A 121,896-nucleotide genomic window follows, 5' to 3' on the forward strand; every position below is an offset into this window, starting at 1 on the left:
AGTATATGATAAATTATACATAAAGTCCCAAGGTTGTCTGGCATATATACTATCCTTTCTACCCTTTCTTTGGTTTTCTACTCTTTGAGTGGGAGAGTAGTGGCATTTCCCAACCTTCCTCCCATTTCCATACCCCTGTTGGAAAAAAGAAAAAGAAACCCTCATAACAAATATATGTAAAAGAAATTCCTGAACTGGTCACATCCAAAAATGTACACTTCATTCTTCAACTTGGGTCTATCCCCTTTGTCAGGCAGAAGGTTTCATCATGGGTCCTCTAGCATAGAGATTCATCTTTGAATTGATCTAAGTTCTTAAGCCTTTCAAAAGTTTTCTTTACAGTATTGTTTGTATTGTTCTCTCTGCTCACTTCATTCTTCATCAGTTCGTATAGGTCTTCCCAGGTTTCTCTGAATTGATGTCTTCCTGAATTTCTTGTGCATAATTATATTCTGACACTCATATACCTCATATGACACTCATTTCTCTCTAGCTGGGTACCCCCTCAGTTTCCAGTTCTTTACCAACATAAAAAGAGCTGTGATAGATATTTTTGTACCTTTGAATCCTTCCCCTCCTTGTTTGATCTCTTCTGGATTTTGGTTTTATAGAAGTATTGCTGAATTTTAGGGTATGCATCATAATCCCTTACTCCTTCTCTAGCTCTAAGACCACATGCTAGTCAAAGAATTCTTGACATTGTTCCAGAAGATAGGAGTTTAGGAATTCCTGCCACTTCACTATATGATTTCCCTCTCCAATGCTGCCAGATCTCAGACTGAGAAGTTACACCATTGCTTCCTCATAGCTGAGTCCAGAAACTGCCCTGGGACTGTATGGTTGAGAACTGCAACATGTCTCTGTTTCAAGACTGCCATTAGCAGCTCCTGGAAAGCTGTGTGTGTGTGTGTGTGTGTGTGTGTGTGTGTGTGTGTGTGTGTGTGTATGTTGTGAATATGCAAGCACGTGTGCTAGGAGGGATGGCTACATAGGCTTTGCCCCATCAGACTCAGTTCTGTTCTTAAGACTTGGATTTCCCAGTTCCTGCTGAATAACTTCCACATATAGCTGCCACATCTCTGATGTATTTCTTTTTTGATTCAGCACAAAGTGACTTTAGCCCAGAAGAGCTGGAACCAATCAGTTCATTCCTAAGACCTCAGAACTAAATAATTACAGATCCTCATTGCAGTGTAAATGAATAGATAAATGAAGTCCAGAAGATGTCTTCCATGAAGTGTCAATGATATGTTCATACTTTCTATGGGAAGATATGATCAAAATCCCAGAGTCACTTTCTTTGAAATCAAATTGATTCAAGTTATCAATCTTTCCCTTATACAATATTTGCTTTTTTTCTCATTTTTTTATTTTATTTTTCCCAATTACATGTAAAGATACTTTTTGACATTCGTTTTTATAAGATTTGGGGTTCCACATTTTCCTCTCTCACTCCTTTTCCTCCCCTCTCCTCTTGATAGCAAGTAATTGGATACATAACTCTATTAAACATGTTTCTATATCTATCACTGAAAGAAGAACCAGAACAAAAGGAGAAAAACTGTGAGAAAGAAAAACATATAATAAGTTAAAGAAGATGAAAATAGTCTGCTCTGGTCTGCAGTCAGACTCCATAGCTCTTTCTTTGGATGTGGATGGCATTTTCCTTCGCAAAGTCTTTTCGAATTGTCACTGTATTGCTGAGAACTAAATTTATCACAGTTGATCGTCACACAATGTGGCTATTACTGGGTACAATGTTCTGGTTCTGCTCATTTCACTCAGTGTCAGTTCATGTAAGTCTTTCCAGGTTTTTCTGAAGTTTGTCCATTCATCTTTTCTTACCAAGCAATAATATTCCATCACATTCATATACCACAACTTGTTCACCCATTCCCCAATTAATAGGCATCCCCTCAATTTCAAATTCTTTTCCACTACAAAAAAGCTGATGTAAATATTTTTGTACATGTGGTTCCTTTCCCCTTTCTGATGACCAATTTGGGATACAGACTTAGTGGTATTGCTGGATCAAAGGGTATGCATGATTTTATAACCCTTTGGGAATATTGCTCTCCAGAATGGTTGGATCAACTCACAACTTCACCAACAGTGCATTAGTGTCCCAGTTTTCCCATATCCCTTCAACATTGATCATTTTCCTTTTTTTGTCATGTTAGCCAATCTTATAGATGTAAGTTGATATCTCAAGAATTTCTTTAATTTGCATTTCTCTAATCAATAATGATTTATAGCATTTTTCATATGACTATAGAAAGCTTAAATTTCTTCATCAGAAAACTGCCTATTCAATACCCTTTGACTATTTATCAATTGGAGAATGATTTGTAGTCTTATAAATTTGACTCAGTTATCTATATTAGAAATGAGTTCTTTATCAGAAACTCTGGTTGTAAAAATTGTTTCCCAGCTTTCTGCATTCCTTCTAATGTTGGTTACATTGGTTTTTTTTTTTATTTTGGGTTTTTTTTTTTTTTAGGTATTTTGCAAGGCAAATGGGGTTAAGTGGCTTGCCCAAGGCCACACAGCTAGGTAATTATCAAGTGTCTGAGACTGGATTTGAACCCAGGTACTCCTGACTCCAGGGCCGGTGCTTTATCCACTGCGCCACCTAGCCGCCCCAGTTACATTGGTTTTTTCTGTTCAAGACCCTTTTAATTTAATGAAATCAAAAGTATTCAGTTTGTAGTTCATAAAGTTCTATGTCTCTTGTTTGGTCATAAACTCATTCTCTCTCCATGGTTCTGATAGAGAAATGATTCCTTGCTCTCCTAATTGGCTTATGATTCCACCTTTCACATCTAAATCATGTAACTATTTTGTTCCTTAAAAATGTTTAATGACAAGTATAGAAGATTACAAGAATAGACATAAAAATGAAGAAAAATGTAGTGTGGTCTTGTAAAAATAGTGAACATTTCCTAAGCCCCAGAATGAACTGTCAGTGAAGAAAGTTAAGGGTGGGGTTCCTTCTTAGGTATGTTGGAGAAAGGACAATTAAAGGAGGAATAGAATTTTTGCTTGAAGATGGGTTCTTGGCAACAAATATAGAAAGAAGTCAAAGTTTCACTTCTGTTTTTCTACTAGGAGAATGATCTTTGGAAGAGAAAGGATGGGATAACAATGACTAGTGGGGAGATAGGGAAAGAGCCTCTCCCTGCAGTCATCAGATGTAGTAGTAATAATAAAAATAGTAATAATAATAATAATTTCTATAGTGATTATTATGTGCCAGGCACACTGCTAAGCACACTTTATCACTATTATGTCATTTGATCCACACAACAACCCTGAGGCTATTATCCCAACGCTACAGTTGAGGAAACCAGGGTTAAGTGTCTTGTCCAAAGTGACAGGACTAGTAAGTGTCTGAGGTGGAACTTGAACTCAGATCTCCCTGACTCCAAGGGCAACTAGGTGCAGCAGTGCAGAGAGTTCTGGGCCTCATCTGTATGAATTCAAATCTGGCCTCAGGCATTTAGTGTGACCCTGGATAAGTCACTTCACTCTGCCTTAGTTTTCTTTTCTATAAAATGAGTTGGAGAAGGAAATGGCAAACCACTGTAGTATTTTTGTGAAGAAAATTCCATTTGGGGTCATAAAGAGGTGGGCATAACTGAAAAATGACTGGACAATAACAGCTTCCTGACTCCACACCCACCTCTCTATCCTTGGAGCTATCTAACTGCCTCTAGTGAACTACATTCCAAAGTACTAAAAGAACTGGCAGCTGTGATTTCTGAGGTACTAGTTTTGACTTTTGAAAAGCCAGAGAAATTAGTAGAGGCATGGCAGGACTGAACAAGGGTAAACCTGGTCCTGATCTTCTAAAAATAGGAGATTGGAATCTTTAAACTGTAGGTTAGTTAGCTTGACTTGGATTTCTGGCACACTCTTAGAAGGTATTGTCAAAAGAATGACTAATGAATATCTAGAAAAGAAAGCTGTGATCACAAAGAGCCAGTAGGGCTTCATTAAGAATACATTATGTCAGATGAACATTATTTCTTTTTTTGTGGTCCCTAGACTGATAAATAAGGGGAAAGTCACCAATGTGATATCTTTGTATCTATATCATTTAGCCAAATTTCTTATGCTTTTCCTGTAGGCAAGATAGAAAAATGTAGACTAATGAATAGCATTTGGAGATGGGTTTGGAAAAGGTTGAATGTTCAGACCCAAAGAGTAGTCATTAATGGTTTGAAGTAAACCTGGAGAAAGGTCTGGAGTGGACTGACCTGATTGACCTTTGGGATTTTTAACATTTTTATCACTGACTTGGAAAATATAATTGGTGACATGTTTATAACATTTAGAGATGACACAAAGCTGGGAGAGATAACTGACCTTTAGGAAGTCAGGATACAAAAGAGTATAATATCGAACAGTCTAGAATACTGAAAAAATTGCAATAAGATAAAATTTAATAGAGACAAATTTAAAGTCTTATGCTTGGGTTAAAAATCAACTTCACATGTATAAGTATAAGATGAGGGAGTCATGGCTAATAGTTATTAGTCTGAAAACTCTGGGGGTTTTAGTGAACTGCAAACATGTCAACAGTGTGGTATGATAACAAAAAAAGCTAATATGATTTTGGACTTTGTTAAATGATACATACAGGACTAGAGGGATGATAATTCCATTGTATTTTGCCATAGTTAGACTCCATATGAACTACTGTTTCATTTATGGCTATTGTATTTTAGGAACAAAATAATTAATCCAGAAAGTGGTAAGAGAAGCCTGAACAGGACAGTGATGGGTCTTAAAATTCTGCAATATGACAATCATTTGAAAGCAGTAAAAATATTTAGCCTAAAGAAGAGAAGACTCAAGACGGGGTGGGGGGGCACATGATCATAGCTGCCTTTCAATTTTTTGAAAGGTTTCCTTTGGAAGAAAGAATTGCCTTGCTCTGCTTGGCTTCAGAGAACACAACAGGGAAGAATAGGTGGGAGGTGCATGGAGGCAGATTTAGGTTCAATGTAAGGAAAAACTTTCCAAAAATGAATATTATTTTCAAGTAAAATGGGTTGCCTCAAGAAGTGATGGATTCTCCTCTATTAAAGGGTCTTCAAGAAAGGACTGGGGGAATTACGTAGAGGGATTTCTTGCCTCCTTTCCTCCACTGTTAAAGGAGGGAGGTGGATTAAACAGGTTCCAAGGTCCCCTGAGGCTCAGACATTTCTGGGATTCTGTGTTTCTCTGAGCAACATCCTTCTTCAATTCCCCCTTGTTTACCTTTTAGCTATAGAGTCTACCTTTGTGCATACAATGTTGGTAAGGAAACCTCTTTTCTCATATTCTGTTAAAACAGCACCAAGGACAGGACTTATTTAAACAAACAAAAAACTGCTCAGTGTTTGCTAGCTATGTGGTTGACTTATGACTTAACCATAGAATCCCAGAATGTCAGAGCTTCAGTAACCCTTGGGGATCATCTATTCCAACCCACTCATTTTAAGATTGCAGCATCATAAATTTTGAGCTAGGCAGGCCACCAAGTATAACTCCCTCATTTTATAGATGAGGTAGTGGGAAACCACTGGTGGAAGTTGTCAATCCATATCCTGCCCCTAATACTTAATGCTTGTGTGCCCTTGAGAAAATTACTTGTCTTCTCTGGGTCTCAGTTTTCACCTCTGTATTTTGAATGGGTTGGACTAGATGCCCCTTCTGTCTCTAAACTGCAATTTTAAGGACCTACAAAAAATTTAGATCTCCAGTCTTTTCCAAGACTCCTCCCTGTAATGAGGTCAATGGAAATTTCAAGTTTAATGTGGGTGGTAGTAGAAACATGGGATCTGTTGGGGGATGCTATAGGAGTAAATCAAGAGTCATGACTCTTGGCTCCTGTAGCTTATTTGCAGGAGGCATCCCAGAGTTTATCCAATTCATAAGACCCTACTGTCTGGAGCTCAGAGGAATGTGTTTTGATGCTGCTGTACAGGTCCCACCCTGAACATAAAGCTTGGAGCTTTATGGAGGGCTCCATAGTTGCTGTGCTGCAGACCTGAGTTATTGCCCAGGCCGAGTCATTAAAGATCCGGAAATTGGAAGCTATTTGTTCCTCTGCCAGGCTAAGTTTGGGCTTTGGAAGGATGCAGGCTGTGGCTCAAATGGGTGAGGATTGGTTGGCTGTTCAGACTTGCATCCTTGACTCAAAGGGGTGAATTGTTAGCCATATAAATGGACTGGCTTAGAATCATAGCATTTTTAGAGCTGAAAGGAGCTTCAGAGATCATTGAGTTCAGGCTCCCCATTTCACAGATGAAAAAAAACTGAGTCTCTTAGGAAATGACTTGCCCTAGGTGACATAGATAGAGCCAAATTTATAATAGAAAACTACTGACTTCCAGACCAAAGTTCTTTTTTTTCTGGGGGGGGGGACAAAGCAACCTTCCTATTTTCCTTATAGAGGCCAGTTGGGTTCCTATCTGGTTCCAGAGGGAGGGAGGGTGAGATACCAGGTTGGACTAGAGGACAAGCCTGGAAAGAGAACTTGATTGCCTTCAGGGCTAATGTAGCACTTTGTCACTCAGCTAGTTTAAGTCTGGGATCTGGAGATCGGTAGCCCAAGATCTGCTCTGACCTTTCTGGAGTCCTTGGACAGGAGACCAGCTTGGACCAGTCTAGTCTCCTGGCTTCATTTCACATGAGATTAAAATGACCAAGCCTGTTCCCCAAGCCACTCCTACACTCTGGAGGCAGGCCCAGAGCTGAATCAGCCTTAGGATAGGCAAATGGTACTGGTTATTTGCCAAGCTGCATGTTCTTCCATATTAAAATAGAAAGTGTGGATGAAGTAAAAACCCTTAGAAATGATTTTAACCTACAATGAAGGGATTTGTGATAGATCTTGAGTGAAGCCCCAATCTCATCCAAGGCCTCCTTATGAACTAAGGAGGGACCCTTGAGGTCAAGACCACCAAATTCCCTGCTTCTGGACTTCTTTGGCCTCTTCACAACACCTTCTCCAAGAAACTCATTATTAGTAAATCTTAATATCCAGTAAGATCGAATTTATCTGATAGTCATATCTCATCAGTACCCTCTGATCCTTGAACCGGACCCTATGACTGGAGAGGCCATAAGCTCTAGGGTTTCTATTTAAGAAGGGGACTCAACATACATTTTCCCTCATTTTTCCATCAGGAACACTGCTTTTATTTGATTTTTCCCCACCCACTTCCTCAATCCAGTACCTTCCTCCCCTTCCACTTTTCAGCTGCCTTTTTTTTTTTGTGTTGTTCTCCATTAGACTGCACACTCTTTGTGGGCCGGGACTGTCTTGGTTTTTATTTCTATTGTGTCCCTAGCAATGCCTGGAACATAAGTATTATGTAAATATTAAATGTGGATTGACCGAGAAGTGATACCAGTGGAGCCCAAGCCCAGACAGCTTTATATGTGGATGCAAGGGTGGATTGTATATTTGTTGTTCAGAGACTAATCTAGGTCATTTTGGAGAACCACAACACCAATCTGAGTGCAAGGAGATGATTTTTTTTATTTTTTGGGGGTGGGGTTGAGGAAGGAGGGCAAATCACAGCCACTCTTGAAAAGCATCTACTAAGTCATAGAGCAGTCAAGATCCAAATCATTGGCAGGAGGAGAGCCTAAATGAATGGAAGTGCTGATTCTGAAGCGTTGAAGTAGATATTGTAAATAAGGGAGTCTGAAAGCTCTGCCAATCCTCCCAAAAGGATCATAAACTAGCATTTGTGATGGTGCTCCTTGTAATCAGTTTCTGATGCATGGACTCCTTGGTATAAGAATTGGTTGCAGGAATAGGAGTTGCTTCATTCAAAGAAGACTTAGGTGGGGATATTTTAATTGTTTTCTAGTATTTGAAGAACTATCACATGTGAAAAAAGATCAGCTGTATTTAGGTTGGCAAATGGGGGGGGCGTTGCAGAGAGGCAGATTTTGGCTTGGGTGGCAGGAAGAACCTGGTAGAAACTATAGTTTTTAAAAGTAGAATGGACTGTCTTTCGAGGATGAGTTTCCCCCTTAGGAGATCTTTAACTTAAAGCTGGATGACCACTTGCCAGGGAATTTTGTAGAATGGAGTCTTGGTCTGGTACAGCTTAGGCCTCAGAGCTCTCTTTTGACTTTGACCTTCGGTGATTTTGTAACAGCTCACATTTATATGGTTCTTTCCAGTTTACAAAACTTTTTTCTCATAATAACCTGGTGCAGTAGGTAGTGCCATATGGTAGCTATAAAACTGATGCAATCTCAGACTGGATTCAGAAACAATGTCCAAACTGAGGGGAGTGATAGGCCCATCATGTTCTCCTTTAGTCTGACCACAGTTGGAGTAATGTGCTCATTGTAGGCAGTACATTTTCAAAGGGACCTTGAAAACCTGGCATGTGAAGCAGAGGAGAGTGACTGCAAATCCTGGTCGGGGAAAACTGGTGAGAGAAACTGGGGAGTTCTGTCATGGAGAAGAGAAGACTTGGGGCAGGGCTACCATGTAGGAGACAGATTTGATTTGTTTTGCTTGTCCCCAGGGAGTGATAGTTGCCCTGTGTGGGTGAGGCTGCAGGTTTTATACCTACTTTGTAGATGAGAAAATTGAGGACCAGAGAGGTTATATGACTTTCGCATGACCACACAGCCTCTATTAGGGTAAGACTTGAAACTATATCTCTTGACTCCAAATTGGACACTATTTCTAGTACACTATGGCTTCTATCCAATGAAGAGAAATTTGGTTTAAAAGAGGGATTAGGTTTGTTTTACTTGGCTCCAGAAGGTGAAATCAGGAGAAATGGTGTGTGTGTGTTGGGGGGGGGGGGGATGGAGAAAGGCAAATTTTGTGTTGGAAAGATTTCCTAATAACTGGAACTATCCCAAAATGGAATAGACATGAGGGTGAAGGGTGAAGGGATGAGTTTCCAATCACTAGAGGTCTGAGCAAATCTGACTGCCCATTTATCAGGGTCAGATGGGACTAGATAGACTCTGGGGTCTTTCCTAAACCAGAATGTCTGAGATTTTGGTTCTGTGATTCATCACCACACCATGATGTCGGCACCTTTGTAGTATTTACCTTCATACAATTACTGTCCACAAGGGCATGTCCACATTGACTGCACCCTTCCCCCCACCCCTATACCTCCTGAAAAATGAAACTGGGATCCAGGGTTTAAACAGCCAGTGGGAGGGGGGGAGGGAAGAGCTGCGTTTTTGTTTTTCCTTTAACTTGTTGGCAAAACACCACAAGGTAATGGGATGATTGCTCCAGCCTTCAGCTGCTGTTCCAGAGGCAATTACCAGGGCTCAGTAATACACAGATCAAATCCAGTTCCTGAGGATTAAGTGCCTTCTCATCAGACGTGGAACAGTCAATTAGCTGAAGGTGTGCTAAGGGCAACAGTTTCCACGTGTTATCCCCCTACCAGGCTTGCTTATCTTTAATAGTCCAATGGTACTCCCCAGGAGCTGTAGGTAAGGTAGGATGGTCATTTGGCTAGGGTTGAAGCTAGAAATCAGGGAAATAGTTTGTCTGGTTAGGTCCTCCCTCAGTCTATGCTGGCCCAGAAAATATAGCTGACCTTGTCCTGGAGGAAGATGATTGAATGAAAAGAATGTGTAGAGAAGGAAGACAATCAATGAAGTAGACTTCCCTTATTCAATGTTTTTGAAGGACAAACTAAGGGGAACAGAAATGAAATCAGCCCTACCCTCAAGGAGTGTGCATTCTACCTGAGGAGAAAGTTTCCAGAAACAAAAATAAGGCTCTAGCAGTTTTGATGGTAGGAAATCAGCAAAGACTCCTTAGAAGAGATGACTCTTGAGCTGAAACTGGAATGGAACTTGGAATACCAAGAGGCAGAGGTAAGGAAGGTGCCCATTCTAGATGGGGGGAGCAGTCAGGACAAAAATCAATGCCAAGATTTTCATATATGGAGGAGAATAGCAGGCAGGTTGGGTTGGCAGGAATATAGGTGGTGCATGATGTGGAGTAATGTGTGATCAACTCTGGAATCATATGAAGAATAGATGTCTGCTGTTTGCCCCTTGTCTTCTCCTTCCTGTTCTTAGAATAGTCTGGAGGCAGAGCAATTTCTTCTCATTCTGACTCAGTGAGATGTAGATCATTTATTAACTGGTATGGACATTTGACAGAAACCTCCTTTGTGATGCATTTTGAGCTCTTCCATCCTCTGAGCTCATCATCTAATTTTTTTCCTGTTGCTTTTCATAGGACTTTCAATACCTCTTGATATTCTATTTGACTGAGTGAAATATATATTAAGCTCCTTCTTGCAAATTCCAGGGTTGGGAAGGCCAAGTAGGAGACAATTCTAATACTCCAAGTGAAAAGTGATGAGGTCCTGAGGTAGGGTGACAGTTTTTACCAGGGCCTAAAGGAAAGAAGCCTTAAGTATACATCTTAAAATAAGATTATGGCATTGAAATTGATACAAAGACTGTTAGATCTGGAAGGGACTTTAGGGGACCTAAGTCTCTCCTCTAGCAAATAGAAATGGTGAGGCTGAGAGAGAGGATGAGAATCTCTCTAGGTGATACTTCAGAGAGTATTTTACTCTGATGCATCTGAAAAGTAATCGCCTCTACCACACCTCCCCCTATGGTCTTCCAGCCTTGGCTTCCATTCTCCAGTGAGGAAATAGTCCTGCCATTCCCCAAGATGATCCATTCTGGTTTGGAGTAGTTTTGGTAGTCAATTGTTTCCTTACATCAAGCCTATATGTGTCTCATTGTAAATTTTATCAATTCCTTTGCATAAAGTGTTGGGCTTAGATCTAACTTCCTGGGCCAATGATAGTCTATTCAGTGCTTGAAGAAGGCTAGCAGGTCTTCTCTTCATCAGACTGAACATTACTCGTTTTCAAATGATCACCATTTGGCATAATCTCTAGTCTTCTCACCAATCTAATAGGCTCTCCAGTTTATCTGCGTCCTTCCTAAAATGTGATTCCCAGACCAGAACACAACATTTGTGTTATGGTCAGACCATAGGAGAGTGTACGAAAACTATCATCTCCTTTTTTTTTCTGAGTACTATGCCTATATTAATGCTGAAGTCCTAAATTGCATTTTTTGACTGCCATATCACAGTATTGAATCATACTGAGTTTGTGGTCCATTATAATCCCAAGATTTTTTTTTTCACAGTAACAGTTGCCTAGCCTAAGGTATCATTGATTTTTTAGGTTTTTTTGTAAGGTAAATGGAGTTAAGTGGCTTGCCCAAGGCCACACAGCTAGGTAATTAAGTGTCTGAGGTCAGATTTGAACCCAGGTACTCCTGACTCCAGTATCATTGATTTTTTTTTAAAGCTTAAGTGTAAGATTTTCATTTTATCCTTATTAAATTTCTTTTTGGTTAGATTTGGACCACCATTCTTACCTGTTTAAGTATTATAGGATTCTGGTCTTGCCATTCAAAGGGGATACTTTTCCAAATTTAAGTCATCTGCAATTTTAATAAGCATACCTTCTATTATTTAAGCCAGAGAAGTGAGACAGAGCCAAAGATCACTGGAATCTCCTGCTCACTCAGTTGCTCTCACTATCTCACTCTCTTTCTCTTTGGATACAGTAGTCACTATTCTTTGAAGTGACTATGTTAATTCAACCAATTCTAAATTTACCAGATTAAGCCATCATCTTTCCCCACCATCTCTCCTTAGAGACTCTTTTAATTTTTTTTTAGTAAAATCTAAGGTATGATGGATGTGCAAAGCTCCCCTAATTTGCCTGCCTAATATCTGGCTAAAAAAAGATGAAGTTAGTGTGGGAAGGCTTGTTCTTGAGATCTCTCCTCAGTCATTGCCATTTCCCTTTATAAATGCTCCCAGGACATCTCTCTAATAATGAAATGAGCATTTTGTCAGAAATCTAAATGGACATCATTGGCCAAAAGTTTAAAGAATCCATTATCTTTCCTCTTTTGAAAATCAAAATGCCATTTGCCCACGTCTAGTTCTGTGGGTCATTCTCCTTTGTGTTTGGAAGACAGTGACTTGGCAATTACTTTCACTAGATCTTCAGTGCTTTGGGCTTGGTAACCCAAACTCATTGAAAGCAATTAGATGTTCTCTTTTCATCTCTTCACTTAGCTTAGATTTCAGCTCACTGTCATATTTTTTTCTATTCATTTTAGTTTGAAGATCATTATCTTTGGAAGAAATAAGAGGAAAAAGAAGTTGAGGAGTTTGATCTTGTCTCTGTAGACCATTAGCATCATTCCATCCCCCCACCCCCTGCTCAGTGATCCTATCCTTCCCTTGAGCTCCCTCTCACCCAGTCATAGCTTTAGAAAACCCAAACCCTCAGTGCTTTTTTAGTATTCATCCTAAGCTTTGGCTCATTCTGAACTTTAGAACTCCTGACATTTTTCTTACAGGACTGGTGACTCTTTGATATTCACCCCCAGCTCCTTGTCCTCTCATCCATCTTTTGCAAATGTCTTATCTGAATCGGTCGATGAGCTCCCTGTGCATCCACATCAGTCTCTTTAGACAGCTTTCCCCTTTCCTTATTAAACTCTTAAGCCAACTTCCCCTTCCAAACTTGAGACTATGAGATTCTGTCTTTTCTCTGAAGTCTTTGATGATACCCATCAGATAATGACACAGCGTCATTTTCTCTATCACAAAGTTTGAGAAGGATTTGCCAATAGTTTTTGATTTGACAACTGGTTACAAAAGCAGGTTCTGAATAGGCACCCCATGTTGCTGCTCTCCCATTTGATCCTTCCCTTTTGTCATAGAGAATGGTCAGATTCTTGATACCTTCCTGGCTCTCATTTCAGCAGGCAATCATCTCTTCCATCAGTGAAATGGATGAGTGCTTTCTCTCCAGGTTCAGAAAGGAAAGAACAAACTGGAGCATAGCAGTTTTCCTTTTAAGGACCAATCACCCTAATCAAACCGTGTGCAATCAAGATGATTAAACTGGAAATATGTTTAACATAGTTATATATGTATAACCTATATTAGATTTCTCTGGCAAGGGAAGGGGGGAGAAAAGAAAAATGTGGAACCCCCAAATCTTATAAAGATGAATATAAGAAACTATCTGGGTTCCATGAATACTTGCTCCCGTCTCCCTCACTCTAAAACCATCTTAGGCTCCCACCACACACCCTGAGATGACTCATTGTCAGACACTCCCAGGGATGATTCGGTTTAGTGCTGTTACTGTTTCAACCCCCAGCCTTTACCCTGAGTTTAATAATTCAACAATTTCAATGAATTGAGTTCAAGAAGCCTCTTTGTGTGCCAGTCACTGAATGTCCAGAGAAAAAAATGAAAGAGTCCCTTTGTTGGAGGCACCTAATGATACTAGAAGGGCAAACCATTGACTTACTTGTACTTAAAGATATTATTTATTTTGAGTTTACAATTTTTCCCCTAATCTTACTTCCCTCCCCCCAGCCCCCACAGAAGGAAACTTGCCAGTCTTTACATTGTTTCCATTTGTTTTGTACTTAAAGATTTTATTTATTTTGAGTCCATTGACTTACTTGTGTCAGTTTTTTCCTTGGGGAAGGCAATGGACCAGTGAGCTCTGGTGGAGTTGTGGCTACTTATTTTGGTGAAATCATTGTGATGATGGGGAGAAACTACAGAGCTCTTTCTCCAGCTGCTCTTGATTATTTATCTTGGGCTCAGAAGGAACTTAGTCCTCAGAAATTAGCTTCACTCCCTCCCCCCAAATCCCTCCATGTTTTCTAGGCCAACCATCCTTCATTATTTATTATTCTCTTTATTCTTCTCCTTCTTTCCAGCTTCTCTCCCAACCAGTCCCTCTCTTCATTGATTTCTGCTCCCCTCTGCATGTTCCTGTAATCATAACAGCGTGTGCGTATATGTTTGTCATACATTAGAGACTCCAACTGTTTCATGCACATGATTTCATTCAATAAACTCTCAGCTCTAGGGAGGGAAATGAAAGGTTCTCTCTGAGACAGAATTGGGGATTCTTTCACCTGAATAGGGGAAGTAGTGGAGTCCAGAGGTAATTTTGATCACCAGTGAGATGTATTATGATGGGGAAGCCCCACCTCCATCCCCCTACCTCAGAGTCCAGATCACACAGTTGTGTCAGATTAGGCCTCAGGAATGGAGTGCCACTGAAGCAGGATCTTGAGGCTGTGGCCTGGGTCCAGGCAAAGAAGCCAGGTTGTCCTTCATGGGATAATCTCATAGGAGCTCAGTGGAGGAAGCATTCCCCCAAATGTTGGAACCCTGTATGAAACTCCAACTGTCCAGCCCTAGTTACAGATGTCAACTTTCTCTATAGCATGCAGCAAAGCAGATCTTTCTCAATTTTTTTCCTTTCCAGTCTGATTTGAGCACTGGACAGGAGGGGGCAATGGAGGCTAGATGCTTGCCACTCTTGTCCTTTCTTGGCCATGTATTTCCTTCTCTAGGTATCTGCCCTTTGAACATATACTGAAATTAATGAACTCCACCCCAGGACTCACTCAGCATCTTAGTTGCCTAGACCCAACTGGCTTTTCTGGATCCCATGTGTCCAGATATGGAGGTCAATCAATGGCCTTGACTCCAATGTGACTTTCAAGGTCCCTCCCTTGCATTAGCATCCAATACTTCTCCAATCATCTGAAGAATTTGACTTTCCCCATCTCTTTCAAATCACTTTTTTGTGTACATTTTGCTTACTTCTCGGCATACATGCTACATTCCCATTGCCAGCTGAGGCCAAGGACAGTTCCATTTTGTCTCTATATTTCCAACACTGGACGAATGCTAGTTGAATATAATCAAACTGGCTAAAATCCACTAAACTGAAAATTCCTTAACGCTAGGGACTGCCTTATTCATGGGGTCCCTAACCCTACCCCCCAAGCCTAGCGCTGGAACCTCTATTAATAAATGTTTTATAAAGAGCAGCCCACAATTCTTAGGGGAGCCAAGATTTATCAAATGCTTAAACCTGCCAGCCAATCAGCAGACATTTACTAAATCTTACTTTTCAGGCAACGTGCTAAGTGCTAGCTAAACAAAGAAAAGAAAAACACAGAACCTGCCCTCAAGTAGCTCACATTTTAATAGGGAAGGCAACATATAAATAATTATGGTTGTGTAGTGGATAGAGGCCTGGGCTGGGGTCAGGAAGATTCATCTTTGTCAGTTCAAATCTAGCCTCAGACATATACTAGCTGTGTGACCCTGGGCAAGTATTTCAATTTTGTTTGCCTCAGTTTCCTCATCTGCACAATGATCTGGAGAAATGGCAAACATTTTGGTATCATTGCCAAGAAAACACTGGATGGGATCACAAAGAATCGAGCACAAGTGAAAAATGATCTTAACAATATCATCTGTACGATGTAAATGAAAGGTAAGCTAAGCCACAACAGTCCTCAGCCAGCATTATTCTCTCTATTCAACAAAGGAAGAAACTGAGGTTTAGAAGCTTCACATTCAACAATTATCATGGCACTAGTCAAGATCTGGTCCTTATAAGAACACTCATTCCACAGGCTTTCATTATAACTCTATAGGTCCTAAGGGTTAGGATCCTTTCTAATCAGAGGCCATTCCTCATTGCTCACAGGTGTTGTGGACAGAGTTTCTTCTCAGTTCTTTATAGTATCTGACTGCAAAGGACATCTTTGTGTAGCTAAGAAATGCCTCTAAAGCACATTGGGGCAGCTAGGTGGTACAGTAAATAGAGTACTGACCCTGGAGTCAAGAGGACTTGAGTTCAAATCCAGCCTCAGACACTAATTGCCTGTGTGACCTTGAGAAAGTCACTTAACTCTTGCCTTAAATAAAATTTAAAAAATTCTATAAAATACATTAACAGGCTACTAGATGTCAAAGGAACTCTTCTTCCATTAGAATTTTATGATTTACAAAGCATTTCCCCCCATAACATCCCTGGGAATTAGGGAATACATCTATTTCCATGCTACAGAGAAGGCAATTGAGCCTCAGAGTTTTGTGGTGACTGGCCCAACAAAAAAGGAACTAGCACATGGAGGGGTTCAAATTTGAACCATCTCTCATTGTTTGAAGGCCAATACTCTGTCTACTATGCTATATTGAATGACTAATTCAAAATAAAACAGTATGTGTTTATTTGATCATGTTTTATTTTTTTTTCTACCTTGTTTTCCTTGGTGCTTAAAATGTATTTCATAGATTGATTTTTACTAGCACATTCAGTGTGATGAGATTATACATAGGTAGTTTAATCTCTCTGAATAAATTCAAGTGAGTTCTTTTAGATCTCCTCTATGGGTCTGTTGAAAGAACTTTCAGAGGTGACCAAGCTGTAGAATAGGGTTATAACTAGCAATTTTTGTATCTGATACAAGTATTATAAATCATCACAGGGAAAAATGCATGCATGAAGTATAACTTCATTTGGGGTAGGGCCAAGACCCTGGGATGCTGGTGCATCACCATTGCTTGGGAGAAAACCCCTTCTTTTCACTTAATTAGATCCAAAGCTAAAGGACTGCAAGCATTATCAGCGCTCTCTAAATTTGATTAGGATTGTTCTGTCTGGTCATGGCAACCCACCCCTTATATCTTTGACTCCTAGAAGTCCCTCAGCTCTCTAGCTAGTAATTCCAAGGACTACGTGATCAGTCTTTGCTAGGGTTTGAAAAGAATGACCCTCACAGTGAGCTGTCCCAATCAGAGGAGAAGGGTTGGGGTCTGGAAAGTTGAAATTAGAGGGATTATTTCCCCAGAATCATCAAGGGGAGTCGTAGTGATATTTCAAGTTTAAGTGTCAGGGACCTTGGGACAAAGTAAACATTCCTTTTTTATCCCCATCATTCAGGATTGAGTGACTTGTTCAGGATCATGCAACTGGTATCTGAGGTTGGATTTGAATACAGGTCCTCCTGACTATCCACTGCAATACTACCTAGCTGTCCTTCGTAGTTGATAAATAAGGGGAAAAATTTGGCATTGGAGACATGTACAATCAGAAAAAAGAGAAGAAAGGATTCATAGACTCAAATTATTCAGGGAAAGTCTGGTCAAAAAAGGTTCTGAAGAACAAAATGCTTATGACACAAACACAATTCTCATGAGGAAAAAAAGGGATCTGCCCAAAGCCAAGCTTCTTGACTTTAGCTCCAGGGACCCCTAGGGTGTCTCTAGATAGGGAATCTATGAACATGCATGGAAAGAAAATTACAGCTTTATTTCAACACAATTGCTTTCCTTTCTAATCTGCTGTATTTGTCTGCATTTAGAAACATGATTACGAAAAGGAGTTCATCAGCTTCACCAGCCTGGTACGGGGGCAAGGCACACAAAAAACTTTTGAGAATGCACAGTTAAAGGACTGAGGTGGCTGCACAGGGAATATATTGAGCACTTCAGAATCATTTGGGTATAGAATACCAAAGCAAGTGTAGAGAATACCAAAACAAGTGTAGGTACATTAGATCAATACAAACGAGTGCAATGGTTTTATAAGAATAGCATGGAGACTGCTAAAGTCAAGAATGGGCAGGAGACAACAAGCAGGAATTCTTTTAAAAAGTACATAGTAGGGAAGTAACTGTTGAGGGTCAGTTGCGCTTCATCAGGAATAGGTCTTACCAGCCTAAGCTGTTTTCCTTTTTTATACGGTTCCTTAACTGACAGATCAATGGGATTCTTTAAGTATGATAAAACTGGATTTCAGGAAAGCATTTACCAAAGCCTCTTGAGATCTCCTTCATCACAAGATGGGCAGATATGTGGACCAATACCACAGTGAGGTAAGTTTCTTTTGAACTGATTGCATGACCAGATCAAAAGAATAATAATTTATAGTTCAATGTCTACTTGGAAAGAAGTCTCTAGTAGAGTGCCCCAGGGATCTATGCTTGGCCCTGTGTTGTTTAACATTCTTATCAGTGACTTGGCTAAAGGCATAATTGGCATGTCATTCAGTTTTGTAGAAGATGCCAAGATAGAATGGCTACCACACTGGATAATAAATAAATGTAAAATCTCATGTTTGTGGTCCAAAATACCTTTACAGCTAAAAGATGGCAATGATCACTAATGTACTGGATGGCACAGTTGAAATTCAAAATAAAATCTCTCCAGGATTGAATGCTGGGTAATGTCCAATAAAATAAAATTTATTAAATTGGGGATAATTGGAAAGCATCTTTGATCAATTATCTAGTGCTTTTAATAACCACAAGTTTCTCTTGGAAACAAAAGTCCATCTTTTTTAATGCCAACATTCTTCTCATGATGCTGTGTGGTGTTAAGTCCTGGAACACTAGATTTTCTAAAGAACTGAAATGAAGGGCCCCTCAAAGGATAATAGAAAGGCCCATGGTGGGCATGAGTAGGTTGTAACACCTAGCAAAGGAATAATTAAATGGGAGAAATGGTGCAAAAGATGGCAACAGAGATATGTTTGATCAGGAACATAGATGGATTGGTCATGTATGAAGAGTGAGAGATAATTAATCATTTCCATTTGAGTTTCTCAATCAAAGTGATATAAGGAAGGCTCCTAGCACATTGGCTGGACCTTGTGAAAGGGATTTAAGCAGGGATGTGATGACAAATGTTTAAGAACTAGCTCTCTGGCAGGAAAAAGACCATTCACCAAACTTTTAAATATGATTTGCAACATTTACCTAGCAATTTCTGAAGTCTAGATAGTTAACATAACAATAAACCATGCCCTGATTTATAGTGTTTACCAATTCTTGAAGTCCACATCCTCACATTGAAATTGTAAGCATCAGCTCTTGTGCTAGTACGAGCTGACTCCAGTATGACCACTCTGGATTGGATTTATGGGAGGCCGTAGACAACAGTCATACAAGATTGACTGTAATTTGCAAAACTGGAAGCAGTACTCGCATTGTTGACATCAAAACTCCATTAAAGTAGGAGAAAAGAAATGTCCAATCTAGGGCCAATCTGAGCCATTACCCAGGAAATCCACCTTTCCTGGACCTTATTAGCTCAAAAGAGACCTCCAATTTATCAGATAAGGCTCAGCATCAGCTATGACATTGCTCCAAATCAAGATATTTCCTGCAGTAATTAATGTAATTGGCATTGCCTTCTTTTCCTTGTAGTGGGAGTGGGAATAAGGGGACATTACATGTGTGGCTGCTACTTTGATTGTTTTTGTTTAGCATTTCTTTATCACAAACAAAGGCTCAAGATTTGCATTGCTTTGTTCCAAGGGGCTGTGTGTATGTGGGTGTGGGTGTGGGTGTGCGTGGGCATGCACTTGCTCATACATAATTGGGTTGTGGTTTATCTGGAAATGACTGTGAGGTAAATACAAAACACATTAATACATCAGTAATTTTTAAAAAAAGGAAATGAATTTATCCAGAAAGAGGTTGAAAAAAACCAAAGCACATCCGTGAAACAAATTAAAATGAGGTACCACTTATTTTGTTTTCATTTTCTTCATTGTTATTCAAAGCCTCAAAAGTGTAAAGTTGATCCAGCCTTTTGGGACCTCTGAGGGTCCAAGGAGAAGGTTTATACTTGGGCTCAAAATTCAGCTGCAAATTTGAGCATTTGGGGCAGGGCAGCAATTTGTCTGAGAAAGAACCAGAAAATTTAATGGCAGACACATTCAAGACTGTGGTATGGTATTCAGGCAACTAATGCCATCTTAATGGGAGGGAACTAGACCTTTGATTTCCCTGGTATAGGGAACTGCCATATAAGAAAACTTTCTCTATCAAGGCAGGTAGCAACTTCCCTGCATAGTCATAGAGTTGCCTGCAGCACTGGGTGGATACGTGATTTCCCTGTGATCACACCATCAGTATGTGTCAAAGACAGCATTTGAACCCATGTCTTCATGCCCTCTACCTATTGAGTTGGATTAATATAAGCATCACATATATCCTTTCACTTTACAATGTGTTCCATCTTGATATGGAAATGATTCTGGGTTCTTGCAGGGCATGCCAATGGAACACAAGAGCAAGCAGGTCCCACTAAACTGAAAACACCTCAAGGATGAGATGGGGCATATGTCTTTTGTCCTAGGATCGGTCCCACTTAGAGAGGCTCCAAATGGTTATTGGCATCAGGCTTATCATGGAAAGGATGATTGTTTTGGCTATAGCAACTCTCAAAGACTATCAATCAGATTTTAAAGAAGAGTTGCAGGCTGCATGGTTGAAGCTGTATTCATTGATTACCTACTATAGCTTTGAAGTGGCTAAATGGTATCTAGAATAAGGGAGATAATAGTCTCACTGCTCTTTGCTTCAATCAGAGCACACTGGAGAATGATGTCTGGGTCTGGGTGTGATGTTTTAGGAAGGACATTGATAAATCAAAGTCTATCTTAGGAACTGATCACAGTGGTGATCCATTTAGAAGGGACTCGATGATTAGAAAACCTAAAACCCTATCATATGATGTCAATTCAAGAAACTGGGGGTTATTTAGTCCAGAGAAGAAAAGATTGGAGGTGGGAAGAGTATGTAATAGCTGTCTTCAAGCATTTGGAAGAATGGATTTGTTCTGCCTGGCCCCAAAGAATAAAACTGTTATGAGAGGGGTGCAGAGAAGCTTCTGGGGGCAACAGAACTATCCTAAAGAGGAATGGTCTGCTTTAGGAGGTCCCAAGTCTCCCATCACTGGAAAACCTCAAGCGGAGGCTAGAAGTTCACTTGTCATGAATGCTCTAGATGGAAGGCTTGGGCAGGTTGAATTCAGTCTTAGTGGTCCCTTCTAGCCCTGATGTTCTAATGTTCTGGGAGTCATTCTCTACTCTTAGCAAAGGTACCTCCCCTCCAGCCTCTGGCTCTTTTTTCTTTCCTTGTTAAGTAGCCAAGAAGTATCTTTTCAGGTAAAATGTTCCCTAGGAATGTACTTGGAGCCTTGTGAATCACCGTGATCTTTTAGCCCAGTGAAGAATAGATACTTCTCTTGGGCATAGGACTTTTCCAGTTTATTGCATCCTGCATCCAGAGCCTCGTTGAAACCTCAGAATAGCTTGGTGAATCAGGTAGAGCAGAAACAATCATTCCTACTGTGCTGATAAGGAAACTGAGGCTCAAAGGGAAATGACTTATTCAGGGTCAAATGACTGGGGAATGACAGAGACCACTAGATAACTCAGGTTTCCTTTTACTGTGGGCAGCACTGTCTTGTACATTCTTTGTATTTGTTAACAGCTCTTTTTGATTGATGTGACTGATTTTCTAACAGTGCTCCCCCCAAACCTGGTCTTTGGGAGAATTGGAAGCTTGGAGGAACAAGAATGTCAAGGAGTTTCTCTGTTCTCCACATATGAATAGACCAGGAGGAGCCCCCAGATATATTTTTCCTACCTATAACTTCTCTTTTTCTTCCTTTGTGCCTTCTTTCTCCATACATGGAATGCCCTGCCTCCTTACTTTTGCCTCCCAGAATCCCTGGTTTCCTTTGAAGAATAGCTGATGACCTCACTGTGAGTGCTCTACCCTTCACAAATGACTTTGTATTACTTTGCATCTACCCAGCCGTATCCATGTTATGGAACATACAGTCCCTTTAGAGTAGCAACCATTTCTTGGTTGTCTTTATAGTCATCTAAATGAGGGAGTTCAAAAGTATGGCAAATGGAGCACTGAGCTTGGATTCACAAAGACCTGAGTTCAAATCCACCCTTAGAGTATTTCTAGCCATGTGTTACCTGTTCAAATCACTTAGACTACTGTTTGAGTTTCCTCATCAAGATAATACCATCTACATCCAAGTGTTATTAGGAAGATATAATTAGATGTGCAATTAATGCAATTAGATATATAGTATGGAAAGTATTTTGCAAATTTAATATACTATGTACACATTAGTTATTAATGATTGTTGACATATACTCATTGAATTGAATTTCTTCTGCTCTACTCCCTTGTTATGTGACTATGATTAAGTCAACTTTCCCCTCTCATCCTCATTTTGTTTCTATATTAAATGGAAGCAGAGTGGGTGTTCTCGTTCTCTAGATTTCCATCTAACTCTGAGGGTCTACGTTCTGATAATCTCACATGTCCTGAGTGTTAGGACAGGAGATGGTAGCTGGGCTGCCTTCATTAAAAAACATTAAAAATTAGCCTAAGCCATTGGGAGCTTGGGGCATGACTTCTATTCCAGAGGAGAAGGGAAATGTTTCCTGAAGAACACGAGGACATAATCTTCCATGAATTTTGTGACCTCAGGCATGAGAGAAGGATTTGGACAGTTTCCCAACTGCCAAGGTTAAGGGAGACGTGTCTTATTCAAGGCTGGCCCCCATTCTGACTGGGTGGTATGTAATGGAGGGGGAGGGTATTTTATTATTCCCAATGCCCTGCATTTTCTGGACTTTTTCAAATGTCAGTGACCTCCAGCTTCCAGGTCTTTCTTTCAGCAAATTTTCCTCTTCTAAGAAACTTTGCTCACCCCTTTTGGTTTTCTGGTTCAGGGGAAATAATATTTGTCAATTTCCTTAGCACATAGTAGATGCTTAATAAATATGTATTTTCTTCCTTCTATGCTAGTTTTGTTACTCCTAAGATTTATAATGGTTTTATTCCCCACTTTTGACCACTGCTGAAACAAGTCCTTGCCTAAATGGATTCTTCTCCTTATGGTGTGGCCAGTAGATTCCTTCTGATGGAGAACTAGGGCCTACCCACTATAGCAACCCCTCTTTTCCATTTTTTTGTCTACCTATTTTATTGTTTTCAATTACATACAATGGTAGTTTCCACCAATCATTTTTTTGGGTATTCTCTACCTCTCTTTAAGCCCATTAGCTTTCTTATCCACTTGGGACCTGGTACCTAGTACCCACTATTTTTTTTTTGTATTTGCCCAAGATGTAAGAAATGATTTTGTCCTCTGGATATTATATCCAGTGCCATAACATGACTGGGAACATAGCTGAAAGGTGCTGGTGGGAAGGGGAGTGGGAGATAGGCAAGGGAGGCAGCTTTCTGAGGTGCAGGCAACTGTCACAGGTGTAGGCAGCTGTCCAAGGTATAGGTAGCCGCTAGGAGCAGGGGGAGCGAGGAAGGCTTATTTATCATATCACTCTGTCTGGTTATACATATTATTTTATGGCAAGGGAAATTCTTTTTTTCTTGTTCTTTAGGGATTTATTTCATGGTAAGCAAAGTCCTGTATGTTATTGTGAAGGTTCAAAATCTTTTGGATCATAATGCCCAGGGAGATGAAAATTTAAAACCTCACCAAAAGCACATCCACGATTTGTCCTGGCTCTACTGGGGGTGTGCCCTTGCTTGTCCCAATCTGCCTCTCCTGAAATCTTTTACTAGGCTACTTGACAGTATAAGAAGGGTCAAGGAGAAGGCAGGATCCACTTATTTCTGTGTGATGGACTAATAGCTGCATCTTAGCATTTAGTTACTATAGTGACGGACGCCAAGAAACCATTAACTGTTCTGTTTTGGGGAGATAAAAAGAGGAGGGAGGGAAGGAAGGAGAGACAGGGAGACAGACTAATAGAGATGGTGGGGGGGGTGGGGAGGGAGGGGAGAGAGAGAACACAAGCACTTATACTCCTGTAAGCACCTGAATAATTAGAGTTCTCCAACACTACTATATCATAACTCCATGCCAGGCTTGAGATCTTGAGATCTGATTCCCTGTTTCCTCATCTTCCCTGGATGGTCTGTAGTATACTCTAGTGACAAAATGGCTGCTATTTCTCCCTCTCTTAACCTTTACACAAATAATCATTGACATACTTCACCCACCAAACCCTGGGTTTGTGAATTTAGTGACATGAATACATCTTTTTATTATATAATGCTGCTCCTACTCCCATATGCATCTATTTCTTTTGAATAATATATACCCATCTAGAGTCATTGCCCAAATGTGAACTTCATACCATCAATTCAGTGATATTTATGAAGTCTAATTTGTCTCCTCATATTAGAATTTCTAATTTTTGCCTAAACTGTGGCATCTGTATCTGGACATATCTAGTCCAAATCCCCCCATTATAAAGATGAGGAAACCAAAGTTCATAGAAGTTAAGTGACTCATGCAAGGTCATGTAGGAGCTTAGAGAGGGAGACTCTCTCACAGGATCTTAGATCTAGAATTGGAAGGGACCTCAGGGGTCATTGAATCTGCCTACCTAATTTATAGATGAGGAAATTGAGGTCATGGAAGTGAAGCCCAAAGTCATATATAGAATCATCAGTCTTGAATTGAGAGGGACCTTGGAGATCATCTATTTTACCTCTTTCATTTTCTAGAGAAGGAAAATAAAGATACTTGCCCAACATCACCCAGCTAGGAAGTGAAAAGACCAGAATTCAGACTAGGGTCTTTGGGCTCAAAATTAAGCATAGAAGCCAACTGCTACATCTGTGTTCAGAAGAAACTCATGAACTGGATTATATGGAATACCCTGAATCTATATCCCCCTGTCAATTTGAAGAATTTCTGGTAAGTAGCAAATGGCTAGCAATGTTCTCCACTGTTAGGTTTCTTTCCCTTCTGGAATGGTAGGGAGTACCTGCTAGACAGATGAGCTATAGCGTGCATTGATATTCCACCTGGGGTGGAGGTATCTGCAGGTCAACCAGAGGAGCAGTGGTGATATTTTACATTAAGTTAAGGAAAGTTCATTGCTTCTCTAAGTTATGAGAAGACTACTTTATTTCTGGCCAGCTCCCTGCAAGGCCCCAACATATACATAGGACAGAACAGGATCGTAGGCATCAGTGGAGCAACCACATATTCATATTAAGGACAGTTGGAAAGGCCACATGAAAGGCAAGAACTATTCGTGATGATGGATGGGCAATGCATCCTCCCCCGGCCACTCTGTTAATCCAGTTACCATGGAAACAGAATGATGCAGGGAATGACACATGCAGCTAATGGCTGTCATGGCATCCCTCGGAAATAAAGAGTGTCCTCACATCTCAGAGCTTCAGAAAGTCAGCTCCTTCCTTAGTGTCGGCTGTCTGCCAGTAATGCCACCTCCAGCCCTGCTTGACCCTGACTGACGCCAGCGGCTTTTCTTGTTCTAAAGTGCTGCCAGTTGCTAATTGGCTATTAGCCTTTAACCCCTAGTCCTGCCCTTTGGCTCACATTCCAAGCTGGCCAAATTGAGGGAAGGGCAAAATGAGAACTTTCCTGTTGCTACTGTCTCCAGTCATTCTGAATGATGTCAGGCTGGATCCTGAGGGAAGGCATTTCTACCTCTAATATCTTGATTTGATTTTATCCTGAATTTGCTTCCTCTAACCCTCCATTCTCCTGAAATTTCCCATTTGCCATCATGGTTTTTTTGCAGGGTTAATTTTTCATTTTTATCCCTCATAAACTGATCCAACTCACTAGTTCAAACAAAAGATGAAATTTGATAGTGCTCTAAGTCCACTCAAAAAAATCAAAACTTACATGTTCTGGCTGGGGAAGGCATGCCATCTGGAAAAGATCTGGGGGGTTTTAGTGGACCACAAGATCTATAGGAGTCAATATTGTGGTCTGGCAGCCAAGAAAGCTAATAAGACGTGAGGCTGCATAGAGAGAAATGAAATATCTCAGGACTAGGGTGCCAAGAGTTTCATTGTCCTTTGCTCTGGCCAGGCCACCTATAGAATATTGTGCTAACTTTTGTGTACCACGTTATAGGAAGGACATTCAGAATCTTGACAGCATCCAGAGGAAGGAAACCATTATAGCGAAGTGCCTCCATGTCCTACCACATGAGAATTGGGTGAATGAGTGGGATATTGGTAGTGGAGAAGAGAAGACTTGTTGGGGGGGGCATGAGAGTTTCATGGTGATGTGTAAAAAAACCTTATATTAGGAGTCAGAAAATCTTGAGTCTGAATTCTAACTCTTCAACTTGCTTAGTTATATGACTTTGTCCAGATCATACCTTCACTAGGTGGATTTCCATTTTTTCATCTATCACATTAAAGGGTTGAAACCAGATTTCTCCATTCTCATCTATCCCTAAATCAATTACACTAAATATTTGAAAGATTTGAAAGATCTGGAAGAGAGATTAGCACTTAGATCAGAGAAGAGCAATAGATAGAAGAGGCAGGGTAGAAGACTCAAGCTTGATCTGAAGAGGGAAAGGCTTTCCTCACAGCTGAAAATAAACAATTGAAGTTGTCCAAAAGTGGAATAAGCTGCCTTGGGAGTTAGTGAGCTCCCCTTCCCTGGGATATACTGAATGATCGCTTTTCAGATATATTGGAAAGGAGATTCTTTTTCAGGGACTCTGAGATTTAAGAAAATATCACCAGAACAGCCTTCAAAAACTCATGAAAATGTCATAATAATTCCACCTTTATGCATAGGATTCCTCTCTTCCTCAATCAACAAATCTGAGGGCAATATTGGTAGACATCTTGTATATCTCCCCCTCCCCTGGTTGTTCCTTATTAGAGCAAGGGGATTGGGCAAAACTGCTCTCAAGAATAGCTAATTATATGGGATTCTGTCATGGGATGACACTGAGATTCCTTATTGGTTAAATTTGTTCATAGTGGCAAACCATGAGACCTACTTGACTTAGCAAAGCTATTCCACCTTTTGACAGTTCCATTTGGCTTTTAGACCCTGTTAGAAAGGTTCTTTTCCTCTTATATCAAGTCCATGTCTTCTTCCCTGTCTCTTCTACTCATTGTTCTTTTCTCTGCCCTCTGAGACCAAACAGCCCTAGCCTAGTCTCATTCCCAGATGATGACCAGCCAAATACTTAGGATCAACGATTTAAAGGCAGTGTGGTACAATGGAAAAGAGGCTTAAGAGTCCGAAGAGCTAGGATCAAGTCTTATTTCTCTTACTCACTAGCCATATATTTTGTCAGAGCTATCAGACTTGAATGATTTCTGTACCCTGATAAACAGGATAGATCAATTGAGAGATAGTTGATAGATAAAAGAATATGTATGATAATTGTGATGATAAATAATAGAAAGAACGTGATGACATAGGGGCAAGTACTGTGCCAATCTCTGGGGAGACAAATGCAAGAAAATGTAATCTATATTCTAATAGGAAGACAAAACATAAAGGAGAGCTGGAAAGTGAAGAGGAAGGTAAACGTGCAGAGGCAAGGCTGCTGACCAGGAAGTGAAGAGTGAATTGCAGAAAATGAATTGAGTTGGGAGTGAAGTGAGCATTGTTGGGATCCCTCATGAATCTTCACAAATGAAGAGAGCAGGCTCCAGGGAAGAGGTTTTTTTGAGGAGGACGAGGCTACGGGTGAGGAAATGGAATAGCCAGAAAAGGAGTTGAGTTGGGACAAACTCTTGATTATTTGCTTGTAAAAGCTTATTGAAGACAACTCTAGAATAGACAACTGTAGCTGCCGCAGATGTTTCTCCCCGATCCTGTAATGTTTCAGCCCTTGATAACATGACAATATGTACTTGAAATTTGCTTCACAAAGATGGGAATTTTTCCATTAGTGGAGAAACTTGTCCTTTTGGGAGGATTTATGGATATATAAGAATCACCAAACAAGGATCAGATATATTGGGAACTTGACTTGAACTTAACCTGGACCAGATGATATTAACTTTAAGGTAAAGAAACAGCATGAGGTCAAGTACCAGGCATATTCCCAGAGTTGGTGATATGTAGCTTGGGGGGGAAGCTGAAAAGAATTTCTGACCCACATCACTTCCACCAAGCTGTGTGGCCCTGGGAAAGTCACTTATATTCTCTAGGCTCCAGTTTCTTTATAAAATAGGGATTATAAGTTTTACACTTCCTACCTTGCAGGATTGCTATGTAGCTCAACAAGATAAGGTATGTAAAGCATTTTGTGGCAACAAATCTGGATATAAATGTGCTTTACCAATTCAGGAATCTAGGACTGTTAGTGTAGATCCCAAATTCTAACCCTTTCCTTTCCAAGGGATTGATTTTTTTATGAATTGCCAGAGCTGAAAAACTTCATCTCAATACAGCCAATGTCCTTTTGTTTCTGATTTGCTTTGGCAGTAGATTGCAGATATGCAAACCTGAGCTCCCATAGCCCAGGTCCCAGACTAACAAATCATGACCACAAACCAGCTCTTTCATGCTCTCTGCCAGAAAGGCTTGCTATCCATAACTGCTCCTCTGATTGACATTTCTAACTCTACTTCACTCACAGGCAATACTGCTCCCATAGAACCCTAAGATTTTTTATGAATTTTGGCAGTTTGCAGTTTTAAGTCATAGAGCCAAACTTAATCTAATGGAAATAGCTGAAGATAAGTGGAGCCATGTGGTGGGCCTACCTCTTTTTGATAAAGCTGAAAAGGCCCTTTGCACCAATCACATTTCTTAATTCCTACTATTGAAGAAAAAGTTTTCTACTTTATTAGGCTTTCTTAAATTCCTTTTCATTCCCAATGTTCCATTCAGGAGTTTTCTTTTTACTTCCTTCCCTCTCTTTTCATACCCTTCTCTAGAAAGTCATCTGTTTGTAAGGGCTGGGACTGGACCTTGGATGAAAGGGGCTTTGCAGAAGAATTAGTGGGGCAGTCAGTGCTGAAAGCAATGAGTCCTTTTTCTTTGGTAGGTTGAAGGAAAGTCACATGGCTTAGATGAAGACAGTCAAGGAAGGCAGGGCAATAAGTAGGGAGAATGTGAAGGAAGCCAAAGATCAGGACTTATGTCACTTTCCAAGACCTTCACACCAACACTAAGACTGAATTGTCTAAAACCGGAGGGATATAATGATGGTACAAGAGAACCTTGGGCATGATGATCTTTGGGTTCTCATAAGGAAAGGCAATCTCGTGGTGGTCTTTTAAAAGGATTTCTCCTGAGCTTGGCACATAACCATACCAAGCTCTTGCTCAAATTCTTGGGTTCATTCACTAGGAACTGTGCAGTTCACAATGTTTTTTTTTTTTTTAGAATGGGAAATTCAACTCAAGTTTAACTTGATTTTTTCTTCCCCCTTAGATATAGGCAAGTAGACACCATTCATCCAGGAAATTGGAAGTATCTGACTTTGGAAAGAAGATGCTAGATATGAGATATTTCAGAGAAGACACAGGATACAAAGGAGGTCCATGGTAGGAAGGTGACATCGACCAAGAAAGACAAGGCTGAAAACCCAGAGGATCCTCTGCATGACGATTTCTGTATTTTTTTTATTTCTCATTAAAATTGAAACTTGGTCCAAAGTGGATTAGACCAGACCAAAGGTAGGGCTACTGACTAGAGGAAAAATGATCCAGTCAGTCCATAACATACTGGACTTGTAGAGGTAACTTCTGAACCCTGCCCCTGATACTTATTAGCCACTTCATATCTCTAAACTTCAGTTTTCTTGTCTGAGGAAATGGGAGTCATATCTGTAGAATCTACCTCTCGGGCTTCTTGTGAAGCTCAAGTGAGAGTTGCTATGTGTAAAGTTCTGTATATTTGTCAACTATTATGCCTGAGGGGAGAGCAAAAAAAGGTCAGGTTCCAGACAGGCAGGAGGTATCCTCAGAGTGGTGTAGAGTTGGCTTCAAACTCTGCCTCCACAACTTACTAGTTGTGTGGTCATGGATGAGTAACTTCACCTCTCTGAATTGATCTCTAGATGGGTATTGCATGACATTGAGGGACCCAGTAGGAAGCCAAGTCAATTGGTTGGGATTCAGTCACAGAATCTTGGACTTAGGAACAGAGTTCCAGGGCAGAGAAACCAGGAAATGCAAAGTCAGACCCTCAGCATAGAGTAGAAAAACAGCAGTGCCAGAAGAAGGTATGGGCATGCATGAGAGAGGCCTGGTGACTGGAACTGGCATACAAGGGAAGATAGTAGTTTTGTCTGCAGTACCAATGTTATTACTTCAGGTTCAGTGTTGGGATGAAATGAGGTGCTCACAAGTCACTGGCCAATTAATAAGAGGATATTTCCTGTGCCCTAACCTAGCCAAAGATATTCAACAAGGATACCATGGTACTTAGGTTCTTTAGAAGGGATTTGGGGCTCATCTCCCTATGGAAATGCTTCTGGGCAGAATATAGTAACTCTCATAGTCTTCAGACACAACTCAAAAGGACCCTTACAGCACATTGATGAAACTTTAGTGCCTTTGGATGACTAGCAGGTTGTATCAAGGGAATCGGGGGTCCATAAACCACCAGGGACAACTTTGTTGCCTTGTAGGGAAAAATAATCCCTACTGTGGGAAATGGATGAACTCTGGCCTTGCCACAGAAGTGGAATGTTATTGGGGAAAGTGAGGAAGTACTAGATTTGGAGTAAGAAGACCAGAGTTTGCAATTTGACTGAGTAATTAACTGTGTGAGTCTTGGGAAAATTTCTCCCTTCTCTGAGCCTTAGTTTTTAGAAAAGGAGGGAGTGAGACTTATTTCTAAAGACCCTAGTAGTTTGATGATCAGGTTGGTTCTGTTGAACTCTTGAGTTTGGTATCTGGGGAGATCTGCATCTTTCTTACTTAATGGACTCCCCACCTTGGTTAGGACCTTGGATAGGGCTGGACCAGGTTTCAGCTGTCTCATTTTGCATTATGATGATTGGGTAACAGAGTGCTTTAAAGATTTGCTTTATGTATATGATGTCATTTGATGGTCACCTCTTATAAAGTTGCTATTATTACCCCCATTTTTATAGAAGAGGAAACAGAGTCTTATAGATGGGGAGCAATGAGCAGGGAGTCAGGCTGGTCATTGTATTCCTTGTAGTGGGATGAGCACCACAGCCAAGCTGAATTCCTTTTATTTCTTCCCTCAAATGGAATTCAAAATAAAAAGTTTTCAAACAAACAAAACTCCTTATCAGCAAGCAAGACAGTCTTTTCCATCGCAGTGGAGAGCTTCTCAGCCAGCCCAGGGCCACAAACAGCCAGATGGGCTTGAAGAAATACAAATAGTCCCACAGGGGTCCCATCGATGGACTTCAGGCATAGAGGAACCAGGCACTTCTGAAGTCCCAACTTCAAAGCCAAAGCAGCCAATCTTGAATGCTGTCAGAGCAATCGGGCCCCTGGGATGGAAATGCTGAACAAAGCCAGAGCCAAACAAATGATAAAATGGCAAGAGATCATTAGTGGCTCCCTGTCAAACAGAAATGGACCAATCCCAGAGCCTCTATTAGAGGGAGGAAGCCAAGAGAGAACTCTGGCTGACCTGTCTTCATAGTCTATGTCAAATTGAGGGAGAAGAAGGGTGGCATGGAGCCAGTTGGATAAGAGGCTGAAATCAGACCACAAGATGACTTAGTTCAATATTCTAAGCATTTTTGCCCTTGTCCATTGGGCCCTCCCTTCCATTGATGCAGGATGTATCTCACTAGACTTTTTGAATGAATTGCTGTGACCAGAAAATTTGTCACCCTGTGGTCATAATACCAAACTTCACTGCCCTTCACTAGACTGGTCCTTAAGCTGGCCTTTTGCTGGGTCAGATCTGCAAGCCTTTGTACCTTTGTAGGACCTACTTGCATCAGTCCTCTCCTGGAAGCCAGGAGCAAGTAGGGCAGAATAACTTTCCCTACATTAGTGGAGATATAATTCTGAAGACATAGAAATATTTCTGATGAGGAAGATGGGGTAAATTAACTAAGAAGACAGGGAATGCAACAGCTAATTTAGGTTTACACGGGTGTTTTTGCATTGACTTCTAGCATTATTTCTATTAAGGAGCCCTACTATGTTATCAGTCTTAATAAAAAGCAGGATATTTGGTTTCCTCGATAGATTTCCTGACTTGTTATGACTCTATCCCAGTTACATTTTCTTTTTTTTTTTTTTTTTTTTTGCAAGGCAATGGGGTTAAGTGGCTTGCCCAAGGCCACACAGCTAGGTAATCATTAAGTGTCTGAGGCCAGATTTGAACTCAGGTACTCCAGACTCCAGGGCTGGTGCTGTATCCACTGTGCCTCGTAGCTGCCCCCCCCCAGTTACATTTTCTAAAAAAGCAAAAAGAAAAGAAAAAAATTTAAAAAATTCATATCTAAAGTCCTATGTTAGTTGCTGATTGTGTGCTGATTAATACATTAATTATAGTTAGTAGACAAATTATGGATCCGTAGTCTGTGATTACAAATATAGTTTGAACTGAAGGGGACATTCAAAGCCATCAAGCCCATGTATCACATTTTACACATTTAGTTACTCAGGTTTACTGTGCACCTCTGATGGTGACAACTTGGAGTGTAGGGTATCTGAAAGAAAGAATTCTTACACAGTGGTTGTCCAACCTAAACCAACTCATTCACCCCCACATCCGGTTTGTTATCAGAGGCTCCATGATAGTCAAGAAATACAACAGACTTTGATCAACCAAAGAGAAATAGATGTAGATCAAGGGATACAGCCAATCTTAAGTGATGGAGAAGGTTGACTTGGAGCTGGGGGGAGATGACCTGAAGTTGCTGTGTTTGTAAGCGTGAGTGACTACCCTGTTTTGGGAGTGAAAGCCGGTTAACTCAACTCCAAGTCAGGAGCCCCGAGAACCAAGGCTCTGGGGATGCCCAGGAGGTCAAAGCAGAGACATATGGGTGTGGGTGGATTCTTGGATATCATTATGTATAGTATTCTCTTGACCCTTTGATTAAATGTCTCATAAAATAGTGATGATCTCAGAAATTGAGATGGAAAGGCAATGGCTAGTGGGGCTGGGATAGAGCAAAATTAAATGACTTAAAGGGTCACATCCCTAGGCACAACTGTCAGAATCCAGACATGGTGCATGCAGAGGGTACAACTTAAGAGAGTGACGAGCTGCCCTGAGAAGAACAGGAAATTTTGCTGACCCTGGTGGTAGATGCTCACTGCCTATAGATGGGTTAAGTGGCAAGATTATTCATACTGGAAGGGCTAGTAATTGAGGGCAAGTCTCTTGATCCCTAGTCCTTTATCCTTCTCAGCACACTACACTGTCCTTCTCTATATTCCCAACATCTTTGGGAAAGTGAGTGCCATTTGGAGATGGCACCCTTTTGGGGATGGGTCTCTGTTTTCCTCTACAGGAAAATTTCTGCATTTCTGGGACTCCCTGGCCTGCCACCAAACCTCTCCATTGGATGGATCTGCTGGAAATTTCCTGTTCTGAGGGTCCAGGAAGGAAGAGTCAAGCTCTCTTCTCTCTAGGGCACCAGACCAAGGAAGAAGAATGTTATAAAATGGCACAGTGGGTAGAGTGCTGAGACTGGAGTTGGAAAGACCCGAGTTCAAATTCAATCTCAAACACTTCCTAGTTGTATAAACCCGAGCAAGTTATCTAACCTCTATCATCCTGTTTCTTCAATAATAGTAACACCTAGGGGCAGCTAGATGGCACAGTGGATAGAGCACCGGCCCTGGAATCAGGAGGACCTGAGTTCAAATCTGCCCTCAGACACTTAATAAGTACCTAGCTGTGTGGCCTTTGGCAAGCCACTTAACCCCATTGCCTTGTAAAAACAAAAACTTAAAAAAAAAAAAACAGTAACACCTTCCTCCTTGTGTTGTTGTAGGGATCCAATGAGATCATATTTGTAAAGCTCTAGTCACAGCTTCTGACATATAGGAGGTACTTGATAAATGCTGGTTCTTTTTTTAAATTATATAAATATTTTGTTTTCCAATTACATACAAAGGTACTTTCGACCAATCAAAAATGCTGGTTCTCTTGAAAAGATCTCAGTGAGCTTACTTTCAGAATGGCATGATAGAGACTGGGTGCAGGGGGTAAAGGTCATTCATTCACCTTGTATTTATGAATGTCTACTATGTTCCAGGACTTGGAAATAGAAAACTGCTGGAAGCTCAGTCTGTTGGGGGTGAGGAATCAGGCAGGAAAGGTAGGCAAATACAAGGTAATTTAGGGGTGGGAAATTAGTAACTCAAGGGAAATTGGGTTAGAGAATATGTCTTACGCAGATGGTGGTAGTTGACCAGAATCTTGAAGGAAACTAAGAATTATCAAAAGGTGAATGTGAGGAAAGAGTATGGTCAAACATGAGAACAAAGTCCTGGAGGTGGGAGATAACATCTGTGTAAGTTAGATGGACATAAGTAAGGTCATCTTGGCTAAAATAGAGGAGACTTTTTAGTTCATTCAGTACATGGAAAGCAAGTTTACAGATCCTAATCAGTGAAAGAAAATTAGGGACCAGGCCTGAAAAGGTTAGCAGAGATCTTTCCCATCTTTAGATACTTGGAAAGATTTGCGCTCATGCACAAATCCTCCCTCCCTTTCCTAAGTATCATGTAGATGGGGTATTTTACTGAGGTGTTGACAGCTGCAGCCATGGATCGGAAAACTGACTGACAGCTTCTTCTAACATAATTAGAACGTAAGTCATCGCCTCCTCAAAATCTAGAGGGTTGTGGGGAAGGGACACAGTGCGGGGTGGGGAGGGGGGCCATATACCTGAGAACTTAGGGTATTATTAGGAACAGACTGTAAGTCCCCTTTGGTATATAGGATGGTCTCAGGTGGTGGCCTTGGAAAGATGAGCACAGAGGGAAAGGAACTTCTAAAATTAGAAGGATAATCTTTGAGGAGCTTTTTTTTGATATTGTTTCAGTCATGCCTGATTTTGTGATCCCATCTAGGGAGTTTCTTGACAAATTCACTGGAGTTGTTTGCCATTTCCTTCTTCAGCTCATTTTACAGATGAGGAAACTGAGGCAAATGGAGTTAAGTGACTTGACCAGGATCACATAGTAAGCATCTGAGGTGGAATTTGAACTCCTGTCTTCCTGACTCCAAGCCTAGCACTTTATCCACTGTGCCATCAAGCTGCCCTTTGAGGCCCTAGAGGCAATTTCTATTGGTGGGATTCCTCTCTTGACCCCTCTCTATTGTGGGTTTGCCTTTGTTTCAGTGAGTCCAGAACTGAATGTCTTACTTTCCCCCTTCAAAGCCTTCCCCTCTTCTGAAATTTCCTATAACCTTCAAAGGTACCACTGTCCTCCCAGTCCCTCAGGCTGAAAGATTAGGTGTTATTGTTGACTCTTCATCCTGCTTCACCTGCCAGGTCCAATCAGTTGCTGCATCCTGTCACTCATATACGCTCCCTTCTCTCCTCCGGCACTGCCATCACCCTCGTGCAGCTCCTCATCACCTCTCACCTGGCCTATTGTAAAGGCTGCCTGCCTCAAGACTCTCCATTGCAATCCATCCTCTGTTTAGCTGTCAAAATAAGTTTCCTAAAGTGCAGTTGTGGTTATATCACTCTCTACTCTCCCCTCCATTCAATGAACTTCACAAACACATTTCTTCTAGGCTCAAAAAGAAAATGTTCCGTTTTATAAGTCTTTAAATGTTCTCTTCCTATTATAACTGACTTCTCCCACCATATCCTCGGCCATCTAGTGACACTGGTTTCTTTGCTGTTTCTCCACATCCATCTCCTGACTCCAGTCATTTCCTCTGACTCTTTTCCATGCCTGGAATCCTTTCCCTCCTCATCTCTGCCTCTGAGCTCTCTGGCTTCCTTCAGGTCTCAGTTAAAATGAGAATGTTAGTTGTATTAGGTCAGGGACAGCGGACCCTTAGCTTCAGCACAGCGAATGGTACAGACTAAGTGATTCCTCAATTATGATTGATGTAACTCTAGTTCTAGCTGCTTCTTCTTTTTTCTTCTCCTCTAACCATGCTCTAGGCACCATGGAAAGGCTCTTGGCTCAGGAGATCTGAATTCAAAACCAATGGAGGAAGTGAATTAGAAGCTCCCTTCCAGCTCCAGACTTGGAAGCCTATGATTCCTGATCTTTCTCTTTTGGCTTCCAATGAGCTCAAGAGCCCATTGATGCTTATCTTAACATTTGGTTTTACCCCAAATCACAGAATCTCTACCAGAAAGGACCCCAGAGGTTCACTCAGCCCTAACCATGAGCAGTTGCTTTTATAATAACATCCACAAGTTCAGCCTTCATTAGGAAGCATCCATTGATGGGTCTGCTCAACTCTTATCATTGACAGAAAGAACTATAAAGTTGTCAATATGAGTATTTATAGGGGCGGCTAGATAGCAAAGTGGATAGAGCACCGGCCCTGGAGTCAGGAGTACCTGGGGTCAAATCCAGCCTCAGACACTTAATAATTACCTAGCTGTGTGGCCTTAGGCAAGCCACTTAACCACATTTGCCTTCAAAAACCTAAAAAAATATGAGCATTTATAACTCAGAAAGCATCAAATGCTACAAATCAGGACCTGACTTACTGTTTTGTTGCTAGTCTAGATTTGATTATGTGTTAGAGAAAAAGTTAGCAATGGAAAAAGTTCAATGAAACCTGCAAGTGTGGCATTTATTTTCAGAGAGCCAGATGTTAAGCATTCACCAGTCCAGAGATAGTTCATTCCATATTGGTAGTGCTCTAATTAATTGAAAGACAATGTTTTCCTCAGTGATTTGAAGATTTGACAATCTCATGGATGCAGATGATCTTTCTACCAATAGAGGCTGAACCTCATTCACATCATTTCCTTCTGTATGATTCTTGTCTTTATCTGGAAGTCGTCCAATGGGACTCCATTCAGTGACTTTTTGTTTAGTTGTACCATTTTGGTGATCCTAGCTCTTCTGGGGCTGGCCAGGTCACCATCTACTTCATTCTTCTCTTGCTCTGCATGGGCTTTAGGAGAGGTGCAGATCTCAGACTTATTTGGGGGATGAAAGACTCTTTGAAAATCTGAATTGGAAGTAATCTATGCACCAATACCCACCCCCCACAAAACAAAGGGAGTAATCTGTGGACAAGAGAAACCCTAACAGTGTGCACTTTGACTAGTACTGAGACTCATCATTGGGATGGCCCCAGAGTCTTCCTTCATAGATGTATAGATGGCAAAAATAGTTCTCCTAATTAATTTTGGGGCACAAAACGTATTGAAAGAAATACTTCAACCATGAAGCTGGTGGTCTGGCAGAAATCCCAATTGTCAAATGCCTACTTATGCCTACTATATGCCAGCCATTGTACCATGCACAGAAGAGATAAAGATAAAAATGAAACATTTCTTGTCCCCAAGAAGCTTTCATTTTATCTGAAGACAGCCAGGTGTATGGAAAGAGACTGAACCCATGATTCCATTAATATAGAGAGCTCCCCAATGAGGATGCTATCTCTATCAATGTCAGGCACATTCTCTGCAACTTATGCTCTTAAAGAAGCACCTAGAACATTGAGAAGTTAAGCTGCTATTCCAGTCATATAACTCGCATATGTGAAAGCTAGCTCTCTATATCACACCATGCTGCCTCTCTCTTGAGGTATAGGGAGAAAATAGAAAGCTAACGTGTGAGAGGGGTATGTTTCAGCTGAGGGCTTGAAGAAAGCTGGAGATTCTAAGAAGTGAATGTGAGGAGGGAGTGCATTCCAGGCATGAACAAAGGCATGGAGGTAGGAGATAGCTAGCCCAAATGGTGAATGAAGAAGACTAATTTAGGTTTATGGTTAGAAAGATTGGAAAGTAGACAGCAACTTCTGGTGAAGGGTTTAAAGTAAGGAATTTGTACTTGATCCTCCAGGCAACACAGAGTGGGGAAGAGAAATCTGCTTTGAGGAAAATTAGCTTGGGAGCTGAGTGAAGAGTGTATCGAAGTGGGAAGGTACTTGAGTCACAGAGCCTAATTAAGATGTACAAGAATCATACAAGCAAGAGAGAATGACCTAAACCAGGTTGGTAGCTGTGTCAATGGGATGGGGGTGGATGTTCCGGAGGTAAAATCAATTAAGTCTTGGTGGTGGGAGGGATGTGAGAGGAAGAGGATGTTGGCTCATCCCTCACACTACCCATCTGTTATCTCTCATTCTTGCTTTATGACTGGCCTACTTCCTTCGTATCCATGATGATAGCTTTAAAATACTTATCACATATACCTACCATGGGAGTAGAGGTGAGGGGAGAGAGAATTCTCAGTAAGGGACAGTCGGTGCAAAGTTATAGTCAGGACAGTTAGCATCAAGTGACTAGACAGGCCAGTGTCACTGTAATGTAGTGAATATAGAGGGTAGGTGGAGGGTAAAGTGTAGGAAGGGGCCAGATGATGAGGAGTTTTAAAAGATGGCTAGAATATTTGAGGTGTTAGGGAGTCACTGGAATTATTGAGGAGGAGGGTAACATGGTCTGATCTTCACTTAAGAAAAATGATATTGACACTTAATATGGAGAGTAAAATTAGAGTAGAGACAAGATGAGGCAGGGAGACCCTGGCAAAGTTATTTAATAGTCCAGCTGTGAGGTGATAGCCTGCACCAAGATGGGATCTGTGAGAGCCGTGGAGGGGATGTATACCAGAGGTGTTGTGGCAATAGAGATCATAAACTTTGACAACAGATTGGATATATTCAGTGGGTGTGAGGAAGTTTAGGGTGACAATTGAGGTTCCAGGACTGAGTGACTGGGAAGGTCGCAGTAGTTTCATCAATAACAGGAAAAATAGGCAGAGGAAAAGATAATGACCATGGCTATGTTCAGTTTGAGAGTGAATTTGGATTTTCTCAGAAGGGTAGGGAAGAGAGGAAAGAAGAAAGGGGGAGCCAAGGATTGCTTCATAGAGAGGGTGGATCTTAAGTTGGCCATAATAATAGTACATGAAGGGCATCCAAGACTGAAAAGGGTTGAGTTAGCATCAGAACCTGGAGGACTTTAGCTAATTAACAATCTCTCTCTCTCTCACTCACACTCACACACACCTGAGTTCAAATCCAATCTTAGACGCTTTTAGTGGTGTGACTCTGGACAAGTTACTTTAATCTCTGCCTCAGTTTTCTCATCTGCAAAATAGGAATAATAATAGTCTGTATCTCACATGATTTTTGTGAAGATTAAATTAGATGATATTTATAAAATACTTTGCAAACCTTAAAGGGATACAGTGAAGTTGGTGATGGTGGTAAAGACTTGTCATGTCTTCCTCCTGACAGTCCACAGATAGACTGTGAAAAGGATGAAATCAGTGTCTGGCGGATTGGTTACCTTGGTTCTGCAGGTCAGGACCAATAACATAGCTCAGAGGAAATTTGTGTCCATTTACTCAAAACTAAAAGAGCTCACAATCAGTCTTTTAAAAAAACGTTTCTTTATTTTTTCCAATTACTTGGAAAGATAGTTTTCACCATTCAGTTTTGAAAGATTTTGAGTTCCACGTATTTCTCCCTCCCCCCCTTGACAGCAAGTAATCTGATATAATCAGAACAAAAGGGGACAAAAACCCTTCACTCAAAAACAGTGCCAGGGTCTAGTTTTCAACTGGGGATAAACATGAAATATAAAATGAATTTTAAAAATTGAAATAGTCCTTGTACTATTCTCCAGTTTTAAATATTTTTATGGTTTATGGTTTTTTCCTTCTCATGATTTTCCCCTTTTGTTTTGATTCTTCTTTCACAATATGACTAATATGGAAGTATGTTAACATACATGTATAACCTGTCAAAGGGAAGGAAAAATATAGAACTGAAAATCTTACAAAAATGAATACTGAAAACTATCTTTGCATGTCATTGGAAAACTAAAGCAATTAATTTTTTAAAAAAGAAAAAGATACTATGCTTTGGTCTATATTCAGATCTACATGATCTCTATCCATAGTTCTTTCTCTGGAGGTGGATGGTATTTTCCCTCACAAATCTTTTGAGAATTGTCTTTGGTCACTGCAATACTGAGAAAAATTAAGTCTATCATAATTGATCATCACACAATATTGCTGTTAATGTGTAAAATGTTATCCTGATTCTGCTTACTTCATTCACCATCAAATCATGCAAGACTTTCCAGGCTTTTCTGAAGTCTGGCCACTCATGATTTCTTATAGAATGACAGTGTTCCATCACATTCACATACCACAGTTTTTTCAACCATTTCCCAGTTGATGGGCATCTCCTCCAATTTCCATTTCTTTGATATTGCAAAAAGAGCTGCTATAAATATTTTTGTATATGTGCACTTTTCCCCTTTCTTAAGATCTCTTTGAAATATAGACCTGGTAATGGTGTTGCTGGATCAAAAGGTATGTATAGTTTTATTTTCCTTTGGGCATAGTTCAAAATTGCTCTCCAAAAAAAGGTTGGATCAGTTCACAGCTCCACCACCAGTGCATTAGTTTCCTAGGTTTCCCATATACCTCCAGCATTGGTCAGTTTGACAAAACAGAAAATAATCAATCTGATAGATGTGAGGTGGTATCTCAGAGCTGTTTTAATTTGCACTTATTCTAATGGATAATTATTTAGAACATTTTTTTTCATATGGCAATAGAGAGCTTTAATTTCTTCATCTGAAATATGCCAGTTTCACATCCTTTGACCATTTTTCAATTGTGGAATGATTTATATTCTGATAAATTTGATTCTGTTCTCTCTATATTTTAGAAATATTAGCTATAAAAATTGTTTTCTAACTTTCTGATTTCTTCTCATCTTGGTTGCATTGGTTTTATTTGTGCAAAACCTTTTTAACTTAGTATAATAAAAATTATCCATTTTGCATTTTCTAATAGTCTTTATCTCTTGTTTGGTCATTAACTCCTCCTCTTTCTATAGATCTGACAGATAAACTCTTCTTTGTTCTCCTGACTGACTTGTGGTATCATCCTTTATGTCTAAATCCTGTATCCATTTCGATCTTTTCTTGGTATAGGGTGTAAGATGTTGATCTATGCCTAGTTTCTGCCATACTATATTTTAGTTTTCCCAGCAGTTTTTGTCAGAATGAGTTCATAGCCCAGAAGCTGAAGTCTTTGGGTTTATCAAACAGTGGGTTACTATAGTCATTTCCTTCTGGGTTTTTTGGTACTAATCCACCATTCTGTTTCTTGGCCAGTACCAGTTTTGATGACTGATGCTCTTCATAAGCTCAGTGAGAAGCTATTAACTATCCTACATAATTCTGCTTGAAAGTAATGAAGCAGAGTGTGAGGCTTCACAGCAGCTCTCTGCTGAGAAGACTGGGTGAAAGGAGACCACCCAGGGCTTCTGGGGAATTGGTATCAGGGACTCATGGGAGTTAAATTAACCTGTGGTCGTTGACTCTGACTTTTTGTGTTTTGACAATCTCCCCTTGGAGATACTTCTTTGTTCTCTGGAGTCCAGATTCAGTTCTTTGACTTTCTTTTCAGTGTTGAGTCACCTCAGGGCAATGCCAGGGCTATTTCAGGAGAGCCAAAATTTTTGTGGCTAAAGAAAAAGTACTCAGAAAGCAGCATAGCAGTGAAAAGTGCCAGGGTCTATTTTTGGTTAGCCCCTTGGCTGCCCGGTGCAGGGACTCCGATCTTGGAGGTAGGAGATATTAGTTCAAATCCTCCTGATACTGAGGTCTTGGGAGACAGACAGCTCAGCTTATCAGTGGATGGAGCTTTCAGCCTGGAGTCAAGAAGACCTAAACTCAAACTTGGCCTCAGACAATTACTAGCTCTATGACCCTGGACTTAATGAACCCTGTTGGATTTAGTTTCCCCATCTATAAAATGGTTGATAAGAATAGCACCTAGCTCCTAAGGTTTTGTGAAAATTAAATGGAATATTTGTAAATGCACTTAGCAGTCTCTGTCCCATAGCACTTTATAAATGTTTATTCCCTTTCCTCAGTTTCTCCAACTGTATGTTAGGTAAAATTCTCCTTGTTGCCCCTGTCTCACAGTGGGATTGTGACAGGGAATTTATCCCTAGAAGCAATTATTTTCAACTTTGAAATTCCAGAACTCAGTAGTGTTATTAGGGTTTGGGGGAGAGGGAATAAGCCTCTGTGATTTCATTGGTAGTGGGAATTCCCTGGATGAAGAAACCCCTTCACCAGAGTTGATTCCTTTTAGTTGTAGAGAGTCTTTTGAGACAATGAGAGAACAAGGTAGCTTATTCAGAGTCACCAGTCAGTCAGAGATGGGACTTAAACTCAGGTCTTTCTGGCTGGGAAACTATTTCTATCAGAATGCAGTACTGCTTCTTATTCTATTGGACTCAGAATGTAAATGGATAGATGACAAATAGAAAGCATATCTAAGTACTGGAGATACACTTCAAAGAAGACAAACCCTGCCCTCAGGCAACTTCTATACTAATGGGGGGGGGGTCATAAAGGGAACCTAGAAAGGGCAGGAAGATATGCAGAAAGTTGTTCAGTGACCATGTGGATCATATCATGTCGATATTGTCTATGGGGTTTTCTTGGCAAGAACACTGGTGGGGTTTGCCATTTTCTTCTCCAGTGAATCTTAATTCAAACAGAGTTTAAGTGACTTAACCAGGGTCATACTGCTAAGTGTCTGAAGACTGATTTGAACTTAGGTTTTCCTGACTCTAGATTCAGCCCAGATCTCTGTCCACTGAGTTATCTAGCTGTCCAAATTTAAAGTTCACAAGAGCAGTTGTGTCAGGATGGCCAGCTTAATGTGACCATAGGTGCAGTTCTGCAACAGACAAAAGCTCTTCCCTTTCCATTCTCCCCCCCCCCCCCCACCCCGCCTCTGACGAACCAACACTCTCCCCCAATTCCCATGGGAGTGAGAGCTAGCAAGGGACTAGGAAGCTGAGAATTAGCAAGTCTCCAGTCTTGGGTATGGTGGATGCACACAGTCGGAAAGGAAATGTCTTTCCATATGGTGACAACTAAGACATGATTCCAATCACTTCACCCTAGTTTCACCTCTGTTATTTGTGGCTTATCTACACAGAGAAGTAGGAAGTTTGTTGGCATAGCCAGAATCCAGTAGGCCTCAAAATAGATCCCAGAGGTTCCCCTGACTTTTCTTCTAGCTGAGTTAATGTTACCTTGGGAAACTTTTCAAGTCCAACTTTTGAGCAAGTCTCATCCTAATGACATAGAGGGGCTATTAAAGCTCCCTCCCACATTGATGCTTCAGACTTTGGCACTGAAAAGTCAGTGATGTAGAGGGGACAGAGCTTCTTCAGCTAAGTGGCCCTGTGTCTCTAGCCTGCCAAAACAATGAGTCGGGATAGGAGAAAGCCAGCCAGCCGGCCAGGCCCGATGCTTGTTTTTGTCTGCCCATTGCCAAGCCGCCAGTCTGTGTCTCGGAGATGCCAAAACAACCGGTTAATTCAGCTGGAGATGTCAGTCATTTTGGTGTGGGGGTAGGAGCGAGGGGTGTGTATGGGCAGACTGTGTTGTTGTAAAAACCACATGGGGGGCTGCCTACAAACCCAAACCATGCTTGCAGGCCTTTGTGTGTCTCTTCCAGAGTTCTCTCCTATCAAAGAGGAGCTGGAGAGTATAATCTTCCATTGGTCTGCTAGAGGGAATGAGCTCCCACCAGGAGGAGGGACAGGACAAGCTTGGGCAGAGGCCATCTGCCACGCTGCCTGTGGGAGGGGGCTTCACAGTCCCTAATCACAGGTTTCAGCAGGGAAACTGGTGGCAGGCTGAATGTAATGAGCCACAGAACCAGGGGGGAGAGGCAAGGAAGGATAGGCTGATGAGAGGAAGGCAACTTTGCTTTCCTAGAGCGTGACTTGCACTGTGGGCCTGGAGCTTGTTGCCTCTTTCCCTCCATTTGCATGGCAGGAGCAACAAGAAGACCCAGGAGACTCCTAATTAGTCTGCAATCTGCACCCTTGGAACTCCAGGCCTGCTTCCTTGTCTGACTGACTCCTATTCTGAACCTTAATATCATGATCGTCATGGAAATTGTTAGCAGGGTATGTCAAAATTGGACGTGAACAAGTGGGTTGGCAACCCTTTCATCCATCCTGTTCTGTTCTGTGGGTAGCTTGTCCAGGCTCTTGATCCCACAAGCCACCAGATGTCTAGCCCAGGCGGGGTGCCAGGAAGGTTGGGGGAGTCACATGGAGGCTATTTTCGCCCATTGAGCCAGGGACCTGGAGCAAACTGCAAAGTAAACTGAGCCTCTCACCTTTCCATTCTAGCTCCCAAGGTCTTCTCTCTATCTTGCCTGGAGCCCTGTTGCAATGTCTGCCAAAATCCATTCAAAATTGCCTCTTCTGCTTGCTCAGCCCAAACTCCCATTTCTTGAGCATGGGTTGTAGCTGCTTCCTCTCTCCAGAAATGACTCGGAGAATAATGAATGGCATTGATAAAGAACCCTAGCATCTTGCAGAGGGCTTGGCATACCTTCTCTTGCTAGATTCTCATAGCAACCTTACGGCAGGTGCAAGGACTTCTCATTTTACCCATGAGGGATTTGAAATGATTTACCCAAAGACCTCTCCACTCTCGAGTGAGTGTTGGACAGGATTCTATCTCCCATCAGTCACTCTGCCCCCAGTGTGCCTCCACCAGGTAAGCCTCCACTCCAACTGAAATCAGTCACAATGATTCTCTCAAGGGACATACTCCTTTTAAATTTTCTTTCAAAAACCTAAAAAAATTAAAATGTCATTAGAGTCTTTTGTTTTTATATCATTGATTTCTATTGATAGTCCACCCCTCACCCCCCACACCTCCCACAGTGAACCTTGCCTTGAAGCAAAGCGATAAACTAATAGGTAATGCAGCATTCTGTACCCATGGTGCATTTCTTCAATTCTTCTCTGGACCCAGGATGAAACCTTATAGTTACAAAGTGCTGTGATCTCTGGAGCTATTTTTCTCCTGGCTCTGTTCAGTTGACTCAAGTGTTCCCATGGTTCTCTGAATTCCTCACATTACCCATTCCTTCCAACTTGGCAAGATTCCATTGTATTCACCTGCCACAGTTTTAGTCAGCCAGTTCTCTGCAATCCACCATTTTAGAAGAGAAGTTTGCCTAAATGAATTCATGATTAGGGCAGAGTATCTCAATATTCTGGTGGCCCTGTAGCCTTGCACATTGAAAGAACTGTGATTTCACTGGTACAGGAGCCCCTTCCCACAATACGGATACATGCCTATCATTCCTGTGGGTCTCCCTTCTTGGGAATATATGTCAAATGCTAGAGTCAGTCCAAATGGGCTTTTGCTGTTGTTATCCAGTTGCATCTGACTCTCCTTGATTCCATTTGAGTTGGGTTTTTTTGGCAAAGATCCTGGAATGGTTTGCCATTTCCTTCTCCAACTCATTTTACAGGTGGGGAAACTGTGGCAAACAGGGTGAAGTGACTCTCCCAGGGACACACAGCTGGGAAGTATCTAAGGCTGGGTTTGAATTCAGGTCTTCCTGACTCCAGGCTTGATCCTCTGTCCACTATACCATCTAGTTGCCCTGGATAAGCTATGTACATGGATACATATGATAGCAAGTAAAGTATGTGATGAGGCAAAGGAGAGAGCCACAGAAAGTGCTCTCAAAAGGGAGGAAGCTGGAGGGATCTTTTGAGCTAAGCCTTGAAGGAGGAGAAAGATTTTTACAGGTAGAATAAGAAAGGAAGTTGGAATAGAGACTGCAAGAAGACAGTGTGAGGGACAGGTTTGGAGATCAAAATGCCAAATTCACAGCAGCCTAATCCAATGAATCTTTGTTATTGTTCATTCATTTCAGACACGTCCATCTCTTGATGACTCCATTTGGGGTTTTCTTGGCAAAGAAAGTAGTTTGTCATTTTCTTCTCCGGCTTATTTTATAGATGAGGAAACTGAGGAAGCAGAGTTAAGTGACTTACCCAGGATGACACAGCTAGTAAGTGTTTGAGTTCAGATGTGAGTCTTTCTGATACCAGGCCTAGCATTCTATCCAGTGCAAAGTCCCCTGTCTAGCCAGTGAGAGCCAATTGTTAAATTTTCATTGTGTGCATTTGCATCTCAGAAAACAAGAAATGCTACAAGTCAGGGCTTGATTTATTGTTTTGTTTCTTGTCTAGACTTAGAAAGTGATGGAGAAAATGTTAATACTGCAGACTGAATTTAAAAGTGGGTCATGTATATACCCCACCCACTCACTCATCCAGAGTCTGTTACTAAACATTTACCAGCACACTACTCCAAGTACCAGGGAGCTGTATCGGAACCGGGTGACCTTTCCACTGCCCTTGACCTAGTCTGGATTGGGTTCCCTTCTTTTTACTACCTCACCTGCAGAAGTTAGAAATTTAGCACCCTGCTTACTCTTGGCCTAACTTGAGACAAACAGAAATGCAGTGTATTTCCCTCCATCTTGGAGGTAACTGACTTTCCTGTGAAGAGGGAGCTTGCCTTTAATTCTCAACTCCACTTTTTCGCTACCAATCTTTCTTAGTGCTTGCTCCAAAACCCTTTAGTGATTTTCCCCCTGCTACCCACTCCCCCTCTGCATAGCTTCATTTTAATAAATTTACTGTGCCAAAGCCTTCTGGTTGGTTGATCTGGCCAGGAGTTTGACTCCAATTCACTTGACTGGGCTATTGGCAGGACAAGAGAATGGTCAGCTATAATGAGTTGGGCATTAGGAGCCTGGGAAAGGGAGACAACCTGGCATAATAGGAAACCTGCTAGACTTAAAGGCCACAAAAATCTGTCTCTACTATTTTAAGAAGTCATTTAGCTGCTTGCTGCCTCTGTTTCTTCATTGCTGAAAGAAATGGGGCTGGCTGGGCTATTTTGAAAATGGACTCATAAAATACTTATCCTGGGGCAGCTAGGTGGTGCAGTGGATAGAGCATCAGCCCTGGAGTCAGGAGTACCTGAGTTCAAATCTGGTCTCAGACACTTAACAATTACCTAGCTGTGTGGCCTTGGGCAAGCCACTTAACCCCATTACTTTGCAAAAAAAAAAAAAACCCTAAAAAAAATACTTATCCTGGATAATGATTGACTCAACCTCGTGGATCAGTCTCTGCTGAAGCAGGGGGATCAATTAGAGGGGTAGACTCTTGAGAAAAAGAGAGGATTTCTCTGAAGATTTCATTGCTTTTCTTCTAAAGGGATGGCCTCCACCTGGTTGATTATAGGGTTTGATTATTTTACTCCTTGCTTAATATGAAGACATTCAGAAGGAATCTACAGTTCAGTAACTGATCTTTTCCAAGACTCAAAACAAAGGACTAAGCCCTGGACAAACTCTGCAAGACTAGTCTCTAATTCTCAGACCCCCGCCGTCTGCAGCACATTCTCCACAGGTGTTCCCTCCCCCAAGTAAATTATTCTTGTCCATGAAGAAGGTACAAGAGTGCTTTATAATGATCTTTTGTACAGATTTCAAAATGCTTTATGCAGGGAAAGAGTACAAGCTTGCAAGACTAGCCTGGAACAGAAAGAGAACAGACTGAACAAAGACCACTTTTATTTGTTTCCATCATAGGGACATGTTGACACTCATATCAACGAATATCTCTCTATCTTGAGATATGAAAAATGCAGCTATATTGATGAATAGAAGCAGGGGGATTTTGTTAAGAGGAGAATGCACCTTCTGTCTTTGTCTCTGGTTCTCTCTTTCTCTCCCCCTCCCACCACCTCCTTCACACACAGAGGGAAACTGAGAATAATTTTATCTCCTCCTTTTCTCTGAGCTCTCTCACATTACTGAGTCTTATATCTCTTTTACATTCTAGCCTGTCTGCCTATGTGGGTGTGAGTATATTCTTTCTCCTGAACTTTAATCCTAGCCAAGCCCCTTCTTCATAAGCCCCCTCTTCCTGACTGTGATATGTGAATGACTATCTGAGGCTGGTAAAGCAACCCACCTCATACTTAAGAGTTAGCTTTAGGGAGCCTATTACCATTTCGATGATCATTGACTAACATATATGTTTTAGGGTTGTTTCCCCAATGTAGATTTGCATCTTGTATGGTAATCCCTAGGGTCTGAGTTTGCAGAGGGGAAACAGAACATGAATCCCCATTGTGATTGGTCAAGAAACACTGATGCCAAAGCTAAAATTTAATTCCATTTACCAAACAATTGGATTCACCTATTATTGTACCAGGCCCTGGCCTAAGTACTAGAGATTAAAAAAAATGAACTACCCTTAAAGGGTTTTACATTTGGGGTGGGAGTGGGGAGAGATAATCGGGTATTTAGATAAGTTAATACAAAGTCTATATACAAGGTCATTTCAAGAAGAAGATAATGTTTATTGGAGGGGGTTAGGGTGGTTAGAAATCAGAAAAGGCCTCAAATGGGAGGGACATGGCTTCTAGATTGTGCTCTGGAGGCAATTAAGTTGGAGGTACAGTTAATCCGTGTTTCAGTGGCTAGAGTGGCCTGAAATCAGGAAGACTCAAATCTGACAAAAGGCTCCTACTGGCTTATGTGACCATGGGCAAGTCACTTCACCTTATCTACCTCGTTTTCCTCATCTGTAAAATGAACCGGAGAAGGAAATGGCAAACCACTCCGGTATCTTTGTCAAGGAAATCCCAAATGAGGCCATGAAGAAAGAGTAGGACACAACTGGAAAAACTGGACAATAAGAACATTAAGAAGGTGTGGAGGCAGGGGAGGAAAGCATTCCAGATTCAGGGGACCACATGCTCAATGGCAGAAGGAAGAATGCTGGGGAATAGCCAGCAAGTCCATTTTCCTGGAATGGAGACTAAGTGAATGGGAGGAACATGAAATAAGACCAGAAAAATGGGTAGGAGCCAGATTATCAAGGACTTTTATTTTAAAATTGAGGGTTTTGTATTCTCTCTTAAGAGGCAGTGGGCAGCCATTGAAGATTTTTGAGTGGGTGGATGTATTTCTCTGACATAGTTAGATCTGTGTTTTAAGATGATCTTTTTGGCAGCTGTCTGAAAGGTGAATTGTGGAATGATGAGTCTAGGTGCAGAGAGACCAATTTGGAGGCCATTGCAATAGACCAGATCTCAAGTTAATGTTATCCTTGGAATGCCTAAAAGAATCATTAAGCCACAGGAGGAGCCTGGGAGTAAGTAAAAAGTTGACCTGACTAGATCAGAGGGTTCCCATAGAGCAGTTGGGGAAGATAATGTTGTTGGACTCTGGGTCAGGAAGGTCTGGTTCAAAACTTCTGTTACCATTTACTTGTTATGTGACAATAAGGAAGTCACTTTGTCTTTCTGAATCTGTTTCCTCATCTGCAAAATAGGGATGCTTGTTATATCTCACTCACAGAGTAGATGTGAGACTCCTTCACGCATTATTAGAAGTTCAGTTATTGTTACAATGAGCCCTTGCCCTCTCTCTAAGGCTCCCTAAAGTCCTTGTAAAGGCAATTCCTCTGCAAAAGGCAAAGCCCAACAGATATATGGGGCATCTCTCCCCGCCTCCTTTCCCTGTATCCTGCCTATTTTTCACCTCAGAATGTTTTGGACAAGGAAAGAACACTCTCAAATTTCCTTTCACTTCCACATGTTATTACCTCTTTTGAACCTTCATGAAGCATGGAGACCCTGATTTGCCCCAAGAGCCACCACACTGCTGTTCTGGTTCTACCCCTTTCTTTGTCCCTGGTGTCCCTTTTGTCCTTCATTGGATTCCTTAGACCCTTTCCCAGGTCTGAGGGAAGTCAAATTATACTGATCAATGAATGAGTCATGATCTGTACTGCTTTGGCTCCAGGGAAGATGGAGAGAGGCTATCTTCTTTGGAGAGCAAGATCTCAAAGAACAATGGCAGGGGTGCAGGATATGGAGTTGGAAGACCTGATGCTGTCAGTCAACATCTATGGAACCTTAGGCAAGTAAATGCCTTTTTAGGCTCCAGTTTCTCCATATATAACATTAGTTGTTTGAATTCAATGAGACTAAGGTCCCTTCCGGCTTTCTAAACTTAAGATCCTTTGACTGGAGAAAGACAGTCTCATATTGGGTTAATGAAATGTCCAGACTTCATGTCATTTCCCTAGGGTCTCTAATGACAAGTAAGAATTCAAAGCTGCTTTCAGCTGTACCTGGAGAGAACAATAGTTCCTTGGTAGATCTAATTTAGGTTCAAAATGAGACACCTCATAGATCAATGACTGAAAACAGGGCCGGCAGTTGAAGGTTATGTTGACATTTAGACGTTAACCTTGAGCCTTTTAATTACCTATTATCAGATCTCACTGTTATTCTCCCTAGACTCCTTCCTCAGTGGTTTATCATACTCCCAGTTGTTCTTATTCTCCCTATCCCTTCCTCTGAGCCATCAAAGAATAGATCTTCCTCCTCACCTTCAGCTATATGATACCTCATTCCCATATACCTCAACATTTTTCCTCAGTCTAATGACCAGCTGTACCTCTGGTCAGTCTTTCCAGGACACATTGTACTTTTACTTATCCCCTCGATTGTGGTGGGGGAATCCGAAAACTCCATGCTCCTCATCACCACTTCCAGTCTCTCCCTCTAACCAGCAACCTCTCTTCCTTTGAAGTTCATTCAATTTATCATCTGGACCAGATTCTGACAGTTTTTATCTAACAAACTGGAGGTTATTCTACCTCCTTTGTCAATACGTTCAGTGTCTGACTCACAGTTTTCCTCTTCAGTCTAACTCCTTTCATAATTTAAGGAATTTCAACATGCATTTTGCTGTTTTCTGAAAAATCCTAACTCCCCAGTTCCTTAATCAACTCAGCTCCCATTACCTACTCTATTCTACCTCAGCCACACAAAGATGATGAGATCAAAAGATATTGCCATTATTCAGAAATGTTCTACTTCCATACTCAAAAATTCAGAATTTCCTTTATCTTATCACAGTCTTTCCATCTTTCCCTATATTGGATTCCTCCTAAATCAACTTTATCTCCATGGTCAAAAAAAAAAAGAAAAGAAATCCTCATGGTGATTTCTAATCCCTCTATCTTTCAGCACTATCCCAAGTCATCACCCTCACTCTGGTTACTTTCCTTCCTTCTCAAACTTGACTTCCTGGTGAATCAATTCTACATTGAAACCTTCATTCCTTTGTCATGTTGGAGATCGTATTTTGCTAACTCCTCAGCCTGGATTACTCCCACCATCTGCTTCCTTATTCCTATGCATATACTGCTGAACAAAACAGGAGGAAATCACAAAACCATGTGTACAGTCAAATCCAAATTTCTGCTAGTTGATCACAGGTCATCAATTGATCCAGCCATCCACATTCTTTCTTTTCCTTTTCTCAGCTAAACTCCTTGAGAAACACATTTGTTATAGGTATCACTTTCTCTATTTTCACTCTCTTTTAACCCTGTCTTCTAACTTTATCATTCAAATGAAATTGTTCTCTTCAAAATTAGCAACGATCTTTCTAAAATATACAGAGAACTGAGTCAATTTTTTTTAAAAAGCCATTCCCCAATTGACAAATGGTCAAAGGATATGAAAAGGCAATTTACAGATGAGGAAATCAAAGTGCTCCATAGTCATAGGAAATATTGCTCTAAATCACTAATTATTAGAGAAATGCAAATTAAAGCATTCCTAAGGTACTACTTCATACCTCTCAAACTGGCCAATATGACCAGAAAGGATAATGATCATTGTTGGAAGGGTTGTGGGAAACCTGGGACACTATTGCATCGTTGGTGGAGCTGTGAACTCATCCAACCGTTCTGGAGAGCAAATGAGAACTTAGCCCAAAGGGCAACAAAAGTGTGCCTATCCAGCAATACCACTACTGGGTCTACACCCTGAAGAGGTGATGAAAAAGGGTTACAAACATCACTTGTACAAAAATATTCATGGCAGCCCTGTTTGTGGTGGCAAAGAATTGGAAATCAAGTAAGTGTCCTTTGATTGGGGAATGACTTAGCAAACTGTGGTATATGTATGTGATGGAACAGTATTGTTTTATTAGAAACCAGGAGGGATGGGAATTCAGGGAAGCCTGGAGGGATTTGCATGAACTGATGCAGAGTGAGATGAGCAGAACCAGAAAACCACTGTACACACTAACAGCAACATGGGGGGTGATGATCAACTTTGATGGACTCGCTTATTCTATCAGTGCAACAATTGGGGACAATGGAGAATACCATCTGTATCCAGAGAAAGAACTGTGGAGTTTGAACAAAGACCATGGACTATTAACTTTAATTTAGAAAAAACCCTGATATCTTATTGTCTGATCTTGTTATCTCTTATAATTTATGTTTCTTCCTTAATGATCTGATTTCTCTCTCATCACACTCAATTTGGATCAATGTATACCATGGAAACGGTGTAAAGACTGGTAAATTGCCTTCTGTGGGGGGTGAGGGGAGGGAAGTAAGATTAGGGGAAAAATTGTAAAACGCAAATAAAATATTTAAGTAAAAAAACCAAAATTAGCAATGATCTCTTAATTGCCAGATCAAATGACCTCTTCTCTAGTTTATCCTCTTCAACCTTTCTACAGCATTTGACATTACCGACCACCTCCTCTTCCTAGTTTCTCTTCTCTGGGTTTGCATGACACTGCTTTCATTAGATTGTCTTACTGTGTGATCCTTCTTTAACAATCTTTTTTCCTGAATATTCATCCAGGTTCTGCCAACTAACTGTGAATATCCCTAAAGGCTCTGGCTTACACTCCCTTAACTTATTTCTCTATATTCTGTTGATTACCTTATGAATTACCATGGGTTCAACAACCATCTCTGCATAGATCGCTAGGATATCTATTTATTCAACTCTAGTCTCTCTTCTGAGCTATGGTCCTGCATCATCAATTTCCTTTTGGTCATTCAAAATATACTCAAGGCATGTCCTATGGGCATCTTAAATTAAGCATGCCCAAAACAGAATTCATTAACATTTTCCCCAAACCCATTTCTCTCCTGAACTTAATTATGACAGAAGTCAAGGGCACCACCATCCACCCAGGCATCAAGATTCACAAACCCAGCATCTTCCTTGACTTCTTTCTTTCATTTACCCTACATAGTGAATTGGTTGCCAAATATTTATAATTTATTTTTCTACAGTAAATGTCACATACATTTCTTTCTCTTCACTCATATGCCACCATTCTAGTTCAGGCTCCCTGAGACTATTGAAATAACCTAATTGGTCTCCTTGTTTAAAATTTCTTCTCACTCCAGTCAGCTCCATACAGTGCCTAAAGCAACTTGGCTAAAATGATATCTGACCATATCATTCACCTACTCAACAAACTTTGGTGGTTTCTTATTGCCTCCAAGGTCAAATATGAAGTCCCTTGTTTGGCATTTAAAGCTCTTCACAACCTTGTCTTTTTCCTACCTTTTCAAACCCTTCATAACGTGATCCCTTTCCTTTCTGGTCTTTTTATATCTCACTCCCAAGATCTAATGGTACTGCTATCCTTGCCATTTCTCACACATAATAATCTATCTCCTGAGTAAGCATTTCCCTTGGCTGTCCACCTCATTTTTGACTCCTGGCTTCCTGAAAATCCCAACTAAAATATCTTTCATAAGAAACTTTTCCTGGTCTCACTTATTCTAGTGTCTCCCCTTGGAGATTACTTGTAAATTATCTTGTTTGTATGTTTGTGATTTCCTCGAGTTAGTGTTTTTGACCTTTCTTTGTACCTCCAAAACTTAGCATAGAGTCTGGTACTGCTTGTTAATTTGACTTTCTGGTCTTCATAAAGTCTTATTCCCTTCTATCATCCCATGCTCTTCTTTCAGTTCCTCAAATACACTCCATCTCATAATCTCTATGCCTTTGTCCTGGATGTCTCCCATGCCTGGAATTTTCTCCCTCCTTGCTTTCACTTTTTAGAACCTCTAGCTTCTGTTAAGACATCATTGAGGTGCCACCTTCTACTTTTCCTGTTTCCCACATCCCAGATGCTGCTGCCTTCTGCTCAAAGGCTCCTATCCGACTCCTCTGTAGGTGCACTGCATGGACCTATTTATTTCAATATTCTCTCTCTTGGAGGGCAGACGTTACTTTTCCTCTGCATCCTTATCATTTGACATGGCACCTGGCACAGAGTAAGAGTTCAATAACTAGTTGCTGATTGGCTGCTTTGCCAGGTCCTACCCTTGGAGATAAGCTTGTTGATTGGTTTACCAGACTCTGCCCTAGGAGATAGGCAGTGCAATTCTTAACTCTCGTGTTTTTTTTTTACAGAGGAAACAAGAGTCTCTGAGAGGTAACTTGTCCATGGTTCTGAAATGAACACTGGAGCTTTGAGCTCAAGTCTCCTAAGGTCAGGACTCCTCCCGCTTTTTCAGCCTGGTTCTCCTTTCAGTTATGTGAACCAGAGAAAGATATCAGTTCCATTCTTCACAATGGGCACCCTCTTTATCCAGTTTTCCCACAGCCTTCTGACTATTAATGTTACTTGTTCGTGTTGGGTCTAACAGGTTGATTCATTTTCTGCTGTAACCACATGGGTTCCCAAATATTGCAAGTGCATTCTCAACTCTGCATTTGCTCCCAACCTGGAATTCCCTCCCTTTGTAAAAATTACCCACATTAGGACTGGGTTTGGAATCAAAAGGTCCAAGTTTAAATGCAGGCTTGGTTACTTCTAAGCAGATTCCTTTCTCCCTCCCTAGTCTATAACATTTATCTGTACAGTGGAGGAATTGCGACTATAAGCCTTATATTAAAAAAAAAAATCTAACATTTATTTTTAAAAATTTTGAGTTCCAAATTCTCTCCCCTCCAGGCCCTAACTTGCCCATCGAGAAGGCAAGTGAATAGATGATTTGTAAGGTTCCTCCCATTTCAAAACTCTAGGATCCATTGATAGTCTATATTTTCTTTTGTTCAGGGGCCAACTCAGACCCACAGCCTCCAGTAAGCCTCCCCCATTCTCCCAGCCCATATTGATTTCTTCCTATTCTGAAGGATCACCAGACAGCTGAAAGGAAACTAGGCTCGATGTTGGGGACCTGGGTGTTCAAATCTTAGCTCTATGCCTTCCTGTCCTTGAGAAAGTTATATCATTTCTCGGGGATTCATCATCTTCATGTGCAAGCCAATGGCACTGGAATCATCATCTCTAATATCCCTTCTAGGTCTAAACCTATGATGTTATGGAACTTTCTTTGTGCCCCCTTTTTTCCTGCCATGGAAAAATTCTCGTCTTGACATATAAAATTGGGACACTGATGAATACCCTGATGGGAGGAATCAGATCTCATTCTTCTTGGTATACCCCACAGCCCAAGAGGCTGATTCAATTTTGTTGAATTGACTTGTGTACCCATTAGACCAGATTGACCAGTACCCACTTTAGGTACATTGTGGACAATGGTGGGTAAGAAGAAAATACCATTTAACAGTCTTTAAAACTCTCTCTTTAGCCTCCCTATGACAGAGAATGGAGGAGAATCCCCCACAAGCCTTTGTTGACATATAAGATGAGTGTTCTGCTGTCTCTCGAGAGAACAAGCTAGTTCTTCTCCTGCCGCCCCCTGCCCTATGTGTGAAGGCAGTAAAACTGGACCTTATGAAATGTAAAGGTCACCTCCATGGGCTATTGCATCCTGGGCTCACTGCAGAACCAAAGTATATTTATTAAAGGGAGTTTTTCCCCTCTATTTGGTCTTCACAGGGCTAACATCATCTCAGTCAGAAGAGACCTCAGGGACCAGCTGGTCCAAAGTTAATAGGAATCCCCTCTGCTACATTCTGGGCAAATGGGCATTCAATCTTTGGTTAAAGACTTAAAGGTTGACTATATCCCAAGGGAGACAGCTGACATTAGTTGAAAGTTTTTCCTGCCATCAGGCCAAAACCTGCTTTTATTTTTACAGCTCTCAGCCATTCACTCTGGTTCTACCCTCTGGGCAGGGCAGCTAGGTGAATAGTGGCTAGTGCATGGCCTTTGAGTCAGGAGGATCAAAGTTTTAATCCGGCCTCAGACACTTGACCCTTACTAGCTGTGTGACCTTGGGCAAATCACTTAAGCCTGATTGCTTTGCATCTAGGATCATCTCCAGTCATACTGATCCATATCTGGCCATTGGACCCAGATGCCTCTGGAGAAGAAAGTGAGGCTGGCGACTTAGCCCAACACCCCCATTACTAAAATCCAATTCATGACATCATCTCCCCTGATGTAATAGTCTTCTTCAAAAATGAAGGCCAGCCATTACCCTCTGGGTCTAAGCAGGAGAAGGCTAATTCTTCTTCTGCAAGATAGCCCTTCAAAAAGTTTTAAAAAATGTCTCCTCCTAAACACTCCCTTTTCCAGGTGAAATATCCTTTGTACCATCCACCAGAAATTATATTTAATAATGATTGTGATGGTGATGGCTAACCTTTGTGTAACTCTTTAACAAAGTACCTTACAAATATTATCTCCATTTTATAGATGAAGAAACTGAGGCAGAGGTCCAATAGTCCAGGATCACACAACCAGTGTATGTCTGAGATTATATTTGAACTTGGGTCTATCTAACTATAAATCCTGACTCCAGCCACTGTTCCACCCAGCCATCTTATCTACACTCATCTAGCTTGAACTCTATGTTGTCAAAGTTGTTTTTAAAGGATTTTGAGTGTACAATATTCTCAAGTTCAGTTGGACTATTGCTTCTCTTTTCTGGGAAGTCCACTGGAGCCGTTTCTGGCCTCTCTATCACACTGTTGACTTATATTGAACTTACAGTCCACTGAGGCATTTTTTGCTATGGACTATCATCTAACTCCATTCCTCCTGTCCCGTAATTGAATCCATCAGTGGGACATTAAGAATCATTGAGTATACTGGAGAGATTGTTGACCTCAGAATCAAGAAGACCTATAGGCTGACCACTATGGATCAGTCTGAAGCAATTCAGAATATCATAGGGTAAGAAAGACCTGGAAGGGACCTTAGAAGCTACTAAGTCCAACTCCTTCCTTTTACAGGTGAGGAAACTGAGGCACAGAAAGGTAGGGACTTTCCCAAAGTTGCTCATCTAGTGTCTGCAGCCAAGATTCAAAGTTTGGTCTTCAAGACTCCTATGTCCATTGTTCTACCTACTGTACTGCTTAGCTGCGTCTAGTTACCTAATTGCAAATCTAACAATGTCCATAGTGGGAGTACTTCAGTGTTGATGAAATTCCAACTCCTTCCCACATAGAATTTCTATTTATGCTATAGAATATCAACTATAAATACACTTCTTATTTAAATGGATCTGGTCTATCCACCTCATTTTGCAGAGGAGGAAACTGAGGCTCAGAGAGGGGAAGGGATTCTCCCTCCTTTCCCTTATTTAGCTCTTTAACCACTTCACAGATCATCAGCAAATTCATTGCTCATTAGCACTGCTGATCCAAAAACCAATCGGTTTGATTCCCCAGGATCACCTCTGGCCCCATGAAAAGCTTTTGGAGAAGGTAAAATCAATAAAACAAGGTCTGGGAATTCTCTGAGGATCAAATGCACCTGCCTCTCCCTGATTCTTATTAAAATGGATATCAAGTGTTGTCTGAATTGCCCACCTGCCCGGGATTTATTGGCCTTTGAGAGTTTCTCTTGGACTCCCAAGGATTTATCTGCCAAATCAAAGACAGACTGAAATCTGATCTGTGTTACTAGAGAGAGTTTCCACACCAGAAGTTTCCTATTGTTGTTAAAATAGTCCTGTTCCAGGAGCCATTGCAACTTCCCTGGACCTGAACATACCAGCTGAACCTGGGAATCTGCCTGGCACTTGACCTAAGGATAGAGAAAATACTTGGCAACATAAATGCAACCTCGGTCAATGTGAGAGATATTGAGTCTCCTTTCCATATGATCTTTTGTCTTAAAGACAAGGTTATAGCCATCCTCTCTATCCTCTCTCTCCCCATCCATCCTCTCAGGTAGTAGATCTCTCAACACAGAGAGACATTCTTATCTATGATGAACCAACTCTCAAGGATTCAGATCTGACTGCAATGGGGGATGAGGGACATATGGGAAAAGATTATTGACTATTTACAGACTGTTAGCTTCTATCTTGATGCATCCCTCAGCTGGGAGTATGCTCTCTTGTATTAGAACACAGGACCAAGAGAGTCTTGCCAGTGGAGTCACAGATACACCACAGAGATCATAGATGTGAATCCATGCAACATCTCCCCATATGGTAACCACTCATTTATGGCTATTAAAGGAGGAGAATCATACATTTGAATTTCTGACTATGTCTTAGGACTTTGCATAAGAAAATTGTTCTCTTTTGACTTCTTATTAATATTATTATCATTTTAACCACTGGGGATTGAAATCTTGGTAGAGAGTTAGATCACAAGTCTTAAACAGAGGATACCGAATATAACTGAAGCTTTTTTGGTGATTGGCCTTCTCATTGTGAGCATTTTCCTGGGTGATGTCAGGGCACAGTGAGGTATGGGGAGCCATTTTCTCTTCTGCAATATATTCCTAGAGCATTGGATTTGGTGAGTCATTGTGAGGACTCTTTATAAATTTCCTGTTTCCTCTCTGTGAGACTTCATTTTCTGATCATTTTCAGTGTGATAGTCTTCTTTACCTTATAATATAATGCTTTAATTCTGATATGAAGGGGTTACCAGATGATAAAGCTGCTTATTAGAACTGTATGCAAAATAAAAATAATTCGGTTCTGAGGGAGAGGCTGAAGGTATCTCCCCTCTGAGTAAAGTGTATGAACTCCAATATGTGGATTTTCCAACTTCTCTCTTAGCTCCTCAGAGGCCTTTTTCACTTCTTTCTGGGTTTTTGGCAAAATTCAAGCTAGACGAGACTGGCAGATACATGGCAAATGGATAACTGAGGTGGCATTATGGGTCAGACCCAGACCCAATAGTTTTCCACATGGAATTCCCCAGAACACCATCTGTATTATGTTCCTAAATGGCTCTTTTCTTTTGGCAGGGAATAGAGTGGACTGAGCCAAGCTCAGCAAAGTTTGGAACATCCCAGATGCCTTGTTTTATTCTTTATGTAGTTTCTTCTCCCGTTTGCTCCCCTTCCCACCTTGTCTTATTCCATTGCTTCCCTTTTCCATACTGTGGGACAATGTATACTGCCACTGTGAGGTCCTGCCCTGAACACTGAAAATTTCATATCTAAAATCCTCAATAGGTCAGAGGAGGGGAGTGCTGGGAGAACAGGGGAGCCTCCAGTTGGCTGGGCAAAGTCAAAAGCCTTGGGAAAGTGCTGAAGGAGAGGGTGAAGCCCATTGCATTGGGGGAGGAGGGGGACTTAAGTGCTACTATGCTCTTGGCTTCTCCCTTTTCGAGATTCCCCACTCTCAGATGAGTGAAGGTCCCTGGGAATGTGACTTTAAGAGATGGGGGTAGGGAACAGAACTGTGGATTAGGACAGGAATGACCCAGACTATTTTCCTCAGATTTCAAACACAAACATGGCCCTGTGTCGCAGAAGCAAACACACATTGGACACCTTTAGTGCATTCTTCAATAACATTTAATATTTTGCCCTGGATTTATTTAGTTATAAGAAAGCAGACTGGTCTCTTTGCCCACCCCCCACCCCCCACCCCATTACAACAACATAAATACACCAATACATTTCTTTCACAGCTTATAAGCATTAGGGATCATTCAAGGTCACTGCTGGGGGCCCCAGAGTCAGAGGAGGCTATCTGGGTAACTGCTGTACACATAGCTGCAATTTGGACCCTTGTAAGACTTGATGAGGTCTTTGTCAACCACAGCATCCCTTCCTTGGCAGAAGTACTATACAAGGGCTGGACTTGGTCTGTGCCCTGGCTAGGGTTGAAATGGGAACCTCATTGTGCCTCAGTAAGCAGATTAGTGGTTTGGGGCAGCTGAAGATCTCCATGCCTCAAACTAGGAACTGAAATGACTGCTGACTGAACTCATGAACTCTCCAGATGCCAGACCCTGTTGCCTGTCTCAGAAGCATGACAATAGGCTCCTGTGGTGTCCACACCATCCTAAGGCATTGCAAATTATGGAAGATACTTGCATGCACCCACAGTGCCATTGACTTCATGAACCATCGGCTCAACTATGTTGCCTTCTCTCATCTGACCTTAGTGTTTTGCCTAGAAAAATGGGAGAATGATCCTTTTCCTGACTCTCAGAGGGAGAGACTCAAAGGAGATCATATAGGTGGAGGCACCTGGGAAAGCAGGGTGAGCTCCATGATGGAAAGGATCTAAGGTGTTCATGTCATTCTGCCCCTGAAGAGAAAGCTGAGTGATATGTGGTGCTGGAGACCAAATTATGTGCTGTGTTTGGTTGTGGGACAGGGATTGGTGCTAGGAGTTTAGGGAAATTGCAAGTGACTTGCAATACCCAGGGCTTATGGCACTAGGGTGCTAAGGGTGCCCAATGGGAGAAGACAAGAAGTTGATCTAGAAGGAAAAATTGAGAAAACATCAGCAGTAGTTTACACAGCTGGACTGGGCTGGTGGATGGGACAGAGAGACTTCTGAGTAGATAGGGTTTGGATCTGTCTAATGAGGGATGGACATTGACCCTATGCAAGGGATTCTGGAAAGGTTCACATCCTCAAAGGCCCACAATCTGCCTCTGGGACTTGGGAGGGTAAGCAGGACAGGGGAAGGGAGGATTGGAAGCAGGAGTAGCCACACCATCAACAGTACGTGAACCAACTCAGATCTACTACTGTGTGGCCTTGGAAAAATCATAGAACCTCTTTGAACTTTAGTTTCCTTGTCTGGAAAATTTTGGAATTGGGCAAGACAATGTATAAGGTCTCTAAATTTCCTTTTAGCTATGTGTCAGGTAACCTCCTCTCAACTTGATCAGATGGAATGATAAATGGGGCCAGGAAAGCCAGCTATCTAACAGGGTGTAGGATTTACCTAGTCCCCTGAGAGTGAAGCCAGGAATGAAGGTCCTTTTGGGATATGCTGTGCCTTAATGGCCAAGCTAGCTGCTGACAGATCAATTTTAGCAGGACAGAAGCCCCCTACTGCTTAATTCTGGAATGAATTGTGGGTAGCTGGGCTTTAAGAATTTCGAATCCTCATGACTGTGTATATGGGTTGTTTTAGGAACATAGTTCAGGGAGCAAATAATTATTCTGGAAAATCCTAGGTTAGGACTGAACCCTTTAATTTAACACTCAGTGAGAACCAGTGACTTGCCTCAGTACCACCTTCTTGCCTTTTGGCCTTAGAAATAAAGCAATGTGATCATCTCAAAGCAACTGTGAATGCAGTTTCTCCTGGCTTCCTTGCTTCAGAATTCTTTGGAGGCCCTTCTCCAGACTCCTCTCTGCCTCTGGTCACTTGTAACTCCAGGATGGTAGACTGTCTAAACAGGTAGGGACTCTGGGGCTCACTCAGGGATATAGTGGGGCAGTGGGGATTGGGATGGATTTGGAGTTAGAGGAACAAGAAGGGCTGAATCTCTGTCACTTACTACTTGTGTAACTTTGGGCAGGCCCTTCTCCTCTTTGGGCCTTCATTTTTTCCTCTGTAGAATGGAGGGGACTGAACTAGATGACCTCTGAGGTTTCTTCTATCTCAAAAATCTATGGTCCAGTGACCTAGACCAAGGCCTTTATTTGACAGATTCAAAGATCAAACGTTATCTAATCCCATTCCCTAATTTTACAGAAGAGGAAATTGAGGCAGAGGAGGTGAAATGACTTGCCCAAGGTCACACAGGTAGTAAGTAGGAGAATTAGAATCCACTTCCAGATCCTCACTCCAGATCAGGTAAGGTACCTGGGACTTGTCCAAGGTTCTATCAGTCTATATCAAGGTGGAGGGGACAGGGAGCCAAGGAGCCTTCTGAAGAGGTGTCCCAGGGGACAAGGAGGCAGAGTCGAGATCAAGCAAAAGCAAGATCCAGGAAGGGTTAGCTGGGGAACAGCAAAAAAGATACAAGACAACAACATTTCCAGCTGCTTCTTTTTCCCCTTAGCCATGATTGGGGGGCCCCTCCAGATCATCATCGGTGGCCTCTCCCCATGGAACCAGGGCATTTAGAGATACAGATAGGCGATCCAATACACAATGTTGAACAGCAGGAACGCCGTGGGAAAGAAGACACGAGAGTAGGTATCCAGGCGGGAGATGTGGATGCGGACACGGCCCTCCCTCCAGGTGCCTCTCTGGCAATCTTCAATGCAGCAGAAAAACTGCTGGCACTCCTTCCCTGGGCAGCAAGTATTCTCTTCCTGCTCTTCCTCTTCTTCCTCCTCCTCCTCGTCCTCTTCTTCCTCTACTCTATCCGGGACCCAGGGCATGCTGCTGGTGATGGTGATGGCAGTGAAGGCGGGCATGCCACTGACACTAGCACCAGTGCTAGTACCAAAAGTGGGACTAGGACCAGCACCCAAAGTGGCACCGGCACCAAAAGTGGGGCTAGGACTGGCACCAAAAGTGGCACCAGGACTAGCTCCAAAAGTGGCACCAGCACCAAAAGTGGCACTAGGACTAGCACCAAATGTGGCCGCAGGTCCAAAAGTGGCCGCAGGACTAAAAGTGGCCGCAGGACTAAAAGTGGCCGCAGGACCAAAAGCGGCACTAGGACCAGCGCCAAAAGCAACACCAGGACCAGCGCCAAAAGTGGCAGCAGGACCAGTGCCAAAAGGGGCACTGGCACCAAGACTGGCACCAAGACTGGCACCAGCACCAACACTGGCACAAAGTCTTGGTCCAGGGCTGGCACTGAGGTTGGTACCAAGAGTGGTACTAAGACTGGCACTGGCAATGGGACTGGCCCTTGGGCTGGCCCTGGCACTGGCACTGACCATGGTGCTGGCAGGACGCTGAAATCAAACAAATGACAGAGAAAAGAAGGAATCAGTTAAGTTTCCTAAGCTTTGAATGTTCCTAGTCCCTTAGCCACCACTGATTATCTATGTGACCTGGAGGGAGTCATTTATCTCCTCTGCATTTCAGATTCTCTATCCATCAAGTGGGAGTGGGTGGAGAAGAGACTTTGAGGAGGAATGAGAAGGGTTAAATGAGGCATCCCTTCTCTTCTGCCTTCTCTGAGACTAGATGGACTAGATTCTGAGTCAGTAGCAAAAGACCATTCTTTTACTAAAGCAATCGACACACAAACCTGGAATCCTCATTCTCTCCAGGGTCTAGTAGAGACCAGTAAGAAGTCACTCTCATTCTGAAGGGGGTGAATTAGGAATTGCTTGGAATTAAGAGATCCTTAAGGGGGATTTTGATGGGATTTATTAGAGGTGAGTTTCCTTGGGAGCTAAAAAATCTGGTTTTGACCAAACTTTGGGCACATTCTTTAACGTTTCTCTATTCAGTTTGCTCAGCTTTCAGGGATTGCCAGTTGTGTAACTTGCCAGCAGGGCTGGCAAGGGTTCTTCTGTAGAGGGTCCTGACAAGACCTGAAAGCAAGATCCAAGGCTCTTCAGGGCTGGAGATCAACATTCGAGAAGAGGAGAAGCCCCTGGGGCCAAAGTCCTCTTCTGGTGGATTTGTTCCTAAGGAGGAGCTGGAGTCTCAGAGAAATTGAGGCTCAGAGCCAGAAACTTGACATTCCACTCCCTCATTTTCCCAGAATGTCAGAGTTTAGGGGGCTCTAGATAGTCAGATTGTTCAGCTCAAAAGGGAATTCCCATCTTAACCCAGCTCTGCTTCCAGGCCTCCACTGAGGGTAAATCTATCACCTCTAATTCTGAGGTGAATTGTGGATAGCTGGGCTTTAAGAATTTCGAATAGGCATGTAACCCTATTCCAGAGACAACGAATTCAGATATTTATCAGCCTCTCTCTAGTGTTCCCCACCAGAAGATATGATGCCACTACCCTCTTCCCCTACTTTCAGGCTGTAGGCATTGTCCAGAGGGATGGTTATGAGATGGATGGAGGTATTGGGAGAACTCCCTCAGAGTGGGCTAGATCCCTGAGATAGGTGGAGACGCCTGTTTCTCACCCAACCTCTCCCCCTCCGCCTCCCCTACCCAGCTACCCAAGGCAATCAACTTACTGGCCTGGATCGTCGGTTGCCGCTACCCGCCAGCAGCCTCCTGTTCCCTACCAAATAGTTGAGTGTGGCATACTCTATCAGGGCGGCAAAAACGAAGATGAAGCACACTGAGACAAAGAGGTCCATGGCGGTTACATAGGAGACACGGGGGAGGTGCTTTCGGGAAATGGTGCTCAGGGTGGTCATGGTGAGTACAGTGGTGATCCCTGAAAGGCCAGGAGGAATAATGTCAGTGGCAGTTCATAGGAAAGGATATTTCCTTCAATAGGGCTTAGTGAGCAAATGGAAACCAAGTCATTCAATGGGGAAGAAGCCTGGCTTGGCCTGCCCCCCCCCCATCCAGTGCTAAGCTTAGAGGTGGGGCAATTCTTAAGAAAGTTGGCTATGCAGTCCGGTAATGCTCTCGTGTCAACATAGTTCAAGGGATGATTGTACATTCAAAAGGAGAAGGGAAGAATGGTGTGGTGAATAGATTAATACACTGGAAGTCTGAAGACATGCATTTGAAGCCTGGCTCTGATATTGACCCCACTAGTGTGGCCTTAAGGGAATCTGGATCTCAGTTTCCTTCTCCTTAAGAGTTGTGAATCAGAGGACCTTAGAAAACATCCAGTTTAGCCATTTCATTTTATAGAGGGGGAAATTGGGACATCTTGCCCATGCTAGCACAGTGAACATTAAAGGAGTGTCCTCTGCCCACAAAACTGGAACATACAATCCATCACGAGCCTCTTCAAATAGGCAGATTCTGCTTGGCCCTAGAGGACAGAACAGGGGTTTCCAAGGAGGCAGAGTACAGATGAATACAAGGAAGTCCTTTGTACCAAGGCTGCCAGGGATACTCTTCCTTCCCTAACAATCCATGGTCTTCTATCACTCTTAGAGTACAGAAGAACTAACAGTCACAAAATCCTGGAATGGCAAAGATGTAAGGGACCTAAGACGTCATCTAGGCCAACCCATATCTGAACCAGAATATCTTCAGTAGTAACCCTAAGTGGATCTTGAAGACATCCAATAAGAAGGAGCTTGATACATTTCAAGACAACCCATTACATTTATTGAGCTGATGGCTTCTCCTGTCTCCTTTGACCTGGAAGCTCTGCCTTTCTTAGTGCAACCTAAGATCACATTATTGTTTCGGCTGCCATATTGCACCACTGACATGTAGTGAGCTTGTGGTCTACTAAAGCCCCCCAATTCTTTTCAGATGAGTTTCAGTCTGGCCATGCCTGTCCCATCTCGTATTTTGAAACTGATTTTTTTTGACACCACAGCATGGGCATACCAGTTCACCTTGCTTCCCAAACCTATTACTTATTACAGGCTGGGAAAAGTCATCGAAACTAAGAATAATTCATATTTCTACAGTGCTTTCAGCTTTGCAAAGTACTTTCACTGTGAGGTAGGTAGCTAGTTGTATCTCCACTTTAGAGATGAGGCCCCAAATCACTTCTTTAGGCTGACCTGGTTAGTACGTATCAGAAGTGGGATTTGAACCCAGGCATTCTGTGTCCATAACTACTACCTTTCTGCTACAATCACTCAAAACAATGATGTTCATCTGGGAGAACATCAGGAACAAGTCTTTGGAGAGAATGCAGGAGGTTAATGAGAACGCAATGTGGATATAGAAACCCCCTCACAGCAATGGACCCCTCTTCTTTTCACAGAGGACAGAGATCCCCTGCCTTATCTCTCTGGGCCTCACTTTCCTCACGTTTAAAGTCAATAGAGCTGTACGGTGGTTTCCCTATCAACATTAACTCTACAATTCAACCATCTTTGACTTTGTCAGGCTAAAATGGGAGATCATTGTTAGGGTGCTGAGAGGCACAAATGGAATACTAGGGTGGGGGTAACTGGCAGAGTCTGAAACTGGGGCTACAATTTCCTATGTCACCTAGACACAAAGTTTGGAAGAGAAAAGCTGTTGGTAAAGGCAGGGAAGAGTTGAGAGAGAGTAAGTTGAAAGGAGAATCTTGTTCCCAGCACTAAATGAATGTTTCTAGTTGAAGCTCCACTCCTTAACATCTCTGAGCCTCACTTTATTCATCTTTAAATGGAGATAGTAATCATGCCTAACAGGATTGTTGCAAGGATCCAATGTGATAGCATAGTTTAGTGATTTTTGAGCCTTAAAGGACTAGAGAAATAACTTATTAATAATAATAATAATATAATAAAGACAAAGTGTGCCAAACGAAATGATTTGCCCAAGGTCTCGCAGCAGTCAGCTATAGACCAGGATTTCCACTAGGGACCCCTGATTTTATATGCAGTATTCTTTCTCCTGTACATCTCAGATGTCTCCACCATTTTTCAGAGAAGGGAAATGAGATTTAGAGATGGAACAACCTTGGCCAAGGTCCTCAGTGAGGGGCTTAGAGGTTGCCAGGGTTGGGAGAAGTGGGTATTCCCCTCCACCACCTTGATCCTCCTGACCTGCTTCCCTGTTCACTGCCCTCCTGGTTTCCATGTCCATTCCCTCTCTTTGCTTTGTTCTCATGAAATAGTCTCACTATTCTGGCCTTAGACCTCATCTTCTAGCTCTCCAGTTTTCTTTGACTACAGTCATAACTCAGGTTGTTATCCCTCCTTCAATCCCTGGAACTTCCCAACGGATTGACTAGAGAGGAAAGATCTAGGTGGCCTCAGTCAAGAGTTTGGAGTCCTTGGGATGGTTGAGAAGGTTGGTACCCACAAAAAGGAAATGAACTCAGAGCTTTCCCATCTTCACATGGGACATGGGTCCCTCTGAAGAAGGTCCCACTGTGCCTCATTCCACCAATATTCTCTTCTTTCCAGTATCCCTCTACCCCTGACCCTTTGGGCTTCTGCCCAAATTTCTGCTTTCACAAGGCATCTGTAAGAGAATTATTCTGTCAGCCCTATCCACCTGCCCCAGGTTTTTGGTTGGTCACCATGGCAATGAATGGAGGAAGGAGGCAGTAGGTTCTTGGAGAAAATGTGGAGCAACCAATTAGCCAAGTGTGATGATTGCAGGCAATTTCCATTGCCACAGGAGGCAGGGGACAATGGTAGCAGCATGAAGGTATACATCTGATATTGCTGCACCAGTCAAAAGGGAAAGCCTGGTGTTGGTGTGGAAGAAAGGATCCATGTGAGGATCAGAGATCCCATGTGATACAAATGTTACAACTCCATGTGATGTGTTGTTCTGAACCATTTCTGAAACTGCCAAATCTAGAGATTCATCCCAGAAAATCAGTCTGGGTGGGGAAGAACGGTGAGCATCCTATAGTTGAGTTAGGGGTATAGATGGATTGTGTGTGTGTGTGTGTGTGTGTGTGTGTGTGTGTGTGTATTTGTGTGAGAGAGCTACACATCTATACTTATTTGCATGAACTTGGAAGAATTATGAAACACATTATTTTATTTCTTGTCTAGTCTAGTTCCTAGAACATAGTAAGTGCTTAATAATTGATTAATGATATCCGGAGACAACACTTTATCCATTTCTCCTGCTGTGACAGTCCCTCCCACTACTTTACCACTTGCATTGACTCTTTTTCCTTCTGTAGAAATTACTTGGGGGTTCAGAATCGGGCCATTCATATGCCCAACATCCAGAAGGGCTCTCTTGTCACTGCTTCCCAAATTGTTGCACCCTTCTCTGGGCTCAGGACTAGGACCTATGGCTGCACAGCTTTTCTAGAAGGCTACACAGGCAGAAGCCTTTTCTCTGCCTGACCCCAAAACACATTCTTCCCATGGACCCACAATTCAAAGACCAATTCACTCATTAAAACCAGAATCATTCCTAGAGTCCACACTCAAAGACCTTAATTGGCAAAGGTCTATTCCAGGGATCCATGCCTGGACACTCATCCTCCCACATTCTCTCATATTCACCTCTTGCTCAATACCCTTTGTTCTCTTTCTCTTGTAACTATTTTACTCCATGCACTCACTCCATGAAATAAACGTACTCAGAATTAAAAGAAATAGTTTAAACAAAGGACCTTCATATCATACACGTACTTGCTAATGTAAACTATCTGAGGCAAGGATGAGTTTATAGCTCATTGGCCTGCATGAGGATTCATCTACAACATCTTTGACTTCAGCAACACCATGTTGTAGCAATCTGAACTAACTTAAAAGTTCAGATAATTTTTACTTATGTAAATGGAGAATGGTCATGGAATAAATAATAAAAATGAAGAAATTAATTTGGATTTCAAATTGCCATACTAAACAATTATCTAATGTCAAGAAAATATCATTATGGATACTACTTTTTCCTTGAACCATAACCTCCCCTATCATCCCACCCTGAGCTCTTCAGCCCTAGACATTACCTTCATGGTAGATTGAACTTTACCTACAATGTTCAAGTGGGATGCCAATGAATGAAGTATGGAATCCTTGACTGTTCTTGCTGGAAAGGCTTTTAGAAAACATTGAGTTCAGCTACTTCATTTTACAAATGGAGCCACTGAGGCTTGTAGTGGGTAAGGTCACACTAACATAGTAGAGTTGGGTCTAGGACCCAGTTCTCTAGAGTCCCAAGCCACTCTTCTCACTCCCAGCAACACCCCAATTAGATGACTAACCTTTTTTCCCCCATAAAGAAGCTAAACTGTAGTCATATGGTAGACTGGATGCTCAAGGTAATCCAACTTACCCAAGGAGGTCCTAGCTGGGGTGGAGTCTCTCTTGATCCAAAAGGAAACCCAGGAGAGCACCACAGTCAAGATGCAAGGGATGTAGGTCTGAATGGCAAAGTAGCCCATCCGCCGGCTTAGGTCAAAAGAAACAGTCATAACCATGTAATCACCTGGGAGACACAAAGAGTTTGTTAAAGTGAAATGATTGACCTCAACTTTAGTCCTGTTCATTTTTGAGGTAGTGGCCACCACCACCACCATCATCCATCATTTCCTTTCCCTGGGATCAGAAATGTCACGTAGCCAGATGTGTTATCTTGGTCTCACACCTAGGTCTCCTATCTCCTAATCATGAGTCCTTTCCATAATCTTCCCCCACCCCCATTCCCCACATTGCTTTCTTTAACTCGGCTCTCTTTGCCCTCCAGGCTTCCTTGGTAGAAGGACCCAAATCCTTCTCTAATAGAACTTGACTGTGTCGCAGTTTTGGTCTGTTGATTGTTCTCAAGGCTTTCCTAGCAATCCCATTGTTCCTTGTTTGGTCCCAGTTGCTTTGTCCTTTGGATTAAGCTGAGAACTTCCTCCTCCTCTTTCTCTTCTTCCCTCTCCTACTTCTTCTTCCTCTTCTTTTTCTACTTTCTTCTTTCCTTTTCCTCTTTTCCTTTTGCTCCCTCTCCCTCCTCTCTTCCTCTTTCTCCTCCATCCCTCTCTGCCGCTCTGTCTCTAACTGTTGGCAGAATTCTCTGTTTACTGATGTTTGAGCATATGCTTAAGATACCCTAGCCAGCTGGTCTCCAGGCAAAGCGGATGGCATAATAGACTGGTTCTAGAGTCTGAGCTGAGAAATGAAGCCTGCAAACTCCAAGGCTATATCTGTGTAACTCAGAACTGCAGAATGAAAGGTAAAAAATCCAGTCTGCCATTTAAATCTACTTCATTTGAATATGCAGGTTTCAAGATAATGCAACCAGAGCCAGAATCAGGGTATGAAAGCTGATGTTATGTCTTAGGGACTAACATCAAGAAAGGGCTATGCTTCCTGAAGTTATCTGGAGAACACTATCTTCATGAGGTGGTTTGAAGGGGAAGGTAGGCCCACCCTGTAGGAGGACAAAGTGGCGTTGCAGTACAGCAGTAATAGACATCCCCTCCTTTTGCTATATTTGGCTCAGACCTCACTCTTACAAGCAGATTTGTCCCAGATGTCTGAGTTTCTGGCTGCAGATTTGAATCCAGCTTGATCCTTGACTTCAGTCACTATTGATTCCATAGACTATAGATTCATAATTTCATATATCCCTGGAATTTCAGAGCTGGAAGGGAGCCAAAAGATCATGTACTCCCACTTCCTCATTTTTTACAGAGAAGTATGTTAAAGCCCAGAGGAGGGGAAGCTATTTGGGGCAGGTAAGAGCTGTTCTAGAGAGAAGAGTATCTTGTCCATCGTTTGGAGAATTTGGACATGGTCCTCTCAAAAGATTTCCTATTGTCTATGCACTATCAACCTTCTAAGAAGGAGAGAAAACCATATTCTTTCATTGTCAGGGAGAAATATGTAGGATCTTGATCAGTTGCCCCAATTCCTCCACATTTAACCTGACTGACACTTTTTCATGGGTGAATTTAATTTCATTAACAGAAAACTATCCTAGTCTGAGCTTCCAAGAGAGTCCAGGGCCAAGCCAATTGTATTTAAAAAGTACACAGAGAATTGCACATGGATCTTGGTTCTGATCAGAATGTCTCTCCCATGCTTACCTACCACCGTGGAACTACCTTTTCATTGGAGGAGATACACAACTGCATCCTTAACATCCAGTATGATGTGGAGACTGACACAGCAATGGGATTTGGGGCTACATTTAAGTAAGACAGAGCATCCAGGAATAAGAGGTGATGGTCCCACTGTCTTCTGCAATAGTCCTACATTACTACACTAGGATTATTATATTCAGTTTGGAATTATGTGAGTATAGGTAGAGAATATGCCGAGAAGGGCAACCAGGTTATATAATGGGATCAGTTGAAAGAAACAGAAATTTTTAATTTGGTGAAAAAGAGGCTGATACTCGAACATCACGTCTGACCTCATGAACTTGAAAGATGGTCATGTGAAAGAAAGATTAGATGGGTTCTGGTAGGTTCTAGAAGACCAGACCCAGGAGCAATGGTGGCAAGTTGCAAAGGAGCAAATTAAGGCTTGAAATAATGGAAATGATTTTCTAACAAGGATACTTGGCCCAGTGTGGAATGGGTGGGCTATCTTGGAGGAGAGGAGTTGGTTTCTCTTTCTTGAATGTCTTCAAGTTGAGGAGGGATGACCACCTTTTGGTATACTGCAGTAAGGATTCTTTTTGGGGTTTGTAACTTCAAAATTCTATGACTGCAGAACTTTACATCAATCTTCATTATCATCCAACTCTCTCTTGCCAAGATGGGCATAGAAAGACTCAATTTTCCCCAGAACTAAGGTGTTAAGTCTGTTCTTTTGACTACCTGTCCTGGTGTCTCAACTTAATTTAGGATAAGAAGTATTGCCTGAGTCATGACTTGGGAGTGCTGGCTGAGCTCTTCTGGTTGTTTCCTCTCTATTTTTATGGGCAATCAGGGTTGCAGTGCCTCCAGTTTGTGGTTTGGGGGACTCCAGGCTTCCAACACTCTCCTTCCATTTCTATCCTCTGAGATAGCTCTTCTGTACTCCAAGGACAACTCAGCTGCTCTGATTTCACAGATTCTTATCTCTGCATCACAGGTTCATACAATTTAACACATCCCACCTTAATAGCAATCTTTTCGCAGCTAGTAACTCATTGGTTTGGGGCTGTTTCTCTGCCAAGTTAATATTTTCTTGCTACAGATAGATTTATTACCCCATCGACCTTTTCTATTTATACTTGGTTTCTTCTGGGGCCAGAGAGGGATTTTTTTTTCCTTTGCTAAGAAAAGTTGAAAGATGGAAATCCTTCTTTGGGGACTGGGGAAGGAAGCCAATTCAGTACCTACACTTGGTACTTCCTGGGTGGTCAAAAAAGCCAAGTGACTATGAATAAATCATAAATGGTGTAGACAGTAGGAAGCGTCGCTGATCTGGCTTCCTGGTAACTGGTAAATAGCTTATTTCCTGCCAGACTAGGATTCTGACTGAAAGCTTGGGAACCATACATAGCTCATTAGATATAGTTTTGAATAAGAAACCAGTCTTCAGATTTTTAGCAGATACTAAACATACACTTGGTTTCTACTCATGGTAGATGTCCTTGTATCTTTGCCTTCCTTGGCTAATGTTTTCCTCCAGAGTGGCACAGTATAAGGAAGACTGGATCTGGAGTTAGCATACCTGGATTAGAATCCCGTTTCTGCCCATCATCTTTCCAATCATCTAGGTTCACAATCTCAGTGACTCCTCACACTCACTTGCCCCAGCTCATTCCAGTCAGTTAATTTTTGTTTCTACCATGTCTGTCTTTGATGTCCCCTTCTCTCTATTTACACTGCTATAACTCCAATTCAGGTTCTTGTAACAGTCTCCCGTTTTGCCTTTCTGTCTCAAGTCTCTCCTGATTGCACTTCAATTGATCCTTGACATGACTTCGAGAGTAATCTTCCTAATGTCCAGGTCTGACTATGTTGCCTTTCAGTTCACTTCTGGGGTATTCACTGGTGGGTGGTTTCCCGTCACCTCCCATTCCCCAATGTTAGCTTCTCTTAGCCCTAACTTGCCCTTGTTTCTCTCCACTATCGACTACACTTTATTCTATCAAATACCCTTACCAGCACCAGTCCGAAGCACTTCAGATGTATTCCGCAGTCCCGTAAAGTCAAACTGGTAGAGCCTCCAGGAGCGCTGGTCAGATACTTCAATAGAGTAGCGCCTCCAACGGTAAACGATCTCTTCAGCAGGATAACCATCTGGAAAATGGGCAAGCCCAGAAAGAGGCTAAAGACCATAGCCCTGAGAGGCTTGTTTGAATGGAATCTGCTTATTTGTTTGACCCTCTGTAGTCTGGGAAACCAAGTGAGAACTGTCATATGTACATGGTCCAGGAGGGAACCCACCATTTTCCAAATATCTCAGAGACTTTTTGCCATAGTCTTGAAAATACATCATGGTGCTGGAATTTGCTTCTAGAGCATTTTACAGTTTGTGCAAGGAGCACAGGTCCTATTTTATAGAAAAGGAAACCAAGGCCTTCATGGTTAAATAACAGCTACTTACTCTCTGACTCTAGATTTGAACTCAGGTCCTCTAAATCCAAATCATTGCCCTTTTCACAATTCCTTAACTTTTTTGACTTAAAGTTAGGGTAATTCCACAACTTGGAAATTGGGTTTTTAATATCATTTCTTCAAGAGTGAAGCAGAAGAGCTGAGCCCAGGAAAATTGAAGTTATCCTTCAAATTCAATAGATAGTCCCTGGCTTGGCTCTGTTAATGGGATTTGCACTCTATTATCCCACTGTTGGACCTGTCTTTGGCTAGTGAGCACTTTGTCATCCTCAAACTCACTATGCTTTCTTTTTGGTAACTTTCAGCCAAAACACCCCAGGAGAACTCTGGATCACGTGTATGTGTATATTTGTGTATGTGTGTAAGGGATCACTACAGCAACCTTAGTAAAAACCATGATAGTAGGAGCAGTCAAGTTTGGCTACTCCTTTCCTAGGTCCTGGTCCCCAAAAGGGCCAACCTGCTGTGAAAGTGTTTGGATCAAGCCCTAAGGACTCAGGTTAGGAGTCCTGCCATTTCCCCTCTTCTCCCCTTCCAAGGAGGTTGAATTGTTCTAAACCTAGATCCAGGCTTGTCATGGGAGCTAATACTAGAGGTCCCTTGATCATTGACTAACAACCAATTTGGGAAAAGACCTAGAAATCTCCCCCCCACTGCCCCACTACCATTCCCAAACTGAGCATCTGGAAACTCCACTGGCCTGCTCATTCTTCAAGTTATCCATCTCCACCAAATAGAGAAGTCTCCATGAAACCTTCCACAGACAGGCTCCAGTGATCTCTCCATCCCCCAGCCTCCCACACTCACTAATGAAACCATTTCCTTGGTTCTTGGCATATGCTGTTCCCTGAAATCTCCTATACTATCTGAGAATGTCTAATATGAAGGCCAAGGACCTGGGTTTGAATCTTGATACTGCCATTTACTACCCATAGGACCCTGGGCAAGTAACTGAACTTCTCTGCACATTTGTTTCCTCCTCTGTAAAATGGGAGAATTGGACTTGACTTCTGAGATCACAGGACTTCTAGGTCATATCCAGCTGTGTCTGATATATATTCATTCTCTCTCTCCCCATTCCTTTCCTCTCTCTCCCTCTGGCCCTTTCTCCTCTTCTCTTCTCTTCTCTTCTCTTTTCTTTTCTTTTCTTTTCTTTTCTTTTCTTTTCTTTTCTTTTCTTTTCTTTTCTTTTCTTTTCTTTTCTTTTCTTTTCTCTCTCTCTCTCTCTCTCTCTCTCTCTCTCTCTCTCTCTCTCTCTCTGTTTATTCAATTTCCTCTATACATTAATCTTGTCTTCTCAGCTAAATGTTCCTCCCCCAAGGGCACATAACACATCTTTCTCATCTGAGGAGCCTCCACAATGGTGAGCGCAGGCCCTAACCACCAACTAGGTATCTAAGGGATATTTGTTGCCTGTCTCTAGCTGTTCAGTTCTTTCTGCCACCTCTGAAGTTTGAGTTCGATTGGCCTGCTGTCACCCTAAAGTGATGGGTATCAAATATACAGAGAGATCGATTGCTGGATGTGAAACAGGCCTCATTAGAAAATGACTTGAAGGCATGAGAAATGCTCCATCATCATCATTACTGAATCTGTGGCCCACCAACTGAGCTTATCTCACCTCTAGGACTCCTACCATTTTGGTAAATAGGTTTCTAGAGGTGTTAGCCCCTAGTAGCCGAGGCAGACAGGCTCACATGGGGTGGGGGGGATTGGGGGAGGGGAATTGCTGCTCTTTCTCTACTGAGGTCAGCTTCAATCTATGTGATAAAATGCTAAAGGACTTGGGAAGAAGTCAATGCTGCACTCTATACAAGGGGAAGAGGCCAGTGCTGACACAGTGACTCAACTGGAATTCTAACTAAAAGGAAAGCTCTCAGGCCCAGGGACCTAGATATCAGTAAGAGAGAAAGGGGAGCCAAGGTAGGGAGGTAGGGGGGAAGGGGAGAATGGGAAGTAGGGTCTGGGAAACTCCACAGAATGTACTTACAACTGGAGAAGATGAGAGGGCAGGAATGGGTGTCCATTGGGAAGTTCTGGAGCTTGAGGAGACATTCAGCCTCTATGGTCAGCCTGGACAGTGGGAGGGAGACAGACAGAGAGACAGAGAGAGAAAAAGAAAACAAACTTATAAGGCCAAGAATTCATCCATCCAGCTAGCCAGCATGACACAATCATTGTCTCATAGGGTTCTAGCTAGAAAGGACCTCAGAAATCAACCAGAGCCCTTATCATTCACATGATGTCTTAGAGCTTTGACTGAGTAGGAAAGAATACTGAGTTAGGAGGCAGAGAAACAGGATCCAGATGCAGATTTGGCTGCTTGCTACCTATATAAAGTTACCAGAGGGAGCTTAGACAAGAGATTTCCCTTGTCTAGCCATTCATTTCCCCCCTAATATGAGAAGGCTGAATAAGATGGTTTCTAAGATTGGTTCTGAAGTTAGATCCTATTATTTCTCCCACTCCATACTTCTGGGGCCCGCCCCAACCATCCCCAGAGTCAAAGTCCTCACTCTGGGTCATGGCCCTGGGCTGGCCCGATCCTTGGCCCAACTCCCTCTAGGAAAGACTGCCAAGGCTAGGTCTTCCTCCTGCACATTGACAAAAAGGGGTCAGCCAAGTCAGGCAGATAAACCAAGTACTCTGCACTGGTATCTGTTGGCAAGTCCCAGTCCCAGAATCCTTTAATACTCTACATACCTAAGGGTGTAGAGAACTTTTCCATCATTCCAGATGCGCAGTAGCTGATTAGGGCTGGTGATCCAGTGTGAGTCAGCCCTCTTGGAGTTCCGGAAAAAGGTGTCAGGGATCCAGATTCGGCTTACCATGTTGCTGTTTAGAGTTAGAGCTTTCAGGGTGCTGTTGAAGCGGAGGCGGCGGTCATACCAGCTCTGGGCAAAGAAGATGTCTATGGTGTATTCCTAACACAAAAGAAGGAAAGGTTAATTAGTTTCCCCTGCATGGCAGAGCAGGTGGGACAAGGAGAGAAGGCCAGAACAGAAAGACAGGGGCTAGGCCACCAAAGGAACTCAGCAGGCACTGCAGTATAGTAGAAAGAGTCCTGGGCAGGAGCCTAGGAAGCTTGGCTCCTGAGTCTGGTACTTATAGGCACCTATGGCTCCGCAGGATGATTATTTCATCCTCTCTGGGTCTCTGTTTTCTCAGTGGGAGTATGGTAGACCTTGATAAGCTCTGCAGTGCCACAGCCAACAATCCATGATCCTCCTCTTTTTCTCATCCTTTACTCATTTTTGTGACTTTAGACAAGAAACTTCATCTCTCTGTGCCTCAGTTTCTTCCTCTGTAGAATGAGGGAGTAGGTTTCAGACAGCACAGAGTGGTAGACAGAAGATCATAAATCATAGATTTAGAGGTGGAAGAAATGACAAAAGTCAACAAGTCCAATTCTCTCATTTTATAGTTTAGGAAATTGAGGCACAGAGAAGTGAACTGACTTGACCAGGGTCACAGCCTTGTCCATGTCCATGGTACAATTTGAGCACAGGCTTCCCTGTCTCCAAGACCAGGTTTTTCCAGGAAACCTGAGTTCCATCCCTCAGTTCAAGATTGAATTTAGCAAGAAACTCCAGAGTCAATCTGCCCAAGGCCCCAAAGGGCTAATCAAGGGGGCACAAGGCCTGACCATGGAATGATATGCAGCTTGCCATCTCTGGCTAAGCCTTCAGTTTTGGAAGACCTCACTTTGAAGGAATTCATAAGAGAAGAATTCTGTGATTCAGCAGGCACTCTTCAAAGGCTTCAGGATCAGAATCACCAGAGCCAAGAGCCAGAAGAAACCCAAGAGAACCTGCCCGATTCAGGAATCTCCTTTCTATCTCTGAGAAGTATTAGCTAATCTTTTCTTGAAGATGTTCAGTTAAAGTCCGCTATCTCTTAAAGCTACTCATTCCATTTGGGAGCAGCAATCATAGTAAAGAAAATCCCCTTTTATCTTTATTAAATCTACCTCTTGCCAATATTCTACCCATTGAGGCCAAGCTGAATTCAATTAATTTGGGGGAGCTAGGTGGCGCAGTGGATAGTGTACTGGCCCTGGAGTCAGGAGGACCCGAGTTCAAATGCAGCCTCAAACACTTAATAATTGCTTAGCTTTGTGACCTTGGACAAATCACTTAACCCCATTGCCTTTAAAAAAAAGGAAAAAAAGAATTCAACTAATTCCTCGTCTATGTGTCTGCCCTTCAATTACTTGAAGACAACTGGCTTACCCTCACCAAGCCTTTGTATTTCCAAGCTGAACACCTTATATATGATCTTCATAATGAGTGCTATTTCAGACATTTTCCATATGAGATGCTTAGAGGGCATCCAGGTTTGAGGTATCGAGTAGACACTTGGCAATGTGAGACTGGAGTTCAGGAGGGAAATTAGGATTGGATAAATAGATGTGGGAATCATCATCATAGAAATGATAATTAGATCCATAGTAGCTAAAGAGATCACGAATTGAGAAAGTCCAGAGAGAAGATGCAAGGATATATAGCCTTTCTCTGGAAGTACTCTAAAAGTCTTTCCAGATGGTGGCATCCCACATCCTTCACTGGACTCTGGGCTTCTTTGGTAGCCAAGTCAAACCTTTGGCTCAGCTCCCCTCTCTTTTTCCCTGCCACCCCATTGCATCATCAAAGATGCTGAAGGCTAAGAAGAGAATTGAGTGTCAATCCTTCCTTTGCTTCTTACTACTTCCGCTGGACAAGTGATTACAATTGTGAGCCTCAGTTTCTTCCCCTTTTAAAACAGGAGGTTAGGCTAATCTCTAAAGTTTTTTTTTCAGTTTGAAATTCTATAATCCTGTTTCTTGTTCATTGTCTTTGGTTGTCTGAAGTGGGGAAGAATAGGAGAGAGTGTGTGCACCTCATCTTCTCTCTTAGTCTCTCTTTACCTCCTTTATTTCTAAATGTGTGAGCTTTAGACAACTAGAGATGGATGACCTATGGATAAAGGAGGGTATGAGTACACCGCTTTGCAAGTAGGCCTTGGCAATACTGGAGGAGAAAGGGATCCTGGGAAAGAGCAGAGAAGATAAGAAAGGAGGAGGCATGAAAGGCCAGTGAGATGAAGTGGCAATTGCCTATTAGTAAGTGGACTCTGGGCTGCATTTACTGTCTCCTTGCCATGCAGAATGTATCTTGTCTTGGATATGTATGAAATGCTAATTGAGCCTTGTAACCAATTTCATCTCCAGAATTTCTGACATATTCAACTTACAAATCTTGAAAGGAGAGAATTATATTCAATATATAATATCCTCTCTCTGTCTCTCTGTCCCTCTCTCCCTTTTTTTCTCTCTCCCTTTCCTTCTCCCTCTCTCCCCCCTTTCTTCCCCCTCTCTTCCCCCTTTCTTCCCCCTCTCTTCCCCCCTTTCTTCCCCCTCTCTTCCCTCCTTCCCCATCCACATATATAAAATATATTTTAAAAATGTTATAAACAATAGAGGAAAAGGTAGGCATCCCTTTTATTTAATGGGAATGTTTTTCATTTCAAATTTTTCCATTATATAAGATATTAGCTTGTGGTTTCAAATCTATTCTTTATAATGTTAAGAAAAACTCTTACTATTCCAATTTTTAAACATAAATAAATGCTATATTTTATGAAAAAAATCTGTACCTGATATTACAAGGAATGATCAAGAAAACAGTATGTGACAAGAACATAGGAAAGGGCAGTCTGAGTCTCAGACAAACTCACGAGTCTGGTGAAAGAACAGTCTCTCAGAGACACTAAGATAAACAAAAGATTGCAGTGATCTGCATTATTCTCATATTAAACTCAACCCAGAACTAAGAAAAATATTAATAAGAAAGATATTGAGGTTGACCACCCTTGGGGCAGTAGGAATCCTGCTCTATTTGGAGTCAGGAGACCTGGATTCAAACCCCAGCTCTTCCTGAGTGAGCTTGCACCAGATTCTTCACATCACTGGGTCTCTTTTTCATGCAACTGAACACAGGTTCCTTTAGCAGAATGTGAAGTCCCTGAGCAGCTTGAGATAGTGGATAGAACACTGAATTTGGAGTCAGGAAGACCTGAGTTCAAATCCTGTCCCAACAGAAAACTCATACATCCAGAGAATGGCTAGAGGTAATTAATTTAACCTCTCTGGTCTCAGTATTTTCAACTGTAAAATTAGGGAAAGACTTCAAAGATCCTTTGTTTTTATCTATGCTTTTATAAATTTCATTTCTATATCTCAAGAGCCTAAAATGATGCCTGGCATACAGTAGATGTGTAACAGATGATTGTGGGAACCCTGGGAAGATGATGAAGAGAGATAACCTAGAGTAAAGGGCCTTCCTTCATCATCCCATTAAACAAGGGTGAGTAATTACAAGAAGAAAATTAAAAGAATGTGCCACATGAAGGAAGTAGGCAACTGGAAAGAATGAGAGAATGGGGAAGAAGAAATTCAGTTTTAAGGACTTCTTGGAGTTACCCCTTATATTCAGAAGTGTGCTTGATTGAGTCCCTTCTCCCATCCCTTTATAACTTGCCTGGAATCTAGTCTGTGGTCTCAAAAACTTAAGCAAGATCACAATAATATGAGGGAGAAAACAATTTGGAAAGACCTCAGAAATCTATCTAAAACTCTGATCTATCAGGACTTCCAAAGACTGATGATGGAATGTATCTTCTATCTCTCGACTGGCTCTTGGTTTATAATACACACACATACATATGTATGCATGTATGTTGGTCATGTTGAAAAGATGCATTCGCATGCTTAAGCATTTTATTGTTTTTCACATAAATTAGTTCTGTATTTTGTCAATGGCTTTCTCCTGCATTTATTAAAATGATTAGTTTTTTTATTTTGTGTTTTTATATGGATAATTATGCTAATTGTTCCCTAATATTGAATCATTCTTGCATAATTTGGTCATAGTGAATTATTCTCTGAATATATTGTTGTGTTTTCCTTGCAATTTCTTTGCAATGATTTTATTCAGAATTTTGTTATCAGTGAGCCTGGTATTTTGTCTTTTTCTCTACTTTGTCTCTTCTTGGTTTGGATTTCAGAACCATGTTTTTCTCATGAAATCAGTTTTGCAGAACATATTCTCTGTAATTTTTTTTAAGAATAATAATAGTATTCTGAATGCAGCTCCTCTCAGCAGTTCAGAGATCTAGGACAACCCAGGGAGACCTATTATGGACAATACCATTCACATCCAGAGGAAACTGAAAACCAAAAAATCCCACAAAATCTGAATGGATACTATGTTCACTTTGTAAAAGTTTCTCTTATATTTTTCTTTCCTATCCCATGGTTTTCTTTCTTTTCCCTTAGTCCTAGTTCCTCAAACACAAAATGACTAATATGTAAATATGTTAAACACAAAAGTACTTGTATAAATTTTACCAGACTGTAAGTGAAGAGGGATGGAAAGGGAGCGTGGTAGAAAAATTATAATGCAAATGGGTGATTGTCGAAAAACTTCCATAACATGTAACTAGAAAATAAAATATCAATTAAAAAGAATAATAATAGCATAAGTAATAACTTATCTCTAAATATTTATTAGCATTCATTTGTAAAGACATTTGACTCAATTTTTGAGATAGTGTTAGAAATACATACAGAAAAAAGATAAAAAACAAAATTAAAAGTATAAAAATCAGAAAATAATAAGAAAGGTTATTTCTAGTTGCTGAAGACATGATGATGTACTTAGAAAACCTTGGGATAGAGCACCAGCCCTGGAGTGAGGAGGAACTGAGTTCAAATGTGACCTCAGGTACTTAATACTTGCTTAGCTATGTGACCTTGGGCAAGTCACTTAACCCCACTGCCTTGTAAAAAGAAAAAAAAAAGAAAAGAAAACCTTGGAGAATCAACAAAGAGATGATTAATAGCTGCAGTGAAGTAGCAGAATACCAAATAAATACATAGAAATTATCAGGCTTTCTATTCAGTAATGAGAAAGACCAGGAAGAAATAATCATACAAGAAATTCCATTGAAAATAATAACTAACTCTAAAATCCATGGGACTTAACCTACAAATATATAAGCAAGATTTATTCAAATGCAAGCTTAACATTTTGCTTACAGAAATAAAGGCTGGAAAATGACCAAAAAGATAACTGATTCTCATGATTGGACCATGCCAATATAATAAAAATTATGATTCTTCCTAAATTTAGAGTTTTAGTGCAACATAACTGAAATCACCCAGTAAACAGTTTAGAGAACTACATAAATGGTAACAGAATTTGTTTGGAGGATCAAAAGCTCAGAATCTTGTGGAAAATAATGAAAGAGAACAAATGAAAGGGGCATAACATTACTAGATCTCAAACTATATACATAAAATATGTGTGTGTGTGTGTGTGTGTGTGTGTGTGTGTGTGTGTGTGTGTGTAAAGAATGGGAGCCATCAAATCTATCTGGGTATTGGTTAAAAAAAACAAATAAATTAGATAATCAAGAAACTGAGGCAACTGGAAGCAATAGGTCCAGTGCTTAACAGACCTAAGAACATTAGGGAAGAAATTTCTTTATGACAAGAAGACTGGGAAAAACTGTCAAAAAAGGTTGTCACAAATTGGATCTAGCTCAGCATCTTACACCAAATGCTACAAGTTCAAAATGGGTACATAACCTGGTCACATCATAAGAAAAAATTAATTTAGATTTATATGCAGTACCTTTCAAAGCTAGGCAGGAAGAGAAATTTTAAATAAACAAGAAAATTATGAGTACATAAAGACAAAACAACCAGTTTCAATTATATGAAAAATCTAAAAAGCTTTTGCATGATTAAATCAATGAAGATAAGTGGGCGGAGATGAGCAAGTGTGCATCAAACATCACCAGTAAATGTCTGATATATGAGAGAAAGAAAATAGATGCAAATAAAGATAACAGATATTTCCCTCAGACAAAGGATATGAATACTTTTCAGAAGAAGAATGCAAATTATAGCTGACCTTTTGAAAATATGTTCTGAATCACTAATAGTAAGAGAAATATACATTTAAACCACCTCACAGCATGTAAATTGGCTTAGATTATCCCCCCCAAAATTGAATAGTCAATGTTGTAAGTGCTGTAGGAAGACAGATATCCTAAAACACTGATGAGACAGCTGTGAATTAGTATGGTGATTCTGAATATTAATTTGGAAATAGGCAAGAAAAGTGCCCATGCAAACTCACTATTGGACCTTTACCCCATGAAAGGCAATGATAAACAAAGGGATAATATATTGCCAAGGTAGTCCTAACAGCATTCTTCATAACAAAACAAACAAGAAACCCTGGAAACAAAACCGATTCTCATCATTTCAGACATGAGCAAAGAAACTATTATATTGTATTGAACATAATGAAATCTTATTGTGCAGAAAGAGATGGCAAATTGAATAATTCACTAAAGTATGGGAAGATTTGAATTAACTGAAAAAAGTGAAAATAAACTAAGGGCTTTCTACTTTCCTTTTACTCTAGAGTTTTAACCTGGTCCATAGCTTAGCAGGCTCGCTCTCTCTCTCTCTCTCTCTCTCTCTCTCTCTCTCTCTCTCTCTCTCTCTCTCTCTCTCTCTCTCTCTCTCTCCCTCCCCCTCTTTTTTCTCTCATCTCTGTATATCATCTCCATCTCTCTATCATCATCTTTATCTTCTCTCTATCCTCTCTCTCTCATCTCTATCCTCTCTGTCCTCTCTCTCTGTTTTCTCTATCAATCATCTCTCTGTCATCTCTATCTCTATCTTTATCATGCTAAAGAATGCTCATTAACTGACCTCATCAATGCAAATGAAAATAAGACTAAAAGCAAACTAAGTACCTGAAATCCCCATGATGACCCTAGATAGCAGAACATTTCCCTATTCATGGTGGTATGGCAGGGATATAATAGAGTATATATTTCAGATGTGGTCACTGTACCCAGTGTTTTTGCTAAGCTTTTATATGTTCTAAGGGATGAGTCAATGCCATTGGGGAGGTTTTGGGATTTATTTTTGTTTGTTTTTTTCTAGATATAATTGCCATAAAGACAAAAGACATCAATGAGCTATATTTTTAAAATAAAAATCAGTGGGCCTAAAAGAGACAAAAATACAATAAATGTTCAGGTTTTTTCAAATTCCTCCTAGGCCAAAATTGCTTGATTCAATTGTTCTCAGACTGTCTCATCAATTACCCACAATTCACCATTTGATTAAAACCATTGTTCAAAATAATTCTTCTGTTTCCCCCTAAAAGTGAGTTGGGTTGAGTAAGGGGACTAAGTAAGGGAGTTAAGTCTTACAAGGGTCAAATGGGTGAGGTGTGAATTCTGTTTTTGTTTCTGCATATCATATCACCAAGCTAACTATAGAAAATTCTCTTTAGTATCTTACAAGGTTCCATTTGTGACACATGAGCAACCTCACTCAACCACGTTGGGTGGGCTCCTGTTCAAGTAGGTCACATTTCTGGAGAACTGACATATTAGGGACCTCATGTGGACTTGTGGTAATGGGTCTCATCTTACATAGGTCAAACAAGCAGAAGTAGCCCTATTCCTAAAAAAAAAATGAAGCTCATGGCCACATGGCAGGCTAGAGAAAAGGACTGGTTGGAACAATCTTATCTTGTTCATGCAATGATTTGTAAAGACTGGGCAACTGTCTGAGGTTCGTATGGATAAACAATCAGTTGGTTTCCTGAACAGGTTATTTTTCCATCAGTTGTTTTGATGCCTTGAAGATACAAGCTCAGAGTACAATTTGAAACAGCAGTTGAATTGAAAACTATTAAAATTGAATGGCTAAGCTTGTTTCTTGTTATCTCACCTATTCAACAAGCACATTTATTACTTTGTACTCAAGAGCCTTCTTGGGAGAAGGAAGAAAAGTAGATGGGGGAAAAGTTGACTTAGAAGAGAACAGAGGTATAAGGAGAGGAGGTGGGAGAGGATGCAGATTCTCCCAAGCCACTGTTAATGGTTTGTGGTCCAAGATAAGATAATAAGAGGTGCTGGCCTGGTGATATGGAATCTTGAGACTTGGTCCCTCTTCTGCCACTGATTCATTGAGTGTCTTTGAAGCACAAAGAAGGAGAGACTTGCCCAATTCCCTGAATCTATAACTAGAGGAAGTAGTTGAACCAGAAAATTCCTTGGTGTCCTTCCAGCTCCAGTACTCCCCTAAAAAGAGTATTCAAAAGTACCAACTTCAGTGGCTATGGTTGGAGACCATAGCTCAGAATTAGGTACCAGGCTTTAAGTTTGTCAGTCATAACTAAAATGACCAGAAAATGCTTTAGGGATAGGGAACATTTTGTGGAAATCTCAGTGATGCCCTCACCAGTTTTCCATTTGAGATGCTCTCAGAAGTCTTGGAGAGCTAAGGCCATATTTCCAAAGGAGTTCTTAACCATCATCATTAAGGACTGCTGATTGAAGCTATGAACACTGAAAAGAGGACCAGCTTGTGTTGTCACTCCTTCCAAGCACCTGAATATGGCCCTATTTCCTCCTGCTCATCTTCTTTCTGGGGTCCACATTCTTCAATGAGTACTGTACTATTTCTCACAAATATTCATACCTGTGGAGGATTTTGAAGTCAAAACTGTATTTTCACCACATTAAAAATATATTCATAATTGACTCGTATTTAAGGGATTAATATTTAAAATTGATGTTAACATACATTCATGGAGCCCAGCACCTTTAAAATTCAAAGCAAACAAGGTCTCTTCAAGGTTTCATGTTCCTTTTCTAACCTCTATGAGGTAGGAGGAGATGAGAAACCAGATTTTCTCTTGAATCGAATTGGGACCAATAGAGTAGATGAGATTAAGGCAAAGCAACAATTGAGCCCCACAGAGTGTTTTGGATTCTTTTAGCAATCTGGAAGAAGGTAGGAGTTCATGACACTAGGCTCTCTGTCCTCCATGCCTCATTTCATGGGCAAGGCAAGATTTATTATACATGCTCCAAGTGGATACCTCCATAAAGCAACATCTGTTCAGATGCACCTTTGTACGTGATGCAGGATCAGAATCACTGCATCTCAAGGTTTCAGTGGGCCCAGAAAGACCTCCCTTTCAACTCCCCAGGCCCAAAGTCCTTTATGGGTTCCAGTTCTGACCATCAGTTATAGAAAGGGGCACTGACAAATTAGAGAATGTCCTGAGAAAAGCAAGTGGGGGGGCGGTAAAGGCTCTGAGCACCAGGGCATGGGAGAGATAGTTGGCGGAAGTAGAACTGTTGTAGCCTGGCTAAGATGAACCTTTGAAGGATGAGAAAGTTACCTTTAAGAATCTGAAGGGTCCCTTTGTTGAAGAAAGATTAGACTTATCTAATGGCTTCAGAGATTAGGTTGAGGGCCAGTGAGTGGAATCTCTAAAGAAGTTGACTTGGACTTGATTTAAAGAAGGTAAAGTGTTCCTGATTAAACTGTCCAAGATGGGGATGAGTTAGGCCTCTTGAGATAGTAAGGTACCCATACCTAGAAGTATTCAAAAAGCTTGAATCCCTGTCTCTTAGGGAGAACTCTCAAGGAGATTCCTAAATGCAGTGGGAGGTTGGAAGGGTTGCCTTCTAGGGACCTTCATCAATGGGGTCATTTCCTCCTTGCATACAGGCCCCTGGGCTCGGTCCTTATACCTCTGAGTCCCTTCTTGCCAGAGTCAGGAAGTCATTGAGCTCTTGTCTTTTGCACACAAGCCCAATGACCTAGTTCCAAAGCTTTTAGTTTTTGCTTAGCAGCAGTGGTGGCCGGGGAATTCGGAGAGTCCTTGAGTTTAGACATGACATCAGCCAGACTGCAAGCAACCGGTGGCCGGCAGACCCGTCTGTCTGCACTCACTGACGAGGTTGTTATTAAAACAGCAGAGCTGTGGCCATAGGAGGCTGAGATAGCAGGTGGAGCGCCAGAATGGAGGAGGAGAATTCTGGACACCTTGGGGCCAGAGCTTGAGAGTCCCTGCAGGATAGGACCTGCTGTCTGACTTCTGCTCTCTACCCCTCCCTTTGGTGGGTTTGTTATTTCCAGCACTATGAGGTGCCAAGCTGAGAAGAAGCCAGAGTGTAAGTAGCCTTAGAAAGCCAGCAAGGACTTGAGGTGGGAATGGTGACCTCTACAAGGCCATCTGCTAGTGTCCAAGTCAACCCTGCATTAGAATAGGACCTGCTTTGGACAGCCCTTTGGCTAAGATGAGCCTTTCTCCTTGGACCACTAGGGCACTTTAGGGGAAGGATGCCATGCTGTTGGGTTTTTGGGGGGGCTGTGTTTCATCTGTAATTGTTTTGTGGAAAAGCAGTATGAGCAGTAGCATAGGTGCAAAATTATGAGTAAGAAAACTTGGACTTCCCTCTTTGACTCCATTGCCAACTAGTTGTGTGACCTTGGCCAAGTAACTCCTGCCCTCTGAACCTCAATCTCCCTCTCTGATAAATGAAAAGGTTATACTGCATTGCCTCTAAAGACCTCTAAAGACAGCACTGATATTCTATTTACTTGACAAAAGGGATAATCTAAAATCAGAAAAACAAAGTCATCAACTAGCCCAAATGGCACCTGTTGGTGGGAAGGATTGTCATGGAGCAGAGGACAGTTCAGGGTTGAGACCTGATGGTACTGAGGGACAGTCCCACTCATGCCAAGAGGGAGGGTCCATCCCTGAAGAGTTCTGGAGGTGCTTGTACCTTTTGCCTCCAGGATGCTGAGCAGTAAGGCACAAGAATGGGAGATGCTGCTGGGAGGAAGCATTCCCCTTCCTCATGGTTAGCACCCTGGAACAAAAGCCCCACTTCTCCCATGCTAGTTATGGATCTGAAGAGGTGGTATCCTGTGACCAAGTAAGCCACATGAAGAAGAGAGAAATGGCTCCTTCCTTCTTACTGGACACTGCTATGTCACAACCAACAGTACCATCCTTATCATTACAGCCCACAATCTTGAAGGTTTGGAAGGCACTCAGTGCTCACCATTCCCTTTGATCCTTTCAACAATACTATCAGGCATATACTGTGGTCATTACTATCCTCCTTTTACAGATAAGGAAACTGAGATAGATTAAATGATTTGTTCAGGATTACACAGTGGCTGAGGTAAGAGTTGAACCTAGGGCCTTATGTATACCAAGGCCCACACACTATCAACATTCTGAGTTGTTTCTCCTACCCTTATATCTGGACACATAGACAAATCTCCCCTGTCTCCCTGTCACCCCTAGAAACTCAGTACATAGGAACAGAAACTTTGGAATCCAAATGCTCACAGCATCTTTCTAGGCAAAAACTCTGAGATCTTCCTGGCCTTCTCTTTGTTCTGAATAAGGCCACTCCACCTGATGAGCTTTGCCAAGACCCATGCTTGGGTACTGTTTATTCTAGCTAATCTATTAACTGCCATTACTACTTGTTCTTTCCAGCAGGCAAAGTATTAAACTCATATTTATCCATGCCTTAAAAGGGTAGGCTTCATAACTCTCCAGACCTTTTAGAATGGTCTGTGGCTAATTGTTCATCCCACGTGAAGGCCACACAGTTCCTTAGTGTCAAAGTGACCCTGGTTTATCCTGCGTGGGCTGCTTTGGTTTTTAGTATGATATTAAGAACCAATGGAATGTGCCGTGCTTAAATCCCACATCTGCTCTCGTGGAACTCACAGTTTCCTGCAAAAGGGTCATTGAATTCTGATTCTTCAGAGTCGCTGTTTCTGCTGTGGCAAAATGAGTACACTGTGGCCGGACAAGGCTCCTAGTGCTCCTTCTGACATTAATTAAGTCTGGGACCCCAGGACAAGTCATTTCCTTTTCTCAGGACTCACTGTCTTTAGCTGGCAAAATTGGAAGTTGGACAAGACATTCTGCTTGCCCCTGAAACTTGTGATTCTAGGAGGGAATTCTGTGATTCCAGGGTTCTTAACCTTTTTAAATTGGTTTCATTATGGACCCCTTTAATTGTCTGAGAAGTACATTTCATATCTAAAGTCCCTATGAGCTACAAAATCCTCTTCAGAAAGGGAGTGGCTGGTTGTCATTGATAAAGAAGGGCAAGAGTCATTCTTAAGTCTCTAAGGCCCTTCAACTCTGCCCTTCCTGGTGTCCTATGGGTGATAGGTGAATGCTCTCTGGTCTCCAGTGAGCACTGCTCACCAGCTGCCCTGAGAGTGGCTTGGATGAGTGGGGGTAGGGATGGCTAGGCAAGCCCAGGGTGACCTCCCTTCTTAGCCCTGCTCCTTTGCCACAACAGTGTGTGCTGAGTGGGCACCCCCAACACTCTCGTTGACTGATGGATTGATGGTGCGAGAAGGTGGTAATTGCATTCTTCCAACTGCCACATATGAACCCTGGTTGTCCTTCAGCACTTGGCAGGCCTGACATTCTCCAAAACCTCCTTCCCCTCCCCCAGTCTTGCTTGTTCCAAGCTCCTGCTCGTGCCAGGCTCCCATCTGCCAACTTCTCCTAAAACTCCATAATTGGGCAAGGAAAAAAGACAAATGGTCTTTGTGTCTCAAAGTCACACAAAGGGACAGTGGAGATGGGACTGAGGATGAAGAAGGGGATGAGGATAGATGGGGAGATGGAGATGGAGAACTTGGCTTTCTCAACTTCTAAACAGGCAACTACATCCCATGCCTCAACCTCCTAAAGTTTAATGGACCTTAGAAGAGGATTCCACTCAACCCAATGAACAATTATGAAACATGCCAGTTACTGTGATTGCTGCTGAAAATGATGGAGTGCAAACTAAACAGTTCCTGCCCTCAAGGGGCTTTCATTCAACTAGGAAGGTAGAATATATTTATAAATAGATGTGAAATAGATAAAAATAATACAAAGTGATTTAAAGAGGGAGAAAATTGCTGAGAAAGGTGGAGGGGAGAGAAATTGGAAAAGGTCTTCTTTAGGAGATAATATCTGAGTGAAACTTTGAGGGAATACATTCCAGTCATGGAAAGAACAGCCTGTCCATTGCTATGGGAAAGAAATGGGGGGGGGTCTCTTCATTGGAAACAAGACTTACTGAGGTGCCATGCAGGCAGGCATTGGGCTACCCTTGTATAGAATAGGTAGAAGTAATAGGTAGAAACAGGATAGGCAGAAACAATCTCAGAAAGAGAACTGAGCTTGGAAGTCAGAGGAGACTTGGGAATGAATCCTCCAACACTTTCTGAGACTCAGTTTCCTCATTTTTAAATGAGGATGATAAGAACTGTAGCACTCCCTTCCCAGGATTGTTGAGAGGTGCTTTGTAAATTGTAGAAGCTATATAAATATTATCTGTGATTGCTATTATGCAGATAAAGGAAACTGATCCTCTTCTGACTGACTTCACCATGTCAGCACTATTTGGGTCTGTGTTTTGCTTATGGTTCCCCTAGGGCCCAGTATTACAGCAACTAGCCCATATTCAGGGTCCAAGAGAGTCGCCATCGAAATTTGTTTCTAATATACTGCCCTGAGCTATCTGACTCTCAGGATGACAGTGACGACAGACATAGGAACAGACACTGTCTAAGCAGTTTGAAAGACAAAATGAATCTTTCCACTTATCTTGGCTCACTGGGCTTGGACAAGCTCTCTTTTCTTTGTTCCAGTGAATAGGACCTCCAGGGAATGATAATCAGACTGAAGAGAAAATGAATGAGAAGATGGCGGCTCCCTTTTCAAAACTGCATCTTCACTTTATCTCTAGCATCACCCTGATTTTCCCAGCAAACCTCCAATTACCATTCCATGTGGTTTCCATTTCTTGATTGCCTAGGCATTTTCTTTGTCACTTAAATGGGGTGAAATCTGAATTTTATGGAGACTTTTCCTACATACTTTTGGGTGGCTTTAGTTTACTTTGCAGCAGTTGACGTGTGCTCAAATCATCTTTTTTTTATTTAAAAAAATGGTAGAGTCTGGACATTTGATTCCCCTCTTCAAGGGGGAACTCTGTGTGTGGAAATTCCAAGCATTAATATATAGATGAATAACTTATCTGGAACTTACCATCTTAGAGAGATGCTTGAGACAATAAGAGGTAAAATAGCTTGCATAGGGTTACTCAGCTTGTATGTTTCAAGGACAGTACCTTACTTAGTCTTTCTGACTCCAAGACTGACCATCTATCTTCTTTGCCATGCTGTCTTTCAGAGATTACATAAACTTATTTTCACATCAACTTAAAATATAAACTCTCTGGTTTCAGTCTTCCTCTCTCTAAAATGAGAGCCCAGGAGTAGGGTGGATGTCCTTAGAGATGTGTCTAAGCACCCAAATCCCCTGACTCTACCTTGTACATGTGGCTCCCTCTGCTATCTCATTTGTCAGTTTCAATAAATATCCCAAGAGAGGAAGGACATGAGACAAGTCCAATCAAGATTTCATTACATTAGGTAAGAAAAGAAAGGACTGCTGGTCTCCATGGTATTATATTATGGGGATTCTTTTCTGGATAAAATGCTGAGTTCCCTTCCAACTTTGACATTCTGGGATTCTGGAAAACTCCAAAACTGATGAACTTCCATTAATAAAACTAGAGCTAGAGACAGAGGGAGAGAGAGAGAGAGAGAGAGAGAGAGAGAGAGAGAGAGAGAGAGAGAGAGAGAGAGATGGAAACAAAGGGAGAAAGTTACAGCAGTTGTAGGGGGTTGTTGATACAACTGCAAATCATAGTCTGGGCAATAGAGATTTTTCATCTACTTGGCTTCTCCCGTGTAGATTGTTAGACTGAACCTCATAGTCTGGACAACAGAGATTTTTCATCTACTTGGCTTCTCCTGTGTAGATTGTTAGGCTGAACCTTCTTGAGTAATTATGGATCTCATTTTGGAGGCTCTGCAGTGTCCTGGGACTTGATACAATCAATACAATGTCATTTGCAAACAGAAACATCCGCAAGACCTCAGCATCTATAGACAATCCCTCTTCCATTTGGACATTTTGTTGGACATCCTCTGGGAGAGTGGTGGCAAGCATACATCTCCCTACTTTATGCGTCACTTGATATTCATAAACAGCATTGTGATTCAGAGTTCTCTCCATTGCTGCATGTTCTATGGAATCTCATTTGATTTTGATACATGTGGGAAAACTAAATAATATTAAGAACAACTAGCACTTCACTTTCTGCTCACTCTCTGGTTGGTTCCACCTTGACATTAGTTGCCTTGTCCAGCAAAGGATGACTCCACTCTGGAGGATCCTCACTCATGGCTAAGTCTTTGCCTGGGACCACCTTTTCTGGAGGAGTGCTAAACCATGTTAGTCACTTCATTTCCTGCTCACTTTCTGAAATGCTCTGTCTTCAAACCAGTTGCCCTGCTCCCAGGCTGATATCCTCTCCCTTCTCCTCTCTTGTACTTTGTCTTCCTTCATTAGAATGTAAGCTCCTTTAGAAAAGACTTGGAATAGAGCAAGAATTGCTCTATTCATCCATCTATCTATCTACCTGTATATCCATCTATTCATTTGTATGTCATCTATGTGTCCATCTAGCTATTCACTGATCAATCATTTATGTCTATCCATCCATCTTACTATCTCCCTGCATATCTAGCTATCCATCCATCTACCCATCTATCATCTATCTTTCCATCTATCTATACACTGAGCTATCATTTATGCCAATCTACCTACCTATCTGAATATCTATATTCATCTTTCCATCTATCTATTCATTGGGTTATCATTTATGTCTATGTATCTGCATATTTATATATTCTTTTATCTATTTTCCATCTAGCAAAATGGCAAAACATTTTACATTGGTGTTTACATTGGCTATAATGATGATGAAATGTGGTTTCTAATATGTATACAAATCCATTCTCGAATCAATGCATTCCACTTGAATTTGTCTGAGTTACGTATAAGTATACCCCACTTAATATTCTTAATTGGTTCCAAGGAAACATGGCATTAGGTAAAATAACATTGTAGGGGACTATGGGAACAGTTCACTAAATGGGCAACTAGCTGAATGATGTTACAGGGACTTCATGGTGGGATTTGGTCTAATGTATTCATGACATTAGTGGGAAATGGCACTGATTGGAAGGGAGGCTTGTATTATATAGTGAATCTGTTCTTTCTTACCCCATGTCCACAAGAGCAAGCATTATTATGTTAATAATAACAATAACTGGCATTTACTTAGCAATTTAAGGTTTGCAAAGGGCTTTATATACATAATCACATTTCATGTTATTCTGAAAATTCAGTTTCAAAAGGCTTAGTTGTGCATTTGGTGTACTACCACTCCCTTCTCCATCATCATCATTAAAAATCACTTAAGCATTTACCTGGAGAGATCCATTTCTTTCCAAGGTCACCTATGGTAGGCAAAGCCATTGTTCTCCAACAAAAAAACTGAGTGGAAATGAAAGCTGGAGGAGTTTATGGGATGGGAGATTTGATCAGATTAGGCCAAACAGAAGTCTTGGGTGGACTTCTTTGGACCATTTTGAGATGAGGATTTTCCACCTCATCAAAAAGGTGACCAGCCTCACCAAAAAAAGGACATTGAAGATCACAAATCTGTGAAATCTGAACTGGAAAAGGAGATCAGCTAGTCCAACCCCCTAATTTTAGATCATAAGTGCCTTGAAGACAGAGTCTGCCCTTTGCCTCTTTTTTTTTTAATCTCCAGAGGTTAACACAATGCCATATAGTAGGTATTTAATAAACATTGAAAGATGAGAAAAAGTGGAAGGGACATGACTAAGGTCACATAGCGAGTCAATGACAGAACTGGGGACAAAATCTGGATTCATGACCAGTGGGCCATGCAGTCAGCCAAATTTGTCTTGTCTGTCATGGGGCACCAAGAAACAATCTGTAGGGGAAGAGTACTGTTCCTGAAAGTGCCCTGAAAGCCATTTGATTCCCCTGTTCTATCTTTGGCGAGTTTGTCTCAAATATATGACCTTTCTGGGTTTTCGGCATCTTTGGGATAATCTATTTCAAGCATTCTCCTTTCTGCTTCTCTGAAGTCCTTCTCTGTTGCCTCATCAGGGTCTGTAGGTGACCAAGAACTCTCAGAGACTACCTCCTCCGGCTTTTCTGAAACAAAATGTTTCAAATCTGGATCCAGTGATGGTGTATTTACCAATCATCTGAGTCGAGCTAATTATCAAGAAGGTTGGCCCAAGGACACTGACAAGGGTGTCATTTCTCCCCTAGTCACAGCAATTCTTGAAAACAGTCACTAAGTTACAGAGGAACCAAAGTGTGTTTTAGTAAAGGGAGTGAATCCTTGAAATTTTGAAGGAAATGTGACACCATGAAGGGTTTCAACTACCTGTTTCAAGGATCATCCCATCCTAGCAACTTGTCATCTGGTGACCACGTCTACCTAGCCTTCCACTGCTTTTCCTATCTCAGAATCATGCAGTTGCAATCAGCGCTGAAAGGGACTGATTCTGTTCTATCCAGGTTCATGACTCTTAGGACCAAATAGGATTTCAAAGACCATTTACTGCCACAGGAAATCTCCTGGATGCCATCTCCAATGAGTAGCTTTTCTGCCTTTACTCATTGTCCCCATCGCAGTCCAGGGGCATCCTCCCTCTTGAAGCATCCCCATTCAGAGATCTAATACAAAGGATCTCACAGTAACAGAGATAAAGAACTGAAAGGGGGCTCAGAAGTCATCCAGCCCAGCCCCCTTTGTTTTTATAGATGAGGAAACTGAGACCCGCAGATGATAATCAGTTTGCCCAAGACCATATAGGTAGTAAATGATAGAGCTGAAATTTGAATTCAGGTCTTCTGACTTTCTGGTCTGTTCTACCTCTGCATTAGCCACCTTGACCACCTAAAGATGATTCCACTGTAGGGGGTGGTCCTCAATTATTGGTGAATTCCTGTGTGGGACCACCTTATCTGGAACCCCGCAGGACTTTTCCTACTGTGTTATCACAGTCTTTTATTAGGGAGCACTGGACTTGGAGTCAGGAAGATCTGGGATTGACTCCTGCTTCATTCTTTACCAGATATTTGTCCCTAGGCCCTTCCTTGCTTAAATCCAATTCAATTGCCTGTCATGGCTTCACCTTCCTGATATCCTGGTCCTCTTCAAGAATAAAGGAAAAACAGCAAGGATGCTGGCTAAGTCACTTAACCTTGCCTCAGTTTCTCCATAAAATGGGAATAATAATATAAGTTACTTCCCAGGGTTGTATGAAAATCAGAGAAGGTAATATATGGAAGGTGCCTTATAAATCTTAAAACCCCATTTAAGTGCTAGCCATTATTTAGAGGAAAAAAACAAACTGAAATTTCCCTGATCCTTGCTCTTCATGGCTTTAGAGATCTCATCTATATATCTTCTTCCCCTCCAGCCTCCCATCGTATAAAAGGCATCATTTCTTTACCTTCCAGAATAATATTGCAAAGTCATTAAATGCACCAAACATTGACTGGTCCTGCCCCTGGCCATTGGCCCTGGCGATAATCCTTGCTGCCTTTGCTCACTGCCTACAGAGACCTTAAGAATCTGCTTGCAACAGATAGAAGCTATGCTCTCCCGCCCCTGTAGAAGCCCCATGGCTCTCTGGGCCCCCAGTTCAATGGAAACAGCCAGGACCATAAATGACATTACTTTGATGTTGGTCTGGCTGAAGGTGAGACTCTGGACCCGATAATCACTTGAAATTCCTTCCTTTGCTTCTGCTGCTTAATTTCCCCTGGGCCCACTCAATATCTCTTAGGTCCCAGGTACCTAAGTATATATTAACTTTCATAATTTCTGTAGAAAGTAAAGGGAACATAGCTGAGAAGCTTTGATTTAAAGAATCAAGAAATTTCCTTGGTGGTGATGGGGGCAATTGGGGAAAGGGGAAGGGGAGATAGTACATGGAAGAAGGGCAGCAGGAAATACCTACTGAGTCTCCATCCCTAGCCTGTCCTTGTGTCTGCCCCTCCTAAGTTGATGACTGCTAACATTCCTCATTGAATTTATGGTGAAGATCAGGATTTCTAACTTGGGGACTGTGGATTCATTTATTTATCTGTCCATCTATCATCTATCTCTCTATACTCTTTTGATGAATGTATCCAAATATAATTGATTTCCTTTAGAATTATAAATATATAGATATATTTCACTTTTTTGCATTTTAAAGTACAATTCTGAGGCGTGCATAGGCTTCATCAACCTGATCACCGAAGGAAGACCAATGACACACGACAAAGGTGACTAAATGATCAACTTCCCTCTGAGGCAGAGAAAAAAGTAAATTCCTGAGAATCTCCAGCTTGCATCTGAGTGCTCCAACTCTGGTGGAGCTACCTAGGATAGGGACATTTGTAGAAGGTCCTTCAACAACATAGAAACAATTTAATTTAGCCCTTAGTTGTCTTGAATAGTTAAAATAATAATAAAAGTAATAGAATTTAGATAGTGTTTTAAGTGCAAAGCATTTTACATCTATTAATTAACTTAATCCTCATGTCAATCCTGGGGAGAATTATTCCTATTTTTACGGATAAATAAACTGAGACACAGAAAGGTTCATTGACTTGTCCAGGATCCCACAGTTAGTGACACCTAAATGCCTGAAAATGTTATCTTAACAAGGGATACTCTTCCTTCCCAGGGGGAACCCTCTCTAGCCTCACCCACAGTGGGCTTCACAGTAATGTCCTTAGGGTCTCACCTCCCCCCCCCAAATGAATTTGTTTGAACAAGTTGACTGTTGGGGAGTAGAGGCAGACAGTTGCTATTTATGGGTCTGCAGCCTCTTTCCCTATGTGGAACCTGGATAGTCCTTGCCAATACCTGTACTCCATAAAAATTCCCAGTCAGTGTCATCCCTTGGGAGTTAGGGAAACAATGGGTCTTCCATGCCTTAGAACTTTGAGGTCTAGTGAAAGGTTGCCTCTGGGTCTTTTCCCACCTGTCCTTGTCATTAGAGCTGAGATAGTACTGCTTGCCACCTCCTTCCTGATTCACTGACTGTGAGAGCATACCCCTAAATCTCTCACTTTGCTCTCATTGGATTTTCTACCAAGGAGAAATGTGGAAGCTCTCAGGAATAGGATTTAAAAGCTTTTGGTCTGAACCCTGGAGACTCAAAGCAAAGGTGAAGCCAAAGGTGTAGGCAAACATATCTCAATTCATTCTCCTTACCAGGTGGACCTGGGAAATCCTAGTCAATGACTTCAGTAACATTGGGGTCTTTCAGAAGAGATATTCACAGAATGAGCAGAGATCAGGGCGGAATTGAACAAAAGTGTTTTGTTTGAGAAGATGTATCAAAGGGTCAGGATTCAGGTTCACAAAACAATATATTAGAACCTGAAGGTATGAGCTCTCAGAAGGAATATAATTCACGAGGTAAAAACACTCTAGGGAAAATTGACGAACAAGGATGGAAAGTTCTCAAGGATAAAATTCTGATGCCATGAGCATAAACAGTTGCAATCATGATGTAAAGGAGGAGATGCCAAACACATTGGTATGCAGATGCACAAGGATCTTGCTGACCAATTCATATTATATATATATATATATATATATATACCAAGTAAAGCCCAGAACAAACCAATATTATTAATAATGAATTCCAAGAATGAGAAAAAGGACTTTCTAAGCCTATTTTGGCAAAAAAGGGTCCAAACCCTTTGAGATATCTCTTCTTCAAATCTAGGGTGCACATGATATTATGCCTGTCTTCCTCCACATTTTCCATCATAAATCCCAAGTTGCAGAGGTCATTTTATCTTAAGATTCTCATTGTTTCAACTTCAGCAATCAGTTACACCTTGTTCCAAAATAGCATCCCTCGTCATCTCTTCATCTTTGGAAAAATAGAATGACCAAAGTCAAAATGTAGCAGCTGCTCTGTTTTTAGTAGAGAGAGAGAGGTCTTCAAATAGATGAACTCTTCAATAGATACTGTATCATGCCTCCATATTCAGCTTGCTCTTGTTTCTTAATATCTTATCTATTTCCTCCTTCTGTATGGACTTGCTATAGTTTCTGAATGTCTCATCTATTTCCTCCTTCTGTCCAAATGGCCTGTAGCATAATACTGCATTACCATTTTTCTTTTTTCCTCCATTAATCTTCACTCAAATATTTTTCATTTGATTCCTGAGTCTTCTCATATATCTTTTTTAATATGTAATATCACTTTACCACCTGTTTTATTATTTGATATCTTCTGAAAGGTATACCATTCACATATCATATTCTAGTCACATATAACACATCCCACCAAGTTGCAATGATATCTATGATGGTGAATTTACTTCCTTGCTTTAAGATTTGTGGTTCAACATTTCTATTACCTGTGTTTGGCACATTTTTATATCAATCTCTGAGATTATGGCTGGTTTTTTAATTGTTGTCTTGGCTATTAGTTTGTGCGAATTACTGGTCCTTTCTTTCAATATTCTTCTCAATACATTGCACCTTGAGACTCTGTTCTTAGAGACCATCTTCTCCAAACCCCTCATTTTACAGATGAAGCATATGACTCTAAGATTTATGCTCTTCTCTCCATGCCAAGTTTTCCCTAGGACCTATTCCTGGACCTATTACGGAATTGATGAGGCTCTACAGATATCCATGAGTGCACATTAAAATACTTTTAGGGAATTATCATCTGTCTATTAAATTAGATGGCACAGTGAATAGAGTGCCAGGCCTGGAGTCAATTCAAATCTGGCCTCTGACACTTGCAGGGTTGTGGAGCCCTGAGCAAGTTGCTTAACCCACGTTTGTCTTAGTTTCCTTATATGTAAAATAGGAATAATATTGACACCTAACACAGGATTATTGTGAAAATCAAATGAGATAATAATTCTTAAGTGCTTAGCTCTCTGTACTGACACATAATAAATGCTACATAAATGTGAGATAGTCTCATTATTTAAAAAAAGAAAAGGAAAAGTGATCAAAGTCAATATTGATGGGAATCTGGGGAAGAAAGTACTCTGAGGCATTAAATAAGCAAGTATTCCATGATAATTTATTAAACAGTCACCAGAGATAGATAAAAGAAACCTGAAATAGTCCCTGCCCTCAAGGAGTTTACATTCTATTGGAGGAACCTATACATAGAAACAAAGGGGAAATGTACACTAATTCAGGATGGATCACTGGCAACTGGAGTGGATCAAGAAAGGGCTTATGTAGGAAGTGGTACCTCAATTGTATTTTGAAAGAATCTAAGGATTCCAAGAGATCGATAAGAGAAGAGTGAGCATTCTAGGGTTGGGATCAATCCATTCAACGTGCCAAGTTAGGGCAGCAAGTCGACTAGTTTGGTTGGAAGTTAGAAGAAGGTTAGGCAGAAGCCAGATGATAAAGGGCTTTGAATGTCAAAACAAAGCATTTTCTATTTTAATCTAGAAATAATATGGAGCCACTGAAGACTTTTGAACAAGGAAGTGACATGGTCAGACTGTGCTTTAGGAATATCAACTTGGCAGCTGTGTGGAAGATGTGTTGGAGAAGGGAAAGCATCTCATCCTATGGGGAAAGGATTAAAAAGGGGAAAAAATGCTTTGATTTCAATGTTCAGTGGATTCTGAAATCCTAGTCTATATGGTATTCTTTGGTATCTTTTTACTATTTGATCAATAGGGCTAATGAAAGGTTAGGCAACTAGGTGGAGGATAGAGCACTGCACCTGAAGTGAGGAGGAGCTGAGTTCAAATTCAGCCTTAGACACTTTCCAGCTGTGAGACCCTGGGGCAAGTCACTTAATGTCTCTCAGCCTCAGTTTTCTCAACTGTCAAATGGGAATAATAATGGCACCCACCTCCCAGAGTGCTTGTAAGAATCAAATGAGATCATAGTAGGTGGTATATAAACATTGGTTTCTTTCCTTCCACCAACCAGAGCTATAAGCTCTGATCATCAGATCAGAAGCTAAAGGAACAAATTCACATTGAAATGCTCAGAGAGAAGAACATACAATTTCCTGCCTCTCTAGAAACATAACTGAACTACCAAAGGGTTAAGGGGAAAGACTTTCCCTTCTGCCTTCTCACCATGGAGAAGAAAGCCCTAGGAAAGCCTTTCACTAGTATCAAAGACATAGACTCACCAATGAGGAAGCTCTTGCTTACTTCTCTATTTCCTCAAGCTTTAGAGTAGGTAAGAGCCTGAGAAAGCATTGAGTTCAACCCTCTAATCATGTAAAAAAACTGTCAGAACCAAAAGACAAGTTCATGAAACCCAGGTCCTTCATTTTCTAGGTAATAAAACTGAGGCACAGAGAGTAAGTAGTGGGACCAGAATGTGAACTCAGGTATTTGGAATTAAGAATTTTAATTCTCGGGGTGGCTAGGTGGCACAGTGAATAGAGCACCAGCCTTGGAGTCAGGAGTACCTGGGTTCAAATCCGACCTTAAACACTTAATAATTACCTAGCCATTTGGCCTTGGGCAAGCCACTTAACCCCATTGTCTTGAAAAAGAAAAATCTTAAAAAAAAAAGAATTTTAATTCTGATGAGGAAACTGAGGCCTACAGAGGAAGAAATGAGGGGATGGACTGGATATCCTCTAAGGTGCTATATAGCTTAAATATATAAGTACCTATGATCCCAGGTGTAATATAGAAGTGACTTGTCCAAGGTCATACATCCAATAAGTGACAAAACTGGGGAACAACATACGGTCTGAACAATCAGGGTCTCTGTGCAACCAAAATAAATTCCACTTATTGCCTAAGGCTCTTTGTGCCATGAGATTCCATTTTCACTAGAAGTGGGAGCCTCAGTCATCCAGACCCCAAATTAATTCAGCTGTCTGACATTCTTGAGAGGAAAGGTACATAGTGCACCATTTGCATAGCTATGTCTAAGTGGCACTTGTTTGACTTCATTTGCTTGGTGTTGCCTTGACCCACTTCCTGAGGGGGCCCTGGTCCTTGGGCCCAAGTCAGACACTGATGGATCATGAGCCAAGTTGCCTCCCTCTTGCCATGGCCCATTCCAGCAGTGAGGGGGGTAAAATCCCCACCCAGTTCCAAATAATTAAAAACCACCCCCATAATCAAATGCACCAAGGTGTCCCTTTCAGCTTTTGATTGGGGAGCACAGATGTTAATTAACCTTAGGCCTTCATTTCCCAGAACTAGATTGTGAAGTGAAATACTTGGAGCCACAAGAGAAATTCCTGATTTAGCTTTTATTTTACAAGGGGATGTTTTTTTTTTCTTTTTTACCTAGGGCAGCTGTCCTCTGAATGTGTGCATGCATGCATGCATAGAAAAATCTTAGATTATAGGGATGTCTGCTACCCCCATAAATGGCCTATAAAGATCTTGACAAGGAAGCTTAACTGGAGAGCTAGGAGAAAGAGATGATTTATTCCACCAATAACAATGAAAGATAAAACAAACAGCAGGTGCCTCAAGCCCAGAATGTAGTTGAGGATTAAATGCTTAACCCCCTAAAACTTGGACCCCCAAGACTGTCAGAGGCTCTTTGAGAGAAGTTGCTCTTTCCCTCTCTCACCCCCTAGGATATGCAAGCCCAAAGTGAATGACTTATCGGAGTTTAAACAATAAGAGTCTTAACTAGAAGCCAGGTTTCCTTGTTAGTTTCAGAATTAGAAACTCTGAATTCTGGGAATTGAGAAGATCTGAGTCCAGCCCAGACTCTCATACTTTGTAGTCTGAGTGACCTTTTGTTGTAGTAGATAAAGGGCTGAACTTGGAATAAGCGAGATCTGAATTCAGATCCGATCTCAGACACTGGCTACAGACTATTGCTGAGCAAGTCTCTTACCCTTTATGAGCCTCAATTTCTTTTTCTGTAAAATGGGAATAATAATAATAGCATCTATTTCACAGGGTTGTGTTATAAGGATGAATTGAATGAATTTAAAACTTTTTAAGAAGTTATACATTCATAAACCTTGATAAAAGAATATCAAAATTTATCTGAAGGGCAGAAAAGTCTAGGATTTCAAAGAAGAGAATGAGAAAAACAGAACTATAAAAATTATGAAGTGGCAATGCTGAAAACTCTTTGGTATAGGTCAAATAATAGTAACATAGAAGATACTAATAATACCAATAACATTTCTGCAACTAAGGTTTGCAAAGTGCTTTGCATATTTTAATTCATTTGATCCTCACTTGACTCTAGTCCCAGTAATGCCATAGAGATGCTCTGAGTGGAGTGGATTAGATAAGTAAGAATCAGAAACAATCAAATTATGTGGGGCCCAAGGCTCTACAACTCTAAGAACATCAACTTCTTGGGTTAGGATTTTCTATTTGACATGAACAATTGGGAAAATTAGAAAGCAATTTGGCATTAAAAATAGGTTTTGATCTGTATCATACACCGTATACATTATATACCATATTGTCTCAAGTGTCCATAGCCTATATGTATGTATGTATATATACATGTGTGTGTATTTATATATCTCATCATTTTGCAAAAGTTAAGGCAAATGGATGGAGGTGTCTTTCTTTCATAACTATGGCTAGGGGAGAATTTCCAAGCAAAGAAAAAATAGGAGAGATGATTAAAAAATGAGCTAGACAATTTCTATTACAGGAAATTGTAAAACTTTTACACAAACAAAATCAATGCAGCTTTTGATTAGGGAAAGTCTTTGCATTTGCTTCAAAAATCTCTGATAAAGGTCTGATTTAAAATATAATTAAGGAATTAGCATAAATATATAAGCCCCAAACCACTCCTTCAATGCATAAATGATCAAAGGATATAAAGTTACCAAAAGACAAGCAAACTTTTAAAAACCATATGAAAAATTATTTCAAATCCCTAAAAGGAAAAATTTAAAACAAAACAACTTTAATGTTTCACTGCACACTCAGCAAATCAACCAATATGACAAAGGAGAGGAAGGGTCAATATTAGTAGGGATGTAAAGAGATGTAAATAATATATTATTGATAGAACTGTGATTTGGTCCAACCATTCTGGAAAATGATTTCAAATTGTGTTAAGGAAGTGACTAAAAGGTCCATACATTTTTACCCAGATATCTCAATGCTAGATATTTGTCCCAAAGAGGTCAAAGATAGAAAGAATAGTTCCATTTACAACATATAAATCATAACAACTGAATGTGTATATGTGTGTAAGCAAAGAATGGAAAATGAAGTAAATGCACACAGATGGGAGAATGACTAAACAAATTTTGTTATCCTAAGAAACGGTGAATAGAAATACTTCAGAGAAACATAGGAAGACTTATAACTAAAGTAGAATGAAGTAGAACCAAGAAAATATCTTAGAACACATTGATACTGTAAATTGGAAGAACAGATTCCTTCATCTAGGCCATGAGGACAGATGAAGTGTTGGGGGGTGGTATGCAAATTAAATGTTGCATATGCTGTCAGATGCTATGGATCTATCAATAGAGTTTTCTGGACTTTAAAAAATCTTTCTTATAAGGAAAGGTCTGATTGATAAGGGAGAGAAAAGGGATCTTTGGGAAATCAATGTCATAGTAAAAAGAAAAAAAGACAATATATTTTTTAAAAATTCTATATTTCTATAACCCATTATTATTAGCCTCTCTGAGCTTTTGTTTACTATCTGTATTATGGCATTAATGGTACTTGTATTGTTTAATTCAGAGTTGAGGAAATAAGAAAAGAACTTTGGAAATCTTAGAGAACTATTTAAATGTGAATTTATATTGGACTTAAGGAGTTAAATATATAATAATACAAATATTTTATTTTGATGTAAATGTCAATCCACCCACATGTGTACCAACATCCCTTTTAGAAACCAAATCATATTGTCCTCTGCAAAATTCCAGAGTTAATCTGAGCATAACAAAAGTAACATGCTAACATCCACTCCCTATGTGGCCAGAAGAATCCTGAAAGGGGAGGAAATTTGGCTGCCTCTCACTCAGAGGTAATTCAGTGGTGAATTAAGCAGACAAATTAATGTGGGCAGGGCATGGAAGATTGAGGAGAGGGATAGAGCTGTGTAAAGCCTCCCCCAGGGCTGGTAGGTGGAACCCTAGGATTTTAATAGCTAGTAGAAACAGACAAAGGAACCCCATTGGCCTTTGCCCCTCCTTAGCAGAGGAGCTCTCCCTGCAGGATCAGGGGACTCCTTAGTGCTTCTGCAGGGGTCCTGGCAAACTGGACTACAGCTGTCAGCTCCAACTTGGAAACCAAAACCCTTTTTCCTTGGTTACTTGAACTGTTGAGTCAGCCAGCAGGGCATTTTCTACATCCATGCTGTGTTTAGATTCTAAATTATAAACTGTTTTAAACAAGGATTTAATTTCTATTTAACAAGATAACAATTGTAAGTTAATTACACATCAACTGATAATGAATAGATCGATTTTTCCCCCATGGGTTTGACAAGGGGACCCTGAATGCACATCTATTTGGAAGCAGCTGAAATCCTGGGAATTCTGTTTTAAAGAGCTGGCTTAATGAATACACCCTACAATAATTACTGCAGCCAGATGCAGTATTAGCGACTTCTTATCGCGACTGGACATGCCAGGACTGTCAGCAAATCCTAGGATGATAATTGCTTGGTAACAAAAATACTGATTGTTTCAGACATGCTCACATGTTGCTGTTTAAAAGAGATCACTGGAACCCAAGCTGGTAGGACTGTGGAGGGGAGGATTGTTTCTCATGGGCTGGACAATGAATGATTAAGTTTCCGGTTTTAAATGGTGAACACTCAGTCATTGGGGCTGTCGATTTAGAATTGGATGAGATCTTAAAGATTATCCGCTTTCCAGTCACTGAATTTTACAGATGAGAAAACTGAGGCCCAGAAAGGAAAAACTACTTGCTCAGGGTCTCACATGTTGGAAATAGTAGATCAAGATTTGAACCTAAGTTTTTTGACTCCAAATCCAGTCCTCCTTTTATTGTATCACACTCCTATCATCAACCAGAAATCTGTGACAAATCTTATTTACCAACAACTTGTGGTCAAAATCATCAGGGGAAAAGAGTGATGACACCTCTTTGGATCCATAAATAGGTGAGATGTCTTGGTGAAAAGGAGAAAAAAATATCAAGTTTGGGCTCTTCAAAAGTAACTCCAATGTAGAGTTCAGATTCTACCTTCCTGGACTCCAGAAAATAGAGCTTTGGGATTATCTCTAGGCTAAATTTTTATTCCCTCCAAGCCTTTATAACTTTTTTGTTTATTTTCCTATTTCTGTAGGCATTTACAGGGGCTCAAGGAGAGCTAGATGGCACAGTGGATAGAGCACTGGAGTCAGGAGGACAGGAGTTCGAATCCAGCCTCAGATATTTACTAGTTGTGTGCTTTGAACATCACTTAACCCTGATTGCCTCGCATCCAGGGCCATTTTCATTCATTCTGATTCATATCTGGCCACTAGATCCAGATGGCCCTAGAAGAGAAAGTGAGACTGGGAATTAGCACAGCTCCCCCTCACTCCAATCCAGTTCGTGTGCTTGGCATGTCATCACCTCCCTGATGTCATGGTCTTCTTTGAGAAGGAAGGACAATCATTACAGGGGCTCACAACTTCATTCCCTTTATATAATGGTACCTATTGCAAACCAAGGAAATAAGGTAGAATTTCTCAACATAATATGTTTTGACTCCTTTTGATTAAAGGTCTTTGATGTCAAAACATTTGATAAAGCATCTTGTATTATCTTGTAGAAAAGATGGAGAAGTGAAATCTACGTGATCGTACCGTTAGATGGATTTGAAACTGATAGAAAGGCTGCTCAAGAAAAGTGAATTTACATATATAATCTATATCAGATTGCCTACTCTCTTAGGAAGGAGGGATAGGAATTGGGAAGGAGGGAGAAAATTTGGAACTCAAAATTTTATAAAATAAATGTATTTAAAAATTGTCTTTACATGTAATTGGAAAAAATAAAATGCTATTTTAAAAAGAAAGAAAAGTGAATTCGAGTTAACGGTCATTTATTAAGCCCTCAGGTGCTATATTAAGCACTGGAGGGACAAAGAAAGACCAAATAAAATTCCCCTCAAAAATATTCTAGGTTTGGGTTTTTCTAAAATGTCATAGCTGGTCCTAGGTGGCTCCAGTTAGGCAGGCTATGAGAGAGCTATGAGAGAGAAACTACCCCCGACTCTGCTGCCACTGGATTCTTTTTGTGGTCCTATGACCCCAGACATAGACAAAGCAGAGAATAGAAGAAGACTCCTAAGGACTGAACTATTGGTAGCCATCTGTGTCTGGCCCTTGGTGTGCTCTGCCACAAGCAACTCTGACAGTTGGTTTTTATTCCCATTTCCTTAAAGTAATCCAATCAATTCTAAACCATAATATGTCTTTGATGCCCCAACCCAAAGACTCTGGCTGGTTTGCTTTGTAGCCTCCAGGCATCCTGAAAAAGGAAGATACCAGTACCCTAATAATGGCTCCTAGCAGCAGCTGCTGTCTTCCTGTTCTCATGGCTCAATTCTTCTGTCTCCTTTATTGAGGTCTGTACCAAGACAGTTTCTACCTGTGCCTAACTGAACAAAAGTAGGTATTTTTCAAAACTTACTTCTCTAGCATCACCTTGCTGACTCATTGGGATGTAAGTCCCAGATGCAGGTACCTCATTTAAAATGGCACCCAAGCCCTTGATTAAACATGATTCAAATATATCAAAGGCATTTCCAGTGAAATCCAGTGCAAGTCATCTGAACATGAGACTGTCTGGAAAGATTCCTCCCTAAGGCTGCCTCACTTGGGGCTTCTGCAGCCTCACTGCTTTTCTAGAGTAGAAGGGCCCAAGGGTATTATTCTTCCCCTGGGATCCAATGACCTATGCCAGCTTAAGAATGAGTAGTCACTTCAGAAAAACACCCAGGAGAGAGCAAAATACTTGCCCCACCCCATTCCCAAGAGAACAAATAAAGAAGATAGAATCTCCCTCTCTGGGAGTCTTTATAAAGAGAAGAGATCATTGTAACTCATATTCTTAAGGCACTTTACAATGTAATAATAATGACAAGAATATCTAGCCTTTTTAAAGTTTGCAAAGCACATTACAAACATTCTCTCATATGATCTGCACAACAACCAAGGTGCTATTATCACCACCATTTTACAGAGGAGGAAATTGAAGCAGCCAGAATTAAATAACTTGCCCAGGGTCACCCAGCTTGAAAATGTCCAAGAGCTATTTTGAACTCAGGTCTTCTTGACCTGGAGTCAGGAAGTACAAGGTATTTTTTTCTGCAAAATAGTTAGTACAAGTGCCATTGGCCTCATTATAGAGTTGAGGAAATGAATCTCAGAGAAGTAAATGGACTTGACCATATTAATGGATTAAAAATAAGTGTCAGAGTGAGATTTTCTGATGCATTTTCCAGTTTGCTTTTCCATGGTATCATCATGTTTCTTTTTTTCAGGGCTTATTAAAGATTATGCCTGCCTGGAGGCAGGACCACTCAAAGTTTCTTTGACCCTTAATGTATTCTAGGAGTAAAAGAGTCATTCTTTATATATTCCTAGCATTTGCTATACCAGAAGATTTTGAGAATAGGTTTCTATCCCAGAGCAGCATTTTATGATCAAATGAGTGGGGTGAGCAGGGCCAAAGGGAATAGAATATCTGGGAATCCTCCTAAAACCAACTGGGTATGACTTTGAGAAGGAAGTTCTCCTGTAGAGGAGATGGGATGAAGTGGTTATTAGGTTACTTCTTGTTGGATGAAAATTAACCCAGGGAAGGGGGATATCATTGACTTAAGCTGTCTGAATTCCAAGACCTTAAACACAAGCATATCTAAGAGAATAGGGAAGGGCTTAAGGATGAACCTAGCTCTGAGTTTAGACCACAGTCTTATCCTTGGCTAGTCTTGTGCCCAAGACCTCAGTCAGCTTACAGCACAGTACTACAGACACATATAACACAGAGGACCAAGAATGCAGACACTCGGTGAATCCCTTAGAAACTTCATAGAAATCTCCCCAAGTTCTCTTGTTTTCCCTCTTGTTGATATACTCAGCTTTACAGCCACACTATAAAGGCTGGTTCTCGAAATACCAGCTCAGAGACTTGGGCTCTCCCTGCTTCTACCTGAAGCCTTCAGGAAGCCTCAAAATGAGGGAGAAGTTGGCAAACCCCTTAGGGCCACTGACAGAAATGGCTATCTTTCTGTTCCCTCAGCTCAATTACTTGGCCTCCACGATTCTGGCAACAGAAATGGTTCTGTTGAGGGATCTCAACTTTGGAGTTTTATCTGGTGAAGGTCTAGCTTACTCTCAAAAACAACTCCAAGGACAAAACACAATTAACGGAGCAAGTATCAAAAAATGGAGCCACTTAGGTGGCGATTGTTCTGGTATTGTGTAACAATGCCCGTTTGCAGCTCGTCTCCCTTCAAACAGCTCTTAACTAATATAGTTCAATTTGGATGATGGATGATAGGGATCCAGTTCCTAGCTCCTAAGAAGGAGATTTTAAATCACATCTTCTTTTCATTTTTTAAAGGGAACAAAATGAGTTTCCCATCTTGGCATGATTTATCACCTGGAGGTCCAGCCGGAGAGCTGTCTGTACAGCTCCCCAGCCCTAATTCCTGTATCTCAAAGTCTATGATTGTGTGGTATTCATATCAGCCAGCATGCATTGCTGGGAAGTTGGTGGGGCTCTTCCAAGCCAGGAGGGGTAGAGGCAGCAGGGTTAGCATGACTGAGTGGCCACTCCCTCTCTAGTTATGAAGGCCTTCAGCATCCTTCCAGCCAAGGCCAACCCCCATCACTGTACTCATTCTTAGATGGTGCTTTTGCTTCTGATGCATCGATGGGATCAGGTTAGCTGAGCTCCAGTTTCATTCTCCAACTAACCAGCAGTATGATCTCAAGTATAAGTCTCCTTCCCCCTTGCGTCTCAGATTATTCATTTACAAAAGGAGAGTTGGGCTAGATCATCTCTGAGTAACCTTTTAATTCTAAATTTCTAAATGTCATCAAATATTTGCCAATGATACCAAAATAACAGAGGAGGGAATCCATAGATATTCACAAAATTTCTCTCCCATTTGACCTTTGTATTAACCCAAATTTAGAGACTTTCTCCAGTCAGGAGACAATAGGAGTGAATCCATGTTGAAGGGACCAGAATATCCTAAAGGAACACAGAGAATGGAATTCATTCAGTCCTGGTACTGGAAACATCCCAAGGGATCTCAAAGGTCATCTAGAACTGTAGGCTCATAATCAAATAGAATCCCTCAGAGTTACCTATTGACTTAGAAAACCATAAATGAACATTATCTATGTTGCATTGCATTTTAGTTTGTTATGTTAATCATTTGTCAATTACATTTTAATCTGGCTTAGACCACTGTAGTTCTATGGGCCTAGGAAGCAGAGCACAGCCTAAGGCTATGAGTTTGGCACCTCTGATCTAGGACCAATCCATATCTGCAAAACAATCCTCACCACAAAATCTCAGGAGATGGTCAGTTAACCTTTGCTTGAAGACCTCCAAAGATGGAGAACTCACGACCTTGCAAGATAACTTTTATAGAGCTCTAGCTCTATAAAATATGGAACTGAAACCTGCCTCCCTGCAGTTTCTATCCAATTTTCCTAGTACTGCCTACTTGGCCAACATCACATGACAATAGCCCTTGAAATCCTGGAAGTCAGTAATCATGCCCCCCTTATGTGGGGGGGGCATACTCCACCACACCCAATACATGTCCTCTTCTTTTCCAGGCTGAACAGCCCCAGTTCCTTAACTGATCATCTTGTGATATGGTTTCCAGCTCAAGTAATCCTTTCCATTTGTTCATTTCTCTTCTAAAACATGACTCCCAGAACCAGACGTAATTCTCTAGATGTGGTCAGCTGAGGGTAGAGGATAGGGGACTATAACCCTCCTCATCCTGGACACTGAATCTATTGCTACAGCCTAAGGCTGTATTTGAGTTTGGGTTGCCAATGTCATGCTTGGCATCTGGAAAAAACATCCAGTCTTTTGGGTATAGAGCCCCTACTTATAGGGTGGTTGTGAGGATCAGATGAGATAATAATTGTACCAGTGCTTGGTAAATATCATATAAATATTAATTATTACTACCCATAGAAAATACTAATCCAGCAAATACTTGGAAGCTTAAGGTGGGCCTGTTTCTGGATGTATGTGATTGGGAGAGAGTGGTAAGAGGGCAATTCAATAAGATCCCAGATGTAGTGTCAAAAGGAACCATAGAGGTTATCTAGTTCAAACCTCTTCATTTTACAGATAAAGTAATTAAGTCCAGAAAGGTGAAGAAAATTGCCCAGGGTCCCAAAGGTGATAAGTGGCAAAATAATGATTTGAACCCAGGTCTTCTAAATCCATATCTAACATTCTTTCTTGCTGTACTATTCTGCCTCTCAACTTGAATTATTATCTATTCAAATTTCTTCCATCCTATACTTGTGGAATTAATGCTTTGAGCCCATAAGATTTTATATTTATGCCTATTAAATATCTTATTAGACTTGGCCCTTTGTTCTATCCAGTCAAGATCAATCCACTATTTGGGTATACCAGTCCTTGGCATCAGTACATTAACAATCACTTCCAGTTTACCATCATCTGAAAATGTGATAAGATAATTTATGTCTTCATCCAAGTCATTAACTAAAAATGGTTAGCAGAACAGAGCGATAGGTTAAGGTTAAGACTGATCACTGGTCTTTGGGTCCAACTTTCCAGTGGGTTCTGCAAACATTTAACTCTTCTACCACTATCCAGGCTACATCTTATACTATAGCAGAAAAAAAAAACCCATTTTATCTGGAGTCAGAAGACCTCAGCTTGGATTTTAACTCTGCTACTTAATACTTTTATAACCTTCAGCAAATAATTTCACCTCTGGGTCTCATCTGTAAAACACAGTAGTAGTTTGACCAGACGTTCATTCAGGTCACCCAGCTTTAAATTCTATATCATCGTATGTTTTCTCACTCTTGTCTACAAGGATATCACAGGAGACTTCAAGAAATGCCATGCCTAAATTGAGGTATATTATGTCTGGGCCATTCTCCTGATCCCAACATAGTCACTTTATCAAAAAAGGAAATGAGGTAAGTCTGTAGGACCTACTCTTGATGAAGCTGCCATGCTGACTTTGTGTAATCACGCTTTTCTTTCTTAATGTTCATAAAACCTCCCTTTTAATAATTCATCCATCCATCTTATCCATCCAACAAATATTTACTAAATATTTGCTATAGGCAACCCCCTTTGCTAGGCACTGTGGTGGAACTTTTCCACCATTAGCATTTTCTATGGATCGTAATAATTAATATTTATATGATATTTACCAAGCACTGGTACAATTATTATCTCATCTGATCCTCACAACCACCCTATGGTGGACCTAGAGATGATTAAGGAGTAGTAGCATCCATTGTCAAATAACATGATAGAGCAGGAAGCTAGGCCTTTGGGTTATTTCCCATCCTGATTTTTAGTGTTTCTTAAGACTTATCTCCCCCTAATATATACACACCCATGGATATATCTTGTGTGTCCGCCATATTTAAAGGAGATACAGTCCCATCACTGCATGATGCCTGCTCCCCATATAACCTAGTTGCTCAAAGGACAGTTAGGAGGTAGAGCAAATAGAGTGCAAGGCCTAGTGTCAGGAAGATCTGAGTTCAAATGTGACCTCAGATACTTACTAGCTTTGTGACCCTGGGCAAGTCCCCTCACCTCTGTTTGCCTCAATTTCCTCTTCTGTAAAATAGGAAGAATCATAATAGCAGCCACCTCATGGAGTGTTACAAAGACCAAATTTGTTAAAACTCACTAAGCAGAACACCTGAAACATGTTAGGTGCTTTATAAGTACTTATTCTCTTGCCTTATTCCCTTCCCCTGCTTTCACTCTTTTTAATATCAGTCAAATAAAAGGGAACAAAAATGAATAGTCCTATCTCCAGAGCTAGCTCTAGAGAATGGCAAATGTAGACATGGGTCTAGGGGAGCTCCACAGGGCTATGGAGTTCAAGTCCTGGAGCTCTTGGGGAGAAGGAACCAGCTTTAGATTTAAGAAAACCCTTCATCTTATATTCAATCCCAGTTCAAAGCAGAGAATAACTTCTCCCATGCTCTGCCTATTTCTGCTCACATCCAGGCTCCCTTATTATCACATATTTTGCCTACAAAGTTCTGTCCTCCATCTTGATATTCACTGGGTTCTTCTTTCACTGGCATGACTAGATTGGATGTGGATATATCAATGGGAGTGTCCAGGGAATACCAAGTTCCTAACGTAGGTGGCCCTGACTTAGCCCAGGCCCCTCTGCTTCCCCTCACCCACATTCCCTGAGCTAACTAGGAATCTCAGCTTAATAGAGGATGGAGAAAGAATTGTTAAATTTAGAACTATTTTACTCCTTCCCAGGGGGCCTAGAGAACATGGCAACATATAAAATGGTTGCTGGCAGGGGTCATAGGATAGATTTCTTTGACCATTAGATAGTAAGCTTCTTGAGGACAGGGACTGTCTTTTGCCTCTTTTTGTATCCCCCAGTTCACGACATAGTATTCTTTCCATTGTATATGATGCTCTATTTTTACACATATCAAAAGCATTAAGATAGGGTCTTTTAAGAGAGAATTAGAAAATGTCTTCCTAGAAATGTGGAAGAGTTCAAGTCATCTACTACTGATTTGACCATGATTGCAATATATAACTGATTGCAGGCAAGCCTCTTCCCCTAATCTAAGAAGATGTAGTATGATAGGGACAAATATAAACTTTTCCACTTGGGTTCAAAACATAAATTGTACCAAGTGCAGGATTGAAGAAATAGACAACAACTGAAGACTAGACAACAGCTCATGTTAATGAAGGGGGGGGGATTCAGTCTCTACGTTTCCTACCAGCTCTGACATTTTATCATGAGCACTAGGACCAGAATCTCAGTTTAAGAGAATGCTTGGTCTTGGGATCCAGGAGATTTGGGTTCTACAAAAAAATGCACTAAATGAAGTCCTTTTCCTTTTCTGGGTTTCTGTTTTTGCTGTGCTTAAAATGAGAGGCTTGGACTGATGGTCTCTAAGGGTTCTTTCAACAACTATAATAATTACCTCATATTTCTATAATGCTTGCTTTGTGCCAGACACTGTGTTAATTATTTTTATAATTATTAATTTCATTTTGATTCTCACAGAAACCCCAGGAGGTAGGTGCCATTATGATCCCATTTTACAGATGGGAAAACTGAGATAGACAGATTAAGTGACTTGCCCTGGGTCACACAGAGAGTGAGTATCTGACAGTGGATTTGAGCTAAGGTCTTCTTGACTCCAGGTCTGACACTCTATCCACTGAAACACCTAGCTGAGTGGTTTAGAAGAATCATTCATCTCAAGGAACATCCAGAACAAATTCCTTGGTCATAGTCAATAATCCCAAAGTCTGGCTGGCCTTGGTCACCAGTATAGTACAATGGAAAGAGTGATAGATTGGAAGTCTAAGGATTTGGTTTCAAATCATGGCTCTGCCATTTACTACCTAGGTGATATTGCTTAAATCCCTTAATATCCCTGGTTCTCATTTTCTTTACTTGTCAAATAAGTGTCTTTACTCAAGCCTTTGTAGCTCTAAATCTACCTTCATTCTTATGTTCCATGATCTCTTTTTTTTCCTCTAATAGCCAGGTTAAAATGACTTTGCTTTTGGTCAAAGGTATTTGTAAGAATTCCAGAACAAGGAGTGAGTATATACTCTTAAAAAATAAGAGAGGATGATAGAAAGGGAAGTCTGTAATAGATATAGATATGTATCTATCTATCTATCTATATATAATAGTTATAAAATGCATAAAATATTAATCTATAAGACACAAATGTGATGAATTATGAATTATAAATATATATATATATATATAATATGATTGATTGATTTATAGGATCATTGGTTTAGAGCTAGGTTAGACCTTTGAAGATATCTGGTCCAACCTCCTCATTTGACAAATGAGGAAAATGAGTTCCAGAAAGATTCTGTGATTCACCCTAAGGGCACCCAGCTAATAAATAGCAAGGTCAGGATTCAATCAATCTCCCTCTCCCTCTCCTTAGATAGATATAGATACACATATATGAATATGAATGATGAATAGAAATATAAATAGAGAACATATTTAAAATAAATAACATATTTAAAAAAAATAATTAGAAGCATAGTCATTGCTCATGTTTGGGCTATGCCAGTGTAATAAATTTAGTTATAGGTTTAAGATGATACTAACCAATCTATAGAGGGAGATAAAGCTAGCAAAATAATAGCAAAAGATATTTGGAGGAAGGAAAATTCTAGAATATTCCAGGAAATGAAGACAAAAAAGTAGGAATATAGGGGGACTAGCACTGCTGGACCTCAAATTATTATATAAAGCAGTATTTATCAAAAGTACTTGATTATGGTTAAAAATAGAAAAGCAAATCAAAGGAATAGATGAAATAAGGAAGAATCAGAAACAATTACATTCAATAACTCACTGTTCAGTAAACCCCCAAAAATAAATTACTTGGAAAAACTCTCTATTTGACAAAACCTGCTGTGAAAACTGGAAAGTAATTTGGTAGGAACAAGACCAGCATCTTACTGTAATGACTCAAATTATACCACAAGGAACTCAAAATGGATGTACAACCTGAACATTAATTGTCTTTCTTTGTTTCTCCAGGACTTAGCACCTAAGTGCTTAATAAATACTTATAGGCTTGACATCATTAAAAATAAGAAGAGAACAAACTCCAGGAACATCTCAAATCTCTTAACTAAACAAGGATAAAGGTTGTCCCTGAGAAAAAATAGATAACTGCAGTTATTTGACATCACAATGCTGTAAGAGAGAGAGAGAGAGAGAGAGAGAGAGAGAGAGAGAGAGAGAGATTTGCTTATATATGAATAGGTACATATAAAATCAAATGTATAAGTGCACATGTACTAAAAACCATTCCTCAATGCAAAAGTGGTAAAAGGATATGAAGAAATATTTCTCAAAGTAATTGCTAACTTCATAACCACATGAAAGATGACTTCAAATAACTTCAAATCACATAAAAGAAATGCAAATAAGAACAACTCCAAGGGTGCACCTAACATCAAGGAAATGGGAAAGAATAGACTAACCAATCTTAAAGAGACTATGAAAAAATAATCACATGAATGCACCATTGGCAGAGCTTCAATTAGTCCAACCATTTTTGAAAATGACTAAAATGTCCAAACCCTTTAACCCAGAGATTCCATCATTAGATATATGCCTCAAGGAAGTCAAAGACAAAAGCAGTATACCAATATACCAAAATGTCAACCCTTTTTATAATAGCAAATAATTACAAGAGTATAATATAGATGGCTCATTGATTAGGAATGGCTAAACCAGTTGTGGTACATGAATGTAATGGAATATTATTGTGTCATGGAGAATTCAGAAAAGCATGGGAAGATAGAAGAAATAATGCAGAATGAAGTAATGAGAACCAGGAAAACAATATACACAATGATTACAATAATGTAAACTAAAAGAAAAAAACACAAAATTATCCAGAAATTGAATGTTGTGTGATTACACAGAATATTTGGCCTTAGAGAAGAGAATATACCTCCCTCCCTCCTTTGTTTGCAAAGGTAGAAGACTATGCTTTTGAAAAATTTCATATGCTCTTAGGGGTGGCCACTGTATTGATTAATTTTACTGAAATGATTTTTTCCACTTTTTGTTGCTCTTTGTTACAAGGGAGAGAAAGAGGATAGAAGAGGAGCGAAATATATTCAGAAATATATTCTGAAGAAATATTTTCAGAAATGAAGGTGATGCAAAAACACAAAATAACAATAACAATAAAAATAAAATATAAGATCAAAATCCAAAGAAGCAAAGAGAATTTCTCAATATAAACATAGATACCATTTCCAGGTTGATTTCAGAAAAAGACTCATTTGGGGCTACATCTGTATTTCTCTTTGTATCTCTGGCACTTCATCCAGTACCTGGCATAATTAGGTTCTGAATTGAATTGAATTGTTTTAAGTGGAGGGATTAAAATTTTTGAGGTGGGCAATACAAATGGAGTCGGGATGTGCTGGAACCAGTTCCTACAGGCTCCCAAGAGCCAACTCTAAACTTTCAGTGTGAATATTTATAAATCAGAATTGGCAAATGCTATGATACAGGGCTTGATTTATTCTTTTGTTGATTTCTAGACTAAGAAAATTATGGAGAAAATGCTAATAATTCAAAATAAACATAAAAGCATTTTTTAGAGTAGACTTTTTGTGGTGTTTTTGGATGGCTGGTTGTTAAACATTTACCAGTACACCTCTGGGGCTTTTAGAAAGTTGGTTGTTAAATACTTACCAGCACACCCTTGGGAAAGACCCTCAAATTTATTTATGGGATGGCTACTAATAATCAATAGCTTTGCTTTTTGTGGTTTTGTTATGTGGTGGAAGCCAGTTAAAATCTTCCCCACACATATACACACAGCCCAGGAAATTTCTGGTATGGTTTTAGATACAAAGAGAAGACAGAAGAAACCCCAAGCTGTTCCCCAGTTTAGGAGCTCCACAAACAGGGATTCACCAGGCCAGGGAGTCCCCAACTGGTGTCTTTGGTACTCACCATCTGAATGACAGAAACGGGTCCAATGCTGTTCACGTAGATATCAACATCAATGTTGGTAGGCTTAACTGAGAGAAGAACAAGACAAGAGAAGGTAAAGGGTCAGCAATGTCATAGTCAGAAGGCGAGATGGCAGGAAAGGAAGACTGCATATATGTACTTCAACCACCATATGGGTCACACAGACATTGAAGTTAGAAAGCATACTGACTTGAATATAAGCACCTACTATGTATTAGATAATGACGACACAAATGCAAAAATAAAGTACCCTCTCTGCCATTAAACAACATGCATTTTAAAAGAAAAGCTAGTTTCTACCCTCATAAGTGTCTTGCTAACATATGCCAGATGAATACAGGGGAGGGATGTAGGAAGGGAAAGCACTAGCAGACAGAGTGGAAATCACAGCTGGGCATGGATTTTAACCTGCCCTTTTGGTCTCAAAGATCTGCTTTAGGTCCCAGCCTATTGCTTGGTGATTTCTGCATGCTAATGGTCAGAGTTCCCCCACTCAGATCCTGTTCTACCTTTTTCTCTCCTGGGCTGCTCTCTGATCCAATTCTATAGACCATTTTGAAAGATTCTCTTTCTCTTCCCACTTCTCACTCTGATCTAAGGAAAAAGATTAGGTTCTTCTCTGGTACTTACTTCCAATGTCAGGTCTCAGCTTGCTGTCATAGTCCTTCAGAAGAGTATTCAAGATCAGGGTGGCATCAGTCTCTTGTGCCCTGGGAGTCAGTACCCAGGTCTTGTTGACACCAAGGTAATCATAGTCATACTCCTCTGTGCTATCAGTGCTAGGGTCAAGAAACACAGGGTAAGACAAGGTCCCCTCATCAGTATCTCTCTCCCAAATCCCATTCCCCAAAATGATCTGCTTTTCTTTAACCCCTAATCCCTCAGTTAAAATATATGATCAACCTCCCTGCTCTCCAAAGGTGCCTTTTAGCAATTGTATGCAAAATAACTTTCACATAAGTTAGTGGACTTCAAAGTTCGGCCCTCACTGGTAGCTGTTGCCATAGTGGCAAGAGCAAACATTAGCCTATTAGGCAAAAAAGGACAAATTTCCAGAAGATGATTCTGGACATATAGCAGCTTAATTTTCTTGACTTTAATGTCTACAGTTTGACCATGATATTCTCTCACATTTTTGCACTGCACCATAGTGGGAACCACAACCAGCCAGTCTTAGGCGTTATTGACTCTGCCACAACTGTGAATGGTTTTGGGGTTCAGGAGGAAGAATTAGGAGGGAGGCTAAGGTCATGCTTCCTTCTGACAAGACTAGGAGACTAGATAAAGGATCACCTCCAAGGGCTTTAGAAACCAAGCAGAGTCAGGAGTAAAAGGAACAAGGTAAAGATAAATACTTAGGTAGCAGACCCAGGTGAGACCAGCCTTTCAAGGCTTCTAGGAAGAGTCAAAATAAAACAAGATTTAGTTCATTGGTAATTGCTAAGAATCCACTAAGCAGTTGATAGCTACTGTATGCAAGAAACTGGTTATATACTATTCCCTGCCCTCACCTGCCCTTGCCACCAGCCAGGGCTTCTAAATAGTAGAGGTGAGGAGGGAGGGCACTCTATAAATAAAAGGGAACTTGTACAATGGAACAAAGGCAAGGTATGGAATGCCAGGTTCCCAAAGCAGCAATTTGCCTGGAACATAGACTGTGCAAGGAAGAATGATGTGTAAGAATCCTGAAAAGGTAGAGTACTGAAACCAATTTGTGATGGACGTCAAATGCCAAGCTAAGAACATTGCGTATTATTCTAGAAGCAGTGGGAAGCTATAGAAGGTGCTTTAGCAGGAGAGTGACAGGATCAGTTTGGGGTTGTGGGGAGATCCTTTTTGAAGCTGTGTGAAGATGGATTAGAGAAGAGTGAGTGAGAGAGATTGGGAGCCTAATTAAGAGACTGCAGCAATAGTCCAGGAGAGAGATAATAATGAGTTTGGAAATCGGATAGGGAAGACAGAAAGAAATCTTTGCAGATCACACTCTTTGTATGCCTGCTTGTACTGTGTAACTCACTCTATTCCACCCAAAATGAAAAGGGGGGGGTAGTTCTTATTCACTGTAGGTCAATGACCCAGAGCCCCATGGAGTGATCTGGGAAGAAGAGGTAGGTATGCTAGGGAAAAGATTTTCTCATGTCAGAGGCATAGCAGATATAGTGGGTACCCAGGTAAAGATTAGATTATAACTATTCTGAGGGGCCAATGCCCAACTCAGACTGGGAAAGGGTGGGAACTTTTATAGCAAAGGGGGGAGGAAGAGGAGAGAAGTTTTGGTGGAATCAAAGTAGTTGTGGTTGTGTTGGAGATTAGCCCCACAACTGGCTTTCATAGGAGCTTGGGTCTGTGACCCATCTTCACATCCCATGGTTGGGGTATATCTCTCCAGGGATCATCCCCAAGTCCTGGTGGGATAACCCCATTTTGCAGACCACTACCCTATTCTATTAGTAAAGAAGAAGAGGTCTCTTGTTGAGAGAAAGGGAGCAAAAGGGTTTGAAGAATGATGACGAGGGTAGGGACAGCTGCTGTGGAGAACCTCATTTAGAAAGAGTCCTCCATTTTTAAAATTTTCCAAGGCTTTTTTTTATTTGAAATCTTCACCTTTATGATACTAAAGGTCTTCTCCAATATCTTGTAAGTTAACCTATGTGAAGGAAGGCTAATCCATCATAATGAATGCCTGGAAAAGCTTGCCCAGCTGGGAAGGGTTCAGCCTACCAGCTTGGTCATGAACTATGCTTGTTGTGGCTGGCAGACCAGCCTGGCAAAATGTAAGGGCAGTTCATCAACTGCAGGTCAGTTACAAGGGGACAGAAGGGTGGGGTCATAATCACTCCCCAACACTATCTCCCAAGGCATTGCAAGGTTTTTGGTCTACATTGCTCAAAGGATGCCCTCACTGATAAATTATGACTCTTTTGAAGTATGTGGCACTCATCTCTTGGAGGGATCTGTTCTCTCAGTCATTCTGTTCTTTTCTTAGTAAAAAGCAGTAATTAGCCAACTTGTGAACATTATCTTGAAGCTATCAGTCACTGGTGTAGGTCTACTCATTTGGTAGCAAAGAGCAGAACTGCAGGCCTAAACTGGCAGGAGGAAATGAGCAGCTGCTGGGGGTAACTGCTTTGCAAACCCAACCTATTTCAGGGATGGGAAACTAAACGGAACTCGGAGAACCTGTTTCCTCATCCCTGGCTGAGGGAAGGGAGTAGGATAGAGATGGAATCCAAATTGCTCTAGAATGTTTTGAGATCAGATGTGTGAAGATACCTATAATATGTGGAACCAGACCTCAAAGCAGACTGTTATTTTCCTGGGCCTCCCTTTTGCCATCTTGGAGGGAATGCCCACTAGTGGTATACCGTTTCCAGGAAAGAATAGACACAGACTCCCCCATCAAATGACTATCAGTCAGAATTCAAGGGGTGACCAAGAGGAAGCCTTCAGCTCAAATCACTGATCCAGGGACCCACTCAGACAGAGCCCAGTAGAAAGGAGGCCAAGGGTGTGAACATCAGTCCCTGAGAAAGAGGGTGAATGTAGGAACAGGTGGGTGCCCAGGGCCAGGGTCGTGTACATAGCAGCTTAGGCAGCAGGACTTACCGTTCTCCATTTCTCTTCAGTTTTTTGGCAATGCTTGATGTGATCCCTTGGGAGATTAAGGGATAACTGGGTCATCACTGGTGCTAAAGCAGAGAGATGCCACTGGCAACAAGGAAGACAAAGTCCTCCCCACCCTATCTTGAAGGGTCTTCTCCCTAAAGGCTCCCCAAGTGTCTCCAGGGGGCTCAATTCCAGAGATGTCTAAAGTGCTGGTGGTGATCAGCACCTTGGAGAGAAGAGCAGTCCTAGCCCAGGGCCAGACAAGCTAAAAATCAATGGGACCAAAGGCAAGCACTGCAGAGGAGGGACAAGGGGGTGAAGAGAACTCGGGATTCTTAGTGGGCAGCACCTGCCTAGTCTCTAGAGGACCCATTCAGCCCAGGATGGAGGGCCACAAGCTAGCCTGCTCCACCAGTCCCACCCAGAGGAGCCCTTAGCCTTCCCGACCCCATTCCAGGCCACCCCTGTCCCGGTCTCTGCTTGCCTTGGTAATGGGATTTGATGGGCATTAAGTTGCCTTATTCTTCCAATTAGCTCCAGCCAGTAAAATCCCACTTCCCTGGAGCCCTGAGGGTAATGATCTGCTGACAACATGTTCTTTCCCCATCCAACCATTAAGCTCCCTAGCAGAGGGCTAGGAATAGTAAAAAACTTGAAAATCCGTGTGCTGTGGACTCTAGGAGCTGTTTACAGCAAAGCCTCGAGGAGGCGAAAGGCTAGCTCAGAGCAGAGCTGGCATCTGCACCCGGCGGCCCCACCCTAACAGCGCCAGGGGGAAGGGGGAGGGCGACAGGCTCGGGAGCAACAGGCCGAAGGGTGACCAGCCAGGCTCCCCTGGCGGGGGGGGGGGCACCCCTGCTTCCCTTTCAGGGTCTCGCTCAGAGTCCCTCGGCAGTCAGCTTGGCCGAGCCCCCCCCCCCACTCCCGAGCTTGGGGGGGCGGCTGGCTACAGACCTCTCCCTGGGGGGAGGGAGGGCCCCCGGGAGCCCCCCTCCCTCAGAGACACTCCAGTGAGCCAGAGGAGAAGCCGATTCCTGCTGACCCCCTCCGCAGGCTTTCCTTCACCCATCATCGTGGGTGCTGGGGGGTTATGCCCGGCAGCTTTTGGCCCGACCCAAGAGACTGGAGCTTAGGGCAAATTCACGGGCACCTAGGAGACATGACTAAGTCGCGTCTGGTGGGGACTTTGGTGGGGACTTTGGTGGGCACCTGCCCCCAGAGCCTCCCTTTGTCCCTTTGTAAAGGGAGGGAGAAGGCAGAGGCTGGCAGGGTCCATCCGTCTCCCCCTGCCCGCAAACTCGGAGGGACGGGGGAGACCTGGGGGGGCTGACAATCCCAAGGCAGCCCCGCCACTGCACCCACTTGGAGAATGTGCAAATGAATTCTAGGCGCCGCCGTTTGTTGCTGGAGGAAGCCAAGAGGATGCACATTCCCGCCCCCTCCCCTCCCGCCCTCCCCGCCAGAGGCTTGGGAGGGAGGGAGACGGGAGCGAAACCCGGGACAGCAGGGCTGGTGGGTATGGGGGCAGGCACGGCGGGGCGCGGGGCTGGGCGGCGGGCTGCCGAGGCCCCCTGCCACGCAGGCAGGAAAAGAAGCAACGCGGCCACCCAACGGGAGCTGGCGCCCACTGGCATTACCGCACGGGGGGGGGGGCGCTTCCCTTGCATCCTCTCTCATCGCCCCCCAACTCAGCTTGGGACTTCTCGGGAGCTGGGAGCCTGGCAGCGGGATTCCCCAGCGCTCCCCGGGGAGGCTCAGAGCGGGCAGGCCACTTGGGGCAGCTGGGGCTGGTCCTTGGGGCTCCTTGGGTGTCATCGCGCTGCCGGACTTGGGAGCACATTTTTACCCCCCCCAACGGCATTTCTTCCTTAGATAAACGAGGAGCCATCACCTGGGAGGCTAGCCTCAGTTTCCCCAGTGGTAAGAATGAGAAGCAAAAATGGTTTTGAAGGGCTCTTCCAGGACGTGTGCGCCGGGAGAAGGGGAGAAGACCGGACAGACACACAGGGTCAGAATAGGGGAGACGGGGGGGGGGGCAGGAGAGGCTGGCTGGCTTCTGTCAGTTTCTCTCCTTGATGGAAGGGCAGGCTGGGGCGGGTTGCGAGGGGGTGGCAGTCGTCTCACCTGGTCTGGAGGGCCGGGTAGATGGCCAGGTAGATCAGGAGAAGTTTGGCGGACATGGTAGAGACCGGAGCAGACCCTGTCTCTGAGGCAGAGTGGCCACAGAGAGAGAGGCTCAGCGTGAGCCTGGGGTTTTGAAAGGATCCCAACTCTCCCCCCACCTCCTCTCCCCTCCCCTCCTCCTCCTCCTTCCCGCCTCCTTCCCTCCCCCCGCCTCCCGTCACCCAATGGAAAGCACTAGCGTCCAAGGGAGCTGCGGCTGGGGAGGGGGGGCGAGTGGGAGTCAGGCTGAGCTGGGGAGGGAGCCCCCTGAGTTAAAGGCAGAAAGCCCAAGGAAGTAGCCTCTCCCCAAAGGGCAGCAGCCCCCCAAAGGCGACTCCAAGTTCCAAAGGGAGCGTAGCTCCTGGGAGGCTCCAAGCTGGGCAGGGGCTCCAAGCTGGGCAGGGGGCTCCCAGCTGGCAGGGGGCTCCTTGCGGTTCCCTGGGGTAGGAGGGGGGGCAGCACTCACCCGTGGCAGGCAAGCCCCCGGGCCAAGGCTCGGGAGAGTGCGCTCCTCCCTCAGTGTGCCCTCTGGCTCTGGCAGCGGGCAGCAGCAGTTGGCTCCCTGCGGGTGCCCCAAGCTCCCAGGTGCAGGCAGGCAGAGCTGCTCCCACCACCCGCCCCACCGGTTGCTGAGGCCGTGCCCGGTCCAGGCGCGTGTCCCTCCTCCCTTCCGCGTGTCCCTCCTCCCTCCCCACCCTCCTCCCTCCCCAGCCCTGACCAGCCCCTCGGCCATCTAGCTGGAGACCAGAACAAAAGTTGGGCATTTCTTACCCTACTCCTTGGCAGAAGAGGAACAGGGGAACACACACACACACAGACACACACACAGACACACACACACACAGACACACAGACACACAGACACACACACACACACACACACACACACCCCAGGGAGAAAGTGATGCTACAGGCTTCCCAGGGTCCTAAGTCCCTCCTTTTTCCCTGGTAGTTTTGGGGAAGTCTCTGTATTTCTGAATGGAGAAAGAAGTTCATCAGCCCCAGGGTCCACCCTTTCCCCCCCAGAAACGCTTGCTAAAGGGTTCAAGTCCCCACTAATAAACAACAGAGAGGTCTCCACACCCACTTCCCACTCTTCCACCCAGAGGATATGTGTGTGTCCACACTAATTCAGGGGAATTTTCTGGACCATCCCTCTTGCTCCCAATAATCCT

General features: G+C 41.7%; 1 protein-coding gene across 1 annotated transcript; it reads right to left on the reverse strand.

Moving 5' to 3' along the window:
- Positions 1 to 59,128: 59,128 nt before the first annotated feature.
- Positions 59,129 to 120,769, reverse strand: GABRE (gamma-aminobutyric acid type A receptor subunit epsilon). Its single transcript, XM_074199884.1, has 9 exons — positions 120,683 to 120,769; positions 115,583 to 115,731; positions 114,932 to 114,999; positions 75,092 to 75,312; positions 74,379 to 74,461; positions 71,933 to 72,070; positions 68,179 to 68,331; positions 63,528 to 63,733; positions 59,129 to 62,337 (listed from the first exon to the last, which is right to left on the reverse strand). Exons 1-9 carry the CDS (start codon positions 120,736 to 120,738, stop codon positions 61,549 to 61,551), a joined length of 1,863 nt encoding a protein of 620 aa, XP_074055985.1. The 5' UTR covers positions 120,739 to 120,769; the 3' UTR covers positions 59,129 to 61,548.
- Between the last annotated feature and the right edge of the window lie 1,127 nt (positions 120,770 to 121,896).

Source organism: Macrotis lagotis, chromosome X, assembly GCF_037893015.1.
Source record: "Macrotis lagotis isolate mMagLag1 chromosome X, bilby.v1.9.chrom.fasta, whole genome shotgun sequence".
In the NCBI taxonomy this organism is placed as follows: domain Eukaryota; kingdom Metazoa; phylum Chordata; class Mammalia; order Peramelemorphia; family Peramelidae; genus Macrotis; species Macrotis lagotis.

Bases quoted from the DNA above. Each gene is read 5' to 3' on its own strand.
- GABRE (XM_074199884.1), bottom strand. From the start codon at position 120,738: ATGTCCGCCAAACTTCTCCTGATCTACCTGGCCATCTACCCGGCCCTC. The intron at 115,000-115,582 runs GTAAGTACCAGA...TTCTTCTCTCAG, and splicing joins GCTGAGACCTGACATTGGAA to TTAAGCCTACCAACATTGAT. The intron at 74,462-75,091 runs GTATGTAGAGTA...CCCACTGTCCAG, and splicing joins AAAGTTCTCTACACCCTTAG to GCTGACCATAGAGGCTGAAT.